At 59.9% G+C, this 138,199-nt stretch overlaps 4 protein-coding genes across 10 annotated transcripts in view; 2 read left to right on the top strand and 2 right to left on the bottom strand.

Annotated features, from left to right (window-relative positions):
* PLA2G3 (phospholipase A2 group III) overlaps window positions 1–13,515 on the top strand; it is a 22,355-nt gene extending 8,840 nt beyond the window's left edge. Inside the window, 9 exon segments of the mRNA XM_073313382.2 lie at window positions 358–487; window positions 6,822–6,927; window positions 6,930–7,595; window positions 8,480–8,612; window positions 9,264–9,398; window positions 10,963–11,498; window positions 11,767–11,896; window positions 12,264–12,395; window positions 13,234–13,515. Coding sequence (XP_073169483.2) covers window positions 358–487; window positions 6,822–6,927; window positions 6,930–7,595; window positions 8,480–8,612; window positions 9,264–9,398; window positions 10,963–11,498; window positions 11,767–11,896; window positions 12,264–12,395; window positions 13,234–13,438 — 2,173 coding nt within the window. The 3' untranslated portion in view covers window positions 13,439–13,515.
* A 1,995-nt stretch (window positions 13,516–15,510) lies between these two features.
* On the bottom strand, window positions 15,511–39,595 carry INPP5J (inositol polyphosphate-5-phosphatase J). Of its 4 annotated transcripts, none has more exons than XM_073313645.1 (13): window positions 39,477–39,595; window positions 34,986–35,833; window positions 32,949–33,059; window positions 31,291–31,399; window positions 29,582–29,698; window positions 29,315–29,490; window positions 26,797–26,908; window positions 22,114–22,223; window positions 21,330–21,519; window positions 21,081–21,218; window positions 18,807–18,884; window positions 17,794–17,898; window positions 15,511–17,378 (listed from the first exon to the last, which is right to left on the bottom strand). In XM_073313645.1, exons 1-13 carry the CDS (start codon window positions 39,585–39,587, stop codon window positions 16,701–16,703), a joined length of 2,883 nt encoding a protein of 960 aa, XP_073169746.1. In that variant the 5' UTR covers window positions 39,588–39,595; the 3' UTR covers window positions 15,511–16,700. The 4 variants fall into 4 exon arrangements, with proteins under 4 accessions (XP_073169746.1, XP_073169748.1, XP_073169745.1 ...); XM_073313647.1 differs by having other exon boundaries at window positions 39,040–39,567; XM_073313644.2 differs by lacking the exon at window positions 39,477–39,595 and having other exon boundaries at window positions 34,986–36,694.
* A 21,586-nt stretch (window positions 39,596–61,181) lies between these two features.
* On the top strand, window positions 61,182–65,387 carry SELENOM (selenoprotein M). The gene is made up of 5 exons (XM_073313655.1): window positions 61,182–61,445; window positions 63,123–63,158; window positions 63,511–63,545; window positions 64,272–64,350; window positions 64,718–65,387. The coding sequence occupies exons 1-5, from the start codon at window positions 61,197–61,199 to the stop codon at window positions 64,955–64,957; spliced, it is 639 nt and encodes a 212-aa protein (XP_073169756.1). The 5' UTR covers window positions 61,182–61,196; the 3' UTR covers window positions 64,958–65,387.
* Window positions 65,388–66,677: 1,290 nt separating this feature from the next.
* Window positions 66,678–119,746, bottom strand: SMTN (smoothelin). 4 transcript variants are annotated; one of them, XM_073313652.2, is made up of 22 exons: window positions 119,629–119,746; window positions 117,717–117,937; window positions 98,187–98,347; window positions 97,659–97,752; window positions 96,168–96,246; window positions 95,964–96,061; window positions 94,564–94,657; window positions 93,760–94,097; window positions 92,996–93,062; window positions 90,046–90,147; window positions 88,952–89,632; window positions 88,056–88,132; window positions 80,722–80,880; window positions 80,208–80,283; window positions 79,497–79,661; window positions 78,057–78,119; window positions 77,687–77,747; window positions 76,891–77,061; window positions 76,686–76,809; window positions 75,465–75,616; window positions 73,592–73,761; window positions 67,795–67,884 (listed from the first exon to the last, which is right to left on the bottom strand). In XM_073313652.2, the coding sequence occupies exons 2-21, from the start codon at window positions 117,765–117,767 to the stop codon at window positions 73,617–73,619; spliced, it is 2,958 nt and encodes a 985-aa protein (XP_073169753.1). In that variant the 5' UTR covers window positions 117,768–117,937; window positions 119,629–119,746; the 3' UTR covers window positions 67,795–67,884; window positions 73,592–73,616. The 4 variants fall into 4 exon arrangements, with proteins under 4 accessions (XP_073169751.1, XP_073169755.1, XP_073169754.1 ...); XM_073313650.2 differs by lacking the exon at window positions 73,592–73,761 and having other exon boundaries at window positions 66,678–67,884; XM_073313654.2 differs by lacking the exons at window positions 73,592–73,761; window positions 79,497–79,661 and having other exon boundaries at window positions 66,678–67,884.
* Window positions 119,747–138,199: the final 18,453 nt, after the last annotated feature.

Here is a 138,199-nt window from a genome sequence, read left to right as displayed (position 1 = left end):
CTTCTGAAGTCTCCGCCAGCTCTTCATCAGTATTTGACTCCTACTGCATGAGAAACAACAATGCCCACTGGTCCCCTGGAGACAAGTGTCTCCCACGCCCCTGTCTGGAGGAGTTTGTCTCAAGACATCTACCTCTGAGTGACCTGTTTCGAACGAATGACCTAGAGAACATAATTGTTAGTATATGTAGAACTCCTCACATCTTCTCCATACATCCATCTCAATATGATTATGATGATGAGTGTGACACAGGCTTTCCTTAGGGACTTTACATGACATTCTTTTAGTGAACCCTGGGGACCCCTGTATACCCCAGCGCCCTCTGCCAGTTGGCATCCAGGGGTTCTTGGGTCACAGGTGTATGTGGTACCTACGCCTTGGCATGGCCCCTCTGCACAGGGGGAATGTCACCCTCTGTGGGAAGGAAAACTCCACGGCTCTGAGCCCTGGTGCTGGCTGCATTGACCACAGGGTGCTGGTGGATGGGGCAAGGGACCAGAGCCATCCTCAGGGAGCTGACCCCCAGCTGCTAGGCTAAGGCTCTGCCAATGGCAGGGGGCATATCCCCCCTCTGCTGCCCTGTGCCCAGACCCAGGGGATGGTGAGAGTCCCCACCCAACAGCCACCCCCTGCTGAGGAAGGGGAGGAGCTGCACTCAGGACATGGGACTCCTGCTCCTGAGTGCTAAATGGGACAGACCAGCCCAGGCCCTGCTCTAACTCCTGCATGTGCTTCCCTTGAGGAGCACAGCCTGACCCGTTCCCCCCATCCCTGCTGACTGAAATCCACTGTCTCGCCAAGTCCTTCCCACTCCCTTATCAGCAGCATCGGGTTATCTCTCTGAGTGCCACATCACCTGCTCCTTGAACACAGAGCAACCAGCCCCGCACAGCCAGGGCACGGCCTGGGAGGGCACACACAACACCCTGGCAACAGCCCCGACAAACAGCACAATCCCCCTGCCACAAGGACAGCACACAAACACAGACCCTCCCACATACAAACAACACCCTCCCCCCTGCAACCTCCCTGTAACAATTCCCCCTCGAGACAACACCCACCAATATCCGCACATACAGACACAACACCCCCACAAGTAGTGCACCCTCACACAGGGACGACAACCCTGTAACACCCTCCCAACAAACAAACACAGAGACAACACCCTAACAAACACCCCCAACACCTTCCTGGGTAACAGTCCTGTCACAAACTATACAAGCCTGCAACATGAATATCCTGACAACCTGCACAACATGCCTCCAATCACCCTGCCCCATTGTGCATGCTCACAAACAACACCCCCCACACGAACAACACAACCCAGACCCCTGCCAGGAACACCCTCTGAGCTGGTCACAAGCAGGTGCTCCCAGGGGCTGGCTGGCTTGGGGGATCAGTACCAGCGATCGAGCCCACCCAGACCATTGCCTCAGTCTCTCAGGACTTGCTCTTCCTACCACCTCTGGGGAGACTCTGTTTGACGCCTACTCCTGAGCCCTTGATCTTCCAGCCAAGGAAGGTTTCAGAGTAGCAGCGGTGTTAGTCTGTATCCGCAAAAAGGAGGACTTGTGGCACCTTAGAGACTAACAAATTTATCTGAGCATAAGCTTTCGTGAGCTACAGCTCACTTCATCAGATGCACGCAGTGGAAAATACAGTGAAGAGATTTTATTTACACAGAGAACATGAAACAATGAGTGTTACCATACAGATTGTAATGAGAGTGATCAGGTAAGGTGAGCTATTACCAGCAGGAGAGAAGAAAAACCTTTTGTAGTGATCATCAAGGTGGGCCATTTCCAGCAGTTGACAAGAACGTGTAGGAACAGTAGGGGGGGGAAATAAACATGGGGAAATAGTTTTGCTTTGTGTAATGACACATCCACTCCCAGTCTTTATTCAAGCCTAATTTAATGGTGTCCAGTTTGCAAATTAATTCCAATTCAGCAGTCTCTCGTTGGAGTCTGTTTTTTTGAAGTTTTTTTGTTGAAGAATTGCCACTTTTAGGTCTGTAATCAAGTGACCAGAGAGATTGAAGTGTTCTCCGACGGGTTTTTGAATGTTATAATTCTTGACGTCTGATTTGTGATTTTACGTAGAGACTGTCCAGTTTGGCCAATGTACTTGGCAGAGGGGCATTGCTGGCACATGATGGCATATATCACATTGGTAGATATGCAGGTGAATGAGCCTCTGATAGTGTGGCTGATGTGATTAGGCCCTATGATGGTGTCCCCTGAATAGATATGTGGACAAAGCTGACAACAGGCTTTGTTGCAAGGATAGGTTCCTGGGTTAGTGTTTTTGTTGTGTGGTTGCTGGTGAGTATTTGCTTCTGGTTGGGGGCCTGTCTGTAAGCAACGACAGGACAGTCCTTTGTTCTCAAGCTGGGGTTTCCGCTCAGCTTTCCTAATGAGAGATGGGGAAATCCTCACCCCACTGGGTCACTGGTTGCTAGGTCTCAGTGTCCTGGTGACTGGGTTTTCCATTGTCTTCTCGGATTTTCCACAGATATCGGTTGGCCTAGGCCAGTCCTTTTTAATAACCCATGGTGTGGAGAAAGTAAATAAGGAAGTGTTATTTACTCCTTCTCATAACACCAGAACTAGGGGTCGCCAAATGAAATTAGTAGGCAGCAGGTTTAAAACAAACAAAAGGAAGTATTGCTTCACACAACGCATAGTCAACCTGTGGAACTCCTAGCCAGAGGATGTTGTGAAGGCCAAGACTATAACAGGGTTCAAAAAAGAACTAGATAAGTTCATGGAGGATAGGTCCATCCATTAGCCAGGATGGGCAGGGATGGTGTCCCTAGCATCTGTTTGCCAGAAGCTGGGAATGGGCGACAGGGGATGGATCATTTGATGATTACGTGTTCTGTTCGTTCCCTCTGGGGCACCTGGCATTGGCCACTGTCGGAAGACTGGATACTGGGCTAGATGGACCTTTGGTCTGACCCAGTGTGGCCGTTCTTATGTTTTTATGTTCTTATTCAGTCCCCTCAGACAGCGAGGCAACACTCACACACTACGGCCATGTCTATTCTACCACTTCTTGTAGCTACCGCCGCTCACTGGGGGTGGTTTAATAATGTCACCAGGAGAGCCCTCTCCTGTCGGCACGGAGCGGCTACACGGGAGATCTTACAGCGGTGCAGCGGCATTGGTACAGCTGTGCTGCTGTAAGGTCCATAGTGTAAACATGGCCTTAGTCTCTACACCTGTCAACTTAATCCTTTTTCCCCAACTGGGTAACAATGCAGAGTATGGGGGAAACCGAGGTACACAAAGAGTTCATACAAATATTACCGAAAATTCCCACTTTGTCACATCTCCTTATTCCGAGTACTTTCCATTTGTACAGCTGTCTCCTGCTCTCTTGGGACTGGTCACGCTCCTTTGCCCTGAATGCATGTCCCACAGAGCTCATCTCATTCAGCCCAACTGGGCATTAGCTCCTGTTGAACACAGGTCCATCTCTTTGTCCCACAGCAGAACACTCCATACTATTGCCCCTTTGACCCAAGCCGTTCACCAATATTCAGGGTCTTGCCAGGTTGTTTCTATTAGGATGAGGAATTGGTGAGATGAGAAAAGTCTATTCTTTGTACACTCCTCTTTATTTACAAAGAATGTGCACAAGGTCCCACTGCCCTGAACCCAGTAGGAGCAAACACCAGCAGGCAGCTTCCTTGCTCAGAAATCCTCATGTCTGCCCCTCCAGCGAGCTCTGTGCCCAAGCACACGAACTGTTCTGGAATAAAGCAATTTCTCTTTTGGAACAGAGTGCAGGCTATTTGTGCCAGCTTCCTCACATAAAGAAGCCCCAAGGCTCTGCAAGCAATGAGAGAATAAGACCAGGAAGGTTACTCATGAAGAAGTTCTGGCACTTGTATTTCTGCAACAAGCTTCATTTTCTCTGTACTGCACTTTTAAACTTCAAAGAGTCGGCCCACCTGCAGGGAGAGCACACACCGCGCTCTCTCTCCCCTGAGCACTTTGCTTTTGGTCTTTCTTGTTGCTGTTTTCCCTATAAAAGTCCTTCCACTGACAGCACAGGCTGCTCCAGAGGAATGGGAAGCAGAGGTAGGCTTAAACCCACCCCTCTCTGAGCAGGGGAGGCAGCAAGAATCTGAGCTAATTTTGCAGAAGCTAAATATCCAGCATCTCATGGGACACTCTGGCACCTGGCAGCGCCCCTCCCGGCTCTCCCATCTCCCCACAGCCTGGTTGGATCCTCACACATGGCTGGGCTGAAGGGATGATCTTCCAGTGGCTCCTTATGGCCACGTGGGGTGGTGTGGGGCTCTGTAGGCAGCCAGGTGCCCCTCTGCCTCCCCAGTCACAGCCCCCCCGCTGCATCCCAGCAGGGAAGGAGCAGCCAGGAGGAGGCAGCGGCAAGGGGAGGTTGCTGGGGGTGTGGGCAGAAAAGGGAGGGGGAAACAAATGCTGGTCCCAAGCTCCCCCTTGTCCCAGCTGCTTCTCCAGCCTCTCCTGCAGGGGCCACTCACCCTCCTACCCCAGTTTTGTGCAGGGCGTGGGGGAATCAGGGACATCTGCATTCCCATGGGGGCGGTGAGGGAGGATCAGGATTGCTTCCAGCCCTACAGCTCCATTGTGCTGGCTATGCTGAGGAAGGGGATCCTAGGGCAAGTGTCAGCCCCCTCCAAGGAATACCCTGGCACAAAGGCACCCTAGGAGTTGCAGACCCTGGCACAGGGCATGGGCAGGGCTGGCACATCGGTGATCCTGCCTCATGTGCCCCAGAACAAGGGAGGCCCAAGCCACCTCCAGTTGTCATGGAGTCCCTGGGTGATGCTCTGCAACTGCTCCCTACGAAGCCAGTCAGGACTCTGGTGAAGCCTCCTTTCTGTGAGCAGACTGTCTTCAGGGCAAGAAGCTCACACGGCTTCCACCTTCCTGGGTCTGACTTCAGAGCATTCAGCATCCTCTGCCCCTCCGTGCACCTCCCACAGCGAGTCCGCCCATGCGAAGCCAGAGGGTCCTGCACCTCAACATCGCAGTCAGACATGACTCTTAGCCAGCCAGTAAAACAGAGGTTTAATAGATGACAGGAACACGGTCTAAAACAAAGCTTGTAGGTACAGAGAACAGGATCCCTCAGCCGGGTCCATTTTGGGTGGGAGTGAGCCAGTCAACCATGTCTGCACTTCACTCCATGTCCCCAGCCGGCCCCAAACTGACTCCCCCTCCAGCCCCTCCTCCTCTGGGCTTTTCCGTTTCCCGGGCCAGGAGGTCACCGGATTCCTTCGTTCTCTAACCCTTTAGCTCTCACCTTGCAGGGCGGAAGGGCCCAAGCCATCAGTTGCCAGGAGACAGAGTGTTGCCCATTTATGTACACGGGCCCTTTGCTCTGCAACAATGACACCCCCTCATCCCACCACCTAGAGACTTAAGAAATCCATAGGGGAAACTGAGGCACCCCTACAGCATTCAGAGGAAACAGTAAGAACAGTCCCACTTCGTCACAACCTCCCCTGCCTCCCACTGGCGCAGGGGTGAATCTGGCCCTGAGTCTGGTTGCTGGCACTCACAAAGCCCTGGCTGGGTTTGTTCAGCTTCAGCTCCCCGGGGAAAGGGAAGGACTCGTGTGTCACAATCCCCAGGCCTGCAGGGTCAGGGTCCCGGGCTTGGGCTGTTTGAATGCCAAGTTCAGGCTGTCCGATCTGCCCACTCTGGATGCAATGCCTGCATCACCAGCCCAGACGAGCAGAGACAGGTGCTGGGCAGGGAGTTGCGAGCAGGTGTCCTTGGAGCCCCAGAACTCCCTGGAGTCACTTGCACTCAGGCAAGTTTTATCTTCTAAATAAAAAAATTAAATCCTGGGGCAGGGACTTGTCTAGTGATTTACTGCTTAGACAGGGGAGTGGGTGATCTGGGAGCCAGGACTCCTGTGTTTTGTTCCCAGCTCTGTAGTAGCTAGAGAGCTGGTCACTGTCACCCTGGACAAGTCCCACCCCTGCTCTGTGCCTCAGTTTCCCCATCTGTATCATGATGACACTGACCCACCTTTATAAAGTGCTACGCAAGTGCCAACTATTAATATCATAGATGGGGACACTGAGTCACGGAGAGGGGCCTGCCCGTCATACAGAGCCCATGGTGCCGATGAGCACAGCCGCCCAGTCTGATGGCAAGTCCATGTTCTCACCACACTAGACAACTCTCTCTGTGCTAACGGCAGCCATTGCATCCTGCCTCCTTATCTCCCCTCCTCCTCCACTCACCTGCCCACGGGACTCCTCTTCCCTTCCTGCTCTCCCGCGCTGGGGCCTTGCTGTGTGCTGTCCAGCAGCTGCCACGGTGCACCCTAGAGGTGACTGCACCCCAGTGCTGGTGAAGGGGGTAACTTGCAAAGTACGCCAGGAAGCTGAGAGACAGACGGGGCTAGGGAAAGGTCAGACAGTGGCCACTGGCTGACCCCACTTCTCCGGCATCGTCTGGCACCTGCTCCCCGGAGGCTCTGAGGGGCCGTTAATTGCTGGCACAGCCCTGTGCGCCCGGGGCCATGCGCAGCCCGGGGCCGCAGCCTCCGCGCGCTGGTGCGGCAGGTCCCTGGGACCTGACCCAGAGAGGAGCAGCTGGGCAAGGCCCATTGGGTAGGGCACCGTGCCAAGGGCCCTGCTGGCTCCTCCTTGCCTGTGCTGAGCGTGGGGCAGCCCACCTGAGTCCCCCCGCCACGGGCGCCGGAGAGGAGCCAGGAGACCAGCGGGGGCCTGCGTGCGTGATCCCGGCGGCCAAGCCACATGCTGCCGCCCCAAGCACTGAGGGGGCAGGGATCCGCCTCTCCGGGCCCAGCCATGGCCCGGCGCCCGCAGCGCCGAGCCCGCCGGGGCAGCTCCCCGCCATGTGCGGGGCCAGAGGCGGGCGTGGCCCAATCAGCGGCCGGCCGGCGGCCCAGCCCTCACCCCACGCGGCTGCCGCGCCGCCTTAAAGCCGGGCAGGGCGCGGGGCTCAGCTTCCTCCGTCCGCCGGCTCCGCGCCCAGCTGCCAGCGCGCCCCGCCGGGCGCCCCTGGGCTGGCCGCTTCCCCGCACTGGCCGGCGCCGGCTGGGAACCATGTGGCCGATCCTCTGGGCGCTGATCTCTCTAGCCGAGCCGGGGGCCTGCGGGTCCCCAGGGTCCTTCAGCAGGAGCGACACCTTCTGCTACATAGAGGCGGCGGGCACCAGATACCTGAGCTTCCTCAGCCAGCGCTCCGGCGCCCTGGCCCTCTTCCAGAGCGCCTGGGATGGGGATGGGCACCTGCTGGCCTGCTCCATCCAGGAAGAGCCCTGGCTCACGCACCTGTACCAGGAGTCCTGTGCCAAGCGCCCGCAGAGCAGCCTCTTTGCCAGCCCCTGGAGCCCGACGCGCCAGCAAGCCCTGGACAGCCTGGCCCAGCACGTGAACACCTGCAGCAGGGCTGAGCCCTTGGGGGCTGGCAGGCCCCGGGTGAGGAGAGCGCCCGTGGGCAAGTGGGCAGGACTGGCCCGAGAGGAGCGTGGGCGCAGGAGGACCCGGCGGGGCTGGACGATGCCAGGGACGCTGTGGTGTGGAGCTGGGGACTCTGCAGAGAACCTCACCGAGTTAGGTAAGAGCTGCAACATCCCCAGTGCCCCCAGCTCCCCGGGGCAGAGCTGGGACCCAGCACTGTGGGCAGGGGGAGCTGGCAGGTCCCAAGCTAAGGCCAAAGAGGCTGGAATGAGTTGAAGGGGGTTAAATGAGCTTCCTGCCTTTGCCCTAGTGGTCACCCTATGGCAAACGCCTGGGCCCAAATCACCATGGGGCCTGGCAGGTCTGGGGACAGGGAGACAGCCCCTCGTGGGGCTGCCCAGTCTCCTCACTATGCTGCCTGCAGGAGCTGAAGGGGCTGGATTTGCTGCAAGTCAGTGACTCTGGCCTAGCTGTGGCTCCAGTGGGACCGGGAGAGGTGGGCTCCCAGGACAGCTCAGTGTCCCTCAGTTGTGTCTTTTATCATCTTGGTAGATGGGGCTGGTCCCTGGTGACCCCAGGGCTGGCTGGCCCTGCTCCCTGGGGAATTCACCCGCCCCAACCTGCGAGCCTCTGTGTGTGACCCCTGCAGGAGGGGTGTAAGTATCTGCGGGAGCTGATTCGAGGCTGCTGCATTCCTGAGCATGGTGTCAGTGGGCCAAGGTGCCCCATGGGGCCAAGGCATTCCACAGGCTACTGAGGGAGGCCCTAGAGATACCCTAATGGGGCCAGACCTTCAGCCAGCACAGAGCCACCACCCCTGCATGTCCAGCCTGAGTTGGGTGCTCTTCCCTCCTGGGGATCGTGGCCAGTGTGTGTGACAATAACCCACCCTGCAGGTCCCCTCCTGCACTGCCAATAGGTGCCCCACCCATCGCTCACAGGGGGCAGCAGCGAGGGTGCTGCGGCCTCTGCAGGCTGTTGCTTTGCTTTGCTGGGCAATGCTGCGCCAGTTCCCCTGAGCCAGCCACCCCTTCCCTGCAGGAATCTTCCAGGGCCCAGACTTGTGCTGCCGGGAACACGACCAATGCGCAGAGCAGCTCTCTGCCCTGGAGTACAACTACGGCATCCGCAACTACCGCCTGCACACCATCTCGCACTGCGACTGCGATGCCAGGTGAGCGGGCTGGCATGGGAGAGCCTGGCACAGGCCGTACTAGCCTGGTGCTGCACCAGCTCCCCAGGGCAGAGAAGTTGGGGGCTGTCTGTATCGCAAACCCACCCAGGCACCAGCATTGGCACTTTGGGCTCAGGAGATGCCTAGAGTGGTGGGGCTCTGAGTCAGGATTGAGGAGCATCAGCAGAGCTGGGGGCAGTGAGGCCTGCAGGTCCCCTCTGCCCATTTTGCACGGCCTGGTTGGGAGCCCCCAGCCCCACCCACAGCTGTGCAGCTCCAGAGGGCCCACCCCTGCTCCAGTGTCCAGGGCCAGCGGGAGGCTGGCTGGAAACGACTCAACTCCCCAGGTCCCATGGAGACACCGGCAGACCCCGACTGCCCCTTTCCCTGGCGACTCCTGGATCACGGGCTGTGCGGGGGCCTGTCGCTGTCACCTTGCATGCCCAACAGAGCCGCTAACCAGGGGTTCAGCGTGGGAGGGGGCTGGGATTGGACAGCAGCAGGGCTCCTCTGCAGTCCCTTCTCTGCCCCCGCTGCCCGCCTTGTGCCCTTCGTCTCTGAGCCAGCCCTTCCTCACCCGCCTGCCAGCGTCCAGGCTGGCTCCCTTGTACTGCGCAGCCTGCGGCTCTGACACCCCTCGCTGGGTTGTAGGTTCAAGCAGTGCCTGCTGGAGCTGAACGACACCATCTCCAACATCGTCGGCATCACCTTCTTCAACCTGCTGGAGGTCCCGTGCTTCGTGCTGGAGGAGAGCGAAGCATGTGTGGACTGGCACTGGTGGGGAGGGTGAGTACCCATGCAGGGTCCTGAGCCCCTGGCCCTGCTCACAGAACCATGCCCAGCTTCTCAGGGGGGCTCTTTGACACCAGGGCCGTCAGGCGGGGCAGGCTGGAGTTGCAGCCGATTTCCCCAAGCCAAGGTTCAGGGAAGCGTCTCTGGGCACTGCGCCCAGCAGGCCGGGCTCCTGACTGCGTCACTGGAGAGGGGGCTGTGCCAGGTTTCTCACTGGTGTGTCCCTGCAATGCCCTTTGCTAGCAGTGCTGAAGGCACTGAAGGTAGAACCGGAGCTGGGCAGCATTCCCATCCACCCCTACACCGCGGGCTCCTCTCCAGGGTGCTCCTGGGGTTGAGAGCCTGCTGCCACGTGATGGGGCGCAGAGATCAGCTTCCCAGGGGCTCTCAGGAGGTGCCCCATGACTCCACGTCAGCTCATCAGACATCCCGAATCCTGCCAGACCGCATGGAGCGGCCATGGGCGTACCGGCGGGAGCAGGGTTGGCTCAGGTGTGGGAGACAGCGCAGGAATAGGACGGACACTGCCTCTGGCGAGCTGTGGAGCAGAGACAGGCCTGGCACCGGCTGGGGATGGCGGAGCCGCCACCTGCCCTGGCAGTGCGGTGAGGTCACTGAACTCAAGACATCTCTAGAAGTGATTCTCCAGCCAGGCAGGGTCTCAGCCAGGCTGCTCGCGGCACCGTGCCAAGGTGGTAGGGAGCCCCAGGACTCGGGGCGGGATGGGAAGGGAGGGACAGACTCGCCCAGCACAGGGTGTCCCCTGCGGTTCTGGCTGGTGGTGGGGTGCGGGGCACATGGGGACTCTACCAGGTGACTGTCCTCTAATGGTGGAGGGGAACGGGGGAAAGACAGGTCAGCAGGGGGCAGATAGTGGGCAGGGGGCCTATGGTGGAACCCAGCCCTGCCGGTGGGGGTCCTAGGCTCTGCTGCCATCCAGTGTGTGGGCGATCGCTGCAGAGCTTGCAGGGCTGCTGGGCTAGTGTGCCTGGCAGAGAACCTGGCCCTCCTCCCTTCTCCTGCCCTGGGCTGCCTCTTTCATAGAATATCAGGGTTGGAAGGGACCTCAGGAGATCATCTAGTCCAACCGCCTGCTCAAAGCAGGATCAATCCCCAATTTTTGCCCCAGATCCTTGAGTGGCCCCCTCAAGGATTGAACTCACAACCCTGGGTTTAGGAGGCCTCTGTCACCCCATCTCTCCCGCTGGACATAGACTGCCGGTGTCCATGGCCGTGTACTGGCCCCAGGCTGTGGCTCCCTTGCTCGGCCAGGGCAGGCTCTGGGAAGGCTGGGGTTCCCTGGCTGGCCCTGTGTGGGGGAGGGTGTGCTGTGGCGAAGCAGCTAGGCACCGGTGGGGTGTGTCCCGCTCCCTGACTGGCTGCTGCAGGTGGCACGACTTGGCAGGTGGGATGGAGCCAGTAAGCTCCGCCCCGGCACTCCCACATGATGGGGGCACGGTGCCAGCCAGGACATGGCTGTCAGGAGCTCCAGCAGCCCAGCCCTGGAGGGAGTGGGAGTTTGGGGGATTGCCTTGTCTCACTCCCCCTCTGCTCCCAGGTGTAAACGCTATGGCCCCGTAGCCCTGGCCCGGATGGTGCAGCAAAGCCAGTACCACTATGGCCTGCCCCGGGGGGAGACGGCCAGCCCTGCTCCGCACCCGCCGAGCAAGGGCAAGAAGAACGCCAGGCGGGGCAGGAAGCACCAGAGGAAGAACAGGAAGAGGCCTGGGCAGGATGATGGGGCCCAGGGGTCACAGAGCCCCAGAGAAGATCAAAGGCTTGTCACGCCCCCCCCACGCAGGGGCTTGGGCACGCTGCCCCCTGCCCCTGCTGAGGATGCGGCCACCACCCCACACAGGCGTGTCCCAGCCCTGGGGGGGCAGGAGTCACCACCCCTTACAACGAGGGCCTCCGAGCAGGGCCCCACACCAGAGACTGAGCACCCACCCCCTGGTGGGGCTAGAATGGAGGGGGCAGGGCAGCCCCAGGACAGGGACTCAGCGCGCCCTGCCCAAAGGACTAACTCGCCACTCCCCCCAGCCTTGGAGCCACACCACACCCCCACACTGCACCCGCCCAAGCTGAGCCACCGGGGTGAGTGAGGGCTCTGGGCACGAGGGCGGGGGAGCAGAGGGGGCTGGGGGGCTGCCATGGGTTCTCGGGGGTGGCATGCTCTGCAGGGGAACGCCCAGAGACTGCCCATGCCCATGGTGTGTGTGCACAGAGCTTGGGTGCCCGTGGCACTTGGCACAGCATTGTGCATACCGAGGCCCTGGGTAGAGTTTCTGGGCCCCTGACCCGCTGGGGGGGGGGCCCGAGTGATGTGCCTCAGTTGACCCCGAGCCCAACTCCCTCCCCCCAGCCCCAGGAAGGAGCTGTGGATGCTACCAGCGCCTTGACCAGTGTGAGCACAAGATCGCGCCCCATGAGGTCAAGTACCAGCTGCGCAACCCAGACTCCCGCACCCTGTTCCACTGCAACTGCACCCGCAGGTGCGTACCACCTCCTCAGGCAGTGGGGCCCCCTCTAGAGCCCCATGCCCTTTGGGGTGCAGCTGGGTGGGTGCCCGGTGCTGGGACTGGCACTGGCTAGCTCTGCTCTGATTGGTGTACAGAGTGAGGGGCCAAGGGCCTGACACTGGGCCTGTTCCTTCCCACGGTTGCCCAAGCTAACCCTGGCTCCCAGGGACTGGGCCAGGTGCTCTCTGCAGCGGGTGAGGGGGAAGGATGGGGTGTAGGTGCTGGGGACTCTGCAGGAGCAGGGGCGCTTGGTGCATGTCTGGTGGGGCGCTGGCCCCTGCCCAGCATTGCCTCTCTGCCCCCAGTGGGGTCCCGCTGTGAGCTGTGCCTGTCCCCACAGGCTGGCACGGTTCCTGCGCAGGACGAAGGGCCCCAATGAGGTGGAGGAGGAGGTGCTGTCCGACTTCATCTCCATGGCCTGCTTCGTGCTGGAGCCGCCCAGGGGCTGTGCCGATGGGGAGCAGCAGCCCAAGTGAGTGCAACATCACCACCAGGCTCAGAGCCTCCGTGCCCTGGGCTGGGGCTCAGAGTCCCAGGGTGGGAGAAAGGTGGCATGGAGTCCCCTGCAGCCTGGGTTCCCAGTCTGGTGTTGTGGGGAGGTCCCCTATGCTGGTACGTGGGTGCTGCCTGGTTTGGGCTCTACATCTGCTTGAAGATCCCCATGGAGGTGCTGGAAGGGGGCAGCCCAGGCTAGGCTTGCAATGTGGCTTTCTCACCACCGGGTGGCAGCACAGGATCACCCTGCGCATAGAGAGGGCGGGAGGGTTTGGAGCCTGGATCCCCTGTGTAGTGGAGGGCCAGGCTGGGGGCACCGCTAGCATTGAGGGCCCCCATGCAGTGCCGTAGGCATTCGGGGCCCTTTCCCCACCTGGAGCAGGGGCGAGGGCAGGTGCTCACTCGGAGGAGCCCCTTCCCCTGCCCAGCCCCCTGCCCCTCTCGGCTCCAGTTCCCTGCCCCAGAGCTGCCTGGCAGCACTCCGTCATTAACAGCGGCAGTGTCATGGTGGGATCTGGCAGAAGGCACAGCCTGAGTGGGGCACATGGGGCAGGCTGGCCAAGCAGGGGAGCTGGGAGGAGTGCCCAGGCTTAGAGGCCATGGGAGGCTGGAAGAGAAGAGGCTCAGTTCAGCTCCCTACAGCATGCCCCTATGGGCCCACGGGAGCAGGGTGGAACTGGGGGATCTGGGCCCCTGCCTTCCTCCCTCCTCAGCCCCATAGGGGTTGATTCCCCAGTGGGCCGAGGGCTGGGATCCTCCCATGGTGCCAGTGGCCTGGCGCTCCCTGGACTAAGCACGCTCCTGTTCTCTCCCAGCTGTATCGGGTTGGGCCGGGCCATCCTGGCACCCGCACGGCACCTGAAGAACACGCTGGGGCGGTGGCAGGTGTGGCCCGCGGCCTCCGTCAAGGTCAAGCGGCAGGAGTGGGAGGCACAGGGCAGCCCCCCCAGGCTCTACGACAAGTGTCTCCAGCTGGCCAGGGCAGCCCAGAGCTCAGACCATCACCCCACGCCCCACTGAGGCCAGGGCACAGCCTGGACGTGGGACCGTGGAGCCGGCCTGTCTGCAGGGGGAACGTGGAGCTGACGCTGCGGCCAGCCCGCCCCTGCTCACTTCCGGCGGTGCTGGGAGACTGACTGTGCTGGACATGACCGGCTGGGCAGCCTGTAGCCTCCAGCATGGACACTGGGGGGTGGGGGGGACATCTCAAGGAGACAGGACCCTCCCAGCCTGCTCTGGGACAGAGGCTTGGCTGTTCCCTCCCTCTCCTTCACCTGATGGTGCAGCTGCCCCACACTCCTGTGGGGTGGGCTGGACAGAGCCCAGGCAGGAGCTGTGATGCTTGTGGGGCCAGGCCACGGCACTGTCTCCACTCCATGTTCACCCCTGGGGAGCATCCTGTCCTGTGCAAAGGTCAAAGGAGCCCTGTCCGGGGGAGGGGCTGTCTGCCCTGCTTCAGGGGGCAACCCCCAGGGCTGGGTCCCAGCTGGGTCCCTTGAACACACCTGGGGAGAAGGTCCAGGATGCTACTTCCTGAAGCTCTGCCATGGGGGGCAGGCGCGACACCTCCTCAGGACTGCAGCCCCGGGGTGGGCAAGATACTGGAAACCAGCCCCATGCTGCAGGGAATCCCCTGCCGGTGGGGGGGCCCTGCCACTAGCAGTGCCCCCCCACCCCGACGGGCAGGAGGACCCTCCTGTACCTCCCCAAGGCTATGGGGAGGAGGGAGGTGAGTCAAGAGGGGGGTGCTGGTCCTAGCCTTGCTGAGGGAGCCTGTTAGTGCCCTGCCTGGGGGGGGGGGCAGTGCCCCCCAGCCCTGGGGCAGAGCCGGCCCCTGGCAACTGCAGGGACAACTTTTCTACCGAGCCTGTATTTTTTTTACATCTTTCCCCCAAGTGCTGCAGCCCCCCCGCCCCCCCCCCAGCACTACCCCTCCTCTGGCCGGGCATGGGGCAGAGGGGGCTGGGCCCGAACGTGCTTGGGCTGGGGCCATGGCTCTGTAAATAATGCTGCAATAAAGGGTTCCCTTCACACCGGCTGTGTGCTGGGGCTGGGCTGGGCTGGGCTGCTGGGGTCCAGGCCGCGGTGGGTCGAGCAGCCCCCTGCTCCTGTGGGGGTCTACTTCTGTCCCATCAGCCTCTTGTGCATCCCACCTCGTTCTGTACCCTCCCCCTCCCATTCTGCAGTACCCTGGCCTGCCCAGGCCCCCAACAGAAGAGGAGGGGGGGAGGGCTGCCTGCAGGGGACCGTGGCCCCTTCTCCCACCCCCCAGCTCCCCGGGAAGGGCAGGTGGCCCAGTCAGCTGCTTGCCCTGCACATTCCTTATGGCCCTGGGGGAATGTTGCTAATTTTATCCACAGCAATAGCACAGAGCGGGGGAGCCAGCATGCGTGGGGCGGGGGCAAGGGGACGCAGCGTGCGCATGCAGCTGGGGGGGCTATTTTGCACATGGGGTGAGGTGACGGGACCTAGAGAAAGCACCTAGGGCCCAAACTGCGCCGGGGAGGGCGGGAACAGCACTGGCTTCAAGCTGCCAGCCACTCATTGAGCATCTTTCCCCCCCCCCCAGAGCAGCACAGGGTGGGGGCGCCCAGCTCAGGGGAGCCTCAGCAGTGGGGCAGCAGCTGACCTTGGTACATCCTTGTCCGCTAAGAGGCAGGAAGTCATGGTCCCCACACCTTGCCTGGGGCCCCTCCTCCTACCACTACTCTGCTCTGCCAGCTCCAGTCCCCCACTCAGGGTCCCCCCACATGCAGCAAGTGGCAGACCCAGGGGGCATGGCCCCCCACCCCAACACTCCCAGCACAGGCCCAGGCAGGGCAAGCGGGGGAGGTGAATGGAGTGACCCACCAGCAGTAGCTCCCTGGGGCGGAGCCTTCAGGGACCACCGGTGACTAGCACCGTGCTTTGACAGGCACTCTCTGTGCTGAGCTGGGGCCTCGGGGCTCCTGGCAGCATGGCACCCCTTGGTGCTGCACGGGGGCTGGCATTGAGTGCTAGGGTAGTGCCCCCTCCTGAGCCAGCCCCAGGCCTGCCATCCCTGCCCCAGCCCCTCCTGCACATACCAGTTCAGCAAATCAAAGCACAGGGGGCACCTGGGGGTGGGGCATTTATTCCATCAGCTGCAATGTGGTAGGACATGGTGTGTTGGCTCTGACCCTTGCTGAGCCATGGGCCCCAGGGCAGCCAGGCCCATGCACTCCCTGGCAGCTTTGGTTTCTTCCCTCCCTCGTGGGCACTTGTGCTGCAGACCCAGGCCAGGCTCTGTGGAGTGAACAGCTGTGGGTCAGTGACCCCCCTCTCCTTGTGCTGCACAGCTCCATCCTGTCCCCCTCTGCTCTAATCTGCCCTGATGCTGTCCCTGTGCCCCCAGCACCACACCGTGCCCCAACCACCCCTTCGCACCCAACGCCAGCTGGAACCACAGCTGGGCCCCCACCACTACTGCCCCCAGTGACCCTGACACGCTCCCTGTGCAGCCCTGGGGCCAGCGCTCAGCGCATCTGGCACCCTCCCCCTTGGAGACTGTAGCTGGGCCCCCAGAAGGCTCCTCAGCATCCACCTCCCTGTCCATGACGTTGTCTGGGCTATGGGGCCAGTCCCACTGTCTCTCCTCTTCCTCAGCCTGCTCTGCGTGGGGGTGGGCGGCAGGCTCAGCCCAGCTGTGCGGCAAAGGAAAGGAGGACTTGGACCGCAGCTTGGTCTGTCTTGTCAGCCGCTCCCAACCAGCTCCCCCAGTCACATCCTCTTGGCCCCAGGCTGCCAGCCCTGCCCACATCCCCCTGGCATAGCCACTGACTGCTGCCATGGGCTCTGCCATACCCAGTGTCCCGACTCCCTGGCCCTGCTCATGCCCTATGGACTCCGTGCTCCAGGCTGCCCAGGAAGCGCTGGCCAAGCCCAGCCCCAAGGCGCCGTCTCTCAGCTGATGGAACCGGAGCTGGGGCCCAAGCAGACAACCTGGGGCGGAGGGTTTCACGACTGGAACAGCGAACAGGAGGAATGGACCCAGCGGCCCTGCTGGGGCCTCACTACACTCACACTACAGGATCCGGCGGGCGGATGGCTGGGGTGAGTGTGTGTGGGGAGCAGTGTCCGTGCAGTGGCCAATGCCTGGACCTGGGCAGGGCGTGTGGGTCGCTAACGGCCGTTGCCTACATCACACCAGCAGGGACGGATCACAGAGCACCTGGGGTGGCCCAGTGTGGGCAAGAGAGGCAGCACACGGGGAAGAACGCGGCAAGCTCTACACGGGGTCACTGCAAGTGGCCAGGCCCAGCATTCACTGTGCAGTGCCAGCTGCTCGGCCCTGAGTGACTCCAGTGGCTGCAGCTGGCAGAGGGTCCTGGCTGTCCCTGGAGCTGCTCCCCTCCTTGGGGGAGGTGCTGAACAGATTGGCGGCCCCAGCGGTGGGGCTGGTGGGGCTCATCCTCCTGGCAGGGTAGCCCTGGTCTGCACTCGCCCTCCTTGGGCCCATGGCCTGGTCGACAGTCTCCAGGCGGAGCGCGGGCAGCAGGCCGAGGTTCCTGGGGTTGGCTCTGGCCAGGGGGTTGTCGTCAGAGAGGCACCAGGCACCGCAGGGCTCCCCCGCAGTCCTGTAGCCAGGGGCACGGCTGTTCTCCTGGCTCTCGGCAGCCCGCGCTGGCTCCTTGCTCTTGGCGTTGCGCCAGGGCAGCTCCTCCTTTGGCAGCTGGATGCTGGGGATGTCACCCTTCAGGGGGCGTCGGCTCTGCGGGGACGGGCTGCGGCTGGCCCCCCGTTCGTGGCTCATCGGCCTCAGGATGAGCCCCTGGAACTTGGGGAGGCTGGGGCTGCGGCTTCGGTGGCTCTTCATCTTGCCAGGGCTGGGGCTGCGGGACTTGGGCGCCAGCAGGACCAGGGTGCTGTTGTCCTCCTCCTCGGAGCTGGTGCTCGAGCTGTCTGTCTGGCTGCTGCCGTCCTCCGACGTGGGCAGCGAGATCTGCACGCCCACAGAGACAGTCAGTGGGGAGACAAGGCTGGTGCTGCCCCATGGGGAGTGCGTGAGGAGAGGGGGTGTCTCGGGACAGTCCGCCCTCTCTCCTGCCCCTCACCTCCCCACACCGAGGGTTCAGCTGCCGTGGAAGGGGGGGGCATAGACATGTCACAGCGCATTTGGGGCAAGGCCAGCCCAGCTTCTGGGCAGCAGCTGGCACCATGAGGCCCCAAGAACCCCCATGTCATTCAGCTCACACCCCCAGAACTCCCCTCCCTGTCACCCTCCATCTCTTCTCCCCCACTGTGATGCCCTTGTACCCTGCACAGCAGCCCCTGCCCTGCACTCCCCATCCCCACCTGCATGGTGCCCCCCAATGTGCCTTGCCCCCTGCGGACGTGCCCAGCAGGAAGCTGCTCACCTGGAAGGGTTCTGTCACCCCAGTGATGCTGCTGTAGTTGTTGCCGTAGTAACCGAGAATGTATTCGCCCTTCCCTTTGGGTAGCGCCTCCTCCGAAAACACCACCTACAGCCCCGGGGAGAGCGAGGGGGCATCAGGGGCCCTGCCAGCCACACAAGATGGGCCCTGCAATCCACCCGTCCCTCCCCCACCCCTGGCATGGCAGAGCACCCAGCGGGGTAGCTCACATGCGGGCCCATCACAGTGCCCCTGGCATACCCAGGAAGGACATGTGGCGCCCCAGGGCGTTTCTAAGGGGACAGGCGAATGCAGAGCTGGCAGATGGAGAGGACGTGGCACTAGTCGGAGAGCCGGCGCTCCGAGAGGCCAAAGGCTCGCCGGGAGCAGGGCATATTCCAACAGGCGCAGGGAGCCTGGCACCCAGGCAGATCACCGCCACCGGCAGCCGTTGGCAACGGCCTGGCTCCTGCTGTGGCATGGAGTCCAGGCTCCAGGCCGTCCAGTGGCTTGCATGGGATTGTGTGATCATCTACCCACATGGCAGGGACTGTCTCCATGCTATGAGGGGCTGGTTCAACTGGGCATGTGGCTGTCTCTCTAGTCACCGATCCAGCCCCTGGACTGCCCTACAAGCTCTAAAGCCCCACACCTGGCCTCTGGCTGGTGCTGGTTCTCCAGCTCCCCCCTCCCCACACACACACCTGGTGGCCCCCAGTACAACTCCCCTCTGGTGCAGGATGTCCCGCTAACAATGGCTGCCTGCCACTGGGCTGCGTGCTACACCCAGCCTGGAGGGAGGCTGCCCTAAGACGCCATGGGCTGGGAGATCCCGAGAGCCCCAGGCTCTATCGGGGGCTGACCCTCACCTGGCTGGCAGAGCAGGGAGGGCTAGCTCACTGTTGTGGGGGGAAGAGAGTGGGGCTCAGTGGAGTACTTGGGAAGCAGAGGCAAAAGGAGCAGCCAGCGGGGGCCAGCTGGGTGCATGGCCATGAACGGGGGCTGGGCTCACACACCTGGTACACACTGCCCTCTGGGTCCTCTTGTTTGGCCCACACGTACGCCACGTAGTCCTTGTAGTGCCTGAAGCCTACCTGCAGGGAGAGAAGTCCCAATGGAGAGCTAGATGGGACCAGGCCCCAGCCACCCAGAGAGTGCCCAGTGCTGACCCCTGCTCTTGCCCACACCACTGGGCCTCACACTGACTCCTAACCCTGCCCACCACCCCTATAACACTCACCTGCACGACCCAACCCCCACCAGTGTGCACCTAACACTGACCCCCTAACCCAGCCACACTAGAATATGCTCCATTGACATCAACCGCAACCCCATCACTGGACCATGCCCAACTCTAATCCCTGACCTCTAACCCCAAGGTGCTCGATTCTGACCCCTAACCCCAGAGCATGCTTACCCTAACCCAGCCTGGTCGTACCCCGCGAGCCAACCCTCAGCTCCCAGCCAGCCTCTGCCAACAACCCGGCCTGATCTGGGGGCTCCATTTAAGACACACGGGGTCAAATTTTCAGAGGTGCGGAGCACCTGCAGGCACCCACTGGTCACCCCACCCACCACCAGCAGCCACAGCCCCAAAGTCCTGAGCTTTCTGAACGCCCCAGGGCTCGTCCTGGATGCACCTTCTGGGCTCGGAGCTACGAGGGGCTCTCCTCTCCAGCCCTGGGGGCTCCCAATCCATTTACAAATAGTGCACTGTGAGACACCCCTTTGGGCACAACACGAGTCACCGGAGCCGGAGGCGCTCGCCCCCCCAGCCCACTCCCCAGTCCCCGGCTGGGCATCCAGGAACCGAGGATGACCCAGGTGACTGCCTCTTCTCCTCACCACAGGGCAGGTCAGGTGCCCCTGGCCAGCCCCCCAGCCCCAAGCGCTAGCGGGGCATGGGCTCGCCCAGTGGGCGTTGGGGGGACGCATCCCCTCTGTCACTTCCATCCAGGCTCCTGCCATAGCAGCAGTGCCCCAATTTGGAGCTGTTAGCGAAGACCAGGCTCTGCCCCAGACATGTCCCCCCAACCCCCCCGGCTGCACGGCCCCATCGCAGCGGCACCCAGGGCAGGGCCTTGGCACGCAGCAGCTCCCGGCCAGGCAGCTATAACCCAGGGCACCCGCAAGCCCCTGGGGAATCCAGTTAGCAGCAGGGGCAAGGGGAAGAGGGATGGCCCCTGCTAGAAAGAGGGGCCAGATTCCTCCCTGGGGTGAACACACTGAAGCCAGGGGAGTTACCCCAGGGGAGAACCTGGCTCAGTGAGCCTAGGAAAGCAGGGGGCCTAGACAGCAGGGCCCAGGGAGCAGAGGCTGGCCCCACATGGGAAACAGAGATCCTGGAGAGGGGTGTAGGGCGACGCGTGATCCCTGCAGGCTGCTGGAGTCTCTCTGCCAGGGGATCAGGTTTGCAGCGCAGCACATGGGAGCCTCCCCTGCAGCCCCAGCTTGGCACAGGGGGATCTGAAAGTCACATTGCCTGGCTCCTGCGCTGGAGGCCCTCCCTCCCTCCCTCAGCTGTAAGGAGACACCCAGGTGAGATGCAGGCTGCTCCAGAAAGGCTTACCCTGTGAGCCGATTGCACAGTGCCAAGGACACCTGCAGCTCGCCGGGGCTCACCTTGGGTCCATGCTCGCAGAGCCCTGGCACACACTGCAGCTGGCTGCCAAGGGGCGGTGGCTCGCCATGTGGTACAGAGCAGCACTGTAGCTAGGGATGTCAGCACCAAGGGAGTCGGCTCTCCCACTTCAGGCCATGGGCAGCTCGCCCCATCAGGAAGGGAAAGGGCAGCAGGCAGTAGCCGCTTAGGAAGGCTGGACAGCCTGGCTCAGAGTGGCAAAGCCGGTGCTCCCACAGGACAGCTCTGCCCCTCAAGAGGGAACTAACCCCAGGGCACCCCTGTAACAGGCATCTAGCCTTGCAGCGCTCCCCATTCACCTGCTCAAAGATTGCTGACTGCACAGACATGGGGTGGGAGCTACTGCCCTGAGCGGGGAGAAGGGGCAAGGATACAGCTCTTTTGTGGTGTGGGACTCTGGGGGCTAGGGAGGGAGGAGCCCCGTGGAGCCCGCACCCTCCATCTCCACCTCCAGGGAACACCTGCCTACCTGCTTGCCATCCCCCAGCCATCTGGACCTGCTCCCCCTCACACCGCCAGCCACCCCCTCCCCCTGCATGCCCAAGCAGCAGCCAGGGAAGGACCCAGCCGAGAGGCCAGGAGCACCCACAGGAGGGCCCCACACCCTGCCCCTCTGGCACTCAGCCCCAGCTACAGCACAGCCCCTTACCCGGTAGAGGCCTATCCAGTCCCAGGAGCTCCTGTGGAAGACAGTGGCCATCTTGTATCGGACAATGGCTTGCTCGGGTCTTGACCACTCGTCGGCCACTTGAATCTCAACCAAAGGCTTGTCGGTCTTGGAGGCAAACTGCCATGGAGAAGCACAGGGCATCAGCGGGGGCAGCCGCACCCCTGCAGGGGAAGTCAAGCACCTCTGTCGAGGGGCTGGGCCCTCAGGACCGTGGCCAGACTGACTCACCTGCACGGCGAAGATGGCAGCCACAGGCTTGTGGTCGCTCACCACATACTCCATGTGGCTGCAGTAGCAGAGCTGGGTCACGGCCAGGACAGTCCTGCTGGGCCTCCGGCCGCCGGGGTTGTGCGGGGCACTGCAGGACTTGATCTTCCAGAGGATGCGGTCGGTCCAGGCTGGTTTCCGCTTCTTGGCGCTGCGTGGCACAGGTGGGCACCGTTCAGCTGGCACAGGGCAAAGGGGTCTCCCCGCAAACCGCCCCCCTCCCCGGCGCAGGCCCTGGGGGAGGGGAACGGAGCACATCTTGGGGATGCTCCCTGGTGCAACTGCAGGGACTCCCTGGCAACATGGCTACTGCAGCCTCCCCCATAACAAACCCCATGCCCCCTGCGCTGACACGGCAGCCCATCCCTATGCCCCCCGCACCAACACGGCCGCCTGTACCCTCCGCCCATCCCTATGCCCCCCAGGCCGACACAGCCACCCATATCCTCTGCCTGTCCCTATTTCCCGGTGCTGATGTATCCTGCCATATCCTCCCCCGCACAGGTGTGCCCGCCCTATGCCTCCCATTCTGGAGCCCCTTTCCCAGCCCCCATGCAGAAGCTGCTTCTACTCCCTGCTTGTATTGTGTCCCCCAGCCAAGCGCCAGCAGCCTGCAATGAGGAGAATGGTACCCCAGTTCCAGAGTTCAAGACACCCAGTGCCCACTCTCACAGCTAGGCCCCCCAGTCTTCTCCTCAGCCTCTCCCTCCCCGTGGCAGGCAAGTCACTCGCGCTGCACCCCTACCTGGTGTCATACTGGTTGGTCCCCACGTCAAACTTGAAAGTGGGCGGGAAGTTGAGGGGCCCCTCCTGGAAGCCGCTCAGGATGGGCCAGGTGCCTTTGGCAATGTTCAGCTGGGAGAGGGGATCAAGGGGAATGGACAGACATTGGCAGGGTCAGCCCGCAGTGCAATTCACACAGGCCTCCCTTCCAGCCCTTGCAGCCCCCCAGCTCCTGACCCACTCCAAGGAAGGGAACGCAGCTGCTGGCCCTGGGCTTTGGGATAGGGTGACCAGACAGTAAATGTGAAAAATCGGGACGGGGGTGGGGGGGTAATAGGAGCCTATATAAGAAAAAGACCGAAAAATAGGGACTGTCCCTATAAAATCGGGACATCTGGTCACCCTACTTGGGGAGGGGCTTGGGGTTGGGCGTTGCTGGAGTGGAGCTCTGGGCTTCAGTGGAGCCATGGCCCTGGTGATTCCCCTCCCCCCTTCATCCTCTTTTGGGGGCAGCCCCATTAACGCCTGCCCTGGGGAGCCCCAGTGGCCGTTCCCTGGAGCGCAGGGGAGGACCGGCTGAGCCGCTGCAGACTCAGGGTTGGGGATCTCAGCCAGCACCTGTTCCTGCCCTTGGAGCCCCAGCTGAGAGCACGGACGCAGGCGGCAGTCCCGGGTTACAATGGCTCCAGTGGCTCCATGGAGCTGGGCCTATGCTCAGAAGGGCTCCCACCACTTGCTCCTCTTGGCCTTCCCACCTGCTGCCTCCTCAGCCCCACCCCCCTGCTCCTCTCTGCCCCCTGCCCTGACCCCAGGGCACCTCCGGCTCCGGGCAGTCTCTGCTTCCCACCACCAGTGGGGCCCCCCGTCTCCCCGGAGCTGAGCCATCTGGGACTGGTGCAGAAGCCTGGCCCGTCTCAGCTGGGGACCGTGCGGGAAGCTTGGCTGGGTCCCTGAAGGGGAAGTGCGTCTTGAGGAGCCCAGCCGGGGCAGGCCCTGGCCTGGCTGATCACACCACTCCTGTGGGGCCGGAGCAATTCCCCGCCCCAGGACCAGCCCTGGCTGCACTGCCGGGGGCCCGGCAAACACAGTCGCCTCCCAGCAGGGCCAGTGAGTGCGGCCAGGAGGCAGGGCGTGGGGGAGTGGGTTACTTGCGGGGGCACTGCTGGGCTGGGAGGGGGCAGGGAAGAGGTGTATGTTGGGGCACTAGGGAGTGGGGGTTCTGTGGGGGGGTGCTTGGCAGTTGTGGGGGGGCTGTGGGCAGGGGGGCACTGGACAGGGGTGGTGTTGTGCAGGGCGCTATGCATTTGTCTGGGGGGGGCGCTGGGCACAGTGGGTCTGGTGGGGCTCTGGCCAGAGGGTGTTGGTGTGATGAAGTGGGAATTTTCTTTATGCTTTCTCTGAATACTGTGTGAGTGCCTCAGTTTCCCCTATGCATTTCTTAAGTACCTAGGTGGGGGGATAAGGGTGTGTGATTGTTGCAGAGCCCGAGAGGGCCAGTGTGATGGTGTCTACATAGAGAATGGCCGACACCCTGTCTCCTGGCAACTGATTGTAACAAAGTGTGGGGGAGTCCGGGCCCTGCACCCCTCTTCCTGGGATTCACCGTGGTTTATTGGACAATAGCAACACAGTCTAAAACAGAGCTTTTGGGTACAACAAGGACCCCTCAGTCAAGTCCTTCTAGGGGGCAGGGAGCTTAGACCCCAGCCTTGGTGTTCCCTGCATTCAACCACCCAGCCCAAAACTCTCTCCACCCCCTCCTCCTCTTGGCTTTGTCCCTTTCCCGGGCCAGGAGGTCACCTGATTCCTTTGTTCTCCAAACCTTTAGCTCTCACCTTGCAGGGGGGAAGGGCCCAGGCCATCAGTTGCCAGGAAACAGGGTGTCCGCCATTCTCTGTGTCCAGACCCCTGCACACACCTGCCCTCTAGGGCTCTGCAACGATCATACACCCTTATCCCACCACCTAGATACTTAAGAACTGCATAGGGGAAACTGAGGCACCCCCACAATATTCAGAGAAAACATTAAGAACAGTCCCACTTTGTCACACTGATGTCCTGGGCCCCTCCCCTGCAAAGGTGCTGACTGAAGGTGCTGTAGAACAAAGAGATCAGGTGACCTCCTGGCCTGGGAAAGAGAAAAAGGCCAAAGGAGGGGCTGGAGAGTTTTCAGTTTGGAGCTGGCTGGGGAAATGGAGGGAGGCCCAGATGGGGTTCTGGGCTCCCTGCGCCCCAAGATGGACCTAATTGAGGGGTCCTCATCTCTGTACCTACAAGCTCTGTTTTAGACCATGTTCCTGTCATCTAATAAACTTTCTGTTTTACTGGCTGGCTGAGAGTCACGTCTGACTGTGAAGTTGGGGGGCAGGACCCTCTGGCTTTCCCAGGAGCCCGCCTGTGTGGACTCGCTGTGGGAAGCGCACGGTGTGGACGGGGATGCTGAATGCTCCGAGGTCAGACCCAGGAAGGTGGAAGCTGGGTGAGCTTCTTGCCCTGGGGACAGGCTGCTCACAGAGAGGAGGCTCCCCCAGAGTCCTGACTGGCTTCATGTGGAGTAGTTCCAAAGCATCGCCCAGGGACGCCATGACAGTTGGGCGGGAGGGGGGCTGTGTGGTGCGGCATGGGCCCGCCCCCCAAGGGGAAGGGGCATGTTGGCAGCACAGGGCGGGGCGGGCCACTGTGTGTCTGGCAACTACCAGTTTGTAAATAGTGCCCTCGCACTGGGCTGGGTGGAGCTGGGCCGCCCCTGTCATGCCATGCCCCATTGCCCCTGGTTGGCCCCTTGCTCTGGGGACTGACCTCCCTGTGCCATGCTCCACTGCCCCCCTGGGGGCCCACAAATAAGTTTGGCACCGGGCCCACAAAAGGTCAATCCGGCCCTGGCAGGCGCCAAGATCCAGATCCTCATGCAAATATGTCCCCGCAGCTCCCGGCAACACAGGCCAGGCTGGGAGGACTTTGCCCCAAGCACAAACCTCTAGGAGTGCCAGGCGGCTCCTGTGCTCTCTGCCCAACCTTAGTGCAGCCCCACGGGGCTCAGGGCCCCCGTGCGGGCCGCATGCCCAGAGCCCAGCAATTACAGCCTCGCATCAACCTTAGAGCCCATCAATGCAGAGACATGTCTCCCCTGTCTCAGCCCCCACGCTCCCTCCAGGCTCTGAGAGTCATGCTGGGCTTGTGCATCAACCACAGAGATTGTGCACTGGGAACGCAGGGAGCAATTCCCTTGTGGATGCACAAGCCAGGCTGGGCCCCAGCTCCCGCACACCGCACTGGCCCTGCAGGGCGAACGGGACGCGATTAAAGTAGCTGTGAGCCACACCCCAGGGAGCAGACAGAGAGGGAGGAACGAGGCACTTTGCACATCGCTTTCCTGAGCAGCCCCAGTACCCAACCCTCTTACAAACCCCCTCCCAGCCTCCCGGCCCCCGTCAATCTCTTCCTAAGGGGGATTCCGCACTGTGACTTTACCTTGTTCATGGAGCAAGAACACAGGATGGCCACATCACTGCAGGGCAGCGTGACAAAGTGGGACTGTTCTTAATGTTTTCTCTGAATACTGTGGGGGTGCTTCAGTTTCCTGTATGCATTTCTTAAGGATCTAGGTGGGGGGATAAGGGTGTGTGATTGTTGCAGAGCCCTAGAAGGCCAGTGTGATGCTGTCTGCACAGAGAATGGCCGACACCCTGTCTCCTGGCAACAGATGGCCTGGGCCCCTCGTCTGCAAAGGTGCCAGCTGAAGGTGTTGAAGAACAAAGAAATTAGGTGGCCTCCTGGCCTGGGAAAGAGACAAAGGTCAGAGGAGGGGCTGGAGAGTTCAGTTTGGAGCTGGCTGGGAAAATGGAGGGAGGCCCAGATGGGGTTCTGGGCTCCCTGCCTCCCAAGATGGACCTGTCTGAGGAGTCCTGGTCTCTGTACCTGCAAGCTCTGTTTTAGACCGTGTTCCTTTCGTCTAATAAACCTTCTGTTTCACTGGCTGGCTGAGAGTCACGTCTGACTGTGGAGTTGGGGTGCAGGACTCTCTGGCTGCCCCAGGAGCCCCACCTGGGTGGACTCGCTATGGGAAGCACACGGTGTGGAAGGGGATGCTGAATGCTCTGAGGTCAGACCCAGGAAGGTGGAAGCTTCTTGCCCTGGAGACAGTCTGCTCAGAGAGAGGAGGCTCCCTCAGAGCGCTGACTGGCCTTGTACGGAGTAGTTCCAGAGCATCGCCCAGGGACTTCGTGACAGGCAGTAGGCGGGGGAGCAACGCTGCCCCACTCCAGGGGACTCTGCGGCGGGGTCATGGAGGCAGCTGGGCTCCAGGGAACCTCTCTCCCAAGCCCAGGGGCACGCCTGCCCTTCATGCCCCATGGGCTCTGGGCTGGCAGCAACCGGGTTAGGAGGAAGGAGCTTTTCTAGCCTCTTGCCCTCCCCGTCCCCAAGGAGCTGTGGGCCCCAGCCGGGGATTTTCATTCCCCGGGGGAGCAGCTCTCCCTGCCCCCCCAGCGGGGGGCACAAGGGATTGGATTTTCATATCTGCCCCAGGGAGGTGCTGGCTCCTCAGCCCCATGTCGCCCTCAGCACCTAGCATGTGGGGCTGCAGGAAAGCAGAAGAGTATCTGCCGGCCCCCCTTCAGCACCGCCGAGCGTTAACTCAGAGCCGAGCACGCACAGGAAGCAAGCACCTGCCACGTGGGATGCACCTGCCCGGACGGCCTCTCACCTGGTCCTTCTCCCACAGCTGGCTCAGGATGCTGTTGTCGATGGCGTACTTCACAAAGCGGATGTCTAGGCTCTCGATGCGGAAGTTGAGGTCCCCAAACCAGAAGACGATGCTGGGGAGAACGAGGGTGAGAGCAGGGCCAGGGTGAAGAGGGGACTCTGTGCCCCCCACACAGCACAAATGCAGCGTCCCCAGGGGCGGGCCAGCTGCAGCCCACAGAGACGGGACTAGACTCCCTCCAGAACTTGCAGTGACTGAGTGACAACCCGGGGAGAGCACTAGGAGTCCTGGCTTCCAGGCCTGGGATCCAGCCACTGGGCTGCGCTGCCTCGGAGAACTGAGGCCCAGGAAAATGTCCTGGGTAAGGCAGTGGGGAGGGAAAATCCCTGCCCCAGACGCCAGCTCCCGTAGCCCTGTCCAAGAAGGCTCCCCTGAAGCACCCAGCACGATGGGGCACGATTCCCAACAGGTCGCTGTCAGAGACCCAGCGTCACAGGGTCTCGGGGAAGTTTAACCCGGGGCGGAGAGAGAGCTTCGGTCTAGCAGTCAGGGCCCAGAGGACAGGGAGAAAGCAGCTGGGACTCTGGCAGTCCTGCCAGGGCCTCCCCTGGGCCCTCCAACCAGCTCCAGGGTGACAGGTTGGGTGACAAGCAGTCCTGGAGCTGTCCTCTGAGCCCCAATGCGACCCGGACTTGAGCCTGCTCCCAGGCAGGCAGGAGCCAGGAGCCCTTTGCCTGCTAGCGTCTGAGGAGCTGGAGCACGGCTGCGGGCTGGCAGGGTGGGTTCTGGGCTGTGTCTCAACTTTGGCTTCTGGGAGCTTGTGGGCTGCAGAGGGTGTGACGAACTGGGACTGTTCTTAATGTTTCCTCTGAATAGTGTGGGGGTGCCTCAGTTTTCCCTAGGCAGTTCTTAAGTATCTAGGGGGTGGGATAAGGGTGTATGATCATTGCAGAGCCCTAGAGGGCAGGTGTGTGCAGGAGTCTGGACACAGAGAATGGCCGACACCTTGTTTCCTGGCAACTGATGGCCTGGGCCCTTCCCCCCTGCAAGGTGAGAGCTGAAGGGTTGGAGAACAAAGGAATCCAGTGACCTCCTGGCCCGGGAAAGGGACAAAGCCCAGAGGAGGAGGGCCTGGAGGGAGTTTCAGTTTGGGGCTGGCTGGGACATGGAGTGAAGGGCAGACGTGGTTGTCTGGCTCACTGCCCCCCCAAAATGGACCCAGCTGAGGGGTCCTGTTCTCTGCACCTACAAGCTCTGTTTTAGACCATGTTCCTGTCATCTAATAAACCCTCTGTTTTACTGGCTGGCTGAGAGTCACGTCTAACTGCGAAGTTGGGGGGCAGGACCCTCTGGCTTCCCCAGGAGCCCCGCCTGGGTGGACTCGCTGTGGGAAGCACACAGAGTGGCAGAGGAGGCTGAATGCTCCAAGGTCAGACCCAGGAAGGTGGAAGCTGTGTGAGCTGTGTGTCCTGCAGACAGTCTGCTCACAGAAAGGAGACTTCCCCAGAGTCCTGCCTGGCTTCATGGGGAGCAGTTCCAGAGCATCGCCCAGGGACTCCGTGACAGAGGGCAGGGCAGGAGCCTGGTCACATGGGAAGCCTAGATGCACAGAGCGCTGTTGGGTGGGGCCCTGGATGCACAGGGGTCCTGGGATGGGGGGTGTTGGGCAGGACCCTGGACGCACAGGGGAGCGCCCGGGCAGGCGGGGGCAGAGCAGGAGCCAGGACACGTGGCTCTGACACAGGGAGGCCTGGGGACAGGAGTCAATCTCACCCAGTTGCGCAGGCGCTCTCAGCAGCCCAGCTGTGCGAGCGAGGGAATGTAGGTCAGTGCTTTGCCGATAACGCGCTGGCCAGCTGCCAGCCCCGCTGCGGGAGCAGCTCAGGTGCGGGGCCCGGCAGCCCTGGGGATAATTAGCCGAAACCTTCTGCTCAGATCATCCGACTTTCCATGGATCAAACGGGAGAGCGCGAACCCGGGGTGGAAATTTCCACTGCCAGGCGCTAGCTGGTGGGGCTGTCCCGGGGCCTGCAGCCCTGCTAGCACTGAGCACGAGAGCATGGTGGGAAGTGGGCAGAGCAAACCACAACCTGACAGGCCTGAAGCAGACTCCCTGCCCCCCAGCTAGCCTGGAGGAAGCCATCTGCCAGCGCAGGAGAATGGCCGTGTACACACAGCCCTGTGCCCAGCACACATCCAGAGGGGCCACAGATTCAGATGGGTGCTGCTGCAGAGCAATCCCAGCTGGGTTTAGGACTGAAGGGCCAAGGGAGGCCCAGGACCCAAATCCACGTGGGGACCACACAGCACTCCCCAGGCAAGGTGCTGGCTTGCAATTCCCAAAGCAGAGCCCCCGCTGGGAACCCTGCTGGATGCAGGGGTTCAGCACCTGAATCTGGCTCCTGGGGGCGGGACACAGCCTGTTTCAGAGGGGTGGAGCTGCAGACTCAGCTCCAAGCCCCAATCAGAGCCAGTGGGTGGGGCGGGCAGGGAGTGGAAGGAGCCGGGGGGTACATACTCGTGGTCCAGGATGCCGCTGGCTACGTGTCCCTCGAACTGCTGCATGTTGAGGATGGTGGTGAAATCCTCCTTGCGCTGCTCGGCCTTCTCCAAGTGAGCTGGCAGGTGGCAGTTCAGGAAACAGACCATGTGGCCGAAGATGGAGAGCCGCACGCTGACCCCGCCCTTGTTGCCCTGCTCCAAGAGGAACCCAAGCTGTGTCATCGGAGGAGGGGAGCCCCCCCCGGAGTCACATCCCCCCACCCCGCCAGAGCACCCTCCTCACCCAGTAGCCGCCCAGCCCGGTCCTGGTGCAGTCCGTCTGGATGTCCTGCAGGAAGGGGAGATGATAGTACTTGGCAAACACCAGCAGGATCACACCCTGCATCCGCACCGTGCTCACCTGCAACAGGGAGAGAAGGGCGTGAGGCAGGGCAGCCATTCCAGGGCTTTTCCCCTGCATGGCAGGGGGCATGGGGCTGAGGTGCAGGGCTGGGCCAGCACCTCAGCTAGAATCCCAGCTCTGCCCAGGTGCCCCCCCCTCCCTGCCCCTGCCTGCCTCAGTCTCCCCATCTGCGAGACAGGGCTGATGGCACTGACCCACCTTCCCTGGGGCAGGCCTGGCAGGACTGGTCAGCGTTGGCACATGGCACAGCACTGAGGGGTGTTTATGCACCAGCCAGAGCAGATAGCAGCCACCCCAAGCATGCAGATCTGCAGCTTGCTGTGACCGGGAGCACCCACCCTGTTTGGTACCCACCCTATTTGGTACCCAGCCGGCGCCCTGCTCCGCAACATCCATTCCCAGGCAATCCTTATGCAGCCAGGCTCACGCCAGCATGCCACTGCCCCAGGAATGGACCCTGCAGAGCACTCTGTTGGCAACAGGCGCTATCCCAGAGTCCCAGCGGGGCTTAGTTCCCTGGATGGGGGTGGGCACTTAGGCCCTCGGATCAGGCCAGAGTCCGGCGGCTGCTCAAAGCCCAGGACTCCACACGCAGTGCGCTGGGGGCTGTGCTAGCCCCCCAAGGGATGGGGGCGGTGGGCCAGCAAGGGACCAGCAGGATGGGGAGGTATGCTGGGCTGGCCGGGCAGGCATGGTGGGGAGTGCTGTGAGCCGCAGGGCCATGGGATGGCACAGGGCAGCTCCATGGGCTCCAGGCCACAGGGTAGATCCACTGGAAATGGGGTGGGCTCAGGCCCCCATGGCAGAGCAGCCCCCACCCTTGTGCTACTGGGGAAGACCTGCCCTCCACTCCTGGGCCCAGGTACAGTTACACCCCCACCCCTCTGGCAGGGGAGGAGCCAGACACAGCACTGCCCACCCAGCATTTGGGGCCCCCATTAGAAGAGTTTAACTGTGCTTGTGACCTCACAGTCTCAAGTTGCCATGGAGACAGCTGTGAGGACACACACAAAGGGGGCCAGGGGGCTGGGAGTGTTCAGATCACAGGCAGAAGCCCATGGAAGGTGCCTGGCACCAGATACCACTGTCATGAGCTTTGTACGTTCTCTGCGCTCCCCGACTTGCCAAACCCAACCCCACTCCTGACTCTCCACCAGCTCCCCTCTACTCTTTGACCTCACCCCAAACTTTAATTCAAAGAAGTAGCCCAAACGGCACTAAGGAGACACCCATGGGACAAGAAGTGCCTCATGTCCCAGATTCTTAGTACCTTGCAAAGGTGGGGCAGGGTGTCACTTCTCCGTGGTGCAATGAGGGAAACTGAGGCAGAGATCAGGGAAGGGTCTTGCCCAGAGTCACCCAATGAAGTAGTGGCAGGGTCTTGCTCTCCCTGTGCATTGTTTAGGCATTAGAGCAATCTCCTTCAAATCACCACCCAGGGAGACCTGGGATGGGGAATTGTGTCAGCTTGCCAGGCTGGGGGGGCGTAGGGAGGCCCTGGTTGCCTGCACTGCTGGGTGGGGTAGCCAGTTTGATTTAGTCAGATTTTTGCTCAAACCAAGCAGGCCTTCGAGCCCAACCCCCCCTACCAATACAAAGTTGAAGGGACTCAGCACGTCCATGAAGAGCTCACTCCACTGGTCTGTGAAGAGGGCATCCTTCAGGCGCTTGTTGATCATGGAGTTCACTTCCTGCAGCCTGGAAGGGAGACAGACAGGTCTGACTGCAGGCTTGGGAAGACTCCCCAGCAGCCCTCCAGCCAGCGGGCACTCCTCCCTGCCAGGAGACTGCCCGGGCATCAGCTAGGGGCAACTCCCTCAGACAGGGGCAGAGGCCCAGTGCTGGAGGGAGCAGGGAGATGGAAATCCCCCCAGGAGAGTCCCTGCCGCTGGCAGAGGAGGGGGCTTCTGCACTGTGCCCGGCTGGCAGCTCAGGGTGAGTCAAACACTACAGCCAGCAGGGCAGGGCTTAACCGCCAGACAGGGGTCTTGGGGACCCCGCAGGGGTTCTGTGCCCCTATTCACACTGTAGTTCTGCCAAGGTTTGCACCACCCATGGCTTTGCATTATTAACAGCCTGCCCTACCTCAGCCCGGGCAGCTGTTAACAAAAGCAAAGGGCGGGAGACACTGCCTCAGGGATAGAATCATAGAAATGTGGGGCTGGAACGGAAGGGACCTCGGGAGGTCAGGTCCTCAGCCCCTGTGCTGGGGCAGGACCAAGTTAACCTAGACCAGACTTGACAGGCATTTGTCCAACCTGTTCTTAAACTTACAGTGACGGGGATCCCACACCCTCCCGAGGGAACCTGCTGGTTGAAGACGTCGCATCAAAAAGCAGAGAGGAATTTAAACAGTGCCAGGCCCCTGGGCACCATGCCTGTGGGGGCCAGGCAAGTGGGCCAGAGGTGTCAAGGAACCTGGAGAGCCCTAGGAATGGACAGTGATCATAAACGGGTACAGGGAATTGAATCTCCTGTGCTGTGTGCGACTCCCAGCCTGGATGGGGGAGTCCAGCAGGAGAGAGAGCAAGCCCACAAGCAGCCTCATTTGGACTGGAAGGTCTCTGGGAGAGGGACTATCTCTGAACAATGGAGCCCTGATCTCAGTTAGGGTTCCCAGGTACTAATGTAAACCACTACAATAGTACCCAAAGGGCCTGTCTTTTTCTTGCACTTTGGCAACACTCGTCTGGCTTGTCGTGCCAACAAAGTCTCCGTGCGTTGATTTGGAAGCTGCCTCGTTGGTAGCTAAGAACTGCATTAAGTGTTACCAGGGGCTGGCTCCAATCCAGCTTGAACAGAACAATGGATCCATGCCCTTGAGGGCTGCTCACTATGGCCAAGGGCTGATCGCAGAGAGAGAGACTCCTACGAGGCTTTGGAGGGGATGTTGAACTGTCCATGGCCCAGTCCTGAGAGGTGCAGGGGCATTTGTATGGGCTGGGCTCTGCCATGTATAGCAAGCAGGGATGGGGGGAGTGAGGAGGGCTGGAGGGTGGATTTGAGGGGGTTAAAAAGTGTTTGGGCTACATTTACTGTTATATCTTTATCCTGTGTTTTATTCTGAATCATATTCCTTGCTGCAGGAGCAGCACGCACACTTGGGGAGCTGGGACTAGAACCTGGATTATTGCTTGGGCTAGTGGACGATTCCTTTTGGTGACCACAGAAGTAGGTCTCCTGGCCTCTCTGGGACCCACCTACCGCAGGGCAGCCTCCTCCAACCCCGGCGCATGGCGCCCCTTACCCAATGGCGATCATGTCGGTGTCGTTCGTGTCACCCGTGTTGAGGTGCAGCAGGGAGGTCACATCGCTCGGGGGCATGGCTGTGCCAACGTTCCACGTGACCACGGTGATCCTTGGAAAGATAAAGGGAGCCACGCTCAGGTTTTGGGACAAGGGTGCCCCTCCCCCACAGGCTGCTTACCCCTCTGCCTCGGAGCTGCTGCCCTGTGGGGAGAGAGAACCAGCCATGGCAAAGGCTAATGAATGAGGTCGGGGTCTGGCAAGGCTGTGCCCGAGGAAGAGGCTGCTGGGCACCCCGCCCCGCTGCAAGCGGAGCTCAGCTGGGCTAAGAACACCGCACTGGGCATGCCACGCACCAAGTGTACTCAGCAAGTGCTAGCCCCTGGGCGCGTGGTCCATACCAGGGCATGGCAGGCACAGGGCTCAACCCTGCCTCGACACCCACGCCTCAGCTGGACTGTCACACACCCGGCTGGGCGGCAGGAAGGCCTTCACCTACAGCAGTGTCTTTTGACACTAGCAGCCTCTGTGGAGCTTCTGCCCCTTGCCCTGTGGGCTCAGGGCCGGGATAGCAACACCAGGCTGGCCCCAGGCTCCCTGCAGCCCCCCACCCCCAGGAGCCTGCTAATCCCCAGTTGTATCAGCAGTAGGGTGACCAGATGTCCCAATTTTATAGGGACAGTCCCGATTTTTGTGTCTTTTTCTTATATAGGCTCCTATTACCCCCCACCCCCTGTCCCGATTTTTCACACTTGCTGTCTGGTCACCCTAATGAGCAGCCACCCACCCCAACAAGCTGCCTGGGGTTGTGCAGCCCCATGACGACTCCTTCTGCCCCACTGCTCAGGGCAGGACTTGGTGGTTCTAGTGACATGCAAATTACTTGCAAAATGTAACTTGATTCATTAGCTTATTTGCACAAGATGACAGAGGTGGGGGGAGGGCAGTGGCTGCATCTGAGTCCCCAGGGACCATGCCGCAGCCATGGGTCACACACAAGGCTGCAGCTGACCCCAGCCAGGAAGTTGGTGCAGAAATGGGGTCTCTCGTGGGTCTCTCCCCTCATTAGGGTGACCAGACAGCAAATGTGAAAAATCGGGACAGGGACTGGGGGTAATAGGAGCCTAAATAGAAAAGACTCAAAAATCGTGACTGTCCCTATAAAATCGGGACATCTGGTCACCATACCCCTGATCCAGGAGCTTACTGGATTCTGGGTGGTGTGGAAGGGGTTGGGTTTGAGCTCGGGGGAGACATTGGAACCCACTTCCCTCCCCACAGTCTGCCTGAGTTTGCTGCCCTGCCTTAGAAGCATGTGGCAGACCTGGGGGAGGAAGGGAGGAGCAGGGAATGCCTTGGCATCGGGTGGGGGGGGGGGGAAAGCTGGGCTGTTTCCTCTGGAGCAGCTGCGGGCTCTCTCTTTGTGAAGGGCTGGGATTGGTAGAGGGGCCCGGAGCCCAGGGCATGTGTGTGCTGTCCTCCCGCAGAGCTGCTATCAGTCACGCCATGGCACTGAACGCCAGCCTTGCTGGACAGTTGAAGTTGCTGAAGAAGGTGGGTTCCAGCTGCAGGGTAGATGTATGGGGCAGGCAGGCTAGGCCCGGATCCCAAGCTAGGGAGCTGAATGGACAGACAACTACACAACTGACCCCGCTGCCCTTTGAGCCCCGCACTGGGATCACATCCCCGGCCGCTGCCAGGACTAGGAGCAGTCGGCAGGCTGGTGGCACACACCCCACCTGCCCCCATGTGCTCCAGCTCCTGAAGGGGCTCTGCCCATCCACACTGGGCTGGCCTTTGAGCTGGGCAGTTGGCCCTGACTCTGCTGAGCATGCTGCGGCCACCTGCAGAGAGCACCAGAGCGGGGCATTACTCTGCTCCTCCATGCTGGCACTCAGCCAGAGCCTCTCCCGGTTCCTCCCCCTGCCCAGCCGACCGCAGCAGGGCTCTGAGCATGCCCTGGCCCTGAAATAGGCTTCCCAGCCCCCCAGGGATCAGACTGATCCCCCCCTCCCCCAGCGCTGCAGCTCACGCTCACCAGAATGCGCCGTTCTCCTTGGCCTTGCCCAGCCGGCTCACGGGAGCCTCGGGGGGGTCCATGCAGCCAGGCAGGGCGAGGGACGGGCTGCTCCTCCCGTAGGAGGGGAACTCCTCAGACTCGACCTTGGCCAGGGCCATGCACTTGGAGGGGCCGATCCTTCCCCCGGAGAGGAACTCGCTGGAGATGGCTTTGGGGAGGCTCACGGGTCTGGGGGACGAGCTAGTTCTGCCCCCGGAAATATAGTCACTGGACTCTGCCTTGGGGAGTGCCTCTTTCCGCTCCACAGGGAGCATCTGCCCGGAGGGCCCTTGATCCAGGGGGCAGAGTTCGGGGTGTGTGGATCGGCTGGGCGACTGGCTGAGCTTCCCAGCGGGCGCCGGGCTGGGGCGGGAGGAGGGGCTGCCAGTGCCCGGGGACAGTGGGCAAAACTCCACCGGGGACAGCAAGCTGAACAGCTGGGCCCCACCTGAGCCGTCGGGCTGGGCTCTGCTGCTCTCCAGCGCCAGGGACTGGCTGTGCCTGCCCGGGGACCTCTCCTCCGGCCCCACGTGCTGGGAGCCCTCGGGCTGCGCGCGAGGGGAGATGGGATGGAAAGGGTCAAAGAGGGTGTCGGGCCTGGAGCCACTGTGCCCCAGGGGGAGGTTCCCCCCGGGGTACGCTGCTGAGATGGGCCCACTGGAGCCCTCCGGCTGGAACCGAACTGAGCCCTCCGCCCCGAACGGGGCCATGAGGGGAGCAAACAGTCCCGGGGAGGTGGCGGTGATGGAGCCCCTCGGCGATAGAGACGGGGCCCCCATGGCCGAGGCCGGTCCCTGGTCCTTGTTCCCACGGTGAGCCGGCTCCATCTGAGAGAGAGAACAGATAGGGTGTGCATGAGCCCCTGCCACGTTCGCATCCCCTGGCCTGGATGTTGGCCCTCGCCCATCCCTGCACCCCGAGACGCACTCATGCTGGGGACGCCACCCTTCCAGGGACACCCCGAGATGATCTCCTTCCAGGGACACCCCCTTCCAGAGATACCCCCCCTTCCAGAGATGAGCTCCTCCCAGGGGCGCCCAGCTTCCGGAGATGCCCCCACCCCGAGACGTGCACTTTATCCACCCATCCTGTGCCCAGCACTCATGGGCCCACTGCCTATGAAAGTGCAGCCCATAGGCCCCAGCGGGCCAGACTCCATTTTGGTGTGGGACCAAGATGCAGCAGTGCATGCTGGGCCCTGGATCCTTTGCAGGCCATACCTTTGCTTTCAAGAGGCGAGCGTCTGCCCTGTTTCAGGCCAAGCCTGCAGTAGCCTAGGAGGGCCAGGGCCCATCCACTGGAGCTAGAGGCTCCCCCTAACAGTAACGTGGAGGCCAAAGCCCCTTGTGCGGGCCAGAGGTCTCTGCACCAGGTTTGTCCTCTGCCTGTCCTCCCCAGGCTCACCGGGGCTGCGCTGGGACACCGGGTGAGCAGGCACGTACCTGCAAGAAAGCTCCAGGGGTATCTCTGGAGCACGTGGGGGTGGGGAGGGTGGCTCCAGATCTGCCACATGCACATTAGCACACCAGCAAAGCGTGCCCCTGCCCGGAGCCATGTCGTGTTTCTCGGGGCTCTCAGGGCCTGGGGTTCACAGCAGCCTGTCTCCACCCTGGGGAAGGGAAGTCAGGGACCTTCCTCGGAGCTCCTGCTGCCTTCCCAAGTCTGCATGAGGGGCTATGGCCGCAAAAGCCCCCGCCCACCCCCCCCCCTGCTCCTTGTCTCCTGCCTGTCCCCTGGGCTCAGCACTCTGAGAGGGCTAACTCTGGGGTGCAGAGGACGGCAGCTGGCAAGCACATCGCAGCTCCTAGGGGTCAAAGCCCTGAGGCCAGGGCACACACAGGGCTGCACAGTGGCACAGTTTCTGCAGTGCATGGTGCCAAGCGAGTGCCCGGAGTCTTGCCTCTGCAGGGCTGGGCCTGGCACCCAGGAGGGAGCAGCAGGTCCCCTCTCTGGCTGCTCCAATCTGATCAGCAAGCTCAGCACACGGGGAGGAGAGAGAAGAGAGCGCCTGGCAGGCCGGTGCCCTGCCCACTCCAGCGAGTTACCAGTGAGATCCTGGGGGCATAGAGGCTGGCAGGTGCAGGGCCTGCTACACAGCATGGGGCAGCAGATTCATCAGAGCCCAGAAAAACAGAGGGCCCGGCTGCCCACTCGCGTGCACCCCCCGGGGGTCAGGAGAGATGCCATTGGCATCAGGGTAGTCACACCCAGGAGCTTCTTGCTGCCCCGCCACATGCCACTCACTGCCATGCTCAGAGTGTCCAGCTGGGGCGCCAGGCTGGTCGGTTGGAGCTATGCATGCTGGGAACACCCATCTAGGGCAGGAGATGCTGGAGAATGGCGCCGCTGCCCTGCTGCGTGGGGGCAAGGCGTGGCCAGCAGTGCCAGTGCGAGGCATGCCAGGGAGAATGGGGGTCACGCGAGTCCAGGAGCCAGCTGAGTGAAGGGACACCCCCCATCAGGGGGATCCCCAGCTCGTTTCCCCCACACACACACACACCCTCTGGCTGGCCTGGGGCCGGGCTGGATTAGGGAATGGGGATGGAGAGACCTGGCTGCACCCAAAGCCGGCAGCCCCTGGCACAAACCCCACTCTGCCAAAGCCCTCCCCATCCCCCATCTCTGCCAGCCCAGCAGCATGACACGGCCCAGCCATGCGGTCACCTCGCTCCTGCTGCTCTGCCCAGCCAGCCTACTCCTCCCTCGGGAGTGTTCCCTTCCCAGCTAACAGCCTGGAGCCCTGCTGCTGGGGGTCTCCCTCCCCCTAGGGGCTTGTCCTCTCTGGCAGCGCTTGGCACCGGTGGGCAAGGGGCTGTGCCTGAGCTGCCCACCCATCTCCCCTGTACCAAGGCACCCGCCTCCCCTCTGCTACTAGCCATTAGAGCAGAGGACTAGCCCGAACTCCTGGGTTCTAGCCTCTGTTCGCTTTAGCACAAGGTCAGCAGCCTCGGGGCACTGGCTGTGGGGTGGGAGCATCGGGGGGCCGAGCCCTCTGCCCCTGCTGGTACAACAGGCCACAGTACCAGTCCCCCAGCAGGACTTGGACTAGCAGTTCCAGCCACCCAGCCCGCGGGGGCCAGGCTCCCAGCTCTTAGGGACGATCAGGCCCCCTCGTGCTGGGACAACCAGAGCCACCAGCCCCTGGGAACAGCTTGGCCTCGGTGTCCGACGTGAGGCCCCTTTGTGTGAAGAGCATTGGCCTTGGGGACCCAGTTCCTGGCTGGCTCTCCCTGCTGTGGGGCAGACGGGACGTCCCACCTGCCGGCAGGGGGCTGGGCTGTGGGTAGCTAGTCGCTGGCACCTGGGGAGCTAGGCACCGTTCTCCCTCCATGGATCCCTGCGCTCACATGGCCCCTCCATGCCCTTCATTTCCCCTCTCCAGCCCAGCTCAGACTTGCTGACATTTGCACCGTTCCCTTAACCCTTCCCATACCGGGGACCCCGCGTTGGGGCTGCTGGCCCATCGGGCATGGGACGCCTCGGCCTCTTGGCTCCCTGCAAAGGCAGGGGCTGCTTTTCGCCCCAGGAACGTCCCCCGTTGCTAGCAGGAAGGGGAAGAGGAAGCAGCTGACTGGCTCTTGGGTAACACGGGTGCTGGGTGTCAGCTCGGCCAGTGCTCGCAGGGGGGTGGGGGGCAAAGCATGGCTGGGGGCACCAAGGCAGGTGCACACACAGCAGGCCAAGCTACTAGAGCCGCCAGAGTCTGGCGCAAACCAGTGAAATCCCCCCATGGGGCTGAGAGATGGGGGGCACTGGACAGCGGAGCCAGCCAGGCCCGCGCCCCTCCACCTCACCAGGCTCTTTCCTGCCCCGGGCAGAGCTGTCCCGCTGGGAAGCCACAGGCAGGTCTCCTGGGTTCTACTCCGGGCACAGAGCAGCGCCCGGCTCCCTCCGGGACCCAGCCCCCCGCAACCTCCCGCAACCTCCCCCCACCTCCCCGGAGCTCCGGCTCCTCCCCTCACTTGCCATGAAAATAGCTCAGCCCAGGCCTGGGGGCGGAGCGGGAGAAACCACCAGCCGTTATTTGACTCACCTGCCAAAAGCAGCGACTCTGGCCCCAGGTGGGGAGAGGTCGGCTGGTGCTGCCAGCTCCCCCCGGGCCACAGGTGCGTGGGACCGCGGCCAGGCCCTCGCGCAGCTGGGCGAGGGACGTGGGCCGGGGGGCAGCCTGGGGCCATCGGACTAACGGACCCGTGCCCCGTCGGGGCAGCTCTGCCAGCCCCGACCCCTGGCAGCACTCGCCCCTCCGGGGTCCAGGCTGCCCAAGGGGCAGGGGCAGCCGGTCACCAGAGCTGGCAGCCGGTCACCAGAGCTCACAGCCGGTCAGAGCCGGGGCCGGGCACGTGGGGAGCAGCCAGCCCGGCACTCGGGGCACCCCGGGGGGCAGCGCTGCCCGGCTCTCGCGGGGAGGCTCCATTTTCCCTGGCTCAGGTGTGCCCGGGCTGCCCGCGGGGCCGGCCGGAGCCTCACCTTGCGGGGGCCGCCGCAGGGCTCAGCCGCAGCCTGCGGGGCAGCGGTTCTGCTCCGCCCCGGCCCCGGCCCCGGCCCCGGCCTCCGGCTGCTGCGGCTCGGTTGCTCCATCGCTGCCTCCCCGACGATGCTTTCAGCTCCCTCCCGCAGCCCGGGGACTCAGTGATGTCACCAGCCCCGCAACCTGCTGGAGGATTTAAAGGCGCAGGAGCCCATCAGGTGCCACTGAGCGCTGCCAGCTGGAGCGCAGCAGGCTGGGCAAGCAGAAAGCGGGGACTGGGAGCCCTTTGCCCTGCCCCGGGATGGCAAGGGTCTCTGGGCACAGCTGCCACTGCAGGTTCTGCTCCCTGCCTGCCCTGGAAAGGTGCTCCCTGGGTGAGGGCACCCACTGCCGCTCTGCCCCACTGGCATGGGACTGTCGGAGACGCTGAGCTGAGCAGGCGTGCACTGGGGGCCCCCTGTGGGATTCTCAGGGGGCATCTGCATTTAACAGAGCAGGTCCAGGTCCTGGCACTGTTGGCAGGATGTTGGCAGAGCTCGGAATCCCACATGGGCCAGGAGGTGGGGCCTCATCACACACCAGGGTCTACGCAGGACAGGGCGTCGGGGGCAAAAGTCGGCCCCATCAGATGCACGTGGCACTAGGGGGCGCTGTGCTGTAGGGAGAGGGGTGGGGGCTTAGTAGGGGGCACTCTTCCCTTGCAGCTAGTGCTGACCCCAATTCCCCAGTGTGGCACTAGGGCGTGCTGTGCTGCAGGGAGCAGGATGGGGGATTGAGGGCTGTTGCTACACTGGGACCCACTCGCTGCAGCAGATGGGGCGACTCCAGCACCAGGAGAGCTGACAGCAATTTCCCTCCAGGGCCTGGAACCAGACCGTCTGGGACAGGCCCCCTGGGCACTGGGAGCTGAGCTTCAGGCAAGTACGAGAGGCACCCAGCATCCACACTTCCAGGCCTCTGCCCAGCTGCTTGGCACTGCCCCCAATGGCCTGCTGAAAGGATCCCTGCTTCTCTCCCCCTGGGAGCTCGGCTGTCTGACTTGGCCTGTGACTCAGAGACAGACTAGCCCTGCCAGTCACGCCCCTGCTCAGGTGCTGTGGGGAAGCAGGATCAGGGCCGTCCCAGATGGGAGATGGCAGGCAAGGCTGTCTGGGTGGCTGTGTCTGCCCAATGGGGACTGCTTGGCGAGGGGGTGACCTGCACAATATTGTGCCCATGGGGGCAGCAGTGTGGGGAGTGAGCCTTGCTTGGGAAGGAGAGCCATGGTCCTAGGGCAGGCCGAGGCTCTTGGGTAGCCCCAGAGGAGAAACTCTTACAGATCTGTGCCTGCAGGGATGTGCTGAGGGCTCACGTACAAAGAGCAGCATGTGTTAAAGTGAGCAGGGCTGGGGCACATGGGGAAGGGGGCACAAAGACCTTGGGGTCCTGGCATAGAACACCCTGAGTCCCCTACAGAGTATGGGCCAGCGTGCCCCTGTGGGGGATGCCCCATCTCAAACCCATGCTCCCAGGTAGAACAGTATGACCTGGCTCTGGCCAGACCCACCTGTGAGCAGAGAGGTGGCAGGCGATTGCCAAGCTGGCCACAACCCCCCTGGGCCCACTCCAGAAGGGGCAGGGAGACGCTGTTGTACCAGCTGAAGCAGGAGCCCCTGGTGCCCCTGGAGATGGGGGTGAAGAGGCCAGCACCCAGCATGTCCCATTAGCACCATGTGGGTCAGGAAGACCCCATCCAGTTGGTCACCTGAACCTTCTGCCTGGGGTCCCCACAGCAGAATCTGACATCTGTGTCCCTGGCATGTGGCTCCCGTGGATTACCCTGCCCAGAGAGTCAGCCGCACTCCTCGAGTTGGAGCCCCAAACAGAGTCCCCACCCCGCACCAGCCCCCACCCTGTACCTGGCCCACCTGAGCGCCCTGCTGCACTGCTCCTGGCATAGGTAGCAGCTGTGGGAATGGCCTGCCCTCTGGTGGCCACTTCTAACAGTGCAGCCCGGCCACTGCTGCCAGACACCGAGCCTCCCCCTGGTTCCCGCCAGGAAGCAGCCTGGACCCTGGGCTTGCTGTGGGCAGGGGGGCTGGAACAATGTGTACAGTGGGGGTGCTGAGAACCATTGAACCAAACTGTAAGCCCTGAACATGATGGAAACCACTTCAAGCCAGGGGGTGCGGCAGCCCCCCCCAACACCCCTGGTGTCAGCACCCATGATTGTGGGGTCAGGGCTGTCAGCTCTGGGGCATGGGATTCTGCAGGCTCCTCTGTCCCTTTGGGGCTGCCACTGTGCAGCGACCTGGGCCTGTTCCTCGGGATGTTGGGGGCTGTTAACGGGGTGGCTGCTGGCTATCGGGGCCCTCATCTGAACCTTTCCTCCCTTAGCCTCCAGACCATGGAGCCGGGAAATGTACCAGTCTCCTCCCTTTGCCCATGACTGCCCACTGGCCCCATCACACCCTTGGCCTCAGCTTTTCCCCATGTCCCGGTCCCTCCCCATGTCCTGCCATCCGAGTCCATGACCGTCTGAGCCAGCACCCCACCCCAGTCCCTCCATTGCCGCCTCCCCTGAGATGGGTGCAATGGTTCTCGGGAGTGCGGTGAGATTCCCAGGCAGGAGCCTCAGGTTTGGTTAACAAGATGCATTAAGAACAGAAGTGACATGCAGAGGACAAGGAGGGGCCCCCAGTGCCCAGCCAGGCTGGCTCACTGAGCTGTCCCACCAGGCAGGCGTGCTGTGGGGTGGTGAAAGCCATGCCCCTTTCTGCCTTGTGCCGAGAGCGCATTTCTCATCTCCCCTCCTGTGACCCACTTAGCCTTCCAATCCCAGCTCTGTGCTGAAAGCTCTGAGCTCCTCTCGCTCCTTCCGCTCAGGTTCCTTTGATGTGCCTGGCTCGGCTCAGTGCAGACAGCCGGCATCTCCCCCAAACTCATGCAGGAGACAGGGCAGGTTCCATAGGGCTGGCTCCTCTGCAGCTGGAAATGAGCAATGCTCCTCTGAAATCTTTGCACCAGCCATGGGTCTGGCCCCCAGTCTCGTTAACCTCCTGTCAAATGTCGCTGCTCCTGAGCCTGGTGCCAACCTGCACCCATGCCTAGTCCAGCTGTTACAGAGAGTTCTCACGAGAATCCCTCCTCAGCTGCATTTCTCCTCGCTACGAAATACTCACCACCGAGAGCTGATCAAGCAACCACACACCCTGAGCCTTCGGCAGCTCTGCCCAGGGCCTAAGGCTCTGCCAAGCCGCAGACTGGCGGGGGGGGGGGGGGGTTAATGTTAGCCAAGATCAGCACTTCTCACACTGGGGGTCCCAACCCAAAAGGGGTCACAAGGCAATTGTAGGGGGGTCATGAGATCACAAAAAATATTGTCAGGGTGATGAGGAGCTTGAGGGGGCGAGGGGGTTCAGCAGCTGCCAACCAGCTGTAAAGGCAGGGCCGCCACCAGCAGCAGCAGAGAAGTAAGGGTGGCAATACCGTGAGTATGCTCCTAGGAGCATGTACAGAAATTTGTTATCTTTTTTTTGGCTGGGGGGGTCGCCACATCCTTAAATATTTTCCAAAGGAGGCCCAGAAAAAAAAGGTTTGAGAGTCCCTGGCCTAAATCATCATGGCCCTAAAACAGGGATTGTTCTCAGACTACAAAGGTCTCCCCCTCCCCTAGCTCTCCCGCAGCACAGCACCCCTCGGGGCAGAGGTGGAACAGCACCCTGCACTGGGCCACCTCCTGCTGCTATCAGCATAGGGCTCCCTGGGACCATCCTGGGGCACTGGGCTCAGCACTGACTCAGGGAGGAGAGCGCCCCCTGCTGAGCCCCACACCACTCCCTGCAGCACAGCACCCCTTAGCGCTGTCCTGGGGCACAGCGGTCAGTGCTAACACAGAGAGGAGAGTGCCCCCCCATGAGGAAGTGGGAATTTTTCATAATATTTTGGATGAATAGTGTGTGTGCCTCAATTTCCCCTATGCGGTGCACGGTTAACTAGGCTGGGGAAAAGGTTGCTTTGCTCTTTGCAGAGACCCAGAGATACAGGCATGCCTGGGGGCCCATGCCCATGGAGAGTGCCAGAAGACAATGGCCACTCCAATTGCCCAGAGATTTGGCACCTAGCAACAAATGACCATGCATGGCCCATCCTCCTTAGGAAGCCAGTGGGATGTGACCAGCTGAAGAACAAAGGGCTGGGGACGGGTTGCTAAGTGTGGGCTGCTGGAGGCAGGAGAGAACTGAAGCTTCTGGACTGGAACTAAAGAGGGTGTCAGAGGGCTCTGGACGGACCCAGATGGACCAGGCTGTAACTTTCTGTTCTCCATGTTAACTAAGGACTTTCTACGCTGTGTTCCAGACATCTAATAAACCCTTCTCCTGCTACACCGCTGACTGAGAGACACTCCACAGTCAGGAAGTTGGGGGTGCATGGCTCCTTCAGCTATCCAACTCTGGTGGACTCGCTAAAGAGAGATTTCTGTGTGACATGGGAGTGCTGAGGGCTCTGAAGTTTGGTCCCAGGAGGCGGTGAGGCCAAGGAACTTCCCATAGTGAAAGGGTGTGAGCCTAAGGGGCTGACACACTGTTCTAGAGCCCCTCAAGGGTCTGGTTCTAGAGTCGTTCAAGAACACCAGACCTATGGATCCATGACACCCCCTACTGAGCCACCCACACAGGAAAGTTAAGAACAACATAAGAGTGGCCATAGTGGGTCAGACCAATGGGCCATCTAGCCCAGTCTCCTGTCTTCCAACAGTGGCCAATGCCAGGTCCTTCAGAGGGAATGAACAGAACAGGCAATCGAGTATTGTCCACTCCCAGGTTGTGACGAACAGAGGCCAAGGACACTCAGAGCATGGGCTTGCATCCCTACCCATCCTGACTAATAGCCATTGATGGACCAACCCTCCAGGAACTTACCTAGTTCTTTTTTAAACCTGTTATAGTCTTGGCCTGCACAACATCCTCTGGCAAAGAGTTCCACAGGTTGACTGTGAAGAAATACTTCCTTTGTTTGTTTTAAACCTACTGCCTATTAATTTCATTGGGTGACCCCTGGTTCTTGTGTTATGTGAAGGAGTAAATAACATTTCTTTATTCACTTTCACTACACACCAGTCAAGATTTTATCCCATTTTAGTTGTCTCTTTTCCAAGCTGAAAAACTCCCTGTCTTTTTAATCTCTCCTCATAAAGAAACGGTTCCATCCCCCTAATCATTTTTGTTGCCCTTCTCTGAACATTTTCCAATTCTAATGTATCTTTTTTGAGATGGGGCGAGCGGATCTGTATGCGGTATTCAAGGTGTGGGCGAACCATGGATTAATATAGCAGCATTCTGATATTTTCTGTCTTATTATCTCTCCCTTTCTTGATGATTCCCAACATTCTGTTGGCTTTTTTGACAGCCGCTGCACACTGAGCGGATGTTTTCAGAGAACTCTCCACAATGACTCCAAGATCTCTTTCCTGAGTGGTAACAGCTAAATCAGCACTGAGCGTTTTGCAAACCCCCCCTCCCCACTGAGTCACAAATCCTGGTTTTACCCACATTGGCCGTGACTCATCCATTCTTTGCAGCATTGCCCACGACAAGCCAGCAGCCCTAAGTGTCATATTAATATCACTGCTGTTATCAGGGGGCTGTCTCCAGTTCACCCACAAACTAGCACACTGCTTTCTGGCAGTCACACTCGCTTGGCTCGCTTACTCAGACTGTTCCCACTGCGCGGGTCTGGATTCCCCAACCCTGCAGCCAGGGAGCAGAGACTGGCCATTGTCCCTGCCCAGGAGCACAAACGCTCTCAGATGCCATCACTGGGGCTTGGCATGAGCTCCAGTCTTTTCACCTATCCCAGACCATCTGTGCAGCCAGGGGTGGGCCCAGGGGCAGTACAGGGGAAGGGATGTGCCTGGGTGCCAGTAGCTCTCGGCAGCAGGTGTGTATTCTGCAGCCACTGGGCTGAATTCGCCAGCAGGGTCCCAGGATTCCTCCCCCTTCAGAGCCCAGCGTGGGCATCTGCAGCAGCTTCCTTTACATCCATTTGTGGCTCTTGGCAATGAATTCAGCCTGCACCTGAGTGGCCCATCCCTCTTGGCACCATTTCTGTTTCCTCTGCTATTAAATGCTATTGATTTTATGTGGTGCCCACATGCTCCATGGTGTTGGTGCCAAAGAGGTTGCCTTGCCAGAGCAAAATCCTTGTTGGGGGATGTCATAAATATAAAGGGAAGGGTAACCAACTTTCTGTATACAGTACTATAAAATCCCTCCTGGCCAGAGGCAAAACCCTTTCAGCTGTAAGGGGTTAAGAAGCTAAGATAACCTCACTGGCACCTGACCCAAAATGACCAATGAAGGGACAAGATACTTTCAAATCTGGAGAGGGGATGGGGAGAACAAAGGGTTTGTCTGTCTGTGTGTGATGCTTTTGCCAGGAACAGATCAGGAATGCAGCCTTACAACTCCTGTTAAATTAGTAAGTAATCTAGCTAGACAGGCATTAGATTTCCTTTTGTTTAAATGGCTGATAAAATAAGTTGTGCTGAATGGAATGGATATTCCTGTTTTTGTGTCTTTTTGTAACTTAAGGCTTTGGCTAGAGGGATTCTCTATGGTTTGAATCTGTTTACCCTGTAAGGTATTTACCATCCTGATTTTACAGAGGTGATTCTTTTACCTTTTCTTTCATTAAAATTCTTCTTTTAAGAACCTGATTGATTTTTCATTGCTCTTAAGATCCAAGGGTTTGGGTCTGTGTTCACCTGTACCAATTGGTGAGGATTCTTATCAAGCCTTCCCCAGGAAAGGGGGTGTAGGGCTTGGGGGGATATTTTGGTGGAAGATGTTTCCAAGTGGTCTCTTTCCCTGTTCTTTGTTTAAAACGCTTGGTGGTGGCAGCATACAGTTCAAGGCCAAGGCAAAGTTTGTACCTTGGGGAAGTTTTTAACCTAAGCTATAAGAATAAGCTTTGGGAGTCTTTCATGCAGGTCCCCACATCTGTACCCTAGAGTTCAGAGTGGGGAAGGAACCTTGACATGGTGGCAGAGCGGTGGGATCATTTTGAACCAGAAGCACAGCAGGATTTTAAAGGGTTTGTAAAAGGTGATTGCAGCTGTAGATTCTGTCTCTCTGCCTGGGAGACAGAGCAGCAGTCATAACAAAAGGATTTTTCTGTAGGCTGAGAACAGCTATCAGAGAAAAGGGTATCAGGTTTCAGCACAGCAAAATTTTACAAGCCAGGGTTTTTTTTGTTTTCTTTCTAACTCTCGGGTGTAAAGTTAGTTAAAAACAGAGAGGTTAGGATGACAGACTGCACTGTTCAACAGAATCTGGAATTAGCCAGATTTGAGGCTGAGGAAAAACAAAAGGAACATGAAAGACGGGTAGAACTCTGACAGTTGGAGATAGAGGCAAAAGAAAAAGAAATGGAGGCTGCCCACAGGAGAGACATGGAGGAAAAAGAAAAAGAGAGGAAGCATGCACTGGAGACGGAGAAGGCAAAGGCTCAGCAGAATATACCGAATAACCCTAACAATCCTTCCCCAACAATCCACAAATGGGAGCGACTATGTCCACAGTATGATGAATCCAGTGATATTGCTGAATATTTTCTCACCTTTGAAAGACTGTGCACACTCCATCACCTCACAAGATGACCACATTGGTCGTAAAATTGACTGGAAGAGCTCTGGACATATTCAATAAGATGCCCATTGAGGAGGCTTCTGACTATGGTAAATTTAAGGATTTGGTTTTAAAGCAATTTCAAGTTACACCTGAAACTTACAGAGTAAAATTTAGAGCCCTTATGTAAACCAGATGAAGGATCTGTTAGATAAATGAGTCAAAGGAAGGGGTGTAACTAGCTTTGAAGGAATGTGTGATTTGATGACTCAGGAACAATTCCTGAATATGACCAATCAAAGAATCATAGAATATCAGGGTTGGACGGAACCTCAGGAGGTCATCTAGTCCAACCCCCTGCTCAAAGTAGGACCAATCTCCAACTAAATCATCCCAGCCAGGGCTTTGTCAAGCCTGACCTTAAAAACATCTAAGGAAGGAGATTCCACCACCTCCCTAGGTAACACATTCCAGTGTTTCACCACCCTCCTAGTGAAAAAGTTTTTCCTAATATCCAACCTAAATCTCCCCCACTGCAACTTGAGACCATTACTCCTTGTTCTGTCATCTGCTACCACTGAGAACAGCCTAGATCCATCCTCTTTGGAACCCCCTTTCAGGTAGTTGAAAGCAGCTATCAAATCCCCCCTCATTCTTCTCTTCCGTAGACTAAACATCCCCAGTTCCCTCAGCCTCTCCTCATAAGTCATGTGTTCCAGTCCCCTAATCATTTTTGTTGCCTCCGCTGGACTCTTTCCAATTTTTCCACATCCTTCTTGTAGTTTGGGGCCCAAAACTGGACACAGTACTCCAGATGAGGCCTCACCAGTGTTGAATAGAGGAGAACGATCACGTCCCTCGATCTGCTGGCAATGCCCCTACTTATACATCCCAAAATGCCATTGGCCTTCTTGGCAACAAGGGCACACTGTTGACTCATATCCAGCTTCTCGTCCACTGTAACCCCTAGGTCCTTTTCTGCAGAACTGCTGCCGAGCCATTCAATCCCTAATCTGTAGCGGTGCATTGAATTCTTCCGTCCTAAGTGCAGGGCTCTGCACTTGTCCTTGTTGAACCTCATCAGATTTCTTTTGGCCCAATCCTCCCTCCAATTTCTCTAGGTCCCTCTGTATCCTATCCCTACCCTCCAGCGTATTTACCTCTCCTCCCAGTTTAGTGTCATCTACAAACTTGCTGAGAGTGCAATCCACACCATCCTCCAGATCATTTATGAAGATATTGAACAAAACCGGCCCCGGGACCGACCCTTGGGGCACTCCACTTGATACCGGCTGCCAACTAGACATGGAGCCATTGATCACTACCCGTTGAGCCCGACAATCTAGCCAGCTTTCTACCACCTTATAGGCCATTCATCCAGCCCATACTTCTTTAACTTGCTGGCAAGAATACTGTGGGAGACTGTGTCAAAAGCTTTGCTAAAGTCAAGGAACAACACGTCCACAGCTTTTCCTTCATCCACAGAGACAGTTATCTCATCATAGAAGGCAATTAGATTAGTCAGGCATGACCTTCGCTTGGTGAATCCATGCTGACTGTTTCTGATCACTTTCCTCTCCTCTAAGTGCTTCAGAATTGATTCCTTGAGGACCTGCTCCATGATTTTTCCAGGGACTGAGGTGAGGCTGACTGGTCTGTAGTTCCCAGGATCCTCCTTCTTCCCTTTTTTAAAGATGGGCACTACATTAGCCTTTTTCCAGTCATCCGGGACCTCCCCCGATCGCAATGAGTTTTCAAAGATAATGGCCAATGGCTCTGCAATCACATCCGCCAACTCCTTTAGCACTCTCGGATGCAACGCATCCGGCCCCACGGACTTGTGAACGTCCAGCTTTTCTAAATAGTCCCGAATCACTTCTTCCTCCACAGAGGGCTGGTCACCTTCTCCCCATGCTGTGCTGCCCAGTGCAGTAGTCTGGGAGCTGACCTTGTTCGTGAAGAAAGAGGCAAAAAAAGCATTGAGTACATTAGCTTTTTCCACATCCTCTGTCACTGGGTTGCCTCCCTCATTCAGTAAGGGGCCTTCCTGATTTCACTCCTGCATGCCCGAGCAATATTTTTATACTCTTCCCTGGTCATTTGTCCAATCTTCCACTTCTTGTAAGCTTCTTTTTTGTATTTAAGATCAGCAAGGATTTCACTGTTAAGTCAAGCCGGTCGCCTGCCATATTTACTATTCTTTCTACACATCGAGATGGTTTGTCCCTGTAACCTCAATAAGGATTCTTTAAAATACAGCCAGCTCTCCTGGACTCCTTTTCCCCTCATGTTATTCTCCCAGGGGATCTTGCCCATCAGCTCCCTGAGGGAGTCGAAGTCTGCTTTTCTGAAGTCCAGGGTCCGTATTCTGCTGCTTTCCTTTCTTCCTTGTGTCAGGATCCTGAACTCGACCATCTCATGGTCACTGCCTCCCAGGTTCCCATCCACTTTTGCTTCCCCTACTAATTCTTCCCGGTTTGTGAGCAGCAGGTTAAGAAGAGCTCTGCCCCTAGTTGATTCCTCCAGTACTTGCACCAGGAAATTGTCCCCTACATTTTCCAAAAACTTCCTGGATTGTCTGTGCACCGCTGTCTTGCTCTCCCAGCAGATATCAGGGTGATTGAAGTCTCCCATGAGAACCAGGGCCTGCGATCTAGTAACTTCTGCGAGTTGCCGGAAGAAAGCCTCGTCCACCTCATCCTCCTGGTCCGGTGGTCTATAGTAGACTCCCACCACGACATCACCCTTGTTGCTCACACTTCTAAACTTAATCCAGAGACTCAGGTTTTTCTGCAGTTTCATACTTGAGCTCTGAACAATCATACTGCTCTCTTACTTACAGTGCAACTCCCCCACCTTTTCTGCCCTGCCTGTCCTTCCCGAACAGCTTATATCCATCCATGATTTGTGCTGGAAATGGCCCACCTTGATAATCATGCACATTGTAGGGAGAGTGGTCACTTTGGATGAGCTATTACCAGCAGGAGAGTGAGTTTGTGTGTGTGGTTTTTGGAGGGGGGTGAGGGGGTGAGAGAACCTGGATTTGTGCAGGAAATGGCCCACCTTGATTGTCATGCACATTGTGAAGAGAGTTGTCACTTTGGATGGGTTATTACCAGCAGGAGAGTGAGTTTGTGTGTAGGGGGGTGGAGGGTGAGAAAACCTGGATTTGTGCTGGAAATGGCCCAACTTGATGATCACTTTAGATAAGCTATTACCAGCAGGACAGTGGGGTGGGAGGAGGTATTGTTTCATGATCTCTGTGTGTATATAATATCTGCTGCAGTTTCCACGGTATGCATCCGATGAAGTGAGCTGTAGCTCACGAAAGCTCATGCTCAAATAAATTGGTTAGTCTCTAAGGTGCCACAAGTACTCCTTTTCTTTTTGCGAATACAGTCTAACACGGCTGTTACTCTGAAACCAGTCATGTGAGTTATCCCACCAAGTCTCTGTTATTCCAATCAAATCATAATTCCTTGGCTTTGCCAGGACTTCCAGTTCTCCCTGCTTGTTTCCCAGGCTTCGTGCATTTGTGTATAGGCACTTGAGATAACCTGCTGATCGCCCCTCTTTCTCAGTATGAGGCAGGAGCCCTCCCCTCTCCCGCACGCCTGCTCGTGCTTCCTCCTGGTGTCCCACTTCTCCACTTACCTCAGGGCTTTGGTCTCCTTCCCCCGGTGAACCTAGTGTAAGCAGTGTCAGGATGAGCTCCACCCAGACTTCTGGTGGTGAGGTGTGGCAAGTTGTGGAAAAGAACTTCAGGGGCCGATCTCATTTGCATAGGCACACCCACCCCACCGAGAATGAGGCCCCAGCTGCCCAAATGGTTACTTTGGCTGCTGTGGGATCCCCAGTGTCTCTGTTATTGGGGCAGGTAGAATAAATTATTATTACCCTGATTATGGGAACTGTGCTTGGAACTGTACTTGGCCTTTTGTTATGATGGAGGGACTCACCATCAACTAAGTAGCACTCGCTAGGCAAGAGTCATGGGTTCCAAAACTCTGTGAATTGAGAGAGGCTGGGGACAAGTATTAATACTTGGTGGCATGGGCCCCTGGGTGAGGGCCTTACATGCTAATTGCACTTCCTCCTCTCTCCATTCTGGAATATCAGAGCTAATTTTGATTCTATTAGGTGTCTAGTTACAGGCTGCTGAGCTCACTTTAGGCTAATGGAAAAGGAGTACTTGTGGCACCTTAGAGACTAACCAATTTATTTGAGCATAAGCTTTCGTGAGCTACACCTCACTTCATCGGATGAATCCGATGAAGTGAGCTATAGCTCATGAAAGCTCATGTTCAAATAAATTGGTTAGTCTCTAAGGTGCCACAAGTACTCCTTTTCTTTTTGTGAATACAGACTAACACGGCTGTTACTCTGAAACCTGTCTTTAGGCTAATGGTGTGCCAGCACTGAGGCGTCCCTACTACAAGCTGAATTCACCAAAGAGCTGAACTGACTAAGAGCTGAAATCACTGAGCGTTGTGTTAAGTAGCGGGGGAGCCTGAAGATATATTGTGGAGCAGTTTGTGGGATGGCTGGAGTGCCTTGTGGACAGCCTGGTGGAGCAATTCATAGGACGGCGGGAGCTGCTTGTGGGCCGCAGAGCGGAGCAGTTCGTGGGACGGCGGAGCTGCTTGTGGGCCGCAGAGCAGAACCAAGCGAAGCAGTTTGTGGGGCGGCAAGCGGAGCGGAGCGAAGGCCTATGGAGCTGTGGGGCGGTCAGCTTCAGATCATGTAAGGTGCCCCTTACCCCTCCCCCCCCATCTCCACCCAGGTTGGGAGGTAAAGCTCTGCAGATAAACTTTCGAACTCTGGGGCTGCCCTGACCAGGGACAGAGACTTTTGGGTCACTGGACTTTTGGGACTTTGGCTGATTTGGGGTTGCTGGACTCAAGAACGAAAGGGAAAGGGCATGCCCCAATTTGCTTGGGGTGGGTTTTTTGCTCATGGGTTGTGTTATGAATCCTGTTGGTGGTGTTTCCCCAACATAATGCCACATTGTTTCTCTGTTATTAAAAAGCTTTTTGCTACACTCAGACTATGTGCTTGCGAGAGGGGACGTAGTGTCTCTTGGAGGCGCCCAGCGGGGGTGGTATGTATTTGTCCCAGGTCACTGGGTGGGGGCTCGAGCCGGTTTGCATTGTGTTATTGGAATGAATCCCCTAGATATTGAACCCGGCCCTTGTCGCTGCCAACTCTGATGGGCAGAAGGGTTACACTAGTTTAAAGCCCTCCTCACTAGGTTAGCCAGCCTGCTGGCGAAGATGCTCTTCCCTCTCTTCGTTAGGTGGAGCCCATCTCTGCCTAGCACTCCTCCTTCTTGGAACACCATCCCATGGTCAAAGCATTCAAAACCTTCTCTCCGACACCACCTATGTAGCCATTCGTTGACTTCCACAATTCGACGGTCTTTACCCAGGCCTTTTCCTTCCACGTGGAGGATGGACGAGAACACCACTTGCACCTCAAACTCCTTTATCCTTCTTCCCAGAGCCACGTAGTCCGCAGTGATCCGCTCAAGGTCATTCTTGGCAGTATCATTGGTGCCCACGTGGAGAAGCAGGAAGGGGTAGCGATCCGAGGGCTTGATGAGTCTCGGCAGTCTCTCCGTCACATCGCGAATCTTAGGTCCTGGCAAGCAGCAGACTTCTCGGTTTTCCCGGTCGGGGCAGCAGATAGATGACTGAGTCCCCCTGAGGAGAGAGTCCCCGACCACCACCACCCGCCTCCTTCTCTTGGGAGCGGTGGTCGTGGAACCCCCAATCCTAGGACAGTGCATCTCATGCCTTCCAATCGGTGGAGTCTCCTTCTGCTCCCTTCCCTCATGATGATACAAAACAATGTTTATGGGTTAAAAAAATGGACTCAGCAGAAACTCTTGCTTCTTATGCTGATCAATACAAGCAGTCCCAGACCGCCAGAGAGGCGGGGCAAGCCGGAACAAAATGGGTGGAGGGAGGAGAGAGGAACAACCCTGGTCCCAGTTGGAGTGGATACCAGAAGGGACACCCTCAGACCACACCCTACTACCGGGGGCAGCCCAAGGCCCCAACTACACCCCAAGGAACACTCCAGACACCTTATTGTCCCGCCACACTGTTCTCCAGCAACCCACCTGGCCCCAATGACCCGTCAGCTGGACGATGTTTTAAATGTAATGAGCTGGGGCATGTAAAGGCCAACTGCCCCAAGAACCCCAACAGATTACAGTTCATTGCACCGGAATCACATCAGAGGTCCTCAGGCCCAGATACCTCCCAGATACCCTCAGAGCAGAGGGAAACTGTGAGTGTGGGAGGGAAGAAGGTCATCGCATGGAGGGACACCAGAGCACAAGTGTCAGCTATCCATGCTTCCTTAGTGGACCCCAATTTAATCGATCCAGAGGTCCAAGTGATGATTCAACCCTTCAAGTCAAATTCTTTTGACTTGCCTACTGCCCAAATTGCTGGTCCAGTACAAGGGCTGGTCAGGAACGTGGACTTTTGCAGTCTATGATGATTATCCCATCCCCATGCTGCTGGGGGAAGACTTGGCCAACTATATAAAGCTGGCCAAGAGGGTGGGAATGGTCACCCGCAGCCAGGCTAGGCAAGCTGTCACACCTAGCTCTGTTCCGGAAACTTCTACCAGGACCCAGTCAGGGGTGATGGAACCGGACCCCAGGCCAACGTCTGCAATAGCAGTAGTGGATCCAGTCACAGAGACCCAGACAGAGCCAATCTCAGAACCAGAACCGGTGGAACAACCAGCACCAGACCCATTGCCAGCACTGAATCCAGGACTTGCAACCCCAACACCAGAAGGCCCCACCGAACCTGAACCGGCAGCAGCAGATAACCCTACACTAGAAGCTCAGCTGGAGCCTGAACCCCAACATAGTTCCCCCGCGGAGAGCGGTTCACAGTCAACGGAAACAGCCCCATCAGCTGCATCGCTTCCAGAGGGACCAAGCCCAGGTCCACAATCCAATGAGGAACTGATATCTCCAGCATCAGGGGAACAGCTCCAGACCTAACAGGAAGCAGATGAAAGCCTCCAGAGAGCTTGGACGGCGGCACGGAACAACACCGTGATCAGCAATGATCAGCAGTGAAGGAGGTAATGGCTGTGCCGATGAAATGGTCCCCATGGGGGCACTGGAGCTGACCCCACTCCCACAGAGCGGCAGGAGACCACTCTCCCACTCCGAGCTGTGGTTGCAGGATCTCTGCTGACCGAGGCCAGAGTCGTCCACTCACAATGGGTTTGTTTTTCTCTCTCAGCCAGGAGGGCCCCACATGTGTTGCCAACCCCAAATGTTCAAAAATCATGAGATTGGCTTTAAAGTCATGAAATCAGCACTAGATTCGGCGTTCTTGTTATTGGTCTTCTGCCTTTGTGGGCCTTTCGGGCACATGGGGGTCACATCTGGAAGCTTTCTCCACAGCCATGAGGGCTAGAAACTTACCTTTTCTTTAAGAATGAAGGCTGAAATCACCACATCTCCACAGGACTCCAGGAGCTGGGGCTTTAAGGAAAACAATAATTATCCTGAGACTCATGACAGAACATAAGAACGGCCAGACTGGGTCAGACCAAAGGTCCATCCAGCCCACTGTCCTGTTGTCCGACAGCGGCCAGTACCAGGGGTCCCAGAGGGAGTGAACAGAACAGGGAACCATCAAGTGATCCATCCCCTGTCGCCCATTCCCAGCTTCTGGCAAACAGAGGCTAGGGACACCACCCTTCCCATCCTGGCTAATAGCCATAGATGGACCTATCCTCCATGAACTTGTCTAGTTCTTTTTTTAACCTTTCATAGTCTTGGCCTTCACAACATCCTCTGGCAAGGAGTTCCACAGATTGACTGTGTGTTGTGTGAAAAAATACTTCCTTTTTTTGTTTTAAACCCGCTGCCTTTTCATTTCATTTGGTGGCCCCTAGTTCTTGTGTTATGAGAAGAAGTAAATAACACTTCCTTATTTGCTTTCTGCACACCAGGCATGATTTTATAGACCTCTATCATATCCCCCCCATTAGTTGTCTCTCTTTTCCAAGCTGAAAAGTCCCAGTCTTTTTAATCTCTCCTCACATGGCAGCCGTTCCATACCCCTAATCATTCTTGGTGCCCTTTTCTGAACCTTTTCCAATTCCAATGTATCTTTTTTGAGATGGAGCGACCACATCTGCACACAGTATTCAAGATGTGGGCGTAACATGGATTTTTATAGAGGCAATATGATATTTTCTGTTTTATTATCTATCCCTTTCTTAATGATTCCCAACATTCTGTTGGCTCTTTTGACGGCCGCTGCACATTGAGTGGATGTTTTCAGAGAACTATCCACAGTGACTCCAAGATCTCTTTCTTGAATGGTAACAGCTAATTTAGACCCCATCATTTTATATGTATAATTGGAATTGTGACATTGCACTCCACAGTCTTTATTAAAATATACTTATTATATGAATATGATATAACTGAGATGTACTAGATGGGTCTTGTAAGAGATCATTGGAAAGGTTATGATTTACTGAATGTGATTATCCAATGTGTATGCCTGTATCATTTCTGTATCTGAAGTTAGGAATAGTGACTATGTATCTGTATATCAACTGGGCTACTTTCCGTGACACCCACTGCTAACTCTTCAGGTACAACAATGGAAAAGCCAGACAGGGCGGAAGGCCCATCAGGGAGGACAATGGACTGTGAAAAGCTTGGCCTGCCTGTGGACACTCCATACTGCCATGACTCATGGACACTGTGATACTACAGAGTCAGGTAACCTGGTCAACCGATATAAAAATTTTATTAAAGCTAACGTTAAAAAATTATATAATACGGGAGGGAAAAGAGGTTGGAAAAAGAGGACTGTACAACTGGATTTAGTGCTTAGATTGTCCACAAATATAAAGTTAGGTTTTAGAAGCATATGATACACAAAGTACGTAATCAGCAATAACCCAAATGTAGGTGAATACCTTTAACAATACAGTTCAGCTATTAGAATCCGAATACTCCGGTACATCACTCATGAAAAGCTGGACTGCTGAACTTTTTCACTGGGAGGTGGGGAAATCAAACAAAGGATTCCCGCTGTATGGAAATCCTATATAAGGTGTGGGAGGAAAACAATCAAGGTCTTCAGTTCATTCCTCCTCTGCCTCTCTGCCCAAAGGGATACTTGAAAACTCCTGGAAACAAAAGGACTGGAACTGAGTCGGGGGCAGGGAAGAACTGCTTGACCCAGGCTGGAAAGATATCTGGCCTGTGACGGAATCTAACTAAGAGAATATCTAGGTTGAGCAATTACTATTTGTAACCAGGTTTCAAAGTAGCAGCCGTGTTAGTCTGTATCCACAAAAAGAAAAGGAGGACTTGTGGCACCTTAGAGACTAACACATTTATTTGAGCATAAGCAATTTCTTTAGTGAATCAAGCTTAGTTTGCGTGCTTTGTTTTATTTGCTTGGTAATCTGCTTTGTGCTGTTTGCTGTCTCTTTACCACTTAAAATTCACTGTTTGTAGTTAACAAACTTATTTCTTGTATATAATATAACCCAGTTTATGTAATTTCTAACGGGGGGGGGCAAGAAGTTGTGTATATCTTCCTCCACATTGAAGGAGGGGGAAAATTTCATAAAACCTTTGGGTTTGTACCCTGTAAAGGGAGTGGGCACCACAGTGCTGGGGCAGGCCCCAAAGGCTGAATCTTTCCAGAGAGGATCTCTGTCTCTCTGTGCAGCTGGCTGTGGCCCTGCCTGTGTGCTTGGCTGGCAGAATAGCCTGACTCAGTGGCATCCCAGCACATAGAATCATAGAATATCAGAGTTGGAAGGGACCTCAGGAGGTCATCTAGTCCAACCCCCTGCTCAAAGCAGGACCAGTCCCCAATTTTTGCCCCAGATCCCTAAATGGCCCCCTCAAGGTTTGAACTCATAACCCTGGGTTTAGCAGGCCAATGCTCAAACCACTGAGCTATCCCTCCTCCCATCGGAGGGAGCTATCCCTCCCTTCATCGGATGAAGTAAGCTGTAGCTCACGAAAGCTCATGCTCAAATAAATTGGTTAGTCTCTAAGGTGCCACAAGTACTCCTTTTCTTTTTGCGAATACAGACTAACACGGCTGTTACTCTGAAATCTGCCATTTTGTTGCCCAGTCACCCAGTTTTGAGAGACCATTTTGTAGCTCTTCACAGCCTGCCTGGGACTTAACTATCTTGAGTAGTTTTGTACCATCTGCAAATTTTGCCACCTCACTGTTTACCCGTTTTTCGAGATCATTTATGAATATGTTGAATAGGACTGGTCCCAGTACAGACCCCGGGGGCAGGGCCGGTGCAAGGATATTTTGCACCCTAGGCAAAACTTCCATCTTTCACGCCCCCGCCCCCCACCCCACCGACAACCTCAGAAAACTTGTAAACTTAGCATTATAAACAGCCTGTCAGAACGGGTAATGGCTGTTGTAATGTTTCTTTTTTACCTTTAAGGCATTTCAATTGTTTGCCATTGCCTCTGATGGTGTCCCATTCAAAGTCTTACTATTGTGCAAAGCGAACAATTGAGCCTTGCATTGCATCACCAGCCAGGTTAGGCAGGGTGACAAATCCCCCTTGCCCCAAAGGACCATTATCCCGCAGTGACTAATTTCTACTCCAAGTCTGTAAAGCAGACTTTTAAGGTAAATACGTTATTCCTTCAATAAGAAAAGGAGGACCTGTGGCACCTTAGAGACTAAAAAATTTATTTGCGCATAAGCTTTTATCACTTGCATCCGATGAAGTGAGCTGTAGCTCACGAAAGCTCATGCTCAAATAAATTGGTTAGTCTCGAAGGTGCCACAAGTACTCCTTTTCTTTTTGCGGATACAGACTAACACGGCTGCTCCTCTGAAACCTATTCCTTCAATATTACCCATGCACACATTTCACAAAGATTCTCACTCTTGACAAGTTACCAGCCTTGTGTAGATACCTTCCACGTTCCTCTTTGTGGGTAAGTGCCCTGTAAGACATGTGTGGGGTGCAGTGAGTTTGTTAGGCCTGTGGTGACAGCTGTTTGTGAAGATCAGGGTCCCTTTGCCAAGGGGTGCTGCTGTCACAGTGAGGTTGGGGTGGCTGACAGTATGGGGCAGAGCACTGAGGCTGGTGGGGCAGGTAACACTCACTGGGCTGGGGGGCAGGCGGTGCCGGGATGGGGCAGGGGCAGGTACCTGTCAGTCTCAAGCCCAGGGTGGCAGCAGCCTCCGCAGGAGCAGGTGGGGAGCATAGGCGCCCTGGGCTCGGGCTGCCCAGCTCCCCTGAAGTGGCGCCCGGTTCCTGCTGCTCTCAGCCGGCAGGTGAGGGGCCCCAGCCGAGCCCAGCCCCTTGCGTCTCCTCCGCAGTGGCGCCCCCTGCCCACGCCCTCCCCGGCAGCTGCAGCGACAGCGGCCAGGGAGCCTGAGAGGAGGAGTGGCCCCCGGGCAAGCAGGGGAGTCTCCAAGGTGAAGAGGCTGCTGGCCCTGGCATGGCCCGAGTGCTGGAGACTGACCGGTAGCTGCCCCTAAGCAATAGTGCAAAAAAAAAATAATTGGGGGGCACCGCTTTTTGGCACCCCCAAATCTTGGCGCCCTAGGCGGTCGCCTAGTTCGCCTAGTGGTTACACCGGCCCTGCCTGGGGGACACCACTATTTACCTCTCTCCATTCTGAAAACTGACCATTTATTCCTGCCCTTTGTTTCCTGTCTTTTAACCAGTTACTGATCCATGAGAGGACCTTCCCTCTTATCCCATGACCACTTACTTTGCTTAAGAGCCTTTGGTGAGGGATCTTGTCAAAGGCTTTCTAATAATTTGGTGAGGCATGATTTCCAGTTACAAAAACCATGCTGACTCTTCCCCAACACATTATGTTCATCTATGTGTCTAACAATTCTGTTCTGTACTATAGTTTCACCCAGTTTGCCCGATACTGAAGTCAGGCTTACTGGCCTGTAGTTGCCGGGATCTCCTCTGGAGCCCTTTTTAAAAATTGGCATCACAATAGCTATCCTCCCGTCATCTGGTACAGAAGCTGATTTCAATGACAGGTTACAGACTACAGTTAGTCGTTCTGCAATTTCACAAGTACTCCTTTTCTTTTTGTGAATACAGACTAACACGGCTGTTACTCTGAAACCTGTGATGTTATTGACATAAACTATAACTGTCTAGATCATTGTTGCAACCACTAGCATATATTTGCAGCAAATATTGTACAAAGGTTGTCGTGTGAGGTGTCTATGGAAAGGTTATGATTTGTTGATTATAATTATGCTAGCTGAAGTTATGAATATAGGCTATGTACTTGTATATCAAGGTGTTTTGATTCTAAAGTAGCCTTAGTAAAGCATTTGGTCAGCTTCTTGAGTGCAGTTTCCACGGTATGCATCCGATGAAGTGAGCTGTAGCTCACGAAAGCTCATGCTCAAATAAATTGGTTAGTCTCTAAGGTGCCACAAGTACTCCTTTTCTTCTTGAGAAAGGCATTTGCAAATTAAGTACCCAGTCAAGGAACACTTAACTGACAATGGATCTTGGAAGACTCCAATCAACATAAGAAGTCTTCCTGGGGACGTTCAAGATAACATATAAGGAATGGCTGCCGCCTGTAAAGAATTAAGTCATGCATGGACATGTGACTTGCCCATGTGACTCTAAACTCCATTTTTGCTGTAATTTTCCACAGGAAGAACAAAGAGGTGTTCTTACACCTGGAGGAGACTATAAAAGTCTGATGCCTCATCTCCATCTTGTCTTCAATCCTGCTTCTTGCCTCTGGAGGGACTTTGCTACAAACTGAAGCTCTGAACAAAGGACTGAATGACCGATCCCAGCTGTGGATGTTCTCCAGAGACTGGATTTGAACCTGCAGTTTATTCCCTCACTGCTACAAGCCTGAACCAAGAACTTTGCCATTACTGGATGTCATTGATTCCATTTAACCAATTCTAGCTCTCATCTCTATCTTTTTCCTTATATGAATAAACCTTTAGATTCTAAAGGATTGGCAACAGCGTGATTTGTGGGTAAGATCTGATTTGTATATTGACCTGGGTCTGGGGCTTGGTCCTTTGGGATCAAGAAAACCTTTTTTCTTTTACTGGGGTATTGGTTTTCATAACCAGACATCCTCATAACACATGGCATTGGTGATGATACTGGGAAGCTGGAGTGTCTGAGGGAATTGCTTATGTGACTTATGGTTAGCCAGTGGGGTGAAACCGAAGTCTTCTCTTTTTGGCTGGTTTGGTTTGCCTTGGTGTGCAAAGGAACCCCAGCCTTGGGCTGTAACTGCCCTGCTTTAAGCAATTTGTCCAAATTAGTACTCTCAGTTGGATCCCACCAAAGCCAGCATCATTACAGTTCCTTCAGAACTCTTGGGTGAATCCTGTCCGGTCCTAGTGACTTATTACTGTTTATCAGTTTGTTCCCAAACCTCCTTTAATGTCACCTCAACCCGGGCCAGTGCCTCAGATTTGTCACCTAAAAAGAATGGCTCAGGTGTGGGAATCTCCCTCACATCCTCAGCCATGAAGACTGATGCAAAGAATTCATTAAGTTTCTCCGCAATGGCCTTATCGTCCCTGAGTGCTCCTTTAGCATCTCAATCGTCCAGTCACCCCACTGGTTGTTTGGCAGCTTCCTGCTGCTGATATAATTAAAAATATGTTTATGATTACTCTTGGAGTCTTTGGCTAGCTGTTCTTCAAAGTCTTTTTTGGCCTTTCCTAATGATATTTTTACATCTCATTTGCCCAAGTTTATGCTCCTTCCTCGCTAGGATTTAACTTCCACTTTGCAAAGGAGGCCTTTTGCCTCTCGCTGCTTCTCTTACGTTGTGGTTTTGCCTCCATCCCACTTTTTTGGTTCTCCGACTATGGTTGGTAATTTGGGGTATACATTTAAATTGAGCCTCTATTATGGTGTCTTTAAAAAGTTTCCATACAGCTGCTTGTAGGTGCAGAAAGGAAGCAGCAGGTCCCCTGTGCTTATGCCCCTGAGTTAACATGGGGGAGTGGGGAGGGAAGCGGTGCCTCCCCCCAGCTCCAGCCGGGGGCTGTCAGTGCCTAGGGGCCCGCTCTGTCCCCCAGCCCCATGCCCAGCGAGCCACGGTGCCATAGGGAGGCGCCGGAGCCCCCCCTCGCGGCCGGACAGGCGGGGCTCCCAGCTTGCACCGCCGCCCTCCCACCTACGTGGCAGCGGCCCCAGCAGCAGGCTCCGCTCCGAGCCCCCTGCACGCCCGGCCCCATGAGCCGCCTGCTCCTGGTTCTGCTGCTGGCGCCGCTGCGCGCCTACGAGCCGGACTGGGGGAAGCTGCAGGGGCTGGCCCGGGGCAAGGTGGAGGTAACGGCGGGGGCTCGGGGAGCCAAGCGGGGCGTGGGGCGATCGGGGGCAGGCCGAGCCCTGGGGGGATCGGGGGGCAGGCCGGGCGCTGGGAGGATCGGGGGGCAGGCCGAGCCCTGGGAGGATCGGGGGGCAGGCCGGGCCCTGGGGGGGATCGGGGGTCAGGCCGGGCGCTGGGGGGGATCGGGGGGCAGGCTGGGCGCTGGGGGGATCGGGGGGCAGGCCGAGCCCTGGGGATATGGAGAGCGTCCTGCAGGGACCTGGGGTGTTCAGGCAAGACGCGGGGAGGGGCGTCCTGCCTCCCCGGCCCGTGTCTTGGGGCAGCCCTCTCCCCAGGCTCTCCGCGCCCCAGCCAGGGGGACCCCGTGAGCAGGCTGCTGTGGCAGTGCTTGGAACCCGCGTAGCCGGGGTTGGGGGAGGCTGATCCCGGGGGGCTGGAGCAGGACCGCCCGCAGCCGGTCGCTCACACCGAGCAACGAAGCCAGGCTGCTGCCTGGGGCGAGGAGCACGGGCCGGGCCGGAGGCAGCAGGGGCAGGAGTGAGAGCCCAGCTGGACCCAGAGCCTGCCCCTCCCTGTGCCGCGGGGGTCTGCCTAACCCCCTGGGCGGGGTACCCCAAATCCTTCTGCGGGGAGATGGGCTTGAACCAGAACTGCGATCTGAGCGCCCCAGACTGTGTGGGAGAGGAGCTACCCACTGGGTCCAACATCCACCCAGCAATTAACCAGGGGCAGGTGGCCATCGGCTTCCCCCCCCGCCCCCCGATCCCAGAGAGGGGTCCCCAGGTCGCAGGGAAGCTGGGGAATGGCGGGTGTGTGTGTGTGGATCACCTGGGGCAGGGGTTCCATTTATCCGTGAGCAGCAGTCAGTGGAGCAGCTGGGTGGAGACCACACACCAGTGGAAGGTGGGGAGAGGCATAGCCCAAGCAGGGATGAACCCCCAAACTCTGCTTTGGGGAGGGGATGGAGCATCCCTGTGAGTTCCCCTGGAAACCATTAATGTGACCTGTTACTAGGACAACCTGATGTGTGCTTCATTACCATGGCAACCAGGCATTCTGCTTCTCCTGGCGACCTGGCCCTGGAGACCTGGCGGAGCCCAATGTGGGGCAGGGGCAGGCGGGGAGGGGCCGGGTCCAACTAGGAGCAGTCCACCATGCCCAGGGGAGGAGAGGAAGGGTGACCCCATGGCTGGGGCCAAGAACTTGGGGACCCCTGCTCTGCCACAGGCTCCTTGTGGGACCCTGGCAATTCACTGTCTGACCTGGGGGTGTAAGCCCTGCCCAGCCCCAACCCATTACAGACTGGGAGGAGCTCAGATACTCTGCTGATGGGGACCATAGAAGGACCAGCTGGGTCTGGGTGGGGGTCAGTGAGATGGAGTAGAGGGCAGGGTGGGGCCTTGGGATCTGGGGAAGTGCCCTACAGAGGGGTGGTGGGGATGGAGTGGGTGCAAGGGGATGGGGGAGGGTTGAAGCCAGATTGAGGCAGTTATAAAAGGGATTACTGGGGGCAAAGGGCACGTGGGGCTGGGGAAGCAGGTTACAGGTGGGGCTGCAGGGCGATGCGGTTGCTGGTGCAATTGCAGGGGGGATAGTGGGGAGATTGCAGTGGGGTTAGGGGCTGGCGTGAGGGGCTGGGGGCAGCTCTCACTCCCTGTGCTCTCCCTTTCCTTCAGACCTGCGGAGGATGATGGCTCAGCCGCCTGAAGGAGGTGAGTGCTGCCATGCCCTGGCCGGGGACACAGGGAACGAGCTCCACCCCCTCCACTGGGCTGCTATGCAGGGGACTGGGACACCCCCTTGGCCTCCTCCTGGGGTCCTTCCTCCCCCAGGTACTGCTCATGCTGGTGCCAGGCCTATCACCGTGCTTTGCCAAACCCCTCTGCCAGGGTGGTGGGGCAAGCCCTCCCCCACAGGGGTAAGGGCAGCTCTGGCAGGATGGGCAGGTGCACAGGTCTCATGCAGCCTCCTGCTTTCCCTGGGGGTTCTGCGGTGTGGGGGAGCCCTCCTGGCCCCTTTGGGGTGTGTGTCTCGGGGGCAGCACTCATCTCTGCTCCCTTCCAGGTGAAGGCCTTTGTCACCGAGGACATCCCTCTGTAGTATCCTTTTCTGCTCCAGGGCTGGGCCAGGCTGTGGATGGGGAGGGGGATGGCAAACCCAGGATTTGGCTCCAAGATCCAAGCTCACATTTGCAGCCTGCAGGGCTGTGAACCCCTGTGCATATCAGTGGGTCTGTGGTGCAGACAGAGTCTGCAGACAGCCTGTGCCAAGAGCTCCCATTCACCCCAATTGGATGTTGACTTTGGAGCCTGATGACCGTTTGCCACTAACCTGCCCAGCACTGTGGGATGCGGTGGTGGCTTCTGGGGACAGCTGGCTGGTGTCCAGGGCTGCGGGGGATGGGGGATATGAGATCAAGCTCCCTTTACCCTCAGAAATAGCATCAAGTCCCTGTGTCTGGGGGGGAGGGGAAGCAGAGATGCTGTACCCCAGAGGCAGATGCTCAGCCACCTGCTGGAGGCTAAACCCCAAACTGCCTCCCACCACGTCTGGGGCCAGAGCCCCAGCCCCCTGCTTCCCCAGCCCCCAGGCCCTGCTGGACACTGTGCTAGGGCTGGTGTCATCCCAGGAGCTAGCCCAGGGAGTATCACGTCAGCCAGGGGCCCATGCCCTGCTCTCCCAGCCCAGCGGACACAGAGGACCCTGCAACTTCCAGGCATGGGACTCCCCCAGGCCCGAGTCACCCAGGCCATGATCAGTGGGATGCTGATGCCAGGCCAGGGCCCTGCCTCCTCACTGCCAGGATCCTTAAGGGCACCTTCCAGCCACAACCTGGTGATGAAGCATCTCCCCGGAGCCGACCCTGAGCTTGTGCTGCTCAGCTTCAGATACGAGGAGCTGGAAGTAAGGGCTGGGTGGGTGTGGGGAAGGAGGGGTGCTCCTGGGAACTTTTGTCCCAGCCTCTCCCAGCAGGGGGCACTGCGGGGAGCAGGGTGGGAGCTCTGGCTGCAGGGGAGCTCCCGGCTGCTTGTCCCAGCAGGGGATGCGTTCTACAGTCAGCTTATAAAGCCAGTGGGAGGCTGCCTGCCTGTGCAGGCCCAGCCGTAGGCGCCCATGGTGCTGGACGGACAGGAGCCCTGGTCCTAGCTGTGGGAGGGAGCTGAGCCTGCAGGGGCATGAGTTGCTGGCCCAGCTGTGACTAGCAGCAGGCCAGTCGGTGCTGGGCCGGGGCTGCTGGTCATCCGGCACTGCAATCCCTGTCTTTTTGCAGAGAATTCCCCTGAGTGACATGAGTCGGGAGGAGATTAACCAGCTGGTGCAGGAGCTGGGATTCTACCGCAAGGAGGCACCTGATGCCCCAGTGCCTGAGGAGTTCCAGCTCGCCCCAGCCAGGCCTCTGCCCACCCTGCAAACGAAGGAGCAGGGCCCTGGAACACCCTCCCCACCAGCTCCCGCAGCCAAGAGCAAGCCCCCCAGGAAGCCTGACAACCAGGAACACCCAGATCTATAGCCAAAAGTGTGCATGGGGGTGTGTGCCTGTGGAATGAGTGTACATGGGGGGGTGGGTGTGCATGCTCGGAGCGTATGGACTGTACACCCACCTCACTGGTAGGTGTGACACAGCTTCTGCCCCCCACAATATGAACACAGTATGTTCTATACCAGCCCTGGGTCAGCTGCCCAGCCCCATGGCTGTTAACAGGCAGTCCCGTGGCACCCAGACCAACCTGCTAGTGCTTCTGTGCTGTGCGTCAGTGCCCCCTGCCTGCAGGGACAGAATGAAGCCCTCAGCTGAAAGCTCTGGGTGCTGAGGGTGGATGAGCTGAGTCCCAGAGGGCCCGGGGTCGCTGCATGCTGGGCAGCGTGGGCAGGCTCCCTGCCATCTGTGCTGTGGTCCAAGGGCTTGTGTCCAGAGCTGGAATAAAGGCCCCTTCACCCCACGAGTTGCAGTGTGTCATCTTCTTCCTGGGCGGGTCTGTCAGAGCCCTATCCCACGGGTGCATTAGGAGGACCCTGTCCCATGCAGCTGGCTGGCCCAGCACAGCTGTAGCCAGTGGGGGATGGGAGCGGCTGGTGGTCCTCGCAGGCTGGCCCAGCTTGTGGGGGGAAGCGGCACAGCCCCTCCCAGCTCATTACAGCAAACACCACCCCCACCCCCTGTCAGCACAGACGAGGGCTCTGGGTGGAGGTTGCGGGGAAACCAGCACTGTAGTCAGGCTGTGGCTGGTGGCTCCAAGGGGCAGGGCTGAGACCAGACCTGTGGCTTTTAGGGGCTTGTCCTGGCTGCCTGGACCCAGCTGCCCCCTGCTGGCTCCCCAGCTGCAGGGGAGGAAAGCCCCCTTGCTGAGGCTGGCCATGGGGCAAGGCCAGGGCCCTTGCTGATTGACAGAGCAGGCCTGCAGAAGAGCCAGGGGCCGAGGTGGGGTCTGCCTTATGTCCAGGAAATGGGTTGGGGAGCCTTGCAGAGTGCTCCTCACCGGGAACTGGACAGCAGTCTTGCTAACTACACAGCTCCACTCCCTCTGCACTGGGAGATGCTCTCCCAGCCTGGGCTGGGGATCTCGGCCATGGGCTTTAGCCAGTGAGGAGGGGGAGGACGAGTGTCTGAGCTGAGAGCCAGAGCAGAGGGGATGGGAGTGTGGCTCAGCCAGGAATACACCCAGCATTAAGACACCCCAGAAACAGTGCAGCCTCCTCAGGTGCAGCATGGCTTCAGAAGCCCCCCATACCCCACACTTGGCCCCTGCAGGAACCTGGACACCAATGGGGCAGTGGGATGGTGCAGGCGGAAGGACCTCCTACCCCTAGACTACAGCCCTGCTGGTTGTTCCAGGAGGCCCCCTCCCTCTCATCCCACCGGGATCTACTTTGCAGTCATAGCCACGGGGGTGGGAGAGGGGGTGGAAAATAGGGGGTAGGGCTATCACAGGCAAGCTGGTGGTGGAGAGGGGAGCAGGGCAGAGGGACTGGGGCCACCCACACCTGCCTGCTGGCAGGGAAAGGAGCTGGCCAGGCCGGAACTGGGCAGAGCTGCAGATGAGAGCGTGCAGGGCCCTTCCCCTAAAGGAGAGGAAGGCACACTGTGTGCAGGCCCCATGCCTCCCCCCACGCAGGGGGACAGTAGCAGTGCTAACCCAGGCAGCCTGCAGAGCCAGGGCAGTGGGAAAAGGGCCCCACTACACCACCACAGCCAGCCCTCTGCCCAGGGCAGGCAAGGAGCAGAGGCCAGGCCCTGTATAACAGAACTTTATTGTCTGGCTGGTGCTGATACAAGTGTCTATGGGGGTGTAGGAATGGTTACACAATTGGCTAGTGGCACTTGGTGCAAAGGGCCCAGAGCCAGGTCGGAGGGCTAAGGAAACAAGTGGGAGGTGCCAAGCCAAGCCCCGGGGGGCTGCCCCACTGGGAAAGGCCTGCCCCAGGAGCCCACCCCCTCACCGGGTTCCAGTCCATCTCCCCAGGGCAAAGGGAATGTGGGTCCCAGCAATGGCGGTGCCTCCTAGGGGTGGGGGTGAGCAGTAGGGCAGCAGCGTGCCAATGTGGGAACTGCCCCCAGCTGTGGGCACAGTGCTGAGTGTGGAGGTCCCCAAGGGAGAGGGTTGCAAGCAGGAGTGTGAGCAGCACCCTTCTGGAGTGCCAAGGAGGGCAACTCCCCCCAAGGGCAGCGAACCCCCCCCCCCACACACACAGAGACCAGCTACCCAGGCCTCAAGCCCTGGAGGAAGCAGGGCAGTGGGGGACACTCACTCACCCGCCCATGTAACTCCAGTGACAAACCCCTGGGCCAGGTGTCTACAGCACCATGCCAGCCCATTGCCACTACGCAGCACACAGGCCCAAACAGCCAGCCTGAGACGTACACAGGGCTCTCCCAGCCCAAGTGGGGTCGGGGGTATTGCACAGCATAAAAACAATTCCTTTAAAATGAATAACTTAAAACAATATAAAGCACAGGGCAGAGGGGTGAGAGCCAAGCTGGCAGGGGGACCAGGCCAGGGACCATGGGGGCTCAGCTTGCCATGGAGAAGATTGAGGGAGCTCGCAGCATGGCCAGGGGGCAGAGCACAGACAATGCAGGACCAGTCTCAGCCTCACCCAGGCCCTGCGGGGCAGCCTGGTGGCTGGGCAGGTCTGCTGGGGGTGGGCAGCCTGGTGGCTGGGCAGGTCTGCTGGGGGTGGGCAGCACCCCCTCTGCACACCTGGGTCCCTGCAGGGGCAGTGTGGGTCTATTTACTCTGCAGCCGTGCCCAGGACGGGGGGTGGGGGGGGAGCAGGACGGGGGGGCTCTAGAACTCTTTCTGCCGCAAGCGTAACTCATGGCGCCGCAGGTGGTTGTAGAGGGACTGCACGTAAGTGAAGACGCACTTGGAGTCCGGCCTCTTCCCCATGATCATCATGTCTTCCACCTCCACCAGGGGCATGCAGTCAACCAGCATCCTGCAGGGAGAGGGCAATGAGCATGGTACACAGGACCACAGGCATGACTGCCTCCTGCAGGCCAGACCCTGCCCTGCCAAGAGCCCATGCAGCCCCACTGCTCACCCAGCCTCCCCTCTGCTGAAACCCCACACATGCCTGGTCCCAGCCCCCAAGCTCCAGGCCTTGCTCAGATCCTGCCTGGCCCCCCGCTCACAGGCACTAGCCCACCACCCAGGGCTCCCTCCACAACCAGCAGCCCTCTGGGCCCAGCTGGCATGGGTAACCCTGGTGCATCAGCCTCTCCTTTCAGGTAAACATCTCAGACAAATGCACGCCCAGGCGGGTGGTGTGCCCACCAGCCCAGCTTCTCCCTAGGTCCTGCCCACACGACCCACTGCCCAGAACCTTGGCCCTCACCAGCCAGCCAGGGCCTTGGCCCCATCACCCCCACAGCTGGCACCTGCCATATATCCCGCTCTCTCCTCACAGCCCTCCTTGCCTCCCCCCCCCACATCCCCACCCCTGCTCCTCTCCACCTGAGCTGTGACCTGGCCCCATGCCCACTCACCTCAGCTGCCTGGCTCCAGGGGCCTCCTGCTCAGCTGCAGGCCCAAGGCTAGGGCCCGTTGCCTTTAAACTTTGGCCCTGACTTGAGGGCAGCTGTGCTCACAGAGCCCCAGGCCATCCCACACACCCCTGGCCTCTCGGCTCACCTCCAGCCTGTGGTGCCCAGAGGGGGCCGTGCCCTCAGCCTGTGTGTGAACCTGTGCTTGGGATATGCCCACAGAAAGGGGAGCCCCCCCCCAACCCATCTGGGGAGCTGACATGCCACCCCTCCCTGTCGCTGACCTGTCTCCCTCCTCAGTTCCCACCCCTTGGGTCCCATGGCAGCCTCCTCTCTCCTCTGGCCCCCCTGACAGGAACGGGGCAGCCTGCAGCTTTAGCTCCAGCACCAGCATGGGGGTGGCAGGCACCCAGAATAAGGGCAGATGTTTGCATGAGCCCCTGACCACACACCCCTCAGGACTTGCCCTATGTTTGAGCTGCATGTCGGCACTCGCCCCCTCCACGCACAAGAGCCTCCTCCTCCACACTTCCTCCCTGTGCTCCCTCATCCCCTCCCACCCTGTGGCCAAGGGCAGGCTGTGCCCAGCTGAGAACACAGCAGCAGGACCTGCCACCAGCCTGTGCCCCCATTGCATGCCCTGCTGCGCCACCATGGCCCCTTCGCCCCAGGATGGGCGAGTTCCTTTCTCCACAGGCCCAACCTATCAGCGCCCCCCCCGTGCACAATCATCCCACCGCAGCAGGTGCCCTGGGCAAAGAGCCTGATCCGGCTAGTGCCCTCAACTCCTATCCTCATGTCCGCAGGCTGAGGGCTTGGGTAGATCGCAGGGTTAGGTCCAGGGTAGCCCAAGGCCTCCAAAGGCCTCAGGCACTGCTTCCCCACCCCTCCCACTTCCCCAGCTCTGGAAGTCAACGGTGGCTGAGGAGGCTGCTGGTCTGCCCCCCAACACTCCTGATTGCAGACTACCCCATTGGTAACCAGGGCAGCTGGCTGCCTGCTGGCCTGCATGCCAGGCCTATGCCATGGTGCCTGGGGCCTATGGGTACACTCCAGCCTTCCCAGACTCACCCTCCTCTCCCAGGCCCAAGAAGCCAATTTCTTTGCAGCTCCCCAGCAGAGGCTGCGACTCCATCAGCCCTGGGTTGAGGCTCGCCCCTGGTGTCCCAGCAGGATTTTAAGACCTGCTGGGATACAAGCTAGGGGAGTGAGTGGGCGCAGACGGGCAGACTAGGTACTGCATGGGCAGAGGCAGGCACATCCCACACTGCCAATCCATACACCTCACTGAGGCCCAGCCAGGTGCTCTCCATGGCTGCTCAGGCCCCAGAGCCCATTCAGTCCTCCTGCTCTGGGAAGGATGCTGGCGGGTGGGAGCCCAGGCAGGCCGGAGCCCAGGCAGGCCTGGGCTTGCTGGGGTGCGACCTGCAGCACCGGAACATGTGTAACAGCAGCACGATTACGAGTGCTGTACCAGCCCCTCACCGGCCGCACGGGCACATAGCGCCTCTCACCTCCCCAGGAGAGGCTGCAGCAGAGACAGATGATGTTGTAGCAGTGTGGACAGACAGACCAGGCTGGGCATGGCGCAGACTCTGCACCCAGCAGGACCCTGTTGGCCCAGAGCCCCAGCACAGGCTCCCGGAGTCAGATTCTGCTGGGAGCCATTGGCACTAGCCACAGGGCCACAGCAGCTGTTGCAAGCAGTGCAGGTAAGGGGAGGTGGCAGCTTCCCCGCCGGCTGGCCAGGCTCTGCTACCTGGGACTGGAATGGGGGGAGTGGATTTTAATGGGGCATGTGGCTAAATCATGAGGCAATAGTGGGGGAGCACTGGGGCTCTGCAGAGATGCCAAGCCCCCCAGCAGAGAGCAGCCCTGCCCGGAGCACAGGAGGGGCAGGCCTGAAGGAATGGAGTTGACGTGGTAACCCAGTGCCACGCCTTGCCCAGCTCACACTCAGGGGAGATCTGTGCCTTCAAGTCCACTCAGGCCCATCTGACATCCCAACTGCAGAGGGAGCAAGGGCTGGTGGGGTGAGCACAACCTGGAGCCAGCATCCCCCTCCCCCTCCCCAGTGCTGGCCCAGACTTCCCGTGCAGCCAGCGGCAGTTCACAGGCCTGGTGTGTGCTGAGGTGAGACCGAGGGCCCAGGTGGCTTGTGCCTGTGAAGTGCTGTGAGATCCCTATGTGGGAGTGGTGGAGGGGGACAAAGGATCCCTCTAGCCCCAGACATCAGCCCCTTCTGCTGAACAGGCCTGGGCCCCCGGTGCTCTGAGGGCATGGGGCAGCAGGCTGGGAGACTCCTGGCAGCAGGAAGGAACAGCGCCCAGCGGTGGCAGCTGGAGGTACAGCAGCAGGCTGCTGTGTAGCCAGAACCCAGGACCCCATCCATTCACTGGGAAAAAGCCCCACAACACCAAAGCCCCCTTCCCACCCGTCTGTCTGGGCACTGGCGCCCCTTAGCACTGAGCAGCGAGGGCACGGCCTGGAGGCTGGGAGAGCCTGGCCCATGCCACCAGCATGTGCGCAGCACAGCCTGGAGGTGCTTGGCCCAGCCAGCTCCCTGGCAGGGGCTGAGGCAAAGCCCAGCTGACCACACCCCTGGTGCCCAGGGCAGGCGCCCTGTCAGCAAGTGGCTGATTTCCTAGGAGCCAGGGGCCAGGCCTTCCCTGCACTGCTCAGGCCCGGGGCAGAGCCCAGAGCAGGAAATCCCCCCAGCTAGCCCTGCAGGGGGAGGGACCTGCCCCCAGGGCATCAGAGAGCCCATGCCTGACTCCCCTCACAGAGGCAGGGGAGCGCCTGCTGCTGGCAGCAGAGTACCTCTCACCTGCAGCATTAAAACAACAGCACCCCGCAGAGAGTAGGTACCAGCCCCCTCCCCCAAGCTCAGCCCCAGAAAGCCTTAGAGGGAGGAGCCTCACCCCCCCAACCAGCCCACCCTCTTCCTGCACAGTGCAGGGAGCTGGGCCGCAGGACTGAGACCACCCAGAAACCTTCCAGCCAGGAAGCTCCACGTGCTGCCCAGCCACTGATTAGCCCCTTCAGCATCCTCCCACCTCTGCAGGTGGGGAAACCGAGGCACCGCTTGCCCAAGGTCACACAGTGAGCCATGGCAGAGCTCCAACCACCAGCCGTTTGCTGCCGACAGTTCCCAGCATGCACCCCTTGCAGTGTGTTATTCTGCCAGCCCAGGCCGCCGGGGCGGGGCGGCCAGTCAGTTGTGGGCTGCTGAGATGGACTCGGGGCCTGCACTGCTGGGACAAGAAGTGAAGGGACGCCGGCTTGCGACAGAACAGAGGGGAGCGGCTGTGCACGACTGCACCCAGCTGCAGAGCCCGGCTCCCCCTCAGCCAGGGACACAGCAGCCAGCTGGGGCCCACACAAGAACCTGTGCTGAGCTGGCTGCCCCACGGCCCTGCAGTCCGGGCTTCCCACCCCAGCCTCCTGGTCCCGCCCCCACCTGCTGATCTGCACAAAGGGAGGGCTCAGCATGCGGGCAGGGCTGTACACCCAGAAGGGGGGCGCGGGCTCGGTGTACACAGGGTACCCAGCCCTCTGCCACACCCAGCTCGGCACCCCCTGCCAGGACCGCTGGCGCTGGGAGTGAAAGGGGCTTGCTGGCCAGCGGCTTCCAGGCATTTGGCCGAAAGTGCCAGGAGGGGGCAGGCACCTCCTGCTCCCCTCCCTCAACAGTGCCTGCTTGCTTCCACCAGCACGGGCATGGAGAGGGGATGTGGGAGCCAAGACTGGCACAGGGTCTGCTGGGCACTCAGCACAGAGCACCGGTGCTGGGGGTAAGGGCTTCTGCCCCCCCATCCCTGCCCACTTTACGCCAGGGGCCCTCTGCCCTGCAGCTCCCCACTCATACAGCTGTGGTGATGCTGTCCCATCCTGCTCCAGGCCAAGGCCCCGTACGGTTCTTTCAATGCACTGAGTCCTGCGCTGCAGCAGAGAGCGGGCGATCACTGCAGTGACATCTCCAGCCTGGGGGGCCCTCCTGGCTCTGGCCGGCTTGGCGCCTAGGTGACCCCGGCCAGCACCTGCTGCTCCCCTTGCTTCCAGCGCCTCTGGAAATGCAGCCCCAGGCAGCTGGTTCCCCCCCTCCCCACCACGGGGCACTCAGGCACAGGCCCGGCTGGGTTTGTGATGGAAAAGCTTGAGGCAGCCTCAGGAGAATCCCTGCCCTTATAAAGACATAGCTGAACCTGCAACGTGCTCAGCGCAGCACGGGGCCCGCGTGCCGGGGAGGCTCCAGCAGGAGCAGAGATGCCCCCAGACAGGCCCAAACACTAACAAGGAGCAGCGTGATGGACGTGCCTGAGTCACACTTTCCAGGCTCCCTGCTCCCATTGCCTGCCCATATATGACTAGGAGGGACTTTGCAGCGGGAGGGCTCGCTCACCTCGCCTGATCCCCGGCTCAGCCTCTGCTCAGCCCCGCAGCCTCACTGCCCTGGGCCGGGGGCTGGGAGCGGGTGCTGGGGACGAGAACTCTGCTCTTGCGGGACACAAAGACTGAGGAAGCACCAGGCCCAGGAGTTCACTGGCCCCCTGGCCTTGCCAGAGGGGAGCCAACCCAACTCAAGCATGAGCAATGGGGCATGGAGGGAGCCACTCTGCCAGCCCTCGATCCAGCCACAGGCTGCTCCAGCACAGTGGGAAGTGTAATTAAAGCAGCAGTTCGGAACAGCCACCCCTGCCCCAGATCCCGGGCTCAGAGAGCTGGGGAAGGAAATCTCGTCAGGGCACCCCTCCTCCTGGCGGGGAGCAGCCGGCCAGGGTCCAAGGCTAAGGCTCAGCCCGAGTTTTACGCTGGGGTGCGATGTCCTCTTCCCCTCCCCAGTCCCCATTCTAGATGCTGACACTCTGGCAGTGTTTCTGGACAGCCCTGGCTGAGGTCAGAGTCAGTCTGGCACCCTGACATCTGGCCTGCTCTCTGGGAAGAGGGGTATGCCCCCTGGACCCTCACCCCACGGATGGCAGGACTCACCCCCTCTCCCCTCACCTTCTGCACAGATGCACCCAGGCCTTGCCAGGTTCACCCCTGCCCTGCCCGCTAGCCCCCAACTCAGCACAGCACAACCAGGCCCCTCGCTGCCCCCTCCTGCCAAGGGCACTGCCAAGCCGGGGCTGGACGGTAGATTGAGAGGAAGATTCTCACCATCGCTCCCGGGGGTGTAAATAGGCTACGACTTTTTGGTTTTTACCAGCCCCTTCTGGACCAGGCAGCGATAGAACTCCTGAATGTATGTGTACACACACTTCCAATCCGGCTCGCGCATCCGGACCATGTCCTCCACGTCGAGCAACTGCGGACAGTCTGCGTGCTTCCTGGGGGCGGGGGGAAAGGGGGAGCGAGTGATCACAGCCCAGTCCGGGGGAGGGAGAGGGGGGAAGAGAGAGAGAGAACAAGAGAAACGTATCAATCCAATTCACATTCCCCTGGTGCCATAACAACGCTCCAGTTCACACATGCTCTGGGGAGGGTGCGTAATGCGGAGGGGGGGGCATTCCCAGGTACCGCTGCACTAATGGCACTGTGAGACTAACAGGAATCGGGGCTACACAAGCACAGCCAGGGGAGTCATAGGTGCGGGAGCGTGAGGTCCAGGCGTGAGGAGATCCAGAGCGGAAGAACAGAGTGAGACAGAGGAGGAGAGGAAGGGAGTGAAGTGCTCTGGCGCCAACCAGTGGTTGAGGAGCGGATTCCAGAGCGGAGCAGCTCTCTATATAGCTGCGTATATAGATGGGGTGGCAGAGGGGAAGGCCCAGCTCCTCCTTGCCTGGCTCCGCTTGGAATCGGTGCAAGAAGCTCACCGAGGGCTAGAGGGGGAGGAAGGGGAAGGGCCACCTGGCTTCCAGGCCGGAGGGATCGATTGCTCTCATGGTCCACGCACCGGTCCCCGTTAAGGCAAAAGGTTTAATTAATAGGAAGGCGGAAGTCCCAGGCACACGCACCTGTTTGCTGTACCCTGTGCGGACTGGAAAAAAGAGCACTTGGGCCCTGGGGAGCTGGCACCCACGCTCCGTCTGGGGCCACCTGGCCCCCAGACATCATCCCCGGCAGGGCAGCCTGCACGGGCCAAGGGAACTCGGAGATCCCCTCCAACACACACACGCACATCCCCAGCCTGCGGAGACACTGGAGGAACTAGCCTGCCACTGAAGGGAAGGAGGGATAGGTGGGTGGATGGATGGAGAGACAGAAGGAAGGAAAGGGGCTGACAGCCTCCAGCTGGACCGGCTCCCTTTTCTCAGCACCTCAGGAAACCAGAAGCAAAAAGGGGGCGCTCAGGAAGCTGCAATAGCGCCCCAGCCCCCGGGGCAGGCCCCAACCCTCGGGGCGGGCTCCAGCCCCCAGCCGCCCGGGCTGCAGCGCTGCACCGCACCAGGGCCCCCACCAGCCTTACCATCCCCTCCCTACTCGACGCCAGTCAAGCCCCAGGCAGCTTGAGGGGCCTCAGCCTGCACAGGTTTTGCTCCAGCGTTCAAGCAGTTAGAAGAGGGGGACGGAGGCAGGGGAAGGGGCTCCGTGCGCCCAGGGTTAGCCAGGGAAGGCCAGCCACTGTCGGTGCTCAGCTGCATGGCGGGGCAGCGGCTGCCGGTTATGGGGAAGGAGCTCTCTGGGGAATCATTCGGTCCCTTGCGAAGGCTGCTCCGGGGCCATCTCAGCGATGCTTGGGGCTCTGAGTGTTACGGGGCGAGAGGGGTTTGGCCCAACATCTCTGCACTGAGCACTGGGCTGCGTTGGCTTCCTATGCACCTGCACGGACGTCGCTTTGCCCAGCGTCAGGCCAGAGCAGCCACGCACGGCATGCTGGGAAGCAGCAGAGCCAGCCTGAGAGCCCCAAGCACGTGGCAGGGCAGCAGGGAGCTGGCTCAGCTCAGAGGAGAGGCAGCCCTAGGGGCACTTGCTGCTTCCCTGCGCCAGCCTTAGCAGGGCAGTGCCATGCTCCTGACCCAATGGAGCTGAGCTCGAGGCAGGGACCCAGCCCCGGCCCGCATTGCACAGTGGGGAGGGGAGGGGGACGTACTCTGCCGAGGAGAAGGCCACCTCAAAGTTGCGGCGGCGGTTCTGGGGCGTCAGCTGTGTGTAGTCGAAGGCCTCGGGGAAGAAGTTGTGGACGAGGGCACAGAAGGCCATGCCGTCGCTCCAGCTGGAGGAGAAGTTCTGGATGTCCACGTGCTGTGGGACAGAGGCAGGGTCAGGAGAGGGAGCAGGCCCCAGCCTGGCTAGGGGCTGGGAGGAGAGCAGGCCCTGGCCAAGAGCCGAAGGGGATGGGGGAGCGGGGTGGGGACTAGGGCCTGATCCAGCCAGGAATCGGGGTGAAGGGGAGGGGAAAGGAGAAGCCAGCCTGGCCAGGAGCTGTAGGGGAAGGAGGGTGGGGATGAGCAGGGCCTGCTGCTGCTAGGAGCCCTGATAGGACTGCCAACTTTCTAATTGCAGAAAACTGAATACCCTTGCCCTGCCCCACTCCCTCCTTCACCCTCCCTCCTGTCACTCGCTCTCTCCCACTCTCGCTCACCTGCTCAGTTTCACCAGGTGCAGGAGGGGGTGAGGGCTCCGACTGGGGATGCAGGCTCTGGGGTGGGGCCAAGGCTGATGGGTTTGGGGTGCAGGAGGGGGGCTCCAGGCTGAGGCAGGTGGTTGGGGTGTGGGAGGGCTGGCTCTGGGCTGGGGGTGCAGGCTCCGGGGTAAGGCCAGAAATGGGGGGTTCAGGGTGTGGGAGGGAGCTCCGGGCTTGGGAAGGGGGTTGCAGTGTGTGTGTGGGAAGGGGGGCAGGGGCTCTGGGGGGAGGGGAGGGGGTCCCGATGTGGGCTCTGGGCAGTGCTGACTTCAGGCAGCTCCTGGAAGCGGCTGGCATGTCCCTCCTGCTCCTAGGTGGAAGGGCCAGGTAGCTCTGTGCCCCTGCTCTGTGCTCCCATTGGCCACACAGTTCCCAGCCAATGAGAGCCAGCGCCTGCAGGCAGGCGCAGCGCACAGAGCCCCCCGGTGGCCCCTCTGCCTAGGAGCAGGTGGGACATGCCAGCCACTTCCGGGAACCACGCAGAGCCAGGCAGGGAGCCTGCCAGCTCCACTGCACCGGCACCACCACCAACCAGACTTTAAACAGCCTGGCCAGCGGTGCTGACCGGAGCCTTCAGGGTCCCTTTTCAACTGGGTGTTCCGGACCTGGCAACCCAAGCCCCAGAGGATGGGGGGCAGGGAGTGGGCCCAGCCTGGCCAGGAGCTGCAGGGGAAGGGGGGCACTGACCTCATAGCCCCGGGTCTTCGCTCTGCACCAGTCCAGCAACATCTGCTTGATGCTGTTGGCGTTGGGGACACCGAAGCTCGAGGAGCGCTGCACGGCGACCCGCGACATGGCCGGGCTCGAGGGGCTACGGGGAGCACACACAGCATGTTGGTTGACTTCCCACGGCATCGGCCCACCCCAGCCCAGCCGCACCCAGGGCCCTCACCTCCCGCTCTCCTTCTCCAGCTTCTCGATCATGGCCTTCCGCGCCTGTGTGGCCGACGTCTTGGGCAGGCTCTGAGCCTTCAGCAGCTCCTTCTTCTTCTCAGCCTGGCGCCGCTCCAGAGCGGCCAGACTGCCCTGGCGCGAGCTGCTCTCGTCCTCGCGGTCAAAGATGCTGGGAGAGGGAGAGAGACAGACTCAGCATGGAGGGAGGTCTCTGTTCAGCAAGGTCCCAACAGCACCCGGGGAAGGGGTGCAAGGATCTCTTCAACTCTGCCCAGGGGGGCCGAAGGAGCAGCTGCAGCTCCCCAGACTCAGCTGCAGGCGAGGGTGCTCAGCCCAGGAATGCAGGCCCAGAGGTCTCAGTTGGGCCCCCCAAACCGGGGGGAGAATCTGCCTTCATGTGGCAGCGACGACACTACTCAGGGTTGTGGGAGCCTTAAATCAGTGGGGTCCGAGATCCCCAAGTGACAGGCACCGGGTTCTCCTGGCCCTCCAACAGTGCACTGGACACTCCGCCACATGGGACATCACAAGACCCCCAAAGGCTGACACTCCGCAGGACTGCTGGAAGGACAGGTAGCAGGCTGGGTGACAGCAGCTGCTCTGCGGGGTGGAGAGTAGCCAAGGTCGCTGACCTTTGAGGACACCGAAATACAATGGGTAAAGGCCTGTGCCACCCATGGATCCCAGCATGGGGGGCAAGCGGCCCACACTGAGCTGCCTTGCCTTTCTCCACCTTCCCCAGGGCACAGGAGCTCTCCCAGAGGGCACTGCCCATTCAGCAGGGGGTCACTCACCTGCCCACCTTCTTGGATGAGGAGCTGTAGGAGGATTTGGTCTGGACGAACGTGCTGCCATCTGCAGAGGCAAGGAGAAGAACCTCAGACACTGAGGGAGGTAGTGGGAGCTGTCTTTTCCCTGTGCCTGGCGCTGCCCAGAGGCGCTGCAGCCTGCTTCCACCAGGGCCCAGCACCAACGGGCAAGTGGTTGCCCCTCCCGCCCATCCCAGGACTGAGCGCTCAGTGCCAACGGGCAAGCGGGTGCCTGCCCCCCCCTCCCCCGGGGCTGAGCGCCCAGCACCATTGGGCAAGCAGGTGCCCCCAGAGGAAGGGGGAATTGCCACCAGGCGGCAGGAGAGCAGGCCAGAAGGGGGCAAAAGGCCCTTACTCTCTGATCGCTTTGTGTAGCTCGACTCCACTGTTGTCATACGGGAGGTTCTGGTGCCGTCGTCTGCAAAGGGAGGAAAAGACAAAGAAGGGTCAGCCAGGGTGGGGTGAGGCCAACACCTACAGCACCCGCCCCTGGAGAGGGCAGGGCCAGACGGACGGCATGGCTGCAGAGAGGCAGCTGAGCGAGGCCAGCAAGCTCCGCAAAGGCCAGGCTGATGGGCGTGTGTGCAGCAGGCTCCAAAGACAACACAGAGTACGGGGCAGAAAGAGGCAGGGAGGCCCAGCCTGGCGGCAGGAGATGCAGAGAAGGCTCTGCCCCAGCCTGAAGAGAACAGGCCAGTGGCAGTGAACGAAAGGAGCAGAGGCAGTATGAAGCCAAGGCAGGCTTCTCCAAGGAGAGCGCCACCCAGCCAGAGCCTGGCCTGGCCGGGAGCCAGAGCAGTTGGTGGAAGGGCCCATGTGGCCAAGCTTCCTTGTATGCCTTAAAAGGCAGGTGGCAACAGGAAGGAACCGTAAGAGCCAGGGCTCCTTGAGCCACAGGCATAGGAAGGAAGGTGCAGCTGAGGGCAGGGTGCACAGGCCAATGGGGGAGAGAACAGTCCCAGCCCTGGGGGGAGGAGGGGGCTGTGCTGGACAGAGCCCCTTGGGCAAGGCTTGCTGGAGGAGCTGGCCGCCTGAGTTCATGCCAGCCTGGGCAGCGGCTGCTGGCAGGTAGAGGAAGCGCAGGAAGGGACAGGTGAGGCCAGGGATGGCTCCAGCCAGCCAGGGAGGCCCAGCTTTAACCAGGGGCCCAGTTACAGACCCATGACCACTCCAAAGGCTCCATGCCCACCATGCCATGGGCTGTGCTCGCTGGGGGCTCCCCATGCAGGCCCCATGGTTGGTGTAGTCCTGTGCCCCAGGCTCCACACTGGCCTACTCCAGCTCTCCCTGAGCTGGCATGTCCCTGGAGCCATCCTGGGAAGCAGGGAATTCTTGGCACAGAGGCTGCACCTCCAGAGCCCAGCAGACTCACAGCAAGGCAGAGCACATGCATGCTGGATGCTCTCAGCGGTGGGGAGCCAGGCCCCATGGCTGCCAGCTGTCCTGGATGGCTGGGCCCAGGAGCCCTTTTTCAGAGTGAAGCCCAGGCAGCCAAGCACCGTCTTCACAGGGACAGCGAAGGCAGAGAGAAACAGAGAGAGACTGCAAGAGCAGGGGCTGCGCCTTGGGAGATGATCGAGAAGAGGCCAGCAGAGACTGGCAGGCACCCAGAGACAACCCTGTGCCAGGGTGGCAGAGAAGAGATCAGCAGAGAGGGCCCCTGCCAGGGTGGCAGAGAAGAGATCAGCAGAGGGGGCCAGTGCTAGAGTGGCACAGAGCGGGCTGTGCTGGGTGTGAGCGGGACCAGGCTGAGAGATCAAGCGGTAGTGCTCAGTGGCCTTGCAGGGCCCCTTACTGGACTGGACGAGGCGCTCAGTTTTGGTGAGTGTGTGGCGGGCTGAACCATCAGCCGACTGGGCGCTCTGCTGGGTGGTGGTCTCGGTGGCCTGGGCTGCCTTCCCCGCCGCAGCCTGGTTCTTCATCTCCTGCAGCCGCTGGCCCCGCTCCTTGTCCCGCTGCTCTGCAAATGCACGCGGGCGATGGCGTTAATGCGGAGATGAGGGCACAGGGGGCGATGGATGCTGCCCGGCATGGAGCCACCACAGCCTCTCTGGGGTGCCCAGCCCAGTCCATCCTCTGCTCCACGGTCCAGGAGTCAGGGCCCTGTGGGGAACTCCTTGCCCTGACAGAGCCGGAGACACAGCAGGAGGGATGGGGACGTTCTCCCAGCCAGGCCCCTGCTGCTCCTCGCCCATGATGCTGCCTTGCCAGATGGCGCCATGGCTATGGCACTGCAGAGACTCACACACTATGATCCGCAAAGGCTACAGAGCCTGCCTGCCTCCATGGCCAAGCCCCTCCCTGGGGTAGGGCCCAGACGTCCCCATGCCAGCTCAGGTTTCGGTAGCACGGCTCCTGGCTCTCTGACCCCCCGTCTGCTGCTTCCATTCCACAGCCCTGCCAGCCTGCTGCCAGGGTCAAGGTGCCCACCCCCAGCCTACACAGGCCCTTGGGTGAGCCCATGGCTCCCCCAGCCACCAAGACCCGGGGTCCCATGAGCAGCTACCTCTCTTCCTCTGGCGCAGCTCCCGCATGGCAGTGCGGATCAGCCGTCGCTCCTCGAAGTCCGACGTCTGGTCCAGCTGCCAAGGCAAGCGCGACACCAGCAACCTCAGCAACCGTGGCCTCATCCCCTGCCCCACAGCCAGCCCCAAACTCCACCATGGCCTCACCCCCCAACCCTGCCCCACCGCGGCCTCAGCCCCAACTCCACCACAGCCTCGCCCCCACCTAGGGTGACCAGACGTCCTGATAAAATCGAGACTGTCCCGATTTTCAGTTCTTTGTCCCGCGTCCCAACCAATGCACGATCCGGACGCCATTTGTCCCAATATTGCGGCTTTGACTGCTTGGGCACTTTTTTTTTTTTTTTTGCGGGGGGGGGCTTCCCCCATGTGTCCCGATATTTTGTCTGTTTCATCTGGTCACCCTACCCCCACTGCCCCCTCAAACCCAAGCCACCGCCCGGCTGGGGTAGCTCAGCCAGAGGCAGAGGGCAGGCTCAGCCAGGCCCAATGTACCATCTTATCCAGCACGTCCTCCTCCTCGATCCTGCTCAGCTCCTCAGCGCTCAGCTTGCTCCTCTTCTCCGGCTCCCTCGCCTGGGCCTTCTCCATCCCATTGGGCAGCTCCGGCTCTGGAACCAGCACCTGGGGCTGCTGCGTCAGCTCGGCCTCCATCTGCAACAAGAGGGGCCAATGTCGAGAACCTCCTCCCCGCTCCAGAGCGCCCTGCCCTGCCAAGGGCCCGGGCAAACCCCACGCATACATCCCCCGGCCCCACAGGGAGAGCAGCTCCGGGTGCTCCCCCCAGCCAACAGGCCCAGCTCCCAGCGCTGGGGGGGCGCATGCCCACGAGCAGCGCGGACTTGGTTTTCCACCCCTAGTAAAGGGTAGCTCCAGTACTACCGTGCCCTCAGCGCCAGGCTGGGTATTAGCTATAGGCTGACGAGAGGGAAGAGCGCCACCTACTGCATTGCCAATGCCACTGCCCGACCATCCGCCCAGCTCCCGCTACCCACCGAGCCAGGCAGTACCAGCAAGCCCAGCAGAGGCTCCATCTGCCAATCCTCTACACCCACACAACAGGCTGAACTGTCCTGCCCTTCCCTAGCCGCCCCCACCCCACTCCATAAGTAGAGCTCTGTTGGGGGGCAGCCCTGACTATCTCCATACACAGTGGGGATGTGACAGACCAGAGGTCCCCCGGCAGGCCAGTGCAGGAACAGAACCCAGGAGTCCCGTCTCCCAGTCCTGGGCTTCTGCCACTGAGCCACATGTGACAAAACAGGAATATTTTGTAATCTTTTTAGGAGATCTATTTGTGCCTCAGTTTTCCCCTATGTGCTGGACTGTCACTAGCATGTGGAAAAGGGCTGCTTGCACTCTGGGCAGGCAAAGAGACAGATATGGGTGTTGCCTAGCTGTCTGGGCCCTAGGTTCAAGTTCACGGTGCTCTGGAGAATACAACAGCAGATCCAATTACCCAGACGCTGACACCGAGCAAGCAAGGACCCAGAGGCATATGGACTTCCCCACCTCCCAGCAAGGGGGCCCCCCAGCATTTCCCCAGCTCGGAAACAGGGGTCTGGAGAGGTGTGAGCTGGGGGACAAGCGTTGGCTGCTAGTGGCAGTCAAGGGGGCTCTGACCTGAGATTTGGACCAAGGTCAGACGGACAGAGAGCCAGAGTTCACTACAGCTTGGCTGGGCGCCCCAGAATGGATGATGTTTTACCCCTCCTTCCTCTGGGCTACCCCAAGGCCGTCCTGTGCTGTGCTCCGAGTGACTAATAAACCTGACGGGCTTGACAACACTGCGAGTATCACTGCACAAGCTGGACGAGGTGCATGCTTTCCCCAAGAGCAGACAAGTCCCCCTCGGCTGTCTCAGCGGGACTCGCTGACTAGAGCTGATGGGGTGGAGCAGGGGGGCTGCAGGCCCAGAGGTCCAGTCGGAGGAGGAGGGGAAGCCACGTGGCTTCCCCTGGAGGAAGTGAGAGACGCCGGGGATCTGGCCCATGGAAGGGTTCCCTCCCAGATGCTGTTCCAAAGCTGGCCCTAGCTCCAATCCTGTGGCTCCATGACACCATGGACACCACCCCACACCACCAGAGCCCAGCAGCCTGGTGCAGTCCAGCCTGTGGGGCAGACATGTACTGCTCCTGTGGATGGGCAATTCCTTCCCTACCCTCAACTCCTGCTCTCCGCCTCAAAGGGCACGCGGAACCCTGCAATGGGAACGGAGGAGTCAGGGACAGGGCTACTGTCAAGTTTCATGGTAACCCTAACACAGGCATGAGGGTCCAATCAGCCCATCCAAGATCCGCAGCAGTGAGTACACACGTCAGGCAGCCCAGATACACCCAGAGAGCAACGGCTGCCCGCAGCAGGCAGGCCCCACTGCCCAGTGAGCAGGGGCGCTGCCTGGGGCAGGCGGGTGGGCTGGGCAGCAGGCACCGTGGAGCCAGGGAGGTCAGCGCCCGCCTCTGCTCCAGCACAGGATTTCCAGGGGGATTAAGAGGCTTATCGGAAAGAGGATCCTGTGCTGGGGATCAGGAGCTGCCCTGGCAACGAGGCCAGGCCCAGCCTCTTCTGAACAATCATGTGGTGCCAGCTCCTTGTCAACACAGCTCCCAGCTCGGGCAGCCGGCCAGGCCTACAGTAGCACCGCAAAGGCCTGTGGGCAGGGGCTGAGGTCAGCTGTGGGGCTGAGACCACACCTGCTTGCCTCCATTCGCACACCCCCAGCAGAGCTTGGGCACCCCGGCGCTGGCCGCCTAAGGGGCCAGCTCTCAGTAGCCCCGTTGGAGCAGGGTGCCCTCCATGGCAGGACAGGATGGGGCAGGAGAGCCAGGCAGGCCAACCTATACAGCACTGCTGCCCTCTGGCTCTGCTTGGACCCAGCCCCCCAGGCTGGGCGTGACGGCCAGCAGCGCGGCCTCTCTCTCTGCCCAGCTGCTTGCTGGGGGTCAGTTCTCTTTGGTTAAAACACCAGGGGACCAAGGGCTGGGACTTCCCACCAGCCCTGGGGGCAGGGGTCGACCAGATGCCTAGCGCCCTTGGCAGGAGGCTGGCCTCTGTGGCCAGGGCTAGTGGTAGGCAGGCAGCGATGGGAGGAACCAACCCTAGGGCAGGGTCTAACGCCTTGTCAGCCGGGCCCGCTGGGCTGTGTGCACAGCAGCCCCACTAGCCCTGGTGCTCTGGCAGATTATCCCTGCAGGGGCCACACCCAGATCCAGGCAGCCCCGCGCCTCCCTGCCCAGCGGCCAGGGGAGACCCCGCTCACAGCGACAGCCTCGAGCAGCTCTGACACGGCACAGTGCCCCAGCACTCGCCGGAGGGCGCAGCTCCCTGGCTGGGCTTGGAGCCGGTGTAAGGAGACCCCAGGCCAGCTGTTCCTGCAAACAAACACGGGCAGGCAACAGCACCCACCACAACAGGCTGCTCCAGATGGCATGTCAGCAATGCGAGGCAGGCGGCCCGGATTGGCTCCGGGTGATGGGAGCCTCGGCTGGCACAGGTCTCCCTCAACTGTAATCTCCTGCCACAGCTACAGTTAATCCCCCGTGAAAATGCACCTGCCTGGGCCAGCAGCAGCTGGCGCCAGCTCTGGGGCTCCCCCGCAATAGCTTCCCTTTCCCCAGGAGCCAAAGCTCGGGGAAGGGCCGACAGGAGTACAGGGGCCTCACCCAGCCAGCTCCAAGCTGGCCGCCTGCTGTGGCCCTAACAGGGGGAAGGGTATGGAGGTGCCGGCACTGAGTACCCAGAGCAGTTTTGCAGCTCAGCCAGCAGGGGCAGGCCAAGGCTTCTGCCCAAGCAACATCTGCCCACCCCTGCCTCCTTCCCCCTTGGAGGGAAGAAGGGACCCAAGACACAGCCAGCCAACGCTGCCCGTGGGACGGGCTCTCGGGGAAGCTGTCCACTGGAGGGAGTGGGCCTGCCACCCTGCCTTCCCCTGCCCAGTGCCCGCACACTCACAAGGCTGTTGCCCCTGGAGAGGTGCACAGATGACTGCCTGCGGGTGCTGGAAAAGGTGGGCGGATGGGCCACGGGGCTGCTGGGCTCCTCGGTGCCCGCAAAGTGGGCACATGGATCTTGGGCCTCCAGGAAGAGGGTGCTGGGGTCTTTCTCCTCCAGATCCTGGGCTCCCAGCCAGAGCGTGAGCACCTCCAGCTGCCGGCCGAGGCGCGCCTGCTCTGCCCGCAGCACCAGGTGCTCCTCCTTCAAGTCGTTGAGGGCGTTGGCCAGGGGCTGCAACTGCTGTAGAGCCTCCTCCAGGCGCCTCTCAGTGGCCAGCTGGAAGGCCTGGAGGTCCAGCCGGATCTCCTCCACCGTCGCCTCCCGGGCATTGTCCAAGCTGGGGAGGTGCACCCCCGGCATGATGCTGGTGGGGGATGGGATGCGGGCACGGCAGGGCCCCTCGCTGCCACGCCGCAGGCTCCCGGGGTGAGACACAGTATGGTCAAGGTCCTCTCGCTGCCAGCTCCGGGCGGTGGGCTCTGCAAGCTCCCAGCTCTTTATAGGGGCTCTTGGGCGTTGCCCCTCCCCGGGGCTGGGCTTTGTGTTCAGCCCCGCTATTCTTATCGCACAGGCCGGGGCCGGGCAGAGGGGCTGACACAGGAGCCGGATGGGGAGGTGCTGAACTTGGGACGGTTCCCAGAGCAGGCCGGGCAGTGATGGACTCGGGCCAGGTGGCCAAGCCAGGACATGCAGCTGGGCATGGGGCAGTCACTGAGCATGCTGCCTCCCCACCCCAACGCACAGCATGGGCTCCCCCTGAGCTGCCTCCCGGGGTCTAGCCCTCAGCAAACGGGGGAAGGGCTCAATCAAAGGTAGAGAGGGCTTGGATAGAGCAGCCCAGCCCCTGCCATGCTGCCCCACGCCTTCACCTCACCACCCCCCATGCTGCCCCCCACCACACTCACCCCCAAATCCCCCAGCCCCAGCCATGCTGCTCCCCACTGCTCCCCCAGACCAGCGCCCAGCTGTGCCACCCCCTGCACCCCAGCTACCATAGGCCAGCACTAGTGTCCCCTCCCAACACCCTAAGGAGGGGGAGGCAGGGCCTTTAGCCCGTAGCCCTGCAGTTCCTTTGGGGAGGGGCAGACTCCTAGCGCCACTCATGCCCATCCAGGCAGTGCTCCCAGCCCCCGTCCTGTGCCCTGACAGGGCCAGCTCCTCACCCCCGCACCAGCCCCGCCGTGCACAGATCTCCCCCGCAGGAGGGGATGCCTCCACCTGGACCGGCGCTGCCCAGCCTGCGGGCAGAGAGAGCACAATGCAGAGAGGAGCTGGCTGCAGGTCCAGGCTAGGCCTCCATGGGCCATAGGGGCAGGATTTCCTCTGGAGCGGGGTAAAAGACACAGTTCCCCAGCGGGGCTGCCTACTCCGCTTGGGAGTCCTCAGTGGGTCCCCGTCTTCGCCCTATGCCCTCCCACACCCCACAAAAGGCTCTCCCTCCCTCCCCACCCTCCCCCCCCATGGCCTCGGTGTGCACAGCCCAATGCCAGCGTTGGCAGGGACGCTGTCCCCGTCCCACCCCCACACCAGGCCTGCTCCACCCACCGGAACCAAACCTCTCTGCCCCACCAGCTGTTGCCCCCTCTCCGGGGGCTCCATGGCAAGCAAGCCAAGCAGGCAGCTCCAGCCCCACCAGCTGACTCTGCTCTGACACCAGCTCGCCTGGGGGGCACTGAGCACCTGGCAGGGCTGGTAAATAAAGCATCAGCCAGGCAGATCAGGTTCCCAGGCAGCGAGCGGCAGCAGGAGTGAAGTGCCCCCCCTCAGCCCGCCCCCTCTAGGGCCCAGGAGCACGCAGCGCCCTCCGCAGGGGCCCCTGGAATAAAGCACCCCCCAGCAGCCACACTGTTCACCCTCCTCATGGGCACCTGAGAGCACGGCCCCCCTGGTCCCCCGCCCAAGTGCACTCCATGGCCTTGGCCACCCGTACCTGGAAGAGGTCGTGGGCTGCTCCTCCTGCCCTCTCCCCTGCGGACAGCCTCAGCGCACACCTGCCAGCTGCACTCTCCCACCGGGCAGACGCAGCTCCCCAGCCCTGTGCCGGCCACGCTAATACCTTAATGAGAGCTGACGGGCCGCAGCCGGGCCACGGGGCCGCGTTAGCTCATTAGTGCGGGAGAAACCGCCGGCCCCCCCACGCCCAGTAAGAGCTGTCCCTGCAGAGCGCACGGCTCCCAGAGGTGCTGCCCTCCTCCCCCAACCAGCCCCGTGGATGCCGCTCAATCCTGACCCACAGTCCCCCTCTGCTCCCTCAGGGCAGGGTGCAGGAGCCCCAGGGTTGCATGTGGTGGCTGGGCCAGAGCCCATGTGGCTGCTCCTGCAGGGCGGCCCCCCGAGCGTGGCTCCCACGGGGGTCCTGGACACAGAGTGGCCGAGAGCCGCAGACTCAGCTAGAGCGGGGCTGGCTCAGCCCCTCCTCCAGCTCCAGGGGCCAGGTGGGACATGACTCTGGTGCTGCACCTCCTGGGGAAAGGGAGATGCAGACAATCCTGCCACAAGGGGGAGCCACCCACAGGGGCACGTGCCAGGCCTGGTGCCATCCTGGGCCCCACGGCCGCTGGACCTCGAACACCACTGCAGCCTGGCCCTGACGCCTTTGTTTTTCCTAAACACTGAAACATGCCTGAGTGCTCAGCATTACCCTACATGGCCAAGAGCGCCAACCATGCCGGGCCAGCTCAGGGCCCAGCCACACGCACCCACCCCCGCCCCTCTCTTCCCACTTGGAGGCACGCGCCTGGCCACACACACCCGCCCCCCACCCTGGGGACACGTCCAGCTGCACAGGCCTGCCTCCTCCAGGGGTGTGCGCCCGGCTGCATGTTTCCCTTAGCTGGCTCCACTCCAAGGGCCACCCCCCCACACACACACATCCCCCTACCTGGGTCACATGCCCGGTGCACACACCTCCCCCCATCATCCCCCCAGGTGCACGCCTGGCCACACACAGGAATCCCAGCTCCAAGCAGCTGCCTAGGGGCTAGGTGGCCACTCCCTGACGCCAGCCAGCTCTGACCCCTAAAAGGAAGGCAGGGGGGGAAGAGGTCCGTTTTCCAGTCCTTCCCAAGAATCCCCCTCCGGAGCCATGATGGGCAGGGTCCGGCACGGGCAGCTTCTTGCTGCACCCAGCGGGGTTTGGGGCAGAGGTACCACCCCACACTCTGCGGGGCTCTGGGGTCCTGTCCCGTGGTTCATGGGGTCATCTGGCCCCATGTGACCCCAGAGTGAGGCCAGGATCCCCAGAGGGTATGGGGGGATGGGGACACTCCTCACACTGGGCTGCCACCCCTCACACAGACCACACCATCACAGAGCTCCTGGAGTAACACTGCTCTGACCTGGCCACCGGGGAGGGCAGCCACAACAGCTCCCCACCAGGCGCTCGCCGGGCTCAGTTGCAAGCCCCCAAATACACTGGGGGGCTGGGGACAGGCCTGGGCCAATCCCAGCAGGGAGCCACAGGGCCCATGGATCTGATTTCACAGCAGAGCCAGTGGAGGCCCAGGGATTTGTTTCCCTCCCCACCTCCTTCACACAGCCAGAGCCCCACAGTACCTGGCACCGGCTCTTTGCCCCCTGCTCCCCCGGACCCAGCCAGCCAGGGCTGGCAAACTCCTGCACCTGCCGGCTCAAGGGCTGAAGCATCCTTCCCTTGCGCAGGACAGGGCGACCGCACTGTTAAAGCGCCCACCCCCCCAGGTACAGCCTGCACCACAGGAGGTGCCCAGGTGGCACCTGGCATAGAGTGCGGCAGGGCAGGACTCAGAGGCCTGCAGGGACAGCAGCGCTGGCTGGATCCATAGCCCTGGCGTGCACGCGGTGTGGGGGGGGCTCACCTTGCTGGCCGTGCTGACCCTGCCGGTGCCAGTGCTGCTGATCCGGATGGGCGAGCTCCGCAGCCCCAGGGTCAGCTCTAGGAAGGGAGGGCACAAGAGTAGAGGCTGGCAGCCAGCAACGGCCGCGGCTATCTCAGCACTTCCCCCACCCCCAACAATCGCACTCGTGCCAGCACCCCACGGAACCATACAGGACTCAGATCCGAGCCCCCCGCCCCCACCTGCCGAGCCATAGAGGACACAGCCCCCAGCCCTCTCAGAGCCCATGCAGGATCTGGGCAGAGTCCATTCCCCGAGCGCCAGGGCTCACCATGCAGAGCGAAGCTCACCCTAGCTGATGGCACAGCTGGCCTCTGCACAGGGAAGGTCCAGAGACACAGGGAACCCCCAGCACCGGCAGGGGACTCCCCAGCAGGGAACCTGCCTGCTCCACAGTGAGGGGAGCCGAGGCGCTCCCCAGCTCTGGGGCAGGACTGGGAGGGATCCCTCCCTGGGGGTTAGGAGCAGAACAGCCAGGGGACCCAGTGCCCAGGGAGCGTCCCACAGCCCTTCAGCTGGAGCCGAGACTCCCTTGGCTGGGACAAGGGGCAGCCAGCCCTGGGGCCATACAGCCCAGCTCCAAGAGCGAGTAAAGGCTCTGTTGATTTCCCGTGAGCCCCACTGAGCTGCCCTGGGGAGAGAGGGAACTGTGGGGCATCCTAGCGTGGCAGAGGGACCCCAAGCGGGCAGCCAGGCGGGGGCCAGGGCTAGGCTGCACCCCCAAGGGCTGCAGAGCCAGCCCCACCTGGGCATGCTCAGCAGCGGCTGTCCTTTGCTCCCAGCTCTCCCAGGAGCACAGCTGTGAGACCCACACGTCGCGAGCTCAGCCTGACCGCCGTGGCAGCTGTGGAACCTACCTGCCCGCTGGCTGCCCGGTGTGCCCACGACGCGGCTGCTGAGGGGCTGGGCCCTGCCATCCTTGATCTCGATGGTGAAGAGTGTTTTCATGGGGTCCTCGTCCCTGGCGCTGGCCTTGGTGCCGCAGGCAGGAGGCTGGGGCCGGGCCGGGCGGCTGGGCAGAGAGGCAGCGTGCTGGGCGCCAGGCTCCTCTGTGCCGGACGAGCTTCCCTCGGTGTTTTCAATGGGCCTCTGGGGGGACGTCAGCAGGCTGCCCTGTGATTGGCCAGCCTGGCTCCTCCCCACAGAGCTGCCCTCCTCTTTAGGGCAGGCTGGGCCCCCGGCAATCGCAGCCTCTGCCTCCAAGGAGGAGGTGCGGCGCTCCGCACGACTGCTGGCTGGGGGGCCCCCCGAGCCCTCCTTGACTCCCCGGAGGGCAGCATGGCCCAGTGGCGCTGGGCTGAGTCCGCACCGGGGACCGCTGGGTAAGTCTGCTGTGCACTGGGCACTGCCTGCCTTTGAGCCCCAGGCACCCTGGGGGCGCAGGAGTTGCTGCTGCAGGACCCAGGAGCCTTTGCCAGGGGTCTCCCACTTCTGGCTGCAGGACCTGGGACCAGGCTGGGCCAGGGAATCTGAGGTGAACTTGCGGACGCGCTCCCGCACCGAGTTGGCTCTCTGGAAGGGCTGCTCCCGTGCGGGCTCTGGAAGGGGAGACAGGAGCCGAATGAGGACTTGAGCGATTCACCCTCCCTTGGGCACAGAGCCTGACTGGCACTCGTGCACTTTGCCCGGGAGGGGCCGCGTGGCATCCTCACCCCCAGCTCAGTCAGGTTTCAGGAGGACCCTGCCAGCCCATTACCCCAGGATGGGGAGTGGAGAGGCAGCCTTGCACCAGCTCTCATGCCACCAGGGCAGGTGCCACATCCCATAGGGCAGCTGGCATGCTCTCTAGAGAAGCCAGGGCTGGGGTTCCTTCCCACTGCACCCCTAGAGCAGCAGCGGGCAGTGTCACAGAGAGCCCCTCCCAGGGGCTGCTTCTGAGGGAAGGATATGGGGTAGAGCAAAGGCCAGGGAGCAAGGAGGGCACGTTGGATGCAAGGGGAGAGGGCATTACCTGTGCTGTGGGCCAGGAGCGGGGAGAATGGCGCAGATGGCATGTGGGTGTGGCGGGAGAGATCCTGGCGGGCAGGGGTTCCTGGCACATCATGGGTGGGCGCTGCCAGCCACAGTGTTTGGGAAGGACCAGTCCAAGGTAGCATTTTCAGAGATGCAGAGAGCCCAGTCAAGGAGAGCCATGTTATAACAGCAGCACCCTGCATCACCTCTGAGCACAGCAACCTGAGGCCCGCCCCACGGCCAGGGCAGCCGGGCCCCCCTGTCGCAAAGCCAGGCAAAACCCCCATGGCTGCCCTGCCCCACAGGTACCCAGCTCTCAGCCAGGGGTGAGTTAATCTGGGCCAGCGCAGGCCCACGGCCAGCAGAGGGCACCAGACTGCAGCCCTGCCCCCCAGCTCTGGAGCACACAGAGTCCCCAGGTGGGGCAGCCTGGGGCAGACTCAGGGACAGTGCCCACGTTCCGCCCGCCGCCCCCCTCCAAGGGCGCTGCCAGGCTGGGAGAACCTGGCCAACTTCCTGCAGAGGCGCCCGAGGAGTGCAGGGTTGGCTGCAGAACCAGCCCCTTTGCACGGACTGCATTCGTGCCCCCACTGCCTGGGCCTCCAATGAGCACCCCGCCTCACCAGCTCGTGGCACCAGTCCTGGGCACTGCCCGGGGAAAGCCCACCTGCAGGGGTAGTCGTGAACGGCTGCCCTGGGAACCTGGCTCCAGGGGTTACACTTGGCCAAACCAGGGCCCCTGCCCCTCCAGAGCACAGAGAACAGCGCTGTGCCGCCAGACACCAGCGCCCCCATGCCCTCCGCTGCGACTGGCCGCGCCACACAGACTGGGCTGGGGGCTAGTCCAGCAGGCCACGCTGCCAGGGCGCAACCCTGTGGGGAGAGCCAAGGGGAGGGGCTGCCATGGGGTCTGCGGAAGTTGTCCCCCTTCCCAGAGCAGCGATCACAGGCGATCTCTTGCTCCATGCGCTGCCCTGGCACTGTCATCCCCAGGACCCCCTGCTCTCGGGCAGGGACACGGGCACCGCAGCACCTGCCTGGCACCACGCAACAGGCTCACACAGCGGGACGCTGAGCCCACCTCAGCCAGGCCCCAGCCCAGCCAAGGAGTCACCCTCTGTTTGGAGGCCTGGGGGCTTGACCCACTTCTACAGGAGTCCCCATCACAACCATTAGACCCCTCTTGGCCATGGAGAGGGGCCTGACCGGAGTCAGGCATGGTGTGGTGCCTGTCCCTGCTCTGGGCAGACCCCAGGACTGTAGGTCTCCAGGCCTTCTCCCTGCCCCTCCTGCTCACCCCCTTCGCTCCCGCTGCCAGGGAGTCTGCACCCTACGCCCGGCCTTGCTCAATGCCTGGGGGCAGCGCTTGCTGGGCCTTATCCCCCTGCCCCATTGGCGAGGGCCCCTGCCTCACTCCCCTGGCGCAGGAAGCTCAGGGGTGCTGTCACAGAGATGATCCCCCCCGGGAGGGCACTGGAGAAGGACTATGCTCAACGACCCCTGCTCCACCTGTCCTGCAGGGAACTCCCGGCTCATCTCAGCCCCTCCCTGGCCTAGCGGAGACCCTGGCAGGCTGAGTCGGGGGGCTGCCCAGGGCCAGGATCTCAGCTGATTCCTCCAGCTCCCTGGGCTCCCCAAGCCGCAGCAGCCAGCGCACAATGGGGAGAAGCCTCGGAGCTGCCTGGTACAGCAGGCCTGTGCTATGAATCGAAGCGCAGGGCAGTCCCCCGAGCTGGGAGCCTGGCTCCCCCGCTAGGCCTGCTAAGCCGCCTCCAGCCAGCAGTGCGAGGTGGAGGGCCAGGAGAGCACAGAGCGGTGCTGAGCCACCAGCCTTATTGGGCTAAAGAATGTAAAAGGCCGGAGTTTGCTGCACACACGGATTCCCTTTCATGGCCCTGCAGCAGCCCAGCGAGCAGCCAGGAGATGTCAGCAGCACCAGCCCAGCCCGCTCCCACATCAACCGGGGCAGCTGATGAGCAGGGTCAGGGAGGGGCCACAGGCCTGAAACCCCCATCCCGTCCCCAGGGGCAGGCACCCCCTCAAGGACTCCCACGCGGACATGGACCAGTCTCCCAAGGCACTGCCATGTCTGTGCCCCCTGCCTTCACTCTGCACCAGGAGTGGTTTGGTTTTGCCAGGGACGCTTGTCCCACCCCAGGAGGCGGGGGGGGGGGGGGGGGAAGAGGAGAGAAGAGGGCATCCTCCTCCTCGAGCACAGACCCGGCCAGGAGCCCAGAGGTTCATCACAGAAGGCTCAACTCCTTCAAACAGCCAGACTGGAGCAAGGAGGACACAGGCTGTCCAGGAGTGCCAGCAAGGCCACTCCGCCTCCCCCGGAGGGCAGCACTGAGCTGGGAGCCCACAGCGCCCCCTACTGAACTGCCTTGGCACTGCTGCAAGAAAGCCCACAGCTCCGCCCACCCACACCACCCACCTGGAGGGTGGCACCGCCGCAGGGAGCGCCGAGCAACTCTGCAGCCAGCACAGGGGGAAGCACTGCTGTGGGGCGGGGGGCGTGCAGCATCCCCGAACAAGGCAGTTCATGGCACGGCCACACTGGAAGGGGCACTTCTGTGGGGAAGTTCACAGCCCCAAGGGGGAGACTGGCACAGGGGAGCTCCAAGCACCCCCCAGCAGATGCATTGCTGGGTGTCTGCAAAACACCCCCAGAGAGGGGTCCCGCCAATGGAACAAGTCAACATGGCCAGCAGGGAGCTACTGTGGAGAAGCTCGCAGCGCCACTGGAGAGGGGGCACTGTTGCAGAGAAGCTCGCAGCCTCGGTGCCCCAGCATACAAGGAAGCCCTCACTTGGTGCAGGAAGGTCCATAGACACTAGTGACAGCACCATCTACCGGTGCAACTCCCGGCAGGGGCTCCCCGACCACAAGGCCCCAGCCAGGCACAGCAAGTGCTGGGGGGAGGGGATGGCGCCGCACTTGCATCTTACCAGCTCGCGTCTTGTTGGCAGTGCTGGCTGGCTTCTCGGGCGCTTGGCTTTTGACACAGGAGCTGACCTGGGGAAAGGGAGAGGAGGAGTGTAGGGTTAGTCCCAGCAACTCCTCAATCTGACAGGTGCCAGATGGTGCTGGTGAGAGGTGCTGGGTAGTGCCTGCCCTTCCCCCCTCCCCTGACTCTGCCCATCCCCCTGCCCATCCAGCCCTACCCCTCCCACCCCCGGCTCTGCCCACCCCCCTCGATCCCACCACGCAGCTCCCTGCCAATCCAGCTCTGCCTCCCTCCCCTGGCTCTGCCCACCCCCCCTCGATCCCACTGTTCAGCCCCCTGATAATCCAGCCCCAGCTCCACTGATGTGCCTCACTCCTGATCTGCAGCCCCCTGCCATGCCACTCTGGGACCTGGAAAGGCGAGGGCTGACCTTGCAGGGCACAGGGTAGTTTTGTGTCTCTGATAAAAGGGGACGTGTTAAGACCCAGACTCATTTCGCTCACGTCCTGTTTCAGGCCTGGAAAGCGGGTCCCTGTGGCGAGCGGCTACCGGGCTCCCCCCATGTGCCGCCTAGCGGTCAGCATTGGTAGTGCCCGGCTCAGCCCTCCAGTCACGTCTGCCACATACAGCCCGTGGGCTCCGCTAGGGGGAGCGGCAGGTGCCGCACTCTACCCGCCAGCCCGCAGGCCCAGCGGAGAGGGCAGCCACAGCCCGGTCCTGGGCACCGTTCCTCAGGCCCCCCGGGAGGGGCGGCTGTCTCGTTACCTGGCTGCTCTGGCTCCTGTTGCTGGGCAGCCTCCGGCAGGTCTCCTCCGCTGGGCAGCTGTCGCCCGTGGTTGCAGGTGCCTCTTGCTGCTCTGGCTCCCCCTGGCTGGGCTCCCCACTGCCCCCTGCCTCTGGCTGGCCGAACCCCTCGCCGTCCCCCTCCTGTGCGCAAGGGCTGGTCAGGCTCGCGCAGGGCTGCTCTGCCCCTGGGCTGGGCTCAGGGCTCTGGGAGCTGCGCTCCGGGGGATCGGCTCTCTGCTGTGGCTCCAGCTCCGAGGACGAGGAGCAGTGCGGGGGAGGCAGCGGGTCCAGGAGCAGCAGGGTCCCCGAGGCCGGGTCTGCAGGGGAGAGAACCAGCTTCTTATGGGGAAAAGTCCCCCCACCCTCCTCCACAGCTAAACAGCCCCCACCAGCCCCTCCTGAGTGCGACCACCGCACTGGGGCAAACCCTCTCCCACGGCTCTCTGCCACACACCTTCTGCCATGCCCAGTCCCTCCAGGGCAAGACCCCTGCTTAGGACCCAGCAGCAAATGGGGTGCTGCCCCAACCACACACTGCAGCCTGGGAAAGGGGCTGCTGCCCCAGTCCAATGCTCCCTGCCAGAGAGAGAGCAGGCAGGGCCACTGCTCCCCACACAGTGCAGCCCCTACAGGCCACAACCCCATTGGGCAGGGCATAGTGGGGTCCCACTCACCCCATCCCGCTAGGGGAAGAAGGCTGTGGGATGGGACGGACGCGGCATTCCGGGGCAGGACTTTGCCTACGGAAATTGGGCCCCGGTGGCAGGATTTGCATGGACTTACCCTGGGCATCCGGTTTCTGGGGCTCTCTCCTCTGTTCACTGCGTAGCTCCCGGATCTTAGCCCGGATCTGCTCCCGCTCCTCCAGGTCCTCTGGCTGTGTCCAGGGGACAGGAGAGTGAGCACCAGGACAGCCAGCCAGGCTGCCAGCCCCCGCAAGAGGGAGCACCCAGCTGAGGGCCCCTTTCCAGGCTGTCCCTGCCCAGTCCCCAGCACTGGGCGTTTGCGTTAGCCCTGCTTTGACCCTCCCTCTGGAGAGTTCCCAAGTTGCCCCCAGGCGGGCCTGAGGCCTGCAGTGGGTAGCCTGCACGACTCCTGAATGAAGACAGAGATGCTGAGAACCTGGCCAGCCCCGAGTCCAAGGGGGGGACATGGGCTTCCCCTGGGGAGGGCTCAGTGCTCCCCACAGCCCGACCTGCCCTGTTGGCAGGGACATACAGGCCACCCTCTTATACATCTCCTCAGGAGCCTGGAGCAAGCCCTCAGCAGCTTGCCATGCTCCTCTGGGGGGGCAGGTTCGAATCCAGCCCAGGGAGAAAGTGGCTGGAAGTCCCCAGGGCGACAGAGAGAGGGCTCAGCCCAGCTCCCACCACCCAAGCCAGCCCTTCTCTCAAAGATGGGGGGGGGGGCAAGAACTGAAGAGCCCCAGGAGGCTGATCTCTCAAGTGCTCTCTGCAGGGCTGGCGGGGGCCGGGTATGCAGGCAGGACGGGTACGTGGGCAGGGGAGGGTACGCAGGCAGGCCACTTGGGCAAGGCTGGCCCTGCCCCTGCTGCCCTTATCCAGCAGGAAGGGAGCTCCCACCAGTCCCCAGCGCTTGGGTCACACAGACAGCGAGCATGCAGGGCAGCTCTCAGGCTAATGCTGGCAGGCCCAGCACCTCGGGCAGGAGCAGAGCAGCTGCAGGGGCAGCTCCCACAAGCCCTGGCCAGGCAGAGGAGACTTCAGCCTCAGCTAGTCTCTCCCCACGCCCCACTCCTGCTTTCAGGAAGAAAGCTTCAAGGTCCCACTGGCACAGATCCCCTTCCCACGTTGCTGCCTGGAGCAGCTGTGGGAAACCCACCTGCCCCAGGGCCAAAGCCCCACCCCCCAGGGCTCAGGGATGGCAGGGTGGGACCGTGGTGATTACCCATGGGGCTGTGGGGTCCCAGGGATGCAAGAGGGAGCAATGGCACCCAGCAACACTGGGCACCCTAGAGGGCACTGAGGGTGCGTGGGGGGAAGCCTGGGACAAGATGGAGCCAGCCCAATGCCCAGCACGTGGGGGAGACTGCCCCCAAGTGTAGTGATAGCACATCTGGGCGTGGGCACATCCCCCGGCTCACTGCAGAGCCCTGCACTAATACACTGCACAGAACCCTCTGCCCCAGGCTTCCCAGTTCCTGCAGAGCCCCCCCCACTCACCACAGAGCTGCCCCCGTCCGGGCTCTCCTTCTCCTTGAAGGCCAGGGGCTCATTTTCCCCTTTCCGGCTGCCGTGGGCTCTCCCTGCCGAGGCTGCAGCTGGAAGGGAGGAAGGAAGGAGCCGATTAACGAGTAGCTGGCTCGGGGCAGCGCCAAGCTAGGCCTGTGCAGAGAGCCAGGGGAGGGGGTTGCGCCAGGGCCGTACCCTCAATCTCCTTGGCCCGCAGCTTGCGGATGGCGGCCCGGATCAGCTTGCGCTCCTCGTACTCGCCGGCTCCTCGCAGCTGTGGCAGAAAGGGACACAACATGGGCTCTCACAGCTCCACGGCCGCCCCAGGCTCCTGGCACGATGGGGGAGGGAGCGCCCAGGCTCGGCTGCAGCCCACTCCCACACGGGCCAGGTTGGCTCAGCAGCCGCCAGGAATCCTGTCCAGGCGTATGATCCGCCGGGCACAGTGCAGGTTCCCAGATGACCCTCTGCAGCTGCTCCATGCATGGGCACCAAGCTCGCCCTGCCATACCAGGGCCAGGAAGGGAGGGAGCACAGAGCAGGTTACAATGGATGGTTGGGAGCCAGGACTCCTGGGTTCTAGTGACAGCTCTGCCACAATCTCCCCATGGTACCTAGGGAAGGCCTTGCCTCAGTTTCCCCACGGTTAGGTGGTCAGGCGCCACCCCTGGGGAACAGAGCTCCAGACGCTCTCACTGAACGCTGCCTACTGGGTGCAAGAGTGGGAGGTGCAGCACCTGCTGGGGAGGAGCTCACACTCCAGGCAAACTAGCCGGCAGCCTCTTCCTCCTGCCCACCCCCCCACGCCAGTGGGAGACTAAACCATCTGCATCCTCCTCACCTCCCACCCACCAGGACACTGGAGCCCTAGACTCAGGTCCCCTTGGCGGGACACCCTCCACTGCCCTGCTCCTTCAGCTCTAGCCCCCCAAGAGGCAGACCTCAGAGCATGCTAATCAACAGCTGGCTCTGCCCACCGCGTGGCCATATGCACAGCTCTGCCCACCAGCCATGCCCAGAGGCAGGGGCTGTGGCAGTGGTAGGCCTGGGTCGTGAGAGGTCCCAATCTCAACTGCTCCATTGGCACTATGGCAAGTACCCACCGTGCTCCTGGCACCAGGGTCTCCAGCTCTCTGCGCCTTGCCAGCAGCCTGCCCGGCACTGCTCAGGAACTGCCTGGCCACGGCTCCCCTGCACACTGCTCAGACAGGGTAGCTGATGGGAGCGGAAGGCAAAGGGACATGGAAGATGTGGGAACAGAGGAGAGTGAGCAGATGGGAGAGGGCGCTGAGGAGACCAGGGGACCCCTAACCAGAGCGTGCGAGCAGTAGCAAGTGTACAGCAATGGACCCGCCCCCTGGCCTGTTTTACCAAGGGGAAACTGAGGCACAGAGAGGGGCAAGGACATACTCGCTGTGTGACCTTGGTTCAGGTTAAGGGGCACAGCTGGGAACAGAACCCTGGAGTCCTAGCTCCCCATCTCGTGCTTGCCTGCTCTGATCACAGGAAAGGAGAGGGAGTGGCAGGAGCTGAGCTGGAAGGCAGCAGGCACCCTGGCTGGCACCAGATCCTCCCCACTCCATGCCCAGGGCATAGTGCAGACCTTCCTCCAGGAACAGAGCCAGAGCAGGGTCAATCCCTCCCCTAGAGGGCAGCCAGCAGCCCACGCCCTAGAGGGCAACTCACCAGAGCCGTCAGCTCCTCCACGTCCGTGATGGAGTCGAGCTTCCCAGAGAGCAGTGCCAGGGATTTCTGCTGCTCCTCCTCCAGCCGCTGAGACCTGCAGAGAGACAGTCTGACAAGGGGCACGCAGGCTGCTGGCGGGGGGCAAGTGTCCCACCTGGTGTAGGCTGGGGAATGGGGCTGTCCCCCCAGTGCCAGAAATCAAAGTGCACCCTCAGCTTCCTGGTGGTGCACACAGGGAGGGGCCAAGACAGTATGATGCCAGGATGGGGGCACTTCCCCTAAGCCGAGCTGTAGCTTCTCCTCTGAGGGGACCAGGGGCACACACAGGTCCCACAGCAGGAGGAACAGGTATCCAGGGAGCAGCATTCAGCCAGCACCGAGCTGCCTGCCAGGAGCACTGCCATCCCCACTGGGAGAGGCAAAGACTCTGCTCCCCATAAACCTGGCCCATTGGGCTCGAGAGGGCAGCTCAGCCCTGCCCACAAGGTGTGACAGAGCCCACAGCCCATGCCCTGCCCCTGCACTCACCGCAGCCAGTTCTCCTTGTTCTCCTGCCGGTGGCTGCTGCGCTCCGAGCGGAAGCGCTTGGACGCCAGAGCCTCCTCGTCCCGCTCCAGCTCCTGGCGCCGCAGCTCCCGGATGGCCGAGCGGATCTGGCGCCGCTCAGCAAGGTCCAGCGTGGCCTCCAGCTGGGGAGCAGAGCAGAGAGGGGAGGTCACCCAGGGACGGACAGAGCCTGCTATTCACCCAGCCCCCTTCTCCCAAGGGAGCTGCGCTCAGTGCCACCACCCGCCGTGCCACCCCCGCCTGCACTCAGCACAATGGGGCTGTTTGTGATGCTGCGCGAGCTCCACAGCAACATCACCACACACACGGCCGGGCACTGTCCTCACTAGGCAGCTGTCACGGAGTCCCCGGGCGATGCTCTGGAACTGCTCCCTACGAAGCCAGGCAGGACTCTGGGGAAGTCTCCTTTCTGGGAGCAGACTGTCTCTAGGACACACAGCTCACCCGGCTTCCAGCTTCCTGGGTCTGACCTCGGAGCATTCAGCCTCCTCTGCCCCTCTGTGCGCTTCCCACAGCGAGTCTGCCCAGGCGGGGTCCTGGGGAAGCCAGAGGGTCCTGCCCCCCAACTCCGCAGTCAGACGTGAGACTCTCAGCCAGCCAGTAAAACAGAGGGTTTATTAGATGACAGGGACATGGTCTAAGACAGAGCTTGTAGGTGCAGAGAACGGGACCCCTCAGCTGGGTCCATTTTGGGGGGCAGTGAGCCACACAACCCTGTCTGCACTTCACTCCATGTCCCCAGCCAGCCCCCAAACTGACTCTCCCTCCAGCCCCTCCTCCCCTGGGCTTTGTTCCTTTCCCGGGCCAGGAGGGCATCTGATTCCTTTGTTCTCCAACCCTTTAGCTCTGTGGCCAGGAAACAGGGTGTCGGCCATTCTCTGTGTCCAGACCCCTGCACACACCTGCCCTGTAGGGCTCTGCAATGATCGTACACCCTTATCCCACCACCTAGATACTTAAGAACGGCATAGGGGAAACTGAGGCACCCCCACACTATTCAGAGGAAACATTAAGAACAGTCCCGCTTCGTCACATCTCTCCCCCCTTCGAGACAGAAGTGAGCTGGATCACTTTAGCCGGTGACCTGGGGAAGTTCGAAGCCACCAACGTTCCCATGAATGCCCCACCATCTCTCCCATTCCTTGGTGGGAGTTACACCAGGCCCTTCCAGTTTCACACCCTCCCTTAGGTCAGGGCTGGTCGATAGCACTCGCATGCCACATATGGGAAGGTTTATGCTGCCCGTGCCCTTTTGCCACCCAAAACCCCCCAGGGGTCAAACTGGGATCGGGTCTTCTCCCAGTGCTCCAGTCTGGAGGGCTGCAATTCGGGCTCTCTTGGTTAAGAGCCCCCATTTTGATCTGGGCCACATAGTGTTCACTTACAGAACTAGCATGGAGACATTCCTTTCTCAACAACCTTGTCTCCCCAACAAGCTGGCCAAACACAGCCACTTGGTTATAGGACCATTTAAATTTCTTAACAGCTTTCTCTCCATCTGAGACCTTCTCAAAGCTATCCACACTGGATCTTTCAACAGGAAAGTCAGTGGCTTCATTCTCAACAGAAAATTTCTGGCTGTTAGGAACTGAAACTTTCTTGATTCAATCACTTTCACGCCCTTCAGTTGCAGTAAACTGCTTGCAAAGACTCCATGAGGATTCCTTTCCCCAGGGGCTTTTCGATGCAACAATTTACACTTCTCAGAAATTCTGCTCTTCCCCTCTTCCCCTAGGGCTTGCTCTAGAGGAACACTTTCCTGAGCAACAACAGACTCTTTCCGGGTCTCCCTTACATCCAGAATCACCTCTGGCCCATCCGGTGGATTCCTACACAATCCCCTTTCAGGCAAACTTACAGACTTCCTAGAGAAAAGGTCAGAAGCATTCTCCTTCCCTTTGCCACACACAAGTTCAGGAATCTTTTCCTTCTTGCTACAGGTTTCCATACCCTCAGTAGGTAACACAATCAAATCGCCTTTCTGCTCTCCTTGTGCCCTGGCTAGGATCTCACCCTGATTAGACAGAGTTGCTACACCCTTTCCCAGCCACATACTAGCAACAGGCAAAATACAAGCACCAGAATTGTCTGGGCTCTGGGGTTTTACATAGACACTAACTGGATGTGACCTAGTTACAGGGCCATTCTCCGAGCAGACACAAACTTAGGACCCTTCCCTTCCTGGGCTTTAGCTGATTCCAGAACCAACTCTGAGACAAATGCACGACCCTCAACCATCACAGGCTGAAAGGCCCCTTCTGTCTGCTCCACAGAAAAAGAAGAGCCAGACACACTTTCTCCTTTACCAGACACACAGCTTGGGATCTCATTCCCCTGGTCCCAGCACACAAGGCTGGTCACAGACAACTGCTTGGAGACCGGGGTAGCTCCCTCCATAGGCTACCCCTGACAGACACAGGCACATTTCCTTCACTGTCCCAATTCCCCACCCAGCTAACAGGTAAGGTCCAGGGACACTCATCTTCCACTCTCCTCACCTTCCCACGCTGCTGACTAGACACAGCCATCAGCTCACAAGGCTGCCTAGGCTCATCCAAACTTTCCCTACCAAGCACCTTGCCACTCCCAACAGATCCCCTGCCCCGCCTGTGTCTCCCCCCACTCAGCTGGGGTCTCAGCTCCCACTGTGCTCAGCGCTGCCCTTGCTGTCCCAGTGGGGGTAGGCAACGAGCTCGCTGCTTTCCTCACTGCATCAGAGCCAGCCTGATCCCCTTCTCCAGTGTGCAAGGGGGGCGGGGAGCATCTTTCTGTCCCACCCAGCCCCAGGGGTCTGGTTACAGGCAGGCAGGTAGCCTGAGCCTAGCGGCTCCTCCCCCCTGCCAGCCAGGTCATCTGCATTTTCACTGACCATTTCCCTCTCCACCGATTGGTTCCCTGGATTCAAATTCAAACCCTTGGATGTTACAGGAGCAGGGCCTGGATCCTGTCCCAAAGAGACACAGTCACTCCCCAACAGGGTCTCGCAGCTGATATCCTGGAGCACCCCAACGACCAGCCAGCCCCACCCCTCCTGGGTCTGCACAGGAATCTGGGCCATAGGCAGGGCGAGGGGCTTCATCCCTGGGACCCTCACCCAGCTCACACAGCCCCTCAGCATCTGAGGCTGCACCACCCAGGGCCTGACAACAGTTCTCTCTGTCCCAGGATCTCACCACCCCAGGAATGTCTCCCCATTGACCATCACCTGCTCCCACTGGGGGTCCAAGGGGCCTGGCCCCAGGAAACTCCACACAGACATATAGGTTGGGGTCAGGAGTGGGAGCCTGTCCACCTCCCCACCCATCTGGCTGACGGAGTCTATAGCCTTGGAACCCAGCAAGGGAGCTAGACACCGGGGCTTTTCCGCAGGGTCCCCCTCGTTCAAATCGCCAGCCTGCTCAAAGGCAGTGAGGTGGGCATCCACATTCCCCCACTCCTTAACCAGGGGCAGCAATTTAGTATTGAGGTTTCCTGAGGAACTGGCACCCCAGGGTCTATCCCCACTCACCCCTGGGGGGTCCCCTAGGCCTCTCCACTCCACCACCGCCAGTTCATGCTGCTGCTGCTTCTGCAGCTCTTTCTCGGGCTCTCGCTGTCTCTCACAGTCTTCTTCCTCTCTCGGACTCAGCTCCGATCCCTGGATGGGGAATCCAATCATGAAGACCCTCATCTGGTCAGGGACTGGAGTCTTGGGGAGGCCTGGCTACCACTGCAGCTGCTCCCAGATCCTGCTATAGCCCCATTTGGGTCACAAATCTGTTCCTTAGAGTGGTCATCCTCCTCCAGCTGCACGATTAACTGTGCCTTGGTGAACTTTCCAATGCGCAACCCTCTCTTTCTGCACCGGGTTACAGTGTCCTTCTTAAGGAGACGGTGACAGGCCATCACTCCGCTGTTCCCAAGTTGTTGCGGACTCACAGGCCTGTGTGTTCTCAGCTCCCCACGGTTTCCAGGGAGAACCCCTAGTGTGCCAGCCCTTCTCGAGGTCACCACCTCTTTGCTAGGATCAAGGTGCAGACTCCTCCGCCCCTTGGACTGCTCGCTGCAATCCCCAAGGGACCCCTGTTACTGCAAAAGTCCTTCTCTCTCCCAGGGCCAAGCCACAGGCTCCTCCACCCCTGAGACTGTTCATCGCAATCCCCAGGGGGACCCCATTACTGCACAGTCCTTCTCGCTGGTCACACACTCCCAGGGGTTAACTACCCCCCGAAACTGCTCCTCTCTGAGCCTTCAGCACGCCTGGTCCTCGTCAATCCCCCTTCGTTTTACTGCTCCCCAGTCACTTACAGCAGGAAACGCCATTCACCATTCACGAGGTGCAGTACATCTCACCTCTGCCACCAGTTGTCACAGAGTCCCCAGGCGATGCTCTGGAACTGCTCCCTACAAAGCCAGGCAGGACTCTGGGGAAGTCTCCTTTCTGGGAGCAGACTGTCTCTAGGACACACAGCTCGCACAACTTCCACCTTCCTGGGTCTGACCTCGGAGTATTCAGCATCCTCTGCCCCTCCGGGCGCTTCCCACAGCAAGTCCGCCCAGGCGGGGTCTTGGGGAAGCCAGAGGGTCCTGCACCCCAACTCCGCAGTTAGACGTGACTCTCAGCCAGCCAGTAAAACAGAGGTTTATTAAACGACAGGAACATGGTCTAAAACAGAGCTTGTAGGTGCAGAGAACTGGACCCCTCAGCTGGGTCCATTTTGGGGGGGCAGTGAGCCAGACAACCCCATCTGCACTTCACTCCATGTCCCAGCCAGCCCCCAAACTGAAAACGCCCTCCAGCCCCTCCTCCCCTGGGCTTTGTTCCTTTCCCCGGCCAGGAGGGCACCTGATTCCTTTGTTCTCCAACCCTTTAGCTCTCACCTTGCAGGGGGGAAGGGCCCAGGCCATCAGTTGCCAGGAAACAGGGTGTCGGCCATTCTCTGTGTCCAGACCCCTGCACACACCTGCCCTCTAGGGCTCTGCAATGATCATACACCTTTACCCCACCACCTAGATACTTAAGAACTGCCTAGGGGAAACTGAGGCACCCCCACACTATTCAGAGGAAACATTAAGAACAGTCCCACTTCGTCACACTCCTCTGAAGAGACAGAGATCTGTCCAGGGGGCACAGGTGATGGTTGGAGGGGAAAGAAAATGGATGGCCCAAGGGCTGGGTTAAGGGAGCCTGCGGAGATTTTGATGGGATGGGGTCCGCAGACACCCCTGATGCACCAGTGCAACTCCCCCCAACCACCACAGCCCTGCCCCCACAATGCCCCTCTTCTCCCTTCCCCACCCTCAGAGTTTGCTCTGCTTCACTGCCTGCGGGGGGTGGGGGGGGGGCCTATCCTGGATGCTGCAGCAGCTGGAGCGAGACGCCGGAGCGGGGAGGGCAGCGTGCCAGGGAGTGGGAGGCTTCATTTCCTGATGTCCCATCTCGCAGCAAGCTCTGATCCCCACGTCCCTTCCTTTGGGAGGGCTACGGCTGGGAGCAATGTTCAGCTACCCCCCCCACACACACACACACACGGCGGGAGAGCCACACTGGGCTGCCCAGAGAATGGGGGAGCAGGGGGCACAGTGTAGCGACCAAGCACTGGGCACAGGTTCCTATCAGCGACTAGGCGCCCCAAGGGAGGACCTTGAGGAGAAGCAGCTCCCCCTTGCCTGGGGCAAACAGGGACCCCCTGCTCCATGAGCTAGAGGAGCCTGGTCAGCCACTGTCTGCAGCCACCACACTGACCTGCCACAAGACGAGTTCTGACTCATGCCCAGCAGGTAGGGGAGGGGCAGCACCTTGGATATCAGGTGGGACAGGGCAGAGATTTGGGAGTGGTTGGAGCTGGCGGGGGTGACTGTGAAGAACCTGGGCTCTGAGCTTCACAGAGCATTCTGGGGGGCAGCGTGCTCAGCTCAGAGACCTCAGCTCCAGCAACCCTCCAAACGCTGGGCAAAACAGAATATCTCCCTCCCCCCCCCACAGCATAGCCCCCGCCCTCACATGCCACAGGGCTTCAACTGCAGCAAAGTGGCCTCAGCCACCCCACCCCACAGGACACCCTGAGCAGCCTTCCCCAGAATGGCAGCCGACAGGTCTGCAGAGCACTGCCATGGGCAGCGCCACTCACGCAGGAGGAAGGGCACCGCAGGCTCCCCGCGGGCCCAGTGCCCTGGGCCTGGTTGAGCAGCGGAGGGTGGCTCACTTGCTGTTGCTGAGGCAGCACGCCTGCCTTGCTCTGCACAGGGACTCCTTTCCAGGGATCAGCCTGGGACCCCACGGCTGGGCCAGGTGCGAGGAGCCAGGCCCAGGCCTAGCGGGAGTCCAGCGCTCCAGGGGCAGCCCAAAGACCCCCAGCCCCAAGGGGTGGGGACCCAGGAGACCCCAGGAAGCGAGGGCAGGAGCACAGCCAGCTGGGCCCCAAGCAAGCCAGAGTGCCTCTCCGACTGCAGTGTGTCAGGGCTGAAGGAGCCACTGGCTCCAGCAGCTATTTCTCATGGAGTTTGTTAAAAATAAATTATTTGACCCAAACCAGCTGCTGTTTGAGATGGAGCCTTTGAGGGTTGGGAGCAGTGATGCCAGATCCAGCCTGGGCTCCTGCTTCCACCTCCCCCCCCCCCCAAGCGCATGGAGTCACACAAACACTGCAGCCCACTGACCAGGCCCAAGGGGAAAGGCCCCCATTGCAGGAGGTGAACCCGCATCCCCCCCAGGGGCAGGCAGCTCCCATCCCGGCAGACCCAGCCTTTGTTTCTTGGGGGACTGGGAGAGGGTGGAATTAACATCTCCAGCCATCTGTAACCTGGGCCCATTCCCCATCAGTCCCCCAAGCAGCCAGCTAGGGACACCCCTCCATAAACCCTCTAGGGGGACACCCCACTCCAGATTCCTGGCCACACACCACAACCACTCAACAGAGGGTAAGTCCCGCAGCTGCTAGCCCAGCAGGCGAGGGCCCCAGGCTCCCCCCAGTCCCCACTTCCCTCCTGGCAGCTCCTGGCCTGTCTCCCACCTCCAGCCTGGACAGAGCAGCACCAGCTTGGGACTGGATTTCAGCACCGAGTTGGATGCAGCCCACATATGATGCAGCACTTGGCTGGGGAGGAGGGACTATGGAGCACGGTGTGGGTCGGGTCAGCCACCAGCTCTCCTGTTTCCGCAGCCGAGAGCTTGCTTTGCAAACATGCAGCATCATTCCGGGAGGTGCCAGGCCAGCTGGACCCCGCCCCCAAGAAGCCAGTGCCCTTTGGTGCCTCTGCCCTGGTGTGGGCTCTGGAAGCCCAGGCACTCACAGTGGGGTAAACATTGCCTGCCCCAGACCCCCTCCCCTCCACTAGGGTGCTCAATGGTGGAGTCCCTAGGGAGCGGCTCTGATGCACCAGGTTGGGGAGCTGGCAGGCACACGGGGAGGGACCAGATAGCAGGGTAGCTCAGAACTGTGCCAGGTTCTGCTTCCTAGATGCTAAAGCATCAGGTGGAGCTGCTATTCCATGCCTGAATCCCAAACCCCTGGCCCGGAACGGCTGCCATGCTGCAGCCCATGGCCATCCAGCTGCCCACAGCTATCCAGAGCCCCCAGCGCCGGGTCGGAGAGCAAGAGAGCCTACAGTGCTGGCGAACATGGGTCATCAGTGCTCTGCGCCATGCAGCCGGGGGCATCCGCTGGCCTGCCAGACACTTTGCCCCTGATTCCCAGAGAACAGGAGGGATCCCCCTCCCCCGAGCTCATCCCCACAGTCTGTGAGTGGATGGGGTCAGACAGGAGAGCGGGGAAGGAAAAGGCGGGATGGAAGGGATACCGAACCGAGATTAACTGGTGAAGGGGGGAGGGGAGATAGCCAGGCACCAGCCACAGGGCCTCTGGTGGGACCAGGTGGCAGATCCTGGGCATCCCTCTCCCCTTCACTCACAAACTGCCCTGGAGCCCAGGGCACGTACGCCAGTGCAGGAAGTGGCATTTTGCTGGCTAAAAGGCACCTCCTGGGAGAGCATCTGAGCCCTGGGGACTTGCCAGTGGGATCCCACTCTGAGATGAGGCTGCCAGAGACATCAGGGGGCTCACACTGGACAGCCCGATGCGCCGGAAAGCACAAGCGTGGCAGATACCTGCTTCCTTCTGGAGCCACGAGCATGGGCCTGTCTGGCTCCAAGTGTGTACCCCCTCCCTCTCATGCACTGCCCAACAGCACAGTTGCTATCAGCCACACTGTGGCTGGTTATCACATCCTGCAGCAACTGGTGCCCACATCCTGCAGCAACTGGTGCCCGTTCACCACAGCTGGGAATGGCCCCCAGGGCAGGGGGGCTGCCAGCCAGGGTCCAGCTGGCTCTCTTCTACACAGCCCCAGGCAGGGCTCTCCCACGGGGGCTTTAAGCCAGGATCGGGCCCTGCCTCTGGCCCCTGGGGCAGGGAAGCTGCTCCAGAACCCGTGGAAGGAAGGAAAGCGAGGCAGTTCTGGAGAGACGCGCAGGGAGAAAAGCTAGGAAGAGACAGGGCCTCTCGCTGCTCCCCTCGGATGGGCTGCTAATGAGGAAATTACCCCTTCCATGCCCGGGCCTCCTCCCAGCTCCTCCTCGGCAGCTGCTCCAGCTCTCCAGTAAAGGGGGGCGGAGCACTGACTAGCCAGGGCGGCTGCTGCTGTCCCCACGAAGCAGCACCAGGCACATTCCCCCCCACAGCCCTAGGTCAGTCATCCAGTGCCACGCAACATGCTGGCACACGGAGCAGGAAGGAGACACCACATGGGGCAGGCGGCCCACCCCGCCCTTCCACAGACAGGAAACCCTGCCTGGCAGCATTACCCTTTCCATCTGCTGACAGACTGCACAGGGATCAGCCAGGAGGCTGGGAGGCCTCACACCTCCCATGAGCCAGCTCCATTGGGGTCTCTCAGATTCACAGCCTGATGCCCCCAACCCCAACACAGCCCACCCAGGCTGGTACCCTGCCCCGTTCTCCCCGTGGGCTCTCCCTTCTCCCTGCCATCCTGGCCCTGAAGCCGAGTGCTCATGCCTGCACTCATGTGACGAAGTGGGACTGTTCTTAATGTTTCCTCTGAATAGTGTGGGGGGTGCCTCAGTTTCCCCTAGGCGGTTCTTAAGTATCTAGGTGGTGGGATAAGGGTGTACGATCATTGCAGAGCCCTACAGGGCAGGTGTGTGCAGGGGTCTGGACACAGAGAATGGCCGACACCCTGTTTCCTGGCCACGGATGGCCTGGGCCCTTCCCCCCTGCAAGGTGAGAGCTAAAGGGTTGGAGAACAAAGGAATCAGGTGCCCTCCCGGCCCGGGCCCGGGCAAGGGACAAAGTCCAGAGGAGGAGGGGCTGGAGGGAGTTTCAGTTTGGGGCTGTCTGGAGACATGGAGCGAAGTACAGACGTGGTTGACTGGCTCACTGGCCCCAAAATGGACCCAGCTGAGGGGTCCAGTTCTCTGCACCTACAAGCTCTGGTTTAGACCATGTTCCTGTCGTCTAATAAACCTTCTGTTTTACTGGCTGGCTGAGAGTCATGTCTGACTGTGGAGTTGGGGGTAGGACCCTCTGGCTTCCCCAGGAGCCCTGCCTGAGCGGACTTGCTGTGGGAAGCGCACGGAGGGGCAGAGGATGCTGAATGCTCCGAGGTCAGACCCAGGAAGGTGGAAGCTGTGTGAGCTGTGTGTCCTGCAGACAGGCTGCTCCCAGAAAGGAGACTTTCCCAGAGTCCTGACTGGCTTCATGGGGAGCAGTTCCAGAGCAACGCCCAGGGACTCCGTGACAACTCAGCAGTCCCACAGAGCTGGGATTCTGCCACCGCCCACGCTCCCCCGTGGTGCTGCCAGGCCCTCAGGGATGGAGGAGTCAGGCTTCCAGAGGACAGGAGCTTGTGAGGGGCTCTGGGGAGGAAGCAGAGCTCAGCATGGGGCCCAGGGCCCTTCGCCCTGCCCAGGATGGGGGCACAAGCTCTGCGCTCCTCATGCCCTCCTCAGCCCAGCCCAGCCAGGAATTGGTGCTCCTGCCTGTCCCTGCCCATCAGCGCGGAGCTGGACTCTTCACCTTGGGAGAGGCTACAGGGCACTGCAGGGCATCCTGGGCCAGGGGGCTGCCTGCCCTCCTCTTGGTAGACCCAGGCCTCTCCTCCTGCAGAGCCAGGTGTGCCCTGCTCCGGGGTAAACCCCTTGTGGGCACCCAGCAATCGTCAGCAGGCCAAGGCAAAGCTCCCACAGCTCCCAGTCCCACAGCCAGGGCAGGCCATTCTGCCCCCCAGCAACGCCTCTCCCCACCTTGGGGCTCCAGCATAGCCAGCCTGGGACAGCATCTCGCTCTGCCCTTCCATGGCCCAGCCCTGCCTAGTGCCGCTGCCTGCTCTGCAGGGTGAACTCACCACGCTGGACCCCTCAGGCTCTTCTCTGGAGCTTCCCCAGGACAAAGAAATGGTGGGGTGGGAAGCAGGAGCCCTGGCACTGGGCTTCCTCCTGGGCAAGCCTGGGCCACAGCCCCTGGGCCGTTCAGAGTCAGAACAGTGCTGGGCCTAGCAACGGCTGGCTTGGTGACCTGCAAGCAGCAGGTATTCCACCCCAGGGCAGGGCAGGGCCGCACAGCACAGAGAGCCGGGCATGTACTGCCCCTCAGGAACCATCACCCACAGGAGCAGGCTTGGGTGCTTCCCCCTCAGCTGCCAGCCTGCAGGATCAGCTGCCCCAGGCAGCAGGAGCGCTCAGCAGACAGACTAACTCCTGGGCGGGTTTCAGTCTGGCAGGGGCAGGGCAGGTGCCCGTGGCCAGAGCCCTGGGGCAGGGGCTTCCCTGTGCAGCATCAGCAAGGACGTTCTGGGGGAGGGGAAGATCAGAGGTGCCATGCAGAGTGAGTGGGGGGCACGCCCCCCAGCAGTTCCTGCCCCTCCCCCTCCCATCCACAAAAGCCGCCTCCACGCGCTGCCTCTGGGCCCCGGTGGCTGAGCCGAACTGGCCCGGCGTCTGCCTGAACAGCCCTCTCCAAATGCTGCCTTGAGGTCACCCCATCAGCACCCAGCCTTGCCAGGCGCCGAGCGGCACTCCAGCCCCACAGCGGGAAGAGGGGGCATGTCCACACCAAGCTCAAGGCTCCTACCCCTGCACAGCTGCTCCAGCCACTGCAGATGGGCCACCAGCCCTGCCACTGTGGTGTGCAGACCTGCTCTGAGGTGGGGGGGCGGAGAGCAGCCCAGGGACCCGTCTGCAGTGCCCCTGCTGTGGGGAAAAGCCTGGTGTGGACGCAGCTCGGAGACACCCACCCCAAGGAAGCAAACCCGCCCCCGCAGGCAGAGAGACCAGCTGGAGCCCCAGCCCCCTCCAAGGGCTCAGCTGCAAGACACTGCTTCCCAGGAGAAGGGAAATCTGGGGGTGGGGTGGGGGGAGGTCTAGGGAAAATCAGATGGATTCTCCCCAAGGCAAGGCAGAGGCATTGCCGGCTAGCCACGGGCAACAGGCCCAGCACCCCACTGTGCAGGGGCAGTTGGCTCAGATGAGCCCTCACCCTGCAGACCTTCCAGCTGCTCCCATTGAGACCCCCAGGCTGTGACCAGCTGCTGTGTGAGCATCAGCACCCCAACCCCCAACTCCCCATCCCACTGGATGCAGGTACAGCGGGAGGCCTGCCCAGCCCCCAGCATGGCACATCTCCATAGAGGGGACAGACATTGCTGTGGGCATCACTCCTACGAGATGGCAGTGCAGGGATGGGGGCAGAGTAGGGATGGTGGGAGTGGACATGGAGGGGTTTGGAGCCTTTCCCCTCATGGTGCAGACAGGAGGTGCCTCTCCACCATCCCTGTCCCTGCGTTTTGGCACTGCAGTTCTTTATCGGAGCAGGAAGGAGGGAACCCCTCCCCCTGGCCTAGCCCCCACAGCATGCCTCCCTCCTTCACCCTGCTGACAGCGCTTGGCCCCAGCACCATTTCCTGGACACTGGGTCACGTTTGCCTTCGTTGTCACCTCCGTTTCCTGGCAGCCCCGTGTCCCGCTGCGGCGCGCCTGACCCCCGGGCCATGCAGGAAGGGCAGAGGGCCGGTCGCGCTGGGCTGCTGGGAGCAGGACTGCCTGAATCAACACGGCTGGCGCACACGCTCCCAGAGCGGATGGCCAGGAGCGCCCGTGCCCCTTCCCTGTGGAGACATGGCCTGCAGCCCACCCCACATGGCCTTCCTTGCCCAGAGCGCAGGCCAGGACCCCAGCCAGCCAGGAAGAACGGCACCTATCATGCTCGCCCAGTCCTGGCAGCTCTGCCCCCTCAGCTGGCAGTTCTGCGGTCACAGCTGCGCCCCTCAGCCCAATGCCTCCTGGGGGAGCAGCCCAGCCAGAGACCAGGCTTCTCTTCCAATATCGGGCCTCTGGAGCCCTCTTGCTCCCAGACAGAGAACGGAGAAAGGGAGAGAAGCCAGCCAGGGTCTCCAGCTCTGCGCTTGGTTCCCTGGAAAGCGTTCCCTCCATGGAGGAGAGATTACAACGGAGCAGGCAAAGCATCCACATCTCTGACCCACGTCAGCACCGAGCCCAAGACAGTGAAAACAAACAGCCCTCGATGCTCTGCGGCCAGCTGCGCAGGGGAAACAAATGTGCTGGAAACCACAGCCTGAGCCGATCTGCAGGGAAAGGACTAAATGTCCCACCCTGCTCAGCTGAGCCGGCTGGCCGGGAGCTCCCAGAGGCCCTCATGCACCCCCTCCCCTGCCAGGCAGTAAATTAATGGTTACAAGCTAACGCCTGCCTAGTGAAACATACCATGTGGCCTTGTAAACAGGGCTCCCGCAAGTCACAGGTGGGCGGCTTCCCTGGCAGTGCCAGGCCCCCTGCCATTCACAAGCCTGTCCCCAGCACTGGGACGGGGCAAGTTTTCCATTTATAGGCAGCTGCTGCTAGGAAGCTATAATTACCTCCAAACCCGCATGGCTTTGGGGGCAGGCAAAGGACCCAAGGGAGCCAGCACACAACAGAAAGAGGGGCATCAAGGAGCCAGACACGGGCACATGGATGGACTGACTGAGCAGACAGAATACGGACAGTAGTCGGGTGCACGTCTCTCATGGCCTGCATCTCTAAAGGCTCTACGGACCACCTGTCTCTTGAAGCCATCCACCCCAGCCCCAGGCAGCCATCTCTGGGGTGGGTCATGGCAGCTGTTTAACAGTGCAGAACAACACTGCACAACAGTTCAAAGGAAGGACTGTAGGCAGGTGGGGGAGGGGGATCAGTGGGAAAGCGAGAGCCAGGGCTGGGAGAGGGATTGAGTGAAGGTAAAGCAAAGATCCAAAGGGGTGGGGGGAGACCACCCTTCCCAAAAGCCAGCATCAGTGAAGAAACAGGTGGAGCCTGCACCTGCGTCCCCCCAGCCCTGGCCTGCCCTTCGTCTGGCCCCAGCTGCGAGGGGATTTGCATTCTGCCTCTCTAATGAGCCAGACTGGAATGTGGAGAGGCCGGGTCGAGCTTTGGGTCAACCTGGTGCAGAGGGGGCTCAGCATACCCACCTGCAGCTTAACAGGCTGGGCTGGAGTCCACGGATGCATCCGGCTGCGTGTGAGAGGTGGGGGTGTCCAGGCGACAGCACGGGCCCCTGTGACCCAGGCCTGCCCCAGGGGCGAAAGACTCCCCCTCTCTCTGGGAGGATTTTGGTCCATGTTACTCAGAGACATTTACAATCCCCCTGATCGCACCACAGCCCTGCCAGGGGGGTTACCCATTTTCCCACAGCTGGGGCTGCCAGGGCAAGTTCTCGGGGCTGGTGCCCCCCCATGCAGGCTGAAGGACCTGGGGGCTCCGTCTCCCCCATGACCAGACTTGGTCACACTTCTCTTATTGCTGCATGGGCTGAGTCAGCCCCAGAACTGCCCGGCTCCCTTTCAGAAGAGAAGGCAACAGTGTGAACATTCAAACCATCCAATCAGCTGCCAGCTGGGCACGGCAGTGGCCCCCTGGCCAGAGCTCAGCGCCAGGGAGCCTGGCGCACACCCAGCTCGGGGGCAGGAAGGCTCCGAGCAAGCCAGCCTGGTGAGCACCGAGAGAGGCAGCGCCTGCATACAACGGAGAGATCACTAGTCCCCCCACCCACACGGTGCCCCCTAAGAACAGGCCAGCCCCCCCACCCCGTTGCAGACCCCTCAGGAATGCATGGGGTGGAAAGCGGAAAGGCTGGGAGGGGGCAAGAACCCACTGGTTTAAAGGGAGCTAGGGCAGAGGGGAGCAGAGGCAGCTGGGCGTGGAGAGCCAGCGCTGGGGAGAGGGGGAGGAAGTACAGGGAGAGGCAGGCAGTTTTTCCTTATATGGACTAATCCTCTTCCAGCACAACAGAGCCAAAAGCCAGCAGAAAAATCCCTCCTCCCATGCCAGCTAGGAAGGGGCCTCTCCCAGCCTGCCCAAGGCAGAACACACAGCTAGGGGACAGCCCCTGGGAAGGGGGCTCCCCCACACAGCGCCTAGCCCCCTCCAGCCCCACGCGGGAGACATCGGGGGAGTGACACGCCTCAGAGAAACCTAACCACCTGGGCCCAGCCCCTGCTGCTCGGCCCACGTGCCCTGTCCAGCAGGCGTCGCAGCCATTGCCAGGCCAGATGAGAGCACAGGTGACAATCTGCATTGGGAGGGAGCAGCTTGGCCCAGGAGCCCCTGGAGGGGCAGAGAGAAGGAGACAGAGCCATCCCGGGACCCCAGCCATGCTTCTCCCCCTCTGAGTACACCCTCCAGCGGAGGAGCTCACCGTGCTGCTCCATCAGTAGCTGAGTCAAGCCCCTGGTTCCCCAGGGTATGAGGAGAATTAACGGAGAAACTGAGGCACAGATGGGGCGACCCCTATCTACACATGGGTTTCTGGCACAGCTAGGGCACCTGTGGTCTACACCAGGCAACAGAAAGAAAGCCCCTCTCTGCCATGCCCTCGGCAAGGACTCCGCACCTCCAAGCACTCAGAACAGGTCGAGCTGGGCGCCCCGGCTCTTCTGTTCACCCTCCAAGCACACAGAAGGGCAGGGCCCGAGTAACTGCCCAGCACCAGGCTCTAGCAGGGCAGACGCTCTCCTCACAGGGCCACTCAGGTCACGCAGCCAGACAGCGCCAGAGTCCACACGAGAACCTGTGTCTCCGACTCCAGCCCAGGTCCTTGGCCACAAGAACCAGGCGCCAGGACAGATGCACCTGGAAACCCTTCAGCCAGTGACCCAAACAAGAGCTCAGCAAGGGCCATAGGCACTGAGAGGGCAGTCAGGTGCTGGGCAGGGGAGGGTCACAGGGCTGTGCTGGAGAGAAGATAAGGCTCCCAAACAGTCATCCAGCACCAGCTGCTGTCGCTGGCAAGTCCCTGCCCCACACTGGGCAAGGGGCTCCCACACAAGCCAGGCATCACATGCGGGCCCCCCTCATGCCCTCCCACCTCCCCACACTGCTGCCCTTCCCAGTAACCCTCCAACAGCTGCCACCGCCCTGCCCCAACACCATCCCCTGCAGGCCTCAGCAGAGCCCCCCTCCTCCCATGTTCCCCTGCAGGTCTCGCTCCGGGCATCACCTGGAAAGCTCCCTCCTCCATGGAGCCAGGGACGAGCGTCTGACTGCAATCGCTCCCCTCCTCATCCTCCTGGCACCAGGCAGGCCTGCTGCTCTCCCAACAGCTGTGCGCGGGCCTGGTGCCTTCCCAGCACAGCCTCGCTCCTACCTAGCGAGCCAGGTGCCCTGGCTCGCCCCACGGCTGCTCCCTCCACCACAACTCTGCTTCAGTGGCGTGCCCCCCAGCCCCCTTCTCCCTCCAACCCAGGCTGTGCCCCTGCTCCCTTCCCACTCTCAGCACAGGCTGTAACACTGGCCTCATCCTGAGCTCACCTTCTGCACCCACACCTCCTATGCCTCAGCCACACTGCTCCGGTACATCACAGCACCTGCTCCCCCTCCACCGCGGCCCATCTCCTCTGGCCTGGACGACTGAGCCCCGCCAGCTCTCCATACTGTCACAGCTTCTCACCGCCCCGAGAGGATCAGTCACACCCTCCAGCCACACCCCGGGCTCCCCGCTCACCGCAGGATCTCTCACTCCAGCTGGCTGCTCTATCTGCTGTCCTGTGCCTTCCTCTCTGCTGATCTAGTGCCAGCTTCCTCCATCCCTTCACGCCAGCTCCCCGCCGTGGGGGCAACAGTCTTCTTCGCTGCAGCTCTCTGCACTACCGCTCTTGCTGCCCTCTCCCCCTGCCGAGCCTGCGGGGGGCGGGGAGGTCCCCACATTGCCACCCAGAGCGCGCTCCCAAGGGCTGGCTCCCAGACACATGCAGGACGGACAGGCCAAGCACCGGCCCCCCGAGTCCCAGGGGGTGCAAGGTCTCCTGTCCCCCTGCCTGCTGAGACAGGACGTTCCTTCCAGGCTGACTCAGCTTCCTGCCGTTAACCATTTCCCAGGATTCATGAGCAGTTTGGCCTTTGGAGAGCCAGAGCCAAACCCTCCAGCTAGAGGCCAGCAGCCAAGATGAGGGAAGGGGTGGTTAGCAGTCCAGCTGTGCCTGGCCCCACAGCAGAGAGGGCAGCATGGGGCCTTTGACCCCGGAGAACCAGGTTCTCCGGGCCCACGCTGGAGGCCTTTGACCCCGGAGAACCAGGGCCCACGCTGGAGGCCTTTGACCCCGGAGAACCAGGGCCCACGCTGGAGGCCTTTGACCCCGGAGAACCAGGGCCCACGCTGGAGGCCTTTGACCCCGGAGAACCAGGGCCCACGCTGGAGGCCTTTGACCCCGGAGAACCAGGGCCCACGCTGGAGGCCTTTGACCCCGGAGAACCAGGGCCCACGCTGGAGGCCTTTGACCCCGGAGAACCAGGGCCCACGCTGGAGGCCTTTGACCCCGGAGAACCAGGGCCCACGCTGGAGGCCTTTGACCCCGGAGAACCAGGGCCCACGCTGGAGGCCTTTGACCCCGGAGAACCAGGTTCTCCGGGCCCACGCTGGAGGCCTTTGACCCCGGAGAACCAGGTTCTCCGGGCCCACGCTGGAGGCCTTTGACCCCGCAACAGCGCCAGTGTGTCACCCCAGGTGATTGGCCATCAACTGGCCGCAGTCCCAATCTCCAGTGCGTCCACTGCCAACTCCCTGCTGAGCTGCTCTGCTGGGGGCAGCTGGCGGGCCAGGACTGCCCACAGGAGGGAGTCTTGGTGGGGAGGGAGGGGGGAAATCTAGCCTCCCTGCTGAGGGCAGCAGAGCTCAGCCACATGGGCTGCAGCCCAGCCTGCCCGACCTCAGCCCCAGCAGTGTGCTCTGGAGCAGACCACTGGCTGGCACCCACTCAGGAGTCCCCCCCACTTCCTCACCCTGGTGTTGGGAGCTCTCTGACCACTCCAGCAGGCAGGACACACTGAGCAGGGAGGGGGGCTCCGCCCAGAGAGGAAACCAGCTAGCCTGGGGGGGGAGGGGGGGAGTATTACTGCGGGGGCACTGCAGACGCCTTGCCCTGGGACCCAGTGTGTGTGTAGCAGGCCGGGTGAGAAACTGGGCAGGAGGAGGATGGGAGGTTTCTGCCCTAGCTCGTGGCGTCCCTTCCGCAGGCACACTAGGCAACACAACGCATACATTAGGGAGGGAGCTGGAGCAGATGGGGAGCGCTGGCTGCTCCAGGACAGGTGCCCGCAATGCAGGGGCCCTGCAGAGAGCGGGCAGAGTGCTTCCTGCTGTGACTGGATTCTAGCCACAGAAAGCAGGTCCCAGGTGCAGGGCAAGGCCACCTGGGTGGGCAGGAGACAGAGACCAGAGCCAGACAAGCACAAGGCAGGTGACAAGCAACAGCATGAACATCTGGCCCTGGCAGCAGGAGCCCAGAGCACAGGCTGGGAGCGTGTGGCGGCTCAGCACCATAGCTGAGCCGGGCAAGGCAACGGAGCAAGTGGCAGATTGGGTCTGGGGCAGGGGAAGCCCGCAGAAGGGACTGATCCCAAGGCCAGGGATATGGTCAGCAGCAACAGGACAGCGAGCTTGCCAGAGCTACAGTGGAGCCCCCCCATGCCAGGCACAGAGCTGGGGAGTGGCAGCCCTCTCCCCTCCCAGTGACAGAACGAGGGGGTCAGGCCCCCACGCGGCCAACATTTAGGCAGGGAGTGGCAGAGCTCTGCTTCCTCAGAGAGCGAGCATTAACCCTGCTGCTCACTGGGCACCCGCCGCTCTCTCTGCCTATGGATGTGCCCCATCATCAGGCCCTGGTGGTGGGGGCTCGGCATGGGCAAGAGCTGATCCCCCAGGGTCCCTGTGCCCCCCATGGGAGCAAGCAGCAGCAGCCACCTGAGGAGATTTGGGTCAACATGCTTTGGCGCTCCCCACCTCACTCAGCCCTACGGGGGAAGAAAGGCCGCAAAGAGCCCTCATGGGAGCTGTGGCTGCAGCCCAATGCGTCTGGCTCAGTGGGGAGAGCTCGCAGTCCCACAGACAGGGAAGTGACCCCAGAGCCCCCATTAGCCAAGAGCTCAGCATGCAGCCAGGGATGCAAAGCGGGCACTCACACAGGGCGCTCCCAGGGGTCAGTCACTGTTCTCTCCAGTCACTCGTGCGATGGGCGACCGGCCCTGCAGCCAGCGACCGTTTCCAAACGCAGGGACCGCAGACGCAGCTCGCTCAGGCCTCACAGTATGGAGCATCCCCACGTAGGCCCAGGCTCAGGGAGCCAGCCAGGCCAGGCTATTCCACTAGACTTGCCCCATCTCATCGCCCCCACCCCACACAGCAGGGGGCTAGGACCGCTCACCCTTCTGTTACGCCCAGGCCTGAGTACAAACTAGCACTGCTTAGCTTCAGCCACGTTCACGCCATTCCCAGGCCCAGGGGGGTCTCTGGAGAGCAGGCAGAGGTGTTTTACCTACTGAGTTACAAACAAGCAGCCTCCCAACCCCTCCAGCTGTGCCAGCCAAGCTCACCTGATCGGCCTGCCCATAGCGCACAGCACCACCACCAGACACCAAGCAAGCCAGCAGCTAGGAAACCAGTTTCAAAGAAAGACCGTCTACACTAACAGCCACTGCATTGATCTGCTTCCGCCATGGGGAGAGAACTGGTCTCAGCCAGATCCCAAACTGTGCCAAAGCCTAGGTGCACAAAGGTCCCATTTACACTGCAAGACCGAAGCATGGCAGGGCTGTACCGGAGTTCTTCCAGCCCAGCAACAGTTACAGTGCAAACAGAAACAGAGCCACAACCCCAGTGGCCAGGGCCTTACCCTGGCAGCAGCAGGGTGTGCATACTTCCTGCCCAGGTTGTGCTTTGGAAATTACAGGAATGGTTTCCATTTCTTCGCCCCATCCTGATTACAGCTGAACACCTGACACATACTCCCAGGCACCCAGAGAGCCCCAGTGCTCAGCCAGCCACCCTAGGCTACAGCTGCCATGCTGTCAGGGGAAAGGCTCAAGCAGAAAGGTGAATTTAACAGTGGTTTCTCTTTTCTTTCAGCAGGGAAGGTTTGAGCGCTTTGCAGAGAGGACACCACCAAGGTCAGGAGCTACCGACGAGGTACACACACACATTCCCATGGGGCTGCACCTCAGGAGGGACTCACCAGTTTCCGGAGGGCTCCCTCATCCATGCTCAGGAGGTTCTCTTCAGACATGCTTGCCTCCCTTCACTCCAAATGCAGGCAGGCAGGCCTGGTCTCAGTCACTGCACTGTTCTGGGCAGCTCTCAGGGCTGGATGCTGCGTGGAAGTGAGCAGATGGGAGTGGGTCGTAGGGCTGGGTCAGGCCCCGTTCTGTACTGGTCTGCCAGCTCACAGAAGGAATTCTGCAAAGGAACAGATTGCAGGCGTGTCAGCGAAGCTGCAAAGGGGTTCCTGGATTTATTAAACCTCTGCTGAAAGGCAAATGGGATCAACCTACAGCTGTTTCACTGGCTGTTAATCCCAGTGCTGGAAAAAGAGTCACTCTGAAAGCGAACCACAGCCTACTCCAAGTTCATCACCAACACGCTGTGCTCTGCCAGAGGCAGAGCCTGAGCTAAATGCATCCGTTCCACTCACACAAAGCTTCCTACTATGTCTCCAGCCCTGCACCCCACATTCATGCATCCAGATCTGCCAGCACCCCTTAACCTCACTTCCTCCCCAGTTTATTTATCCAGAGATACCATCCGCCTGCATCTCCCCACCCATACACACACCACCTACATTCTGATCAAGAGGAGAGAGATTCCCCAAATACAGTTTGATCTTATTAAAACCAAAATAAGAGACATTCCACCTCAGAGAGGTACAATATTTGGGCATCAAAAACTACAACCAGAAAGGGAAGTGGCCATTCACATCAGTTACTCCCAGTTTATTATTGTGGGTTGGCTGGTCCGAGTATACCCACCTTTTTAGTGCTGGCCAATTTCCCCAGCCCTGCCCAGGTGTCTTAATTTACATTAAGAAAAGGAGTACTTGTGGCACCTTAGAGACTAACCAATTTATTTGAGCATAAGCTCAAATGCATCCGATGAAGTGAGCTGTAGCTCACGAAAGCTTATGCTCAAATAAATTGGTTAGTCTCTAAGGTGCCACAAGTCCTCCTTTTCTTTTTGCGAATACAGACTAACACGGCTGTTACTCTGAAACCTGTTAATTTACATCGTATTTGTTGCCCTCAGAGTTTAGTGCTGGTGAAAGTCATCAGGCTACTAAACAAAGTGGAGGACTCTGCTCAGGGGCAACAGAGAGCTCAGATACCGCCCATGGTCTCTCTGCGGATACAGCCAACTCATGTCACCAGCTAGCCCCAGCTGTGAGGCGACTATTTGTCCACAGGGGACTGGACAAACGCATTTCACATAAACTACCAAATAGCCATTAGCCGTTTTCAGGCATGGCTTGTCTCAGATCCAAATAAACTAGTCCTGTGGTGAAAGGTTCCATTGCCTATACACCCACTCCTACCGGGTCCTACACTGGGACTGGCCGGGCTCCCAGATTTCCTTAATGCAGATTGGTTCTATGTCCCCACCCATCCAGAAAGGGCTAAAGGAAGTAGGAACTGCCAAACCAGATCAGACAAGTAGCTCATCCCTGGCAGTAGCACTACCGGATGCTTTAAGGAAGGGAAGGAAAAACCCAGAGGGCACAGCTCTGGAATAGTTTGCCCCCAGCGAGCCAGGGATAGGTTTAAATGAGAGACTTTCCCAACTTCTGGGTTTGTTTGGGTTGGGGGGAGGGGTTGGTCAGAGTCTTTCCCCTCCCTCTTTAATCTGGATTAGCAAACAGCACCCAATCCAGATTTGGCAGTCTCCCCAATTGTACAATCCAGATTAGAGATCACCCGACCTCCCCCAATTAGCCAGATCCAGTAATTCCTTAACCCGGATCAGAGAGCACCACCCCCATGCTCAACTAGGAACGGCCAGTCCTTTAACCCACACCGGCCGCTGCCTCTCCAAACCCTCAATCCGGATTAGTCGGTGCCTGCCTGCCTCTCTCTAATCCGGAGCGCTGCCCTGCGCACCTCACGTAACGTCGCTTCGGCCAGGCCATGAGCTCCGGCCACGTCCCGGCTCCGCTCCGCTCCTGCCGCAGCTGGGACTGAGCCGCGGCCGCCGCACCAGCCCCAACCCCCACCCGGCAGCCCCGCCCACACACCCACTCCCACCAGTCACCGGGCGCGGACCGCCCAATCCGGCTCACTCTCCTTCTCCATTGGCTCATTTCAATTCCTTGACCTCCCCGCCCCGAGCCAGAGCCCCGCCCCGCCCGCGGCATTCTGGGGCGCGTAGTTCTGAGAGGCGCGGGGCTGAGCTAGGGAGATGCCCCTGCCTGGGGGTTGCGGGGCAGGGCACGCTGTACTGTGCAGGGAATGGATGTTGGGGGGCGGCCTATTGTGGGGGCTGAGCCCGCACTGGCGGGAGGGCATGGGGGGCTGTCTGTTCTGGAGGCTGGGGGAGACGGGCAGGGGCAGGGGCTGGGGGGAGGGAGTCCGCGCCGGGGAGAAGGGGTTGGGAGGCTGCCTGTTCGGGGGGCTGAGCCTGCGCCGGGGGGGACCTGGGGGGCTGCCTGTTCGGGGGGCTGTGCCTGCGCTGCTGGGGGGGACCTGGGGGGCTGCCTGTTCGGGGGGCTGAGCCTGTGCTGCTGGGGGGGACCTGGGGGGCTGCCTGTTCGGGGGGCTGAGCCTGTGCTGCTGGGGGGGACCTGGGGGGCTGCCTGTTCGGGGGGCTGAGCCTGTGCCGGGGGGGACCTGGGGGGCTGCCTGTTCGGGGGGCTGTGCCTGCGCTGCTGGGGGGGACCTGGGGGGCTGCCTGTTCGGGGGGCTGAGCCTGTGCTGCTGGGGGGGACCTGGGGGGCTGCCTGTTCGGGGGGCTGAGCCTGTGCCGGGGGGGACCTGGGGGGCTGCCTGTTCGGGGGGCTGAGCCTGTGCCGGGGGGGACCTGGGGGGCTGCCTGTTCGGGGGGCTGAGCCTGTGCTGCTGGGGGGGACCTGGGGGGCTGCCTGTTCGGGGGGCTGAGCCTGTGCCGGGGGGGACCTGCGGGGCTGAGCCTGTGCTGGGGGGGACCTGGGGGCCTGCCTGTTCGGGGGGCTGAGCCTGTGCCGGGGGGGACCTGCGGGGCTGAGCCTGTGCCGGGGGGGACCTGGGGGGCTGCCTGTTCGGGGGGCTGTGCCTGCGCTGCTGGGGGGGACCTGGGGGGCTGCCTGTTCGGGGGGCTGTGCCTGCGCTGCTGGGGGGGACCTGGGGGGCTGCCTGTTCGGGGGGCTGAGCCTGTGCCGGGGGGGACCTGGGGGGCTGCCTGTTCGGGGGGCTGAGCCTGTGCCGGGGGGGACCTGGGGGGCTGCCTGTTCGGGGGGCTGAGCCTGTGCTGCTGGGGGGGACCTGGGGGGCTGCCTGTTCGGGGGGCTGAGCCTGTGCCGGGGGGGACCTGCGGGGCTGAGCCTGTGCTGGGGGGGACCTGGGGGCCTGCCTGTTCGGGGGGCTGAGCCTGTGCCGGGGGGGACCTGCGGGGCTGAGCCTGTGCCGGGGGGGACCGGGGGGGACCTGGGGGGCTGCCTGTTCGGGGGGCTGTGCCTGCGCTGCTGGGGGGGACCTGGGGGGCTGCCTGTTCGGGGGGCTGTGCCTGCGCTGCTGGGGGGGACCTGGGGGGCTGCCTGTTCGGGGGGCTGAGCCTGTGCTGGCTGCTGCTGGCACCCACTGCCCCACTGCTATCTCCTGGACTTGTTGCCCCCCCTCTCTGTGTCGCTGCCCCCTGCTCCACTCCACAGATGCCTTGTCTTTGTCCTCCGTCCCCTCCTAGCCTATCCCTGCCCTCCATATTGTCCCTTACCCAGACCCATGCCACCCTCCAGTGCCCATTGGCATGTTCCCCGCCAACGCCATTGTGCTCTCTCCCATGCTGCCCATGTGTGGAAGGAGCGCCCTGAAAACACCCGCAAGGCCACTCCTTGAAATCACTCTTTAACACCCCCACGCCTAAAAACCCCATGCTGATGGCTAGACAGCTGGGGGGCTGCGCTCTGCAGTGGGGAGCACTGGGGAGTGGCTGCCCATAGGCTCTGGTTTGACGGTCTCTGTGTGCATGGCCAGGGGTTGATGCTCTCCCAGGAGATACCTGATGATTTTTGTACTGGGCTGCCACACCACATCACAGTGCACTAATGGGGAGAAGAGCCTGCCCGTCTGTGTGGCGATGATGGCATGGTATTGGTACCCGGATACCACAGCGTGGTGAGCAGTACACATTGCAAGAATCCAAACAGCCAGCCAAGGACAAAACCAAAGAGGAGCAGGTCCAAAGGCAGCAGGGGAAGAAGGGGGGTTATTAGTGGCACGGCATGGGTGGATGCTGTAGAAGACATCAAAAGACAATTTGAAATGTTGAAACAAACCTGTGGCCCCTGAAGACTTTATTGTGCTGCACTGGCCATTTGAAATCACAGGGCTACAACCAGGTATAGAACTCTGCTCCTCCTACCCCTTCTGTGTGAGCTAAAGGAGAATCACCAGCAGCTGTTAGTAAACCAGGGATCATGACACACAGCTGTGGTGCTCTGATTCTACCAATAGAAGGCGATGGGATGGGAGGGGGCAGGTGCACACCTTTGTTAACTGGGTAATTATAGCGCTTTAGTGGCTTGTCAGGTGTTCAGTGTGTTTTAAAACACTAATTAATGCAGTGAGGTCACAGTGTTGGAAGAGGAAGCTGAGATCTGGGGATATCAGTGATTCACTGAAAGTCACGTGCTGAGCTGGGGGCATGAGGCAAGAACAGCTTATGCTTGGACCACCCCATCCTGCTGCCTTTCCCATAGCAGCCCTGCTCTGAGGGCATTCCCAGATCTCAGTGGCCAGGGGGAACAGCTAGCAGTGACAGCCAGCTGGTCTTTACATTCCCTCCTGTACCCCTCCATACTTTGCTGTTGTGAGAGGGTGAGCAAGCCCTAGCAGCCTCTTCAGTGCTAGGCCATGGGGAGGTGCCCTGCTAGGGAGTGGGGTGGAAACTGTCCCTGCGAGAGTCAGGCTGAACAAGGGGCCCTCTTCCAAGTTCTTGTTCTGGCCCAGAACAAGATCGGGGTGGGGGGGGCCGGAAGCAGATTGGCAGCAGAGTGGGGGAGCGCCCATGGCTAGGCAGGCATCTGGGCAGACTGGGCTGGGCCAGCTGCATATCTGGGGGCTGGGGGGCTGTGAGAGGATGGGGGTATGGCTGTGAGGCTAGGGAGGGTTAGTGAGACAGACTGAGATAACCCGCTGGGGTTAGAGGTGGGGAGCTAGATCCAGGGCTGCTTCTGTCCTCGTCTCTGTATCGGGGTCAGGCTGTGCAGAGAGGGCGGCTCCCTCAGTGCCGTGGGAAGGGAATGTGCTCTGAACTGCAGGTGTCGCTGTCCCCATGGCAACCTGCCAGCTGCTCACATGGCCTGGGAGGATGCTGCCCCCTCCTAGCAGCACTTGCCCTCTCTCCTCCCCCTGCTCGTGGGCAGGGCAGGACCTGGGGGCTCTGGGTCAGCAGAAGCTACCCAAGGGCCATGGCTGGGATGAGGAGGGTCCCTGTGAGTGCCTGCGGAAAGCCTGGGACTGGTGGGTGCTGTGGTGACACAAGGGCTGGGCGGGGTCTCTTGGCTCAGTTGCCTCCCATGTGGGCATCTGGGCTGGGTCTGCACTGGGAGGCTCCAGCCTGGCAGCTCCCTGCTCCCAGCCTGGCCTGTGTTTATTTGGACTAAATATGGAAAGTCAGCCCTTTATTTTGAGCACCAGACACGCCCCAGATTCCAGACTTTGTTTTGAACTCCATTGCCATGATTTTCACCCCTTCACTGCCCTCTCCCTCATCTGCACCTAGAGATCCCAGGCCTGTCAGTATGCTGGTGGGGGGATGTATAGCCAAGACCACATCCCGTGAGCTGCCTGCGCGGAGAGCACAGCGCTCTTGGCTTCATTTCATGCCTTCTTCTGTAGTGCGTGGCCTGGTGACTCAGCTCGTGGTCTGGGGGAGAGGGAGCAGACAGAGGGTCTTGCTCTGTGCTCCTTTCTATGGCAAGGGGTGAAACCCATGTGAGGGAGGAGCCAGAAGCCAGTGCTGGCAGAACCCCTTTGGATGGCTGCAGAGGCGTTGCCTGGGGAGTCGTGTCCCAGGTGTCTTGTATCTGCCTGGGGCTGTGTGACTGCTTCTCCATCAGCTTTTCACCTTCATGCCCCAGATCGAAGAAGTCTCTCTCCCGGTGGGCAGTGTGGACCCTTGGCAATAAGAGGCTCCCCACAAGTAGGGCCTGATTTCCCAAAGGGGCGCTGGGGGGAGACACAACAGGTGGGCCGCTGCAGGCAGAGCTGTGGAAGTTCATTCCCCTGATGAATGCAGCGACTCATGACCTGAGGGCCTAGAGACCAGGTTTGGGGTCCACATGCCGATTCATGCAGCTATAGAGCATCAGCCAGCAGCATCTTGCACGTTCCCTGCCCGCTGGGTGGGGTGTGGCTCTGCAGCCCCGTCCAGGGATGCTGCCAGGTTAAAAGCCAGGCCCAGATTCTCCACTGCATGACAGTCACAGCATCGATCCACAGAGACGGGACTCGTCGGTCAGTCCAGGACTGCCACCCTGGCTCCTATGCACCACTGCCCCCAGTGGAGGGGGCATGCCCTCTGCATATAACCACTGAGCACCTTTGGCAGCTGGCATAGAGTAGAGCCCCACAGAGGCTGTCAGCCCCAGGACAGGGGCATCCACTGGGGTAGCTGAAATCCCCCTCCCCCTCTGCCCCCACACCAGAGCTGCACTTTGTATGCAGCCCTGGATCTGGCCCTCTTGCCTTAATACTCCCAGAGATGATTAAACCTGGCTGTTTGCCATCGAAAAAACTCCTCCTGGTTCATAAGGTTCTGCTACTTTGTGCCTCTCCCCCGGCCCGGCTGCACAAACACGCTTGTCATTGTCACTGCACTCTTCAGCATATTTCCCTTCCTGGCTCGTCATGCGCTGGCTCAGCCAATGCCACTGGGGACGACTGGTTTGTTTAAAAAGAAACTCTTTAGATTGGATATTAGGAAAAACTTTTTCACTAAGAGGGTGGTGAAACACTGGAATGCGTTACCTAGGGAGGTGGTAGAATCTCCTTCCTTAGAGGTTTTTAAGGTCAGGCTTGACAAAGCCCTGGCTGGGATGATTTAACTGGGAATTGGTCCTGCTTTGAGCAGGGGGTTGGACTAGATGACCTTCTGGGGTCCCTTCCAACCCTGATATTCTATGATTCTATGATTCTTTCCATTGGAATGAGAAACAAACACTGAACACATCATGGAAATATCGCTGTCCCCTCTGTGTTTGTGACAGCTTTTTACTAAATCCCACATCTGGGTATAAATTGGACCTGCAAGTGTCCCTTTAAGTGCTGTTATTGGTAACCATTACCCTGCTGCTCCCCAGCAGGGGCAGTTTGCTTAATGCACACTCTTGCATGGCCTCAGGCTGTCTACACTAGAATTGCTGCGGCTGTAGTGTAATGTTACAGTGGCTGAAGGGGTTCTCCCCTCGCTGTAGTACCCTCCTCTCTGAGAGGCAGTCGTTGCATTTAATGATGTCTACTGTGGGGCATCTTAACTATTGCCCAGGGCATGATGTTTTTCACAGCCCTGAGCAACATAGTTAAGCTGACCTAACTGGTCTATGGACCGGCCCACAGAGATGTTTAGAGACGGGAAAGATCCATGAAAACCCAAGTCCCTCTCCCTGCAAATACAACAGCATTCCTCATCTGTTCTCTAGTCACTTGTGCTAGGTAGTTTAATGTCCCAAGTAATGAGGATGCACCCCTCTGGATCAGTGCCGAAACTCACCCTTCTTCCTGGCTTTATCAAGAAACTGAAGCCCAAGTCATCTGCCCAGGCATGGCTGTTTCCTAGAGCTTCAGATCCAAGACAGACCCTTCCAGGGCCTGAACCCACTCCCTTTGCTTAGCTAACAACTGCCACCTATGCCCAGGAACCAATTAGCAGCCCCTGCAGGGTTCCAACACCTGGTCACAGGATGGGCCAACTGCAGTATCCTTACATGCTACAGGTGCCCAATGAGGGTTACTGCATTACCTTAACCAGGACCGGGTCCCAAGGGGCTTCTCACTCCGAGGAAATGTTTACTCCCTCCCATGTATCAGCTGAATCTCCTTTTAGCATTTCCCAACTAGGGTTCTAACCTTGCTAGGTTTCTTAGGATCATTTGTCCATCCTCCTGGGTATTCCCATCTCCTCCTTGCAAGTTAAGTCCTGGGTGAAGTTTGCCAAGCTGCTAACTCCCTCCTCCCAAGCACTGGTGAATATAACCTAATAGGCTGCTGTGTGGGGACTCAGAGGAGACCTGAGTTCCAGACCTGGTACTGCCACGGGCCAGTTGGGTGACTGTGAGCAAGTTGCTTTCCCTCCCGTTGGCCTGTCCTGTCCTGTCCAATAAATCCTGGATATATTTTGCTTTAGGACATTGAATGCACCATGCTAAAGTGAAGCATGTGCACAAGTGTTAGCAGCATCAGGACCCAAAATGATAAGTTATTTGGGCAGAGCTGTCTCTTGCTATGCACCCGTGCAGCCCCCTGCACAGGGTCCCCTGGCAACACTACAATCTTAATGCCCCTTCAGGCTGGGTGGTTCACGCATATTCAGGGCCTTGCAGGGTTGTTTCTGTTAGGTGAGGAATAAATGATACCAGTCAGCTCTAGTCTTTGTGCAAACCTGTTTATTGACACAGAACGTCCAAAAAGTCCTGTTTGATCACAGAAGAAACAAGCAACAGGCAGTGTCCTTGCTCAGAAATCCCCAGGCCTGCCTCTCCAGCAAGCTGTGAGCCCAAGGAGCCCACTGCCTCTGCTTCAATGTAGAGTCACACTTCCGCTGGCTCTCTGTCTCTAACACACACAGCCTGCAACCTAAATCCTTGCCTCTGTGTTTGCAGCCAGGGAAACCCCTGTCAATCTACCTGGGGTAGCTCTGACTGGGCATGCGGCCCACAGCCTTGGGCAGTCACCTCCCTTGTCTGCATCTGTCTTTATTACATCAAGGGGCCTGAGTGCTCCTTCTGTTGAGACTGAAGGAGGGGGCTTGGCCACATCCATTGGCTTTAACGAGGTGTTTGGATCCAAAACTCCCCAGATGGCCATTCTCACCTTCCAGCATAACCACCCTAATAATTAAACTGGTCTTTGCTCAGGGTGTTCTGGGCCACTTGGCGTGTGGTTTGCTCACATGGGGATTGTTTCTCCATCACAATAACTCCCAGCAGGGCAAGGACCATCCACACACTTCACTGGGCGTTATTTGCTCTCTCTTCTGGAGCAAGACTGCTGTTGAATAAGGCCACACATAATGCGGATCCCTTAGTGCCCTGCAGACACGATGTGGTTCCTCGTTCCCGCCGGCTGATGGCCTGTCAGCTAGCATTCGGCCCAGGTGGCTCTCTTCTGACCCACCACAATTGGAATTAGTTTTTCAATTAAGATTTCATGAGACACAGTATCAAATGCTTCACTACGCTCCGATGCACCCCACCCACCGCCTTCCCCTCCTCTAGGGCTGTGATTCTACCAAAAAAAGTAATCCTGTTTGTCTGGCAAGCATCCTCCTTTGTAAATCCCTGGATAAGTGGCTAATGCAGCTGACAGCTCACAGTTCTGATCCCCTTGTGATGCTCAGCGACTCCCCTCGCTGGGAGGGGTGGGGGTTGGCCCTCCCCCTGGCAGCGGGTGTCAGTGGTTACTGAGTGTGTGTCAGCGACACTGAGTTCAGTTTAGACTTTCTGAAGAAGGCGTCGGTTGTCCTGCTAGCTCATTGTGCCGCTCTCCTTATTCTGGCACAAACTCAGCTGGGAGATATTTACAGGCCCCTCAGTCGGGCATGGAGGCGCACGGTGCATTCTTGGCTCAGGAGAGCCCAGAGAAGGGCTGGGGGGTTGGTGATGGGAACATCTGAGCTGGGGAACGTTGGCGGATGACCTCACTCCATAAAAAGAAATAACAGGGCTGTCAGCATATACCCAGGTTGCTCCAGCAGATGGGACACACCTGCCTCTCAGGAACACGTCAGGTTTGAGAGGTGCTACTGGGTGGGGCAGTGGTGGGGGAAGGGGGCTGGATGTGCCCCTGCACACAGAAGAGTGAGATGGGAATAAGGATCCTGCAACTGTGTGTGGAGAGGGAATCGCCAGGGTGACTCCTCAACGCTGCAAATGCTCCAGAATAATACACAGTGCAATTTCATTCCTGGCCTGGGTGCTGGCTTGGAATGTCCAAGGCCCATGGGGAGCCCTGGCACATGGGAGCAGCAGCAGGCTAGGCGTCCTCACTCTTCCCAGTCAGCTCACGGGCTGAGCGGGGAGTTCAGTCCCTCTCCTCATTCCTTGGCCTTTCTACTGGTGACAGTCCAGCGTCAATAGGCAGGGCAAAGCCTGGTGACGCTGAACATGGCTCCCTCTGTAGCGTAGACAGGTCCCTAGCGTCACATGGGATGTAGCTTGTGGCCACCTGGCCACTGGGGCTTAGACTGAACCTGTGTTCATACAGAGCCGTGAATGTCCTAGGTAAGATTTGAACCCATGACGCTGAGGGGGGAATCCAGCCCGCTCCTGAGCCGTCCAGTGAAATGCCCCCAAAGACTGCATCCCTCCCTCCTGAGATGTCATGCCAAGTGGCACAGCCCCTCCCTCTTGCTTCCTGGGGCCCCAGGTCTGGGAGAATCGTACCAGGGTCCAGAGTTTACAGTCTGAACATAGCCTGGATGTAGGCACAGAGAGCCAGGGCCTGGGAAGGAGAATCCCTCCCCACCCTCGGGGGCAGGTGGCATGCAATAAGCCTGCTCCCTGTCTTCTTCATAGCCCTGTGCTGCACCCTGGGGCTCGTTCAACCCACTCACACCCAAGCGAACCCACTGGCCTGTCAGGGGCAGCCAGCCTCAGTGCTATACACAGGGCTGCAGTCAGAGCTTCTGAGGCCAGAAGGGGCCACTGGGATGGTCTGGGCTGACCTCCAGCCCCGCATAGGCCAGAGAGCATCCCGCACTGCTGGGCTCTCCATGCTTTGCTCTGATGTGGAAAGTGGGGGGTCCTCACAAAGGCATTAGAGGGGGCTTTCCCCTGCGGAGCAGCATGATCAGCTCCAGCTTTGCCAGAGGTCTCCTGGGAGAAGCATGGTGCTTTCTCCACCCTCACCTGAGCAGAAAGGGCCGTGAGGATGCTGCACCTTCACCCAGGGCTCTCCCCTGCCCCGGTGGGTGCTGAGGATGAAGGGTGTGAGCAAAGCAAATGGAACTCAAAGCTGCCAACGGCCAGCATCACAGTCCTGTGTGAGCACTCGGGTTTGCTTGCTTGAGTCTCATCGACCACAGAAATTGCCCGTCAAAGCAGGATAGACAAGACCTGAATGGCCGATGGGGGGCAACTGAGACCAGGAAGTCCCCTGCCTCCACATTTCAGGCCTCCTGTCTACCTCCCAGAGCAGCACAGAGCCCCAGCCCCATGGCGTTCCCTGTGGGAGGTCCAGCCACCAACTCAGTGGAGGACTGAGCGTGCCGAGACTTGAACTCTCCCGGGGGCAATCCATGGGGCTCTCTAGCGGGCTGTGTAGAAGAGACGCTGGCTGGCACATCACCTGGGCATGGAGGGCTGTCCAGCTGGCCCCTGTGAGGTGTCTGTTCTCCTTCACGGCGGCTGTAAGAATCAGCCTCCCCAGCAGGATGAGCAGGAGAAGTTGAGCGAGATGGGGCTTGTGACGGATATGCAGATCCCGTCCGATGTCTGGCAGGGAGAGGGTTAACACTCAGTGGGCTGCCCATGCCCCAGCTGCAGCCCATGGATCCTGTTCCGGCTGGGCCCAGGTGTTTGTACTCCAGGGAAGGGGGGTGGGGGCAGGGCTGGAGGTCAGAGCCGCTCCCTGGTGGGGTTTGGGTGGCGGGTTCTGAGTGTGTCCTGTGGCTCCCCAGCATGCTGGTTCTCCAGTGCCCTGTCTGACCTCCTGCAGCAAGCTCTGGAAGCGCAGCTAGGAGCAGAGACCGTGTCCCTGGTGTGCAGCCGGGGGCTGTGGCCTGTTCTGGAGGTGACTCACTCAGGGTCCTGGAGCAACTGGGGGAATTCCTACTGTGCACGGCGGTGTGGGATGCAGCTCTGCATCAAGGGCCCAGGGCTGGGTCTCCTCTCGCTTCCCCACTGTGCTGCCCCATTGGCTTTGAGAGCAGCCCTGGGGAAGCGGGGGAGAGGAGAGTCAGGGCCTGGAGAGGGACAGATGAGCTGTGCCCTGTGCCCCTGCTTCATCCGTCTGCGCACGGCTGTCCTGGTGCTAGGTGCTCAGGCTGCTCCGGCCCCTTCCAGCGTGGCTGCTCGGGGCTTTGCAAACGCGACCACTCTGAGCCCTCCTCTGGGGCCCTCTGCTGGCCAGGCAGGGAGCATCAGCGCGCAGGGAGAAGCAAGCTGCCACTCCTCTCTGAGCCGCCATTTCCCCAGGTTCACACGGGAACAGAACTCAGGAGTCCAACCTCCTTGTCCCAGCTGTAACCACTACACCTGCCCCACCATGTCTTCTAGCAGAGCCCACTCAGCCCATCTGCATTGCTGCTGAGAGTTTCTGCACCTGCTCCCCCCGTCACTGGCTCCCCCCCCTCCTGCAAAGAGGTCAGGTTCTTTGCACCCCCCAAAATATTTGAGGATCTTCAGGATACGAGGCTCTGCCCCCTGCCTGTGTCTCCGCTCCTTTCCTGCTGCCCACTTTGGCCTCCTCCCAGCCCTCTGGCCTTACATCCTTCTGGGACCAAACCCTGCCCTGGGCCAACAGAGTTGCCCCCACTGACCCTACCTCTGAGCATGGCCCTTGGGCTCCTTCCACATGCCCTCAGCATCTTCCTGTGGGCTGCCTCCAGGCTGGGAACAGATGCAGGTCTCTGCCCCCCAGACGCTGCCCCCTGCTGCCATCACTGCTCATGTCCCCACTTTCTGGGGCTGACTCCGCAGGGGCTGGTGTTGCTATTGCAGGAGTCAGGGACAACTCTGAGTCCCTCTGGGGCAGGGCCAACAGCTGCTCTGCGCCTGCCCAGCCCGGAGGTGGCTACACTGCTCTGAGCTGATACAATGGTGCAAATGGTTCGGGCCAGTCTCAAGCCAGGGCCTGTCTGACCTGGAGGAAGGACACGAGCAGAAATGGCATCTGATGTGGGCACCACGCCTGGATGTTCCTGCCAAAATATTCAGTGCAACAGTAATGATCTTTCCATTACAGCTCTCATTAGGCTTCAGGGCCAACACCCCTGGAGCTAGCTGAGGCTGTTCCCAGCTCTCGGGGCTCCGTTCTGGCCTGGCTGCGCACAGGCAGCTGCCGCGGCACACTACATTACAAAATGCATTTTTAAAAACAAAGGTTTAAATGCTGCAGACAACGCTGAGCCTGGAGCCTATGACCTTGGCATAGATTTTGTGACAGGGCAAGGCCAGATGGCTATAGAAAAGTAGTGGGAGATAGATATATTAGCTCCAGGCTAAACAAATCCCTGGTATCAGGATAAGTTAAATGGCAGCTGCTCCAGCTCAGTTAAGACACCTGGGGCCAATTAAGAACTTTCCAGAAGGCAGGGAGAATGCTAGGTTGATTTGGACACCTGAAGCCAATCAGGGATTGGCTGAAACTAGTTCAAAGCCTCCCACTTGGTCAGGTGGGTGCGGATGTCAGGAGCTGTGGGAGGAAGCTGTGCTGTTGGAGAGACTGAGCAGTACACACCATATCAGGCACAAGGAAGGAGGCCCTGAGGTAAGGGTGAAGTGGAGCTTGAGGAAATGGGGGTTGCTGTGGGCGAAGTAGCCCAGGGAATTGTACATATCATATTTCTAAAAGGTCAGCTACCATAGCTGATACTATTAGGGTCCCTGGGCTGGAGCCCAGAGTAGAAGGCAGGCCTGGGCTCCCCACCCCTTTATTCCCCCCCCCCCCCCGCTTAATCACTGAGACTGGGAGACAACAGACACTGTGCAAGGGAGGATAGCTTCTCCTCACCTCCCTCGCTGGCTTATGATGAAAATGGCTCAGTAGACTGTGACCCTTGTCTCTAGAGAGAGAAGGGTTATGTGGAGGGTCACAGTGAGCCTCTGAGGCCAGTGAAATCTGCCAGGATATACGGGACCCACGGAGACAAGGACAGAGCTTTGTCACAACTGGTGTCAAGGGTGGGATTTTGTTCACAGTGTGGCAGAAGAAAGAGGTTTAAAAAAAAGTGCACTGGGGTTTTGGATTTTTGTTTGTTTGTTTTGGTTTGTTTGTTTGCTTTGTACCACAATGGAGGAGGTGGTCAGAGCTCTGGTACAAGCCACAGCAGCCCAGCAAGAGGCCACCCGGGTTAAGGCAATGGTACAACAGTAGTCTATGCGGCTACAGCAGGAAACCAATCAATTATTGATGAGCCAGGCGACCCAAGATCATGTCCTCTTGAGAGAGGTGGTGGACCAGCTGAAGATCCTCACCGCCCAGGCCTGGGGGTCCGACGGGACGCGAACCCTGAGGGCCACTGGTTGTCTGCCAAAGATGACATCAGGAGATGACGTAGAGGCATATCTCCTCTCATTCGAAAGAACTGCTCAGCATGAGGCATGGCCCCAGGAGCAGTGGGCCAGCATTCTCGCCCCTTTTTTGTGTGGAGAGGCCCAGAAGGCCTACTTTGACTTGCCTGCCACGGATGCCACTGACTATACCCATCTGAAGGCAGAGATCCTAGCACAATCAGGGGTGATGGCCCTGGTAAGGGCCCAGAGGTTCCATGAGTGGAAATACCAGGAGAACAAACCCCTGAGGTCCCAGCTATTCGACCTCATACACCTCACACGGAACTGGTTACAGCCCGAGGTGTGCAGGCCGGAGGAGATTTTGGAGAGCCTGGTCATGGACCATTACATGCAGGGACTGCCGCCAGATCTCCGCAAATGGGTAGGCCAGAACGATCTGTCCACGTATGACTAAATGATCATGCTGGTAGAAAGACAGATGACAGCCAAGGAACTGACCCGACTACCCAAGGAAGCCCCTTTCGAAGCAAGCACCCAACCCTAACCCTGGAAGGTAGGGCAGCCAAACCCCCAAGGAGTCCTAGGTGGAAGAATGGGGGGGCCGAAAACCAGCAGGGACCCCAGAAGGAAGGGATTGGCCTGAGTGGGGGGAACCCTGGGACTAAACCCCCTAACCCCCGGTATAGGGGAGTGATTAAAAGCAATTATAGATGTTATGCATGTGGGGAGTGGGGACACATAGCAGCACAGTGTCCCAGCACCGAGGAGCCTATGCAATGTAACTTGGGGGATTGGGAGGTCCCATGCTCCCTTATCCACCTTGTGGGGGTTGCATTAGCCCCGCATAATTACACCAGGCCAGTGAGGATAAATGGAGCAGACTACAGCGCTTGTGGACTCTGGGAGTGCTATCACCTTCATATCGGGTAAACTGGTAAAAAGTAGTCAGCTGCTACAAGCCAAACGGGTAGCAGTGACGTGCTTGCATGGGGCCATGAGCCATTACCCCACCATCCGGGTGGAGATAGAGGTTCAGGGGAACCCCATTAAGGTGACCATGGGCGTAGTTCCTAAACTCCTATATCCTGTAGTCATTGGGAGGGACTATCCAGGGTTTGATAATTTACTCCCACCAGAGAGGCTGGAGGGAGGTGGGGACCCTGAGGACAGTGACTCGTCACTGGGGGAATGTCAACCCCCGATGTTTGCTGAGATTTCTCAGGATCTGTTCTCAGCCCCCTGAAAGACCCAGAAGACAAAAAAAGAGACGAAGGCCATGAAGGCCTTGGGAACCTGGATCCTGACCCAGCGCCAGAAGACCTCCCTAGTAGAGAGATGGATGCAAGCAGCCGACAGAGAAACTTCCACCACAGAAGGTGAGCCAGAGGCTGCCCCCAGTCATGACGGCAGCGAGCCATTGGAAGAAGCAGAAGCCGGCCCCTAGGAGCTTGGGCAGGTTAGTCTCGGGAGAGAGACTTTTGGGTGGGACCAGGCGGTGGACCCCAGATATGATAACGCCAGGAAAGAGGTGTCCGAGATCGATGGGATACCCGTGGATGGGAAGGTCTGGGGTCACCAGACAGTGGTCACCAGACAAAACACTTAAGGGTGGTCAAGACACGTATGGGTCAGACAAGCCACCCAAGACAACCAGCCACAAATAACTCAAAACACCAATTTGCAGAAACAGGGACCTGCTATCTATTATATCAGTTATCTCAACAGAGCCACACGTCTGACTGTCCCACATTCCACACATTTGGGAAGTTATTCTGCCTTAACGCTGCTGAGGGCACTGCTAAGGTTTTGTGTTAAGAGTGCAAGTTGGATGAAGCTGGGGTACATATTGCTGTTGGGTATCTGTTGGAGGTGGAAGGGCAAACCCTGCAGAGTGCTCAAGTGCAAAGTCAGTACATAAGAACAAACATAAGAGCGGCCATACTGGGTCAGACCAAAGGTCCATCTAATCCTGTATCCTGTCTTCTGACAGTGGCCAATGCCAGGTGCCCCAGAGGGAATGAACAGAACGAGTAATCATCAAGTGATCCACTCCTTGTTGCCCATTTCCAGCTTCTGGCAAACAGAGGCTAGGGACACCATTCCTGCCCATCCTGGCTAATAGCCATTGATTTTATATGAATTTATACAGTTCTTTTTTTAACCCTGCTATAGTCTTGGCCTTCACAACATCCTCTGGCAAGGAATTCCACAGGTTGACTGGACGTTGTGTGAAAAAATACTTCCTTTTGTTTGTTTTAAACCTGCTGCCTATTAATTTCATTTAGTGACCCCTAGTTCTTGTGTTATGAGAAGTAATTAACACTTCCTTATTTACTTTCTCCACACTAGTCATGATTCTATAGACCTCAATCATAGACCCCTTAGTCATCTCTTTTTCAAGCTAAAAAGTCCCACTCTTATTAATCTCTCCTCATATGGCAGCCATTCCATACCCCTAATAATTTTTGTTGCCCTTTTCTGAACCTCTTCCAATTCCAATATATCCTTTTTGAGATGGGGGAACCCTATCTGCACACAGTATTCAAGAAGTGGGCATACCATGGATTTATGTAGCGGCAATATGAACGTAAGAACGGCCACACTGGGTCAGACCAAAGGTCCACCAAGCCCAGTATCCTGTCCTCTGACCGTGGCCAATGGCAGGTGCCCCAAAGGGAATGAACAGACAGGTTATCATCAAGTGATCCATGCCCTGTCACCCATTCCCAGCTTCTGGTATCAGAGGCTAGGGACAGCATCCCTGCCCATCCTGGCTAATAGCCATTGATGGCTGTATCATCCATGAATCTATCTAGCTCCCTTTTGAATTCTGTTATAGTATTGGCCTTCACAACACCCTTTGGTAAGGAGTTCCAGAGGCTGACAATATGATATTTCCTGTCTTATTATCTATCCCTTTCTTAATGATTCCTAACATTCTGTTCGCTTTTTTGACTGCTGCTGCACATTGAGTGAATGTTTTCAGAGAACTATCCACAATGATTCCAAGATCTGTTTCTTCAGTAGTAACAGCTAATTTAGACCCCATCATTTTATATTGTGACGGGGCAAGGCCAGATGGCTATAGTAAAGTAGTGGGAGACAGATATATTAGCCACAGTCTAAACAAATCCCTGTTACCAGAATAAGCAAATGGCAGCTCTCCAGGTCAATTAAGACACCTGGGGCCAATTATGATCTTTCCAGAAGGCAGGAAAGACAGCTAGGTTGATTGGGACACCGGAAGCCAATCATGGGCTGGCTGAAACTATTTAAAAGCCTCCCAGTTAGGTGGGTGCACGTGTCAGGAGCTGTAGGAGGAAGCCGCGCTGTGGGAGAAACTGAGCAGTACCAGCCATGGCAGCCCAGCAGGAGGCCACCCGGGTTCAGGTAATGGCGCAACAGGAGTCTATGCTGGCTTATGATGAAAATGGCTCAGTAGACTGTGACCCCTGTCTCTAGAGAGAGAAGGGTTACGTGGAGGGTCACAATGAGCCTCTGAGGCCAGCGAGGGAGGTGAGGAGAAGCTATCCTCCCTTGCACAGTGTCTGTTGTCTCCCAGTCTCAGTGATTAATTGGGGTCAAATGGGGGGGGGAGCCCGGGCCTGCCCTCTACTCTGGGCTCCAGCCCAGGGACCCTAATAGTATCAGCTATGGTAGCTGACCTTTTAGAAATATGATATGTACAATTCCCTGGGCTACTTCGCCCACAGCAGCCCCCACTTCCTCAAGCTCCACTTCACCCTTATCTCAGGGCCTCCTTCCTTGTGCCCGATATGGTGTGTACTGCTCAGTCTCTCCAACAGTGCAGCTTCCTCCTACAGCTCCTGACATCCGCACCCACCTGACCAAGTGGGAGGCTTTGAACTAGTTTCAGCCAATCCCTGATTGGCTTCAGGTGTCCAAATCAACCTAGCGTTCTCCCTGCCTTCTGGAAACTTCTTAATTGGCCCCAGGTGTCTTAACTGAACTGGAGCAGCTGCCATTAACTTATCCTGGTACCAGGGATTTGTTTAGCCTGGAGCTAACATATCTGTCTCCCACACCTTTTCGATAGCCATCTGGCCCATCACAATATGGTTCCACTTGGTGCGGACGACTTGCACGCCTCCCTCACTGGAGGACTCAGGAGGAAATTCCTGAGTGCGGATTCAGGAACAGCCAGGGACCCCCGTGAGAATGGCACAGCAGTGCGAAGATGGGGGGAGAGACTCAGAGCCGTTGGGTCATCTGCTTAAAGTGCCACATTGGCCGGTCTGCTTGATCCACTGCACCCTCTTCTTCTGCTGGGATGAGGGGGCGTTAATTAACTGTGATCACTGGGTCAATTAAATAACTTTACCCTCCCCCAAAGTTTGGGAACAATCTCAGAGGATGCTGGGGGAGCTAGTTCCCATAGGTGGGCATCCTACCCCATTAAAGTTACTCTGAGCATCTGTGTGAGAGCTTCAGAAGGAGCTAACTCTCTCCTGGCTGGAAATCAATGTGAGCCTTTTCCCCCCATTACACAGTGACATGCATGAGTGGCGTCTCCCATCTCGCTGACTCTGGCTGCCAGGCCATGCGCTGAGCTGTGATACAGATATCCGTGCTGAGTTCCTCTCACACCACGGCTCCGTCTCCACACAGGGAAGCTGTTATGTGCACTGGCCACAAGGCTCTAACTCATGCCTGCCCAGAGTTAGCTTTTGACACCATTACACGTGCTGAACTTCTCAGGTCTCATATCCAGCTCACACCCCGGACGAAGGAAATGGGGTCAAGATGCTGTTCCATGGGGGAGCTTCTCATTTCTTAGGCCTGATTCACGTCCTGTTTGGAGAGAGCTCGGGGCACTATTACGTAAGACTCATTTCTCATGTCTCTGACTTGGCATGGTGCTGTGCAGGGTCATGCTGGGGCTTGTGATGCTGCACCAGGTGGTGAGCAAGGGAGCAACACTAGAGAGAGGGAGGTTTTCATTACCCAAGTCTCTGGCACCCATGTGACACACAGGAGGTGCGGCTGCAATGCCATTACATGCAGCGAGTGTCCCAGTGCTCTGTTTGGCTCCCATCCTGCACACAGGGAGCTGCACTGAGTGCCCAGCACAGAAGCTGTACATGTTAAATGAGCCAAACCTGTGGAATGCTCTACAGTTCCCTGTTCTCCACACGGTGATTTAATTCTGAGCCCGTGGCACCTGTCCTGCGTTTCCCAGTCCCGTTGCACCTGGCCCATGTCCCAGCTGGGACACAGCGGGCAAGTGGCTCCATCTAAGCACTGTTCTGTGAGCGTCTGACATTTGTGCTCATGCTGGACTCCTCTCCTGTGGAGGAGCCTGTGCTGAGAGGTGACACTGGGAGACCCATGGAGCCACCCTGGGACAGAGCATTAGATGGGCTGTGTCCCAGTGCTCCAGGGACACACGGGGTGTTTTGCTGTTACCTGTGCTGAGTTTCTCCCTGGTCTTGTGTCTGGCTCTAGCGCGAGGTTTCTCAGGGGTGCGCAGCCCACTCGTATACAGAGTGAATGAGTCAGGCTGCATTAGTCAGGGCCTGTCCTGGGTTGCTCTAATGACGTTGCTCTGTGAAGCACTCACAATATGGCCCGTGAGCCTTTCATCTGGGCTGGCTCCCAGCCAGCAGGCTGGCAGCTCTGCTGTGTCAGCTCCATCCCCACGTGCTGCTATCACTTGTGCTGACCTGCCCCTTACTCACCACTGGCAGGGAGGGATTAGGACAGGCCACTGTTCCATGTGCTGGGCTCCTCAAGCCTCCAGCCTTCCCCTGCCCCAGGTAAGCCGAAAGGAGCCCAAGCTGTTGGCCAGGTCTCTCTCCGATCACACCTCTTGTGCAGTCAGTGACGCTGTGACTCTGGGAAATATCCAGAGCCTCTCATTTTTCACATGCTGCCCAGGGGAACAGTGACACACTGAGCTGGCTACGTGTATTTCCCCCAGACAGCGCTGCATCTATTGCTGCCGGTGTGTCTTGGACCCTCCCTCCAAGCAGCCCATCACCGTAATAGTCAGACTCCCAGAGCATGCCAGCAGATGCACTCAGAGTGCCTCACAGCCATTAAGTCATCTTCCCAACATGCCTGCG

The sequence above is a fragment of the Lepidochelys kempii genome, chromosome 15 (assembly GCF_965140285.1).
Source record: "Lepidochelys kempii isolate rLepKem1 chromosome 15, rLepKem1.hap1, whole genome shotgun sequence".
In the NCBI taxonomy this organism is placed as follows: domain Eukaryota; kingdom Metazoa; phylum Chordata; order Testudines; family Cheloniidae; genus Lepidochelys; species Lepidochelys kempii.
The sequence above is the reverse complement of the archived record's forward strand: the minus strand, read 5'-3'. Positions and strand labels throughout refer to the sequence as shown.

What these genes read in the sequence shown, in the direction of transcription:
- INPP5J (XM_073313644.2), bottom strand. Translation starts at nt 36,196, where the DNA reads ATGCACTGCTGCATCTTGGTCCCACACCAAAATGGAGTCTGGCCCGCT. An exon ending in ACCGACATGATCGCCATTGG is followed by an intron (nt 31,400 to 32,948) that starts GTAAGGGGCGCC and finishes TCTCCCTTCCAG; the next exon opens with GCTGCAGGAAGTGAACTCCA. An exon ending in AGCTGTGGGAGAAGGACCAG is followed by an intron (nt 22,224 to 26,796) that starts GTGAGAGGCCGT and finishes CCCCTCTCCCAG; the next exon opens with CTGAACATTGCCAAAGGCAC.
- SMTN (XM_073313650.2), bottom strand. Translation starts at nt 117,767, where the DNA reads ATGTCTGAAGAGAACCTCCTGAGCATGGATGAGGGAGCCCTCCGGAAA. An exon ending in TGGAGGAGCTGACGGCTCTG is followed by an intron (nt 96,247 to 97,658) that starts GTGAGTTGCCCT and finishes TTTCTGCCACAG; the next exon opens with CTGCGAGGAGCCGGCGAGTA. An exon ending in CGGACGGGGGCAGCTCTGTG is followed by an intron (nt 94,658 to 95,963) that starts GTGAGTGGGGGG and finishes CCCTGGACACAG; the next exon opens with CCAGAGGACCTGGAGGAGCG.